General features: G+C 37.5%; 10 protein-coding genes across 22 annotated transcripts; 2 read left to right on the top strand and 8 right to left on the bottom strand.

The window, feature by feature from the left end:
- Nucleotides 1–531: 531 nt before the first annotated feature.
- adgra1a (adhesion G protein-coupled receptor A1a) lies at nt 532–14,231 on the bottom strand. 5 transcript variants are annotated; one of them, XM_047816920.1, is made up of 8 exons: nt 13,989–14,231; nt 13,764–13,899; nt 13,183–13,329; nt 6,816–6,943; nt 5,856–5,979; nt 4,151–4,302; nt 3,237–3,332; nt 532–2,882 (listed from the first exon to the last, which is right to left on the bottom strand). In XM_047816920.1, the coding sequence occupies exons 3-8, from the start codon at nt 13,183–13,185 to the stop codon at nt 1,472–1,474; spliced, it is 1,914 nt and encodes a 637-aa protein (XP_047672876.1). In that variant the 5' UTR covers nt 13,186–13,329; nt 13,764–13,899; nt 13,989–14,231; the 3' UTR covers nt 532–1,471. The 5 variants fall into 5 exon arrangements, with proteins under 5 accessions (XP_047672876.1, XP_047672877.1, XP_026996172.1 ...); XM_047816921.1 differs by having other exon boundaries at nt 6,520–6,943; nt 13,764–14,231; XM_027140371.2 differs by having other exon boundaries at nt 13,764–14,231.
- Nucleotides 14,232–30,672: 16,441 nt separating this feature from the next.
- Nucleotides 30,673–46,527, bottom strand: gabrz (gamma-aminobutyric acid type A receptor subunit zeta). Of its 4 annotated transcripts, none has more exons than XM_027140364.2 (11): nt 46,213–46,527; nt 45,566–45,676; nt 43,058–43,128; nt 37,265–37,365; nt 36,907–36,974; nt 35,916–36,133; nt 35,557–35,639; nt 33,845–33,982; nt 33,605–33,757; nt 33,197–33,390; nt 30,673–32,135 (listed from the first exon to the last, which is right to left on the bottom strand). In XM_027140364.2, the coding sequence occupies exons 3-11, from the start codon at nt 43,108–43,110 to the stop codon at nt 31,803–31,805; spliced, it is 1,341 nt and encodes a 446-aa protein (XP_026996165.1). In that variant the 5' UTR covers nt 43,111–43,128; nt 45,566–45,676; nt 46,213–46,527; the 3' UTR covers nt 30,673–31,802. The 4 variants fall into 4 exon arrangements, with proteins under 4 accessions (XP_026996165.1, XP_026996166.1, XP_026996167.1 ...); XM_027140365.2 differs by having other exon boundaries at nt 45,566–45,612; XM_027140366.2 differs by lacking the exon at nt 45,566–45,676 and having other exon boundaries at nt 30,674–32,135.
- Nucleotides 46,528–60,216: 13,689 nt separating this feature from the next.
- On the bottom strand, nt 60,217–65,582 carry valopb (vertebrate ancient long opsin b). Its single transcript, XM_047817639.1, has 6 exons — nt 65,462–65,582; nt 64,914–65,295; nt 64,003–64,213; nt 63,220–63,337; nt 62,875–63,114; nt 60,217–60,875 (listed from the first exon to the last, which is right to left on the bottom strand). Exons 2-6 carry the CDS (start codon nt 65,293–65,295, stop codon nt 60,612–60,614), a joined length of 1,215 nt encoding a protein of 404 aa, XP_047673595.1. The 5' UTR covers nt 65,462–65,582; the 3' UTR covers nt 60,217–60,611.
- Nucleotides 65,583–67,924: 2,342 nt separating this feature from the next.
- gall (galanin-like) lies at nt 67,925–72,344 on the bottom strand. Of its 4 annotated transcripts, none has more exons than XR_007143725.1 (7): nt 71,981–72,344; nt 71,416–71,499; nt 71,247–71,301; nt 71,042–71,167; nt 70,814–70,867; nt 69,670–70,705; nt 67,925–68,774 (listed from the first exon to the last, which is right to left on the bottom strand). XR_007143725.1 is itself a non-coding variant. In XM_027140661.2 (6 exons), exons 2-6 carry the CDS (start codon nt 71,497–71,499, stop codon nt 70,647–70,649), a joined length of 378 nt encoding a protein of 125 aa, XP_026996462.1. In that variant the 5' UTR covers nt 71,981–72,344; the 3' UTR covers nt 67,925–70,646. The 4 variants fall into 4 exon arrangements, 2 of the variants coding, with proteins under 2 accessions (XP_026996462.1, XP_026996463.1); XR_007143724.1 differs by having other exon boundaries at nt 67,925–69,708; nt 69,803–70,705; XM_027140661.2 differs by having other exon boundaries at nt 67,925–70,705.
- A 3,897-nt stretch (nt 72,345–76,241) lies between these two features.
- Nucleotides 76,242–80,415, top strand: cd37 (CD37 molecule). The gene is made up of 9 exons (XM_027140351.2): nt 76,242–76,392; nt 77,139–77,206; nt 77,481–77,544; nt 77,818–77,948; nt 78,102–78,176; nt 78,371–78,478; nt 78,624–78,776; nt 79,114–79,197; nt 79,907–80,415. Exons 2-9 carry the CDS (start codon nt 77,141–77,143, stop codon nt 79,958–79,960), a joined length of 735 nt encoding a protein of 244 aa, XP_026996152.2. The 5' UTR covers nt 76,242–76,392; nt 77,139–77,140; the 3' UTR covers nt 79,961–80,415.
- A 1,704-nt stretch (nt 80,416–82,119) lies between these two features.
- On the bottom strand, nt 82,120–83,422 carry LOC113638885 (gap junction beta-3 protein-like). 2 transcript variants are annotated; one of them, XM_027140349.2, is made up of 2 exons: nt 83,353–83,422; nt 82,120–83,094 (listed from the first exon to the last, which is right to left on the bottom strand). In XM_027140349.2, exon 2 carries the CDS (start codon nt 83,059–83,061, stop codon nt 82,309–82,311), a length of 753 nt encoding a protein of 250 aa, XP_026996150.1. In that variant the 5' UTR covers nt 83,062–83,094; nt 83,353–83,422; the 3' UTR covers nt 82,120–82,308. The 2 variants fall into 2 exon arrangements, with proteins under 2 accessions (XP_026996150.1, XP_026996151.1); XM_027140350.2 differs by having other exon boundaries at nt 82,120–83,081; nt 83,353–83,419.
- Nucleotides 83,423–88,072: 4,650 nt separating this feature from the next.
- On the bottom strand, nt 88,073–89,409 carry LOC113638977. Its single transcript, XM_027140584.2, has 2 exons — nt 89,232–89,409; nt 88,073–89,106 (listed from the first exon to the last, which is right to left on the bottom strand). The coding sequence occupies exon 2, from the start codon at nt 89,078–89,080 to the stop codon at nt 88,352–88,354; it is 729 nt and encodes a 242-aa protein (XP_026996385.1). The 5' UTR covers nt 89,081–89,106; nt 89,232–89,409; the 3' UTR covers nt 88,073–88,351.
- A 119-nt stretch (nt 89,410–89,528) lies between these two features.
- znf668 (zinc finger protein 668) lies at nt 89,529–92,477 on the bottom strand. The gene has a single exon (XM_027140583.2). It carries the CDS (start codon nt 92,475–92,477, stop codon nt 90,513–90,515), a length of 1,965 nt encoding a protein of 654 aa, XP_026996384.1. The 3' UTR covers nt 89,529–90,512.
- Nucleotides 92,478–92,978: 501 nt separating this feature from the next.
- On the top strand, nt 92,979–101,707 carry znf646 (zinc finger protein 646). 2 transcript variants are annotated; one of them, XM_027140579.2, is made up of 4 exons: nt 92,979–93,164; nt 94,590–97,501; nt 97,618–98,712; nt 99,132–101,707. In XM_027140579.2, exons 2-4 carry the CDS (start codon nt 94,830–94,832, stop codon nt 100,033–100,035), a joined length of 4,671 nt encoding a protein of 1,556 aa, XP_026996380.1. In that variant the 5' UTR covers nt 92,979–93,164; nt 94,590–94,829; the 3' UTR covers nt 100,036–101,707. The 2 variants fall into 2 exon arrangements, with proteins under 2 accessions (XP_026996380.1, XP_026996379.1); XM_027140578.2 differs by lacking the exon at nt 92,979–93,164 and adding an exon at nt 93,457–93,588.
- Nucleotides 101,708–101,831: 124 nt separating this feature from the next.
- On the bottom strand, nt 101,832–106,408 carry LOC125145350. Its single transcript, XM_047817560.1, has 5 exons — nt 106,108–106,408; nt 104,310–104,411; nt 103,803–103,940; nt 103,554–103,606; nt 101,832–103,385 (listed from the first exon to the last, which is right to left on the bottom strand). Exons 1-4 carry the CDS (start codon nt 106,187–106,189, stop codon nt 103,566–103,568), a joined length of 363 nt encoding a protein of 120 aa, XP_047673516.1. The 5' UTR covers nt 106,190–106,408; the 3' UTR covers nt 101,832–103,385; nt 103,554–103,565.
- Between the last annotated feature and the right edge of the window lie 1,116 nt (nt 106,409–107,524).

The following is a 107,524-nucleotide window of genomic DNA, read 5'->3' as shown; positions in this document are numbered from 1 at the left end:
TTTAAAAAAACAGCTGGACAACTTAAATTTCTTTCCTAGAACTCAAAGTAAAGTACAGTGGCATGTCAATTGAAACTGTAGACTTAAAGGCAAGTCTAAGACAGTGTTTTTTTCTTTTTGCTTTTCTTTCCGTTACCCGTTGTGTGGTAAATAAGGAGTAGGAGGTAACTGCATGCATTTACAGTGTATGTGGCTTAACTGGTGAAAAATTAGACATGATCCCTGAGCTCTCACAAAGAAACACAACATGACAAAAACAATAGATAGACTATTCCAAATAACCAACACTGATATTTGATTCCATTGTCATACATATTAGATAGCCAAAGACAGATATCTCACAGGACTAATGTGGTGATTTGTGTGTGAAAGATTTGAAATTCTACACTAGATATGAGCTCAGAAACATGAAGCTTCGTCCATATTCCCTATGACTCTGATATATATATATATATTTACTTATATATATATATATATATATATATATATATATATATATATATATATATATATATATATATATATATATATTTACTTATATATACTTTTTGGATTATTTTAATATTACTATTATTTTAGTTTAAATTTTTTCCCTCTTGACGACGTCTGTACCAATTTGATCTATTTACTGACAAAATCAGTTGGTCTAAGACTGATAAATAAGAAAGAAGAAACCATGGGGAATTAAATCTTTGGTAATATGTTGACTGAAAAACTCTAGAAGAAGAATATAAAAATTGCCGAGGTTCAACAACTTGGTTCGACAACAGATCAATGCAAAACTTACAGTCTAACAAATGATAAAGATTTTGGCTGATTTGCAGAAATAAAAGCCTAAATATGCAGTATATAAAAAAATCATGCCGGTTGGGTACATCTGATTTTTTATCTGTCACCATGGTAACAGACTGAAGACTATTCGTTTATTTGCTTTTTAGGGTTTTAAGGTTGTATTTTTGTTGCTACATTATCCGTTATAAGCAATAACTGTCAGATTAATGCCATCATCAAGAATGATCAGGATCTTACACCATAGGTTCGGAGTTTTTATTAACCACACGTGTGAGTTTGGCTGAAGTTTCTCATTGCAACACTTTTTTAACCGATATTCTGGCAATATATATACACACACAAAGATATTTATTCAAACACACAGTCACTCACATTAGTCATTTGGTAACCCCACTCTAGAACACTTTAATGTATATTTATGTATGTTGGGCATATTTTAGGTGGCACAAAAAGATAAACATGGTTCATGCAGGTGTATTGAAGGTGAAGAGTAAATTGTGTTTTCAATGCTACAAAGTCCTATTTAGTGTTAATAAGTGAAGGCTTGGTGGGTGCACAGGTGAACGTGGAAGGACTACACAGTAGTTTTATTCGGAGGTGCTTTGGATCACAGTCCTGGGACTACACAGTAGTTTAGTAGTAGTTTAGCTCAGGGAAGAAATAGGATATTTATGAAGTGCTACACAGTGGTTTCATTTTTCCATGGCCCTGTCCTAATGTTACCTGTGGAATCAGGGATAAACACATAGTCCTCATGCAGGCTGCTATTGTGGCTCAGTGTTCCTTTCCGGCTGAGAGTGCTCTTCCTGCTGAGTGTAGCCTGAGAGCTTGGCATAGTGGACCGTGGTGGAGGAATATCCAAGTGCAACATAATGTCCTCCTCTTGATTGGTCATTTTGGTGCTGCTGTGCATCATGCAAGCTGTGCTGGTAACTTTTCCTTGGGAAGCACCAGAAAAAGCGTCTGTTTTAGGACAGCAAATGCTGGATAATGGTTCTGCCTTAGCACAACACACGTGTGTATGGCAGGTATGTCCCTCATGACAAGGCAGCTGGTTGTCCAGATGTGTTCTGTGGCTTTCCATGTGAATGCTAGGGCTGGTGCAGTGCAGCTGGTTGTCCAAATGAGGGCTTTGACAGGAGAGTCGGCTCTCCAAGTGTGAGGTATGACAAGTGATGGGATTTTCTAAGTGCATGCTGTGAGGGCTATCCAGGTGGGAACTCTGCACACTTCCATCCAAGCTGCTCGAAGTCATGTGTAGTGTGAAGTCCCTGAGGCAGGGCCGTGGCCGACTGAATGAGCGAGACTTAGTCCTGTCCTTCAGGCAGCTCTGCAGGGGTAGGGAGGGGCGGGGTAACTCCTCAGGGAGAGACAGAGAATGAGCAGAGCCTTCTAGTACTAGAGAAGAGCTATACAATGTGGAGCAGCATGGGCTCATGGGAATCTGAGCTGTAGGCAGGGAGCTTGGATTACAGTGAGGTGATGATGTGAGAAGGTGAGGGGAGAGTAAAGGTTTACCTGCATATGGTCGCTTTCCTTCAAAGTGACTTTTACTTTCAGTGCTTCCTGCTGTCTCTCCATTCACGTCTAATTTTGGTTTAGAAGGACAGCAGGCCCACCAGCGGTGCCACACATCATCCCGTTTGGCACAGTGCTGAATAAGCAGAAAGAGTCCCAGTGTCACTGAAAATGCCCCATATAAACAGCTAAATATCATGGACAGATAATGGCCTTGTGACATTGCCAATGCCCCAAAGGCCCACGTGGCTAGGAAAAGGAAGACGGTGAAAGCAGTGGACCGCAGTTGAGCCTTGAAGGAGTGCTCATTGGCAAGCATGGAGGCAGTGATGGCCATGCAACCTGAATGCTCTCCCTGTTCTCCAGGTTCACCACTGGCAGCAGGGCAGTGGCCGATTTCTGCCGTGGCCAGACGTTGCTGCTCCTCTGTCATGGCCTTTAGCTCATACTTACGCTCTGGATGCCGCTTCAACTGCACAAATGTGCACAGGAAATACAAACACATGACCAGGAATAGAACTGAAGAGGGTCCATAGAAGCCTCCTAGACTGGGCTCCCATGCCATCCAACAACTTAACAAGGCAAAGAGAGACAGAGACAGACATTGAGAGAAAATATTAACAACCTAGTCAGTAAAGTTATTACTGCTTTCCTTAATTAAATCACAAATCACATGGTAACTTGTTTTAATTAATTAAGACATGTCTCTATAAATCAGTGTTGCTTGCATGAAGCCATTTCCTGCCTCACTGCAAATTCTCCTAATGCTAAACACAATGTAACAGGGCTGCTGAACTGAAGATGTGTGTTTTCTGCATGCATAATTGACCCACAACAATGATCTACACATGATTATTGTTTTGAACAAATTACTCGAAGCAGACAATCTGTGTGGAGACTAAGGGAAGCAGAAGGAGTGTACTCACTAAGGGGCATCATCTCTGCTGCCATAGTTATCCAGATTAACAGCAGCTGTGACCCCTACAATGACAATGGGGATTCCACTACTGAACAGATAAAATCTGAAAACAGAACCAAAACAACAGAATCAAAGATCACAGTGTAAAGAAAGAGATACACTTTACTACCAAAAGTTGTGGACACCTGACCCATGTGCTTTTGAACATACCATTTAAAAGGTGGTCCTTCTTTGCTGTAATAATAACCTCCACTATCCCGAGAAAGCTTTTCACTAGATTTTTGTATGTGTTTGTGTGGATTTGACCATTTAACCCACAACACTGTTAGTGAGGCAAGGTACTGATGTTGGGTGAGGAGGCCTGGGGAGCAGTCAGTGTTGCAATTCATCCCAAAGGTTTTCAGTGGTTTTGATGTCAGGGCTCTGGCAAGCTGCTTGATTCTTCCACACAATCTTTAACACAACATGTCTTCATGGACTCCAAGATGTGCACAGGGCATTGTCATGTCAGAACATGTTTGGGCTCCTAAAGTAACAGGAAATCTTAAAGCTACAGCTTATATAGACAGCCTAGATGATTTTGTGTTTTCTACTTTAAGGCACCAGTTTTGGGAACTACATATGAGTGATATGATCAGATGTCCATATACATTTGGCCATAAAGCTTGTTTTTTTTCCCTGTTGCTCTTACTTTAACTCTGAGATAAGTAATTTAAAGCCAACCTTCCTCCATTCTTTTAATCAACGAATGACTAAGTGATAAGAATATTCATTTTTAGTGCAGGTCACAGAAATGTCAAGTAAAGCCTCAATAGACTCACTTGATTAAGATATCACATTATTCCCTATCAAAACTATTTAGAGATCAGCAATCTGTAACTCATGAGTCCAATCTCATGAAGCACACTTTTGGCTGTTTACCTGAATATAGCAAATTTAGGGTGAGGCTGTGGGGGAAGATCTCTGTCCTGAGAAAATGGTAGAGCCTTGGAGACTTCATTACAGGTATTCCTGGCAGTTAGCACCAGCCAAAGCATGGTGGAGAGAGAGGAGTAGTGCAAAATGATTCCAACCTTGAAGCAGAACACACAAAGTCAGTAAACACAAACGGCAACCAGGGCACTAAGATGATTATATAATCACTGTGCAGCGCTGCTGAGAGCAGAACTGTGTTTGATAAAGGGAAAGCAAGCATGCAGGTGTGCTGAGTGGATTGCTTAATGTAATCCTTCTTAGCTGGCTGGGCCATACAGGTATCCTCCTCAACTCTGTGGAGACAGTGCTAAAGTCCATTGCTCTTGCTCTCTTTATTAGTGCAAAATACTTTGGTGACTGCCCTCAATACACAAACATGCACACAACATACAGCTAGAAAATATCATGCATTTCACTAGGACCACTGTGCACAATGCTAAACATAATACAACAGAATTCTAAAATGTTTCCCCAGTGAGTTTGTTGGAATGTAGCTGATCCTAGATGATTTAAAAGTCAAACCTAAAATATATACATCCATTTCCTTCATTGTTCCTTCTGAAGACAGGCCTCCGAAAGGATATCTAGGTTATAAGTGTTCGTGAAAGAGAGGGAGCTTTCTGAATTGACAAGCAGCATGACTGACAGGTCCATATAACTAACATTCAAGTTTTAGTTTCTGGGTGCCACACAGACCAGAGTTCCCTCCAGAATATAATAAATTCACTAAAACTACTAAAATGCCTCTGCTTTGTTTTAAGGTGTGTCAAGGGAACAGAGTTTTTACAAATATGAAAACATTTCACTAATTTATTTAATGATACTCATTCATTCTGTTTCAATACAATCATAGAAATAAAGATAAATGAAGGAATAAATACAAACCTTAACATTAATATTGTACTTAAAACAGGTAAATATTCAGTGGGATATTACTACAGAACATTTTATTTCATTATTTCACAACAGTGAGTGTATGAACTATACTCAGATTAGCACACACTTACAGGTGACGAGTAAAATGTTAGGCCTCTGCTGACTCTGGTAAACGCTAACACACATTATATTCAGACATGACCACAATATGGCTAGAAATTTTCATGTACCAATCTATGACTCATGCTGCTTGGTTTATATTATACAAATATTTTACAAAAATAACTTTATGTAGTTATATACATGTATGGTCAAAAGTTTGTGGAAACCTATACATAACACTCATAAATCTGCTTTTAGAACATCCCATTCCAGCCCCTTTTGTTGATATAATAATGTCCAATATTCTGAAAAGTCTTTCTATTAGATTTTAGTGTGGCTGTGTGGATTTGACTATTAACCCACAAAAGAACTGGTCATTTCAGGCACTGTTGTCAGAAAAGGAGGCCTGGGGAGCAGCTGGCATTCAAATTTATCCCAAGGTCGTACAGTGGTTTCCACTTCCGCTCCAACCGTGGCAAACTTCACCACAGGGGCATTCTCAAGTTGGAACAGCAGCAGTTTAAGCTTCATTTTGTCCAATCTATACAACTGTGTGCACCCAAATTTGGGGCATCAGTTTGGGGAGGGTCCATATTAGGGTATGATGTCCAGGAGACCATAAACCTTTGGCTATATGTGAGACCTGGAATGGATAGTTTGTAAGGAGACTCACCACTTGACAGACAATGGGGTACTTGATCTGATTGATTCCTCCGGCAAACACCCCAAACGTCATGGCAGTATGAAAAAGGACATTCAGTAGTATGTGCCATCCTTTCCTGCTGATTCGGATTACACTTCACCCAGACAGAGACCCAAATATGATTAAAAGAAAATAAATAAATAAATCAGAGTTTAGACAAATGCAATATCACAAGCACAAAGCCATAAGTAAAGATAGTTCATCAAACAGAGCAGTTGGGCTCCAACTATCCAGATTGGCACTGACCCCTTTAGAGCGGCAGTTAATCCCTGTATGAAGCAAATGTTACATTGGGCTCAGCTTTAACAGTCAGTTCCAAAATACCATGTTGAGACATACTCTCGGTTACCCACTACTACTACCACTGTAGCCAGGAATTAATTTCAGGGGAGACAAGTGAATATGCTAAATAAACTCTACAGGTAAGTTAATAAGTGCAATGTGTTCATGAATTTTGGATGGATTGCCAGCAGAAGCAATGTCAACCAGTCTTTCAAAAGAATTAAAGTTAGGATGCATATGAAATAAAATACCTTTTCCTGAAAATGTTATGAACATTATGAACGCCTTACCTTATGAATACAGATCTACTGAGAAAAATGTAATATTCCAATTGGTAAATACTGTTTCTCACCATAGCTACTACTGCAGCTGCAATCAGCTGTGGTTAAAGCATCTGTCTGCTGTTGACCTTTAATGAACATCATTACAGCATTAATATTGAGCAAAACAATGTAAACGTACACTTATATAATCAGCTGTTCTGTTCGTATAATATGTTAACCTCCCACAAATAAACGTTAGGAACACAATTATTTTAAGCAGACTGTTTACACTACAAATCCACCACAGCCACACATCTCATGAAGAAAAGCATTATTATTTACAAATGACAGGTTTTTATATAACTGGACAACATGCAACATTTACCTGTGGTGTATAATGTACGTCATTATCGATATCAGCAGGCAGAGCAACATAACTGCCGTGCATGCATAAACAACCGGATGCAGGTATTCTCCTGGATATGGAGGGAAGGACAGCACCCTCTTTAAATCCTGCAAAATACCAAGAGATTTGTGGACAATTTATAAAATGTCAATTTAAATAACATTAATAATTGTACATACATATTCTGCACTGTAATGTGTGTACTAGATATATATTATGGAAAGTATAAAATAAGAGGTACAAAGAACAAGCTACAGGCTAAGAGAAAATATGGAGCTTTGTCCCTGTTAGACAAGACAACGCCCCCATACATAATTCTTTTACAGTGTGTCTGTTTCATCACCAAGACTGAAGAGTGCCCTTCCTTATGTAGCTGGGATGTTCAATGCCCTTAGCAAATTTTTAGAGTATTCTATTCTTGAGGTACATCTCTAAACTTCTAGAAATGCTCTTCAGAAATGTCAGGGTAATGTATCTCCTGTTTACTAACCACACCTCTTGTGAATTTGTGAATTTTACATGTATTATGAGTCATGTAGTAAACAATGAAAGATAGAAAGCAACGCTATGTTGTGCAGGAGTCTCAAAATTATAATTGCACATTATTAGCATGTGGTTTATGAGGGAAAACAATAGTGGCTTTAATATGTTAGTACATATCAGAATGTAAAAAATAAAGCTGAGTGACGTAGTACATTGGGAGCCATGTACTTGTTAGGGGAAATTTGACAGGACATTCTGTTCACCTGAAATGTGCAACGTCAGCCATATATGCTTTTTCAAGGACTAAAATGAATTATGATTTTCTGGCCTGAAAAATATGAAGGACAAGATGACAGCATATATCAAGTTGACTTATAGAGATACCAGAGGCCGAAGCTGTGACCAGAAATAGTCACACAGTTTTGGAACGTATTCTGTGTGTATCTGCGATTTCAATTCTTGATTGAACAAATATCTATTAAACAATGATTAGATATTGCATATTAAATACTTTGATGGAATTACAAAGAAACATCTAAAATTTTATTATACAGTTGTACAGTGTTGTACAGTTTTCTAATGAATAACTGTAGCATCTTCATCTTTATCTACAGTAAAAGCTAGTGGTAATCTGTTCCTCAAAGCAGGGGATAGCCTATTCTCATTCCTTCTGCTGCAGTTGGTGTGTATTGTTCTTAGAACCCTACTGTATGTAGCTCTATAGTGTCCTTTCGTCTTAAGTCCATTTGCCATCATTAGACATAATGTTCTGAGTTTAGGTAGCCACTCAACATTCTCAAACAATACATTTGTTTATCTTTATGGTATATGCTTGTGCTGGTACTTTTATTCACCAGATGGCTAATGACATTAACTGTTTACATACTTGCTCCCACTTCCTCTGTATTTTCTCCTTTAAATATTGCCCATTTTTTACCAACTAGCCAGCTGGCATGCCAATAACTAGTGCATTACTGGTGTTGCTGAATGTGTTGTTGTTTTTTTTTGTTTTTTTTTGCTGAATCTGCTCATTTCCTTTGTAGTCTCTATTCCCTCCACACTACATATACTTTTTACTCTATACTTGTTACCCACACAATTTACATGATACTGAGTGAGTAGCTACAAATAACCATGCTTTGGGATTGGCATTCAAGCAGCCAGTCTCGGAATGTGCTCATTGCCTTGGAATTGTCTAGGCCAAGGATGTTGACTCAGATGTCTTCTGTGCCGAAGTCAACACAGTGAGCTCAGCTGGCAGAACTGACCTGGCTCAGGCTCATTCTGGCCCAAGCACTAAACAGCTTGCTAGTTGTGAATGCCCAGGTCCAGCTATGACTGATAAGCATAAGAAGAAACAACAGATACTGTATGGCTCACCTGAAATCAATGATAAGTGAGCTAAGACAGAGTGCTCCCATAACTGGGAGGTCCTTTCACAATATTAACTTCCTATTAAACAGTCATATTTAGCACTGGTCTTGGCATCATTGGGAAAGTGTCTTGGACAAGCTTCTGTCAGATCACCCGTGACAGCCTCTACACTAGCTGCAGCCTAAGCAGTGTAAACCGGTATTTTGCAACCACAACATTAAAGGTAATCTTCCATGCTGTGTTTGTTATAACAGAGTGTGCCATGAAAAAATGTGAGGACATAACGACATCTTCCAGTGGGAATTAGCCCCAGCCTACCCATTCCTATTTTCTGGCTAATATGATCAGAGTTTGCCATATGCATGCTGTAGATGCTTCTGTTGCTGGTAGTTTCCACCCAGATGTTCACTGCTTAAATGATAAATGCAGATCCAATGACTGCCTGGTGAAGACTTACAATATTGTATCTATCACATGTAGTATGTACTGCCAATACTTTAGCTACTTAGGTGCTAGCATTGCAGCAGTCCCAATATAAATGAGCTGACTGCCTGACACCTCTTTCCTGGGCTAGGATACTGCTTCAATCTCCACTGAATTGATATACACATATCGCTAGGGTTGTATGGATGAATTATATTTAGCTAGGTAACTAAACATATTGAAGTGGATCTTAACACATTATTGTAAATCTATTTCAAAAGTATTTTTTTCAAAGACTCAGTTAAGACAAACTAAATAAGCCAATTTAATAAGTTTTTAGATAGTATTGACTTAAAATGTTGAAAATAAACATACAAAAATTACATTCTTAACAAAACTGAAACAGACTTGCGTCATTCAGTGTGGTGCTTATAGCGTAACAATTAAAAAGAAAATCAGAGAAATATTCTGTCCAACATGGAGGCCTGTGCTCTAGTTAACAAAACAGAACAAAATAAGTGCACATTAAAATAAATCTGCTGAAAAATATTTCCTCTTTTGACACTGTTCATCCAACTGCTGAAGCCATAGTCTGTAAAGAGCTTAGAAACACGTACTGCATGTGATCTTTTTAAAGGTATCAATCTGGTGAAGGGTACAAAATAATTTCTAGTACACTATATGTACCATGGAACATAACACCATGATGACCATCATCAACACATGGAGAAAACGAGAATCCACAGTGACTTTATCAAGAACAGGAGGTCCCTCCAAAACTGCCTAAAGGACAAGGTGAAAACTTATCAGGGAGGCTGCTAAATGACTTACAGCATTAAAGGAGCTCTAGGAATATCAAGAACTGCTCCCAACCTGCAAAAATCGCTCATATTCCTTACATGTTCTGAATATGGGTGAGTTAGCAGATAGTCCTTTCTCATGAAGAAGGAAAAAATATCCAAGCCCACTAGAATTTGTCAAATATACAGTATGTGGCAAAATGTGTTATGTTCTAATGAACAACTTTTTGGGCATAATTTTAAAATACAATTGGGGTTCTAGTCAAAATAAAGGGAATCACCAATAGTTCCAAATTCCATCTGTTTTCCAAATAACCTGCAGGTCTCTGTTAGACATGCGAGATAAAGAATAATTTTATCTTCCACAAAGTTAATGAATCAAAACAGAAATTCACAAAGAAATACCTTCAAAAGACAATCCAAAATATGTTTTGGAATTGGTCAAGGTGAATCTGGAGTCTGTCCATGGAATACGGAATGTGAGCCATTACTACACCCAAGATGGGATTCCATCACAGGCTTCCATACGCACTCCATAATTAAACGAGATGCTTAAAATATTTGACAAAGAGCAATGTTACGTTTGTATATCATCATCACCAACAAGTATCATTAATATTAACTGATCATGTGGTGTTAAGCTCTCACACATCTTGTTGAAAGATAATATTCCTGTCCACAGTGTGGCTCAAAGAGCTGAGATGAATCTTGGTCAATCAGCATGCTCCAGTGACCAAGCCCTCTCTTTGACATAACAGGACTGCCTGCATTTGTTTCAGGCAACACACAAGCACACTAGCACTCACATACTCACACACATTCCCTCTCCATCTTCCTCTCTATTTGTTCTCAGAATTGAACATATAACTTTTAAATTCTTGTGGGATTCGATACAGCCTAATACCAGCTTCTAATTTTAAAACTGCTATTCTTCCATCTTGCACCATAAAATGATAAGAAATTGCTTAATACAGACCATATGGCCCACAGTTGTTATTAGATTATGCTTTTGTTCAATTCCGTGCACTTAACTGTGATAACCTTAATCATTTGTTTTATATATATATTCATATCCTTTCAGGATTGAATAATGCTGAACATGACTTCCTTTATGATCTGAAACTGCAATAATTATTCCTGGCTCTACCCTGGTCATTCACAAGCACACAACATTACGTTACAGTATGTGATTAAAATGCATGTCTTCTTTTTATTCACAGAGATTGTTAAATAAGGGAATTGTGAAAAAAAATTTAAATTACATACAAATTATTTATAAATAAATGCATTGGTGTTTGATATGTACATGTTATGGAGGTACATCTTTGACGCATCAACTGCTATTGATGTAGTTTCTTTTTCATGGGCACTTTAACCAATTTACCTTCATATTGCCACAACTAACAGGTAATTCTACTATTACTTAAAATCATACATAACATAACATAAATTACGTTTCAGAATTAACCATGCCCACCGAGATACACTGTAAGAAATGGCAATAATGGTCTTTTGTGTGGAATGTATGAGTTTACACACAGACCACACTCATAGCATTGCCTTTGAAAATCATGAAAGATTTTAACTAAGCAGTTACAAAATAATATGCCACAAGGTGATATGATTTATGATATTCTTAGACATAAAGAGTTTAATGCACCAGAATAATAAATCTTCAGGAAGTATTCCTTTTTTTTTCAATCACATGCTGAATTTAAGGCACTCTCAGATTTGAAATTTTCATTTTATGTTTTTCACTGAAAAACTATGAATGATTAAAATTGTTGTGAAGAAAATTGTAATATTAAGCAACAATTTCAAATTATACATAGTTTCTGGAATGCCAATACCAAGTTTCCCAGTTACGGAACACATCGCTCAAGCAGGCACTTTGTTAGCTTTTCATCTCTGTCCTTGGTGCCAATAAGTGGACATTTTTCTCACGGACTTCTCCATGGTGCTGACAGGGCTCTGTGCCAAAGCTCTAGTTTGTCTTTTGTAAATTGATTAAGTCTAAATTAGAGGCCACAATATTAAACACGGCAGCTGCTATGTACATAAGAACCATTTAGTAACTTTGACTTTACTAGAATCATTACGCCAACTGATTTAAATTGATCCTTGTTCTTTAAGCCCTCAAACTCAACACCAGTTCCAACTGGAGGTCATTCCACAATACGGCTAAGAAGGAATGAGTGTATTAGCAAAGGCCAAATCAAACAACGAGTAGACATAAACTTGCAATAAATCCCCCAGCCTGGAGCATTTCACAGAAACAGTCTAATTCTTAAAATCTCATTATTCTCATGTGTTTTAAAATATCAAAACCAGCTCTTAGAATGGCCCATCCACGTTTGTTGACTAAAAGGCCACAGAGTGCCGGTGCGTTACAGTTTTATTTTAATAACCACCATTTGTTAACCACCACAGACACCAAGCTGAGAGGACGTGACCATTGCAGATGGCTTGCTTTGACTATCTAGGGGGCTACAAAATCCAGTCATGCTATTGGCTACACTTGAAAAGGGGATGTTCCTGGGATAAATGTGAAATGAAGAAAAAAGAGAAAAGAGAAAAAGAAGGGGGGTTACTACTGTGTGTGTGTGTGTGTGTGTGTGTGTGTGTGTGTGTGTGTGTGTGTGTGTGTGTGTGTGTGTGTGTGTGTGTGTGTGTGTGTGTGTGTGTGTTGGCGTGGATTACTACGGCAGTATGCAATCTCGTAGGCCTGAGTAAAGACAATGATATACCCAGACTCCGTAGTGCACTTACACATGGAGCCGTTTGGGGTTCAGCCAAACACTGTTGCAATTGAAATTCAGTTCACGCCTTTTCTTGCTTCCAGAGTCACCGGCGCGCTTGTCCTCCAAATAAAATGCTTATCTGGCATGTTTGCACTTAATCAGGAGTCCACGAGGTGAAAAAAAAGGACTCGTTTTCCGTGGATAGGTTTTATGTAAGTAAAATAATGATAGACTGGATACTGAGCAGCGCTTATGCGTGAACCCCACGCTGAGACAGCTCGGGTTTCAGTTTATCAGCTGCATAAATATGGTAAAGACCATGTTGGTCAATAATCAATTGATTAATGCAGCCGGCACATTGAAAGGTGTGAGTACTAAATTCTGCAGCTTGTTAGACGGTCGTGTCCCTGTAGAATGGCAACAGTAGGTGAGTTCCCTTTCGCTATTCAGACTACATAGTAATCAGTAACCTATGTCAAGAATAAAGTTAGTCCCAGGAATAATAATACTCGACAATTTACTCACCATCAGGTCTTTAAAGTTGAGTTGCAGACTGAGTACAGGGATGTGTCGCAGTCATTCATGAGTTGTGCCGTACACACGTGGAGAAGCAGCATGAAGCGTATAGAAGGAAGATCCATTCATTACATCTGGGCTCACCGTCCTGACCATCTGTGTGAGCATATAATAATTAGACTATATATAATTATATAATTATTACATAATATATATATATATATGCTATACTCCATGGCCATGACGTGATCTGACATGTAGTAGCTACCATTTAAAGCACGAGTTGTGCCAACGCAAGCTACGTCATGAGGACGCCAAAAGGGAACCAAAAAAAAGAAAAAGAAAAAAAAGAAAAAAGATTCGATAAAAATGACGAAGACAAGTAGACAGGTCAGGCATTTGATCAGTTTGATTCTCTTGTGCCTGATCAACGTCGTAGGGCTTTGCAACACAGGCTACATAATAATTACATGCACCAATAATAACTAATCCAAAGTGTTTTTAAATGAATCAAACGCAGCTTCCGCTCCTAAGGAATAGCAGCACAGATAGCAGCAGCTTTAAAGCGCATTTCTTCCGAATAACCTTACCTAATTTGATGAAAGCAACTGGTGCGGAAAGCATCCTGTGCGTCTCTGTGAGCTGTGCTGAGAAGGAACAGAAATGGAAGCGCACAAAGCGTGTGGAAGACAACTGATGAGATTCATGATGAGCAGTCAAGGTCTTCTGGTAGACAAGAAAGAAAAGTATTTGTTGTAAATAAATGAATAATCAGAGGCTAAACTAAGGGGAAGATTTCGCAGTCCATCCCTCACATTGAGCGCGTGAGTGAGTGACAGTTTTCGGCGAGGTCTCAGTTAAAGGCGCCTACTGCGGAGGGCGGAAATGGTTTGTTCCCTTGTGCGCCCTAGGGCATGTCCCCAATGCAGCTCTGATTTGAAGAGACAACACAAGCCAGGTTCTTTCTTTCACATACCGCACAACAGGGAAAATCTCGTCACGCCAGCGAGGCTTTCTAGCTTCTACACACACTACCCGCTGTTTCCTATAGCTTATATTAAAATGGTGATTTAAAGCTGACTGAGATTTACGCGAGTTCTTTTGTATGATGCGATCTGATGTCATTTCAAATCTATCGACTCCACTTTTTTCCCACACATATTTATCACCATGCAATAAACAATGTATAGTATACTAAATAATTATTCAACACGATCCGTTTTTCAAGGTGCATATCAGATATTTTCATAAAAAACCATTAAGCTAGTACACATTCTCACCAAGACATTGTGCTCTCCATTGGGATTAAGTGAAAACCTTAGAAGTATATAGTTAATAGCTTTGCTTATGGTTCCTAAAATGTGATCTGAATGTAACATTTTTATTGTAGAGTCCTATTCTGTGAACTGTGACTAGGTCTTTAGACCTTATATAGCCTATATATAGCCTATATACAGTATGATGGCTGTTTAGGTTATAACACATACTTTCTCACACACATTCTGTAATAATCTTACACTGATAGAAATATACTGTCCCACATACACTTCTATACTATACTATGTTTCATATATTATAGGATTCATATAAATACACCTGTTTTAATGCATTATCATATCCGACAGCCTATTCATGATGAATAATGATGTGAGGGTATGACTGTTTGTAGCTCCTGTAGCATAAGTGATAACAGGAAGTAGCTTGTTTAGGAGACATTGCGTAACAGTGTTAGTGTTAGCAGTGATTATCATCTAACATTAGTAAAAAATGATTTCTGAGAGGTTTTGTAAGGCTAACCAGATAACATTTGTGAGAGCATTTTTTCAATTATATTCATAAATATTCATAATCCCTATCATGATTTTATTTTATTATTATGTTTTAAAATCCTCTCAGGTTAGCTCTTAGTTATATTAATACATTATAAAGCCACTTTATAATTCCATCTTTTTTAGTATTGCCATAAATACATTTCTGAACTTCTGAACCATTTTTGTGACGCTACTGAGAATCGTAAAAAGTGCTTTAGGAAACTTCTTTAGGGAACTAAAGATGGTTTGTCTATGGCATAATGCAAAAGATCCTTTTCTGGATCCTTTTTCCTGTTAAGTGCATAAGTCACATTTCCAGAGAGTGTTGTAACTGAGTTGTATAAAATTGCTGTGCTGAATTGTATAAAACATCAGACCCTGAGTCATTTTTTATTGGTTCATTTACTTGACTATTTAGTATTGACTGTTTCCTTAGTAAAGAAATTGTAACATAAAGTGTTCATTTCATGTATTAAGTTTCACTCAATTAGGTTTCTGAAACCTCATGACCATCCATTTGCATATGTCTTCATTAAAGCAAGCTTGCCGATTAGAAAGATTTCGCTGTAGTTTATACTGCATGATTAAAGCCCAGTCACTGACCCACCTGCCTTATCAGCTGTAGAACAGCTGTGGATTTAATTCAACACATTTAACTCTTTTATAGGCACTTCTATTGTTTTTCTTTTTTTTAAAAATCATTATATTTAGTTACAGTACAATGCTGTTCAATATGGTTGTATTTGCATGCTAATTGAAATTTTAAAAAGTGATTACCCTGGAGGATGCTGAAATGTCCTTGATCCTGTTGCTGTTGCATTAAAAGCAAGACTAGTCGAGCGTAATTAAATCCTGCCAGTCTTTAAATGACAAGATTCTTGTCAGGAAAGTTAATCGAAAGCAGATATGATTGAATTAATTAAATAAAGATGAAATAATCTGACCCCTTTCGGTCTAGGGACACCCAAAATGCTTAATCTTGGCATGAGGGTTTTTCTTTTTTGTTAGTGTGCCAATGTAACAGTGTAATGTTTGACAGTAGTCAGTAGCTACTACTGTGTGCATCCAGACAATTGCTATAAAAGGAATCGACTGATTAAACCCACTCACAAACTCTTCCACCAAACTTTCACAAATGTGCGTATCAAAACAGAAGTGCTCAAAGGCTGAATACACTTTTGTTTTCCTCTGGACCTCAGAATTCATCTGGCAAGCCTGTTATTTTTTACACCCCTCCATTCAACACCTCTTCTTGGCCTGAATACATGACAGTATTGTTGTGGGCAGGAAGTGCCTATCAGCTGTCATACAAGATTTTACAGGCTGGATAAATATTTGTCAGCACCCTATCAAAAAGAGGATGTGTGAACAATTTACTGTTGAAAAGCAGCATGCTGTGTGCCAGAGTAATACAATGAGAGAAGAGTGGTTTAAAAAGCACTACCTGACTCAGTTCTTGTACAATACAGAGGAAAATCACATGCACAATTTACAAAGCCTCCTTTTTCTTATTTCTTATCTAAACTATTAGATTTATTATTATAATAGAGGCAAAGTGACCCCTTATGTGTTAACTAGGTCAGACATTCAGAGCTAAAAAAGCAAATTTCTTTCAACCCAATATAAATATGTTTTTAGCTGTGATAATACCACTTATATTTGTTGAAATAATTGTTTACTATTTAGTATATAGACTGTTCTATATGGAGTACTATATAGGGCAAGACTAGAGGAAGACCCTGGGGGACATTCAGACACTTTTAGAGACTGATAAGGAAACACATACTCATCTCTGCCATTACATAAACAATCTGGAGGTCACAAATTTTGTATTTGTATTGAATTTTGTATTCTATTCATCTTTATATTATTATATGCTTTGAGACAATGTCGATTGTAAAAAAGCGCTATACAAATAAACTTGAATTGAATTGAATTGAACAAATTCCCTCAAACTGAAATCACAAATTACAAACCTATACTGTAAAGAATGACTGTTACTTTACAGTAAAATTCTGTTTAAACCAGCATGATGAATTAAATAAATGTATTTAATTTTCCACATGATTTTATGAGAAAAATATTGTATTGTTCAGTGTTAGATGAATAAACCGTGTCTAACGAACTTACTGTGTAGCTATCACTGTATCTATGGCTGTACCCTTAATTTACAGTGGACTGTATGTAATCATATCAAGGGAATATTATTTGTCTGCTACAAAATAAAATTAACTGTGAATGAGAAAATAAATGGTAATATGATATCAATAACATATACAATATTACAACATACATATGACAATAGCAAAAATACAAATTCAAATGCAAATACATATATCTAGAATAATAATTCATGAATATTCCTGCATCACTTCAGAGGGTTAACCACAAAATAAAATAAAAAAAATGTACTTAACCAGAACTAGCTCATCTATACAAAACAGTAAACAGTGCTGAGTCATGTATGACTCAGTGAAAGTAGCTCATTTATCTTCATTGACATAGCTGTCAAGAGCAGAAAAGAAATGACATAAAATGTCAAACCTCTGTGCCCTGCTGTAGCACCAAGCATTGAATATATAAACATATCAATTTAGTTGAATTACAAAACCTATTGAGCGTGTGTCTGATTTTTAGGGCATCTTGATCATATTGTGGGGGTCCTAGGTGTCAAGTACGAAGGTACACACGCAGGGTGGAAAAAAAAGTCAAGAAACTAGAAATAAGCTCATAAACTAAAGGCTGCATATGAAAGGTACTTATAGTACCTGTAAAGTTATTTGTGACCAGGTAAGTGCAATCAGAAATTTGGTAAATATAAATGTGATAGTGTCTTTAATAGCTATGAATTGTGATCATTGAAAGCCATGTTTGTAGGTCAAGTTGTATTCTGGGAGTTGTAGCTTAGCACCAATAATTGCATTGGCATGTCACTAGGCAGCAGCCTAGGCTTGGACCCAAGTGTGAATGGTTCATAAACATGATAAATAATACAGTGGTAAAGTATTGTGCTAATGGACTATGAATTGATCAACTGCTAAGTTGTATCCTGTCTCAGAGAATGTAAGTTGCTTTGAATAAACACGTCAGTTTCTTTAAATTGTATGTTTCATATTTTTGCCCTCTTCCAGCCAGCAGAGGGAACCCTTACCCGAATATTGAGTCACTTTTGAGTTGTTAGGACATTTATGCAATGTGCATGATGCACTATTTGCGAAGTATTGTTTCCTTGGGTTACATACAGTACCAAGCTGTTTGATTTTACAATCCTATTCTGTGTATGACCTTGATTGTGTTTATTCCGACTGTGATACTGTCTTTGTGCGGATTTTTGGATTTGTTTGCCTGTTTTATCTGACATTACGGTTTTGAACATTTTGCCTATTTTTGAGTCTGCTTTTTAGATTACAGTTTTGGATTCGTAACTGTTTTTCCAGTTGCCAACCCTCTGCCAACTACTTACATAACACACCACCGGCAAAGGACCCAACGGATGTTTCACAGCTACAAGCTCTTCTGGCCCAAAAAGGGGAAATGCTGATAGCTTATCAGGAGCAAACTGTCGCATTACAAAATGCTAAAATGCGACTTCAACAAAGCAAAGCACCCACTCCTCATCCCCCACCACCCCGTAGGGAACCCATCTGGATGGCATTTCTGGAGAAATTTGATGATTTGATGATTTCAACACCATCATCCCATCACTCCTTCAGCCCAAATTAACCCAGCTCTCCGTGCCTTCCTCTGTCTGTCAGTGGATCACTAGCTTTCTCACAGACAGGCAGCAGCTAGTGCGACTGGGAAAACTCAAATCTAGCACCCACACCATCAGCACTGGTGCCCCCCAAGGCTGTGTTCTCTCCCTACTGCTCTTCTCCCTGTACACGAATGACTGCACCTCTAATGACCCCTCTGTCAAGCTCCTGAAGTTTGCAGACGACACCACACTGATCGGCCTCATCTAGGACGGTGACAAGTCTGCCAACAGACTGGAGGTTGAACGGATAGCTGTCTGGTGCAGCCTTAACAACCTGGAGCTGAACACAGCTCAAGACAGTGGAGATATTAGTGGACTTCAGGAGAAACCCTGCTGCTCTTCCCCCACTTACCATCAGGGACAGCATTGTCACAGCAGTGAAGTCATTCAGATTCCTGTGAACCACAATCTCCCAGGACCTGAAGTGGGACATTCACATTGACTCCATTGTGAAAAAGGCTCAGGAGAGGTTGTACTTCCTTTGTCAGCTGAGAAAGTTCAACCTGTCACAGGATCTACTGAAACAGTTCTATGCTGCAATCATCGAATCCATCCGTCGCACCTCAGTGACTGGTTTAGCTCAGCTACCCAATCCGACCTCAGGAGACTACAGAGGGTAGTCCGGACTACTGAGCGAATCATTGGCACCACTCTCCCCACTCTTCAAGACCTGTACTCCTCCAGAGTGAGTGAAATTAAAAGGGCAACGTCAATCACTCTGGACCCCTCACATCCAGCACACTCCCTCTTTGAACTGTTGCCATCTTGCCGACGCTACAGAGCCCCGAGCACCAGAACGACCAGACATAGGAACAGTTTCTTCCCTCAAGCAATCCACCTGATGAACAATTAACACCACGGAACACACAACACCTAATTGCACGTTCCACACTTGCACATTTGTATTATGTATATCTCAATTTGCACATTTCATAATTGCACACCTGTACATACATAGATATTGTCTTTACAGTTTACTGTTTGCTTCAGTTGCACACTTCAAAATTGCACATGTGTACATACAAATTGTATATATTGTATACTGATTTAATGGTCTGCGATCCTGAGAACCAAATGCCTCCTCCAAAATGCTTTCTGGTGTTTTTTTCTGTCCCAGGATGTGGAAGACTATGTGAAGGCCTGCCAAACATGTGCTATATCCAAATCCAGTCATCAGATCCCTGAAGGACTTCTCCACCCACTCCCAATACGTCAACGTCCCTGGTCACACCTCTCGGTTGATTTTATAACTGATCTGCCCAATAACAATTGATTCACCACCATATTAGTAGCCATAGGCCGGTTCTCGAAAGCTTGCTGCATCATTTATTTGAAGGGTTTACCCACCACCATGGAAACTTCCAAGGAACTATTTAATCAGGTTTTCATCATGTCAAATACAATTCACCTCTGAGGGCTGGAGAGCCTTCTGTCATCAACTGGATATTAAGCTAAGCCTCATCTTGAGTTATCACCCCCAATCTAATGGGCAAACGCAATGCTTGAACCAGGAAATCAGCCAATACCTCTGGATATGTTGCAGTCACAATCAGCAGTGATGGAGCGAGTTCCTTCCCTGGGCTGAATATGCCCAGAACTACAGGTTTAACCCCATATCAATGTGTGATGGGTTACCATCCCCTATTTTTCCCCTGAGGACACCAACCGATGTCCCGGCAATGTATGACTGGATCCACCTGAGCCAGGCTGTCTAGGAAAGTTCCCATGGTCATCTCCCATGGTCAAGGATTGTTACCTAGTGGTTAGGATTGTTATCTAATGCATATAACGTATTATAAAATTATATGTAACCACATGCCTACCTATACCAAGCTTCCCCAAGAGCTGGGCATGGGATCTTCCACTTATAATGATGCCCCTAACCACACCTTATTCATCAAACCTTCAGCAAACAAAATCCTGGGCAAAGACACACACTCACCAAGAATGCCCTGAAGCCCCAAGCTTTACTTTAAGTTAGACCTTTTCTACAGACCTACAAAAGAATCAATTGTCACATCCTTGATTTCTATCTGGTATATCTCTGACTCAAAACACAAAAATCTGCCCACCCCCTCACTCATCCAGGAGAGATCTAGAAGAGAGTGGCTGACTCCGCACATCCCAGCCACCATCTCTTTCAGTGTTTGCTCTCATAATGGAAACACTGAGTTAGAGCCATGAAATCATATACCAGCTGATACCTGCACAGTTTCTTCCTAAACCAAGACATTCCCACATTCTCCACTCTAACATGTAGCACAAGTCACTTTATTACTTCTCTACCATTCAACTGGAATTGCATTAATGTCTATGCTAATTGCACAGTGACTATCAATTACAGTCATAAACATGTAATAATTATGTTACACACCTACTGCAGTATCTCCTATTGAATTTATGTTTTTATATTTTGTATTGTATTGAATTGTACATATTGGTTAATGCGGTATTCTGAATTAAGTGTGACACTAATGAAATAATGAGATAATCCTTATTATGTCCCAAGCTGAAAGAAGCACGTCTAAACTTTTTTGCTAGACCCATTAGTAGTGATTACTTCAGCCAAAAGAGTGACATTGACATTATTTGCATGTATTGCCTTCCAGATGACTCTGTGTTGGCATTGTGGTTAAACCGTTAGTGAGGGCTTGTTTTCAACCAGATAAAGCTGATTCATCATTTGCATTTAAATCATCACTCAACTTGATGTTGTTCGACAGTTTCTTGAATCTAACCAGATTTGTTTTTATGTCATTACAGGCACTTAAATGCAAAATTGAAACTGTCTCTTTCAGTAAATTAGAAGAGGAGTCCCATACAAACATGTGCATGCCTCAGTGATTCATTCATTCATTCATTTTCTACCGCTTATCTGAACTTCTTGGGTCACGGGGAGCCTGTGCCTATCTCAGGCATCATTGAGCATCAAGGCAGGATACACCCTGGAAGGAGTGCCAACCCATCACAGGGCACACACACACACACACACACACACACACTCTCATTCACTCACACACTACGGACAATTTTCCAGAGATGCCAATCAACCTACCATGCATGTCTTTGGACCGGGGGAGGAAACCAGAGTACCCGGAGGAAACCCCTGAGGCACGGGAAGAACATGCAAACTCCACACACACAAGGCGGAGGCGGGAATCGAACCCCCGAACTTGGAGGTATGAGGCGAACGTGCTAACCACTACGCCACAGTGCCCCCCTGCCTTAGTGATTATAAAAAATACATTATTATGGCCTGCATTTTAGGTCAACACATGTACTGTGTTGTATTAGTTTTATAGAGACATGCAGTTGTATGCAGTAACATGTATACAATTGTATTCAGCTTAAATCAAGTAGTCAAATATATGTGATCATTTTGGACGAGATTTCATCTTTCATCATTTCCGAAACTTATGCCTTAATGATGTGTATGCAATAGGTTTATTGTATAAAATTGAAATACAATTGCGGTTTATTTAATAATTATACAGCAGTAGATAGCTTATGTGCTCTATTTTACCAGTGGTAAGGCTGAAAGTACTTCTTTTCCCTTTGCTGAGTGAAAATAAGCAAAGCATGAGACATACATCCCTAAATGACACCTGGTGTTGAACTGGCAGCTAATTGCACTAAAGTAAAATGCATGGCTTAAATGCCTAGCTTGAATGCATTTAATTGTTTGAAGAGAATGATGGTGAGGGAGGAGAAAATGCACATGGAGGTACAAAAGTAGCAAGGGCTAATAAAATGAACACAAATGATGAGCAATGCAGAAATGCATGCAGATAACTGTTTTACTCACTCACTCACTCATTTTCTACCGCTTTATCCGAACTACTCGGGTCACGGGGAGCCTGTGCCTATCCCAGGCGTCATCGGGCATCAAGGCAGGATACACCCTGGACGGAGTGCCAACCCATCGCAGGGCAGATAACTGTTTTAACACTGCCATTATGAACTTAAACTGGATATTAACGTTCATCCTTTTATTTGAGTATGTTCCTCATAAAAACATCAGCCAAAATCAGATTCAAATGCATGAGCAGTTGACTTCAATTAATTTGTGTCAACTAATGAAAATATAAATGATTCAAATAATTCATGGATGTCACCATGGCTGAGTGATACTATAAAGACCTGGGTAATGAGAATGAAATTAATGCAAAGACTAGGGTGAGGTGGGAAAATCTGTGCTGAAGACAAAGCGCATCAGAGGTGAACATTACATGGCTCATTAGTATCTTTTAAAACACTCTCAATGTTTTAACACCCAGCAGCAGCATCCGATTCAATCTACTGATTTGCACTGAGGTTAACTGTGGAAACTAAATTACTGTAAGGATTTGCTGCTCCAAAAGTGTTTCTCCTCTCTACATTCTGAAATACTGTACCACTGAAGGCAAAAATTTGCGTACTACAAGCATGTACATAATTATGTGTCAATACTGTGTGTGGGTGTGTGGTATGAGAAATGAGTTTATAAATGCATGTGAGGAAGAGCTTGACAGATAGTCATCTTAATTGTTATAAACCTGTAAGATATCCTATGTGTACGAATTTATATTTGGGCTATTTGTTGTATCTATTAAAAGATGTCAAAGATAGGTGGAGTAATTAAGGAGCAGCATCTGTTGTTGCAGCACACTTCAGGGTATTGAGGTATTCAGTACTGGAGAGGGGTATGTATACTTAGATCTTTACCCTGATACTTAAAAACTGTATATGTAAATTTAGTAAGCATTGTAACCATACATTTGTCTTCACAGATCCTCCTATCTCTAATCCTGAATTGATCAGTAGATACTGTATTAACGTCTGCTGCAGTTGTGTACACTTGCCTAAGAATGAGGTGTGCAATAAACTATTCCGTTTTAGGTTAGCAGGATTGGTAATAAGGTGCAAACACCACAGGCATAAGCCACACACACACACACACACACACACACACACACACACACACACAAACACACACACACATGCACAGAGGCCCAATAGATTTTCTGTCTGTTTTTTGAAAGGAGTATTTGTCAGTCATTACAGCCCAAGCGTGAGCGTCTGCAGTTCAGAAGCTGTGCTGAGAACCTGCAGTGCTGTTGTTAATTAAATTAGCCTCAACCTCTATGCATGCAGAGAGACAAAGAGAGAACATTAGTTATCATATCTTGATGCTTCTTTACACTTCATTTAATTGGAAAGGGAGGGAATGTGTAATGGGGCTGTTATGATTTGTAAATAGGCTCTTTGGCTAACAGTAAGAGAGACATGGCTCTACCATGAAGGGCATGAATGGTGCTGAATACCATCCTGAAAACTAGGCTTACATAGACATACTGAAAACAGAAGAATTCAAAAACAAATATGCATTACTTATTTGAATAGGGCCTGAACATCACTTACCTATGGTGATTAGACACAGTCTAATCTGGCTTCTATCTGCCAAACTGGCTTTTTAGGAAGATCATTTAAATGTTCTTTTGTAAGAATGCATTACATTTACATTTATGCCATTTGGCAGATGTCCTTATCCAGAGCGGCAAAGAAAAAAGGCATAGATAAACACATCGGAAGATTCTTTTGGCCTTGTATTTTATCTTAACCCATTTAAACAGTACACATAAATTCCATTCCCCTAGCAAAATGGAAATTGACTCATTGGACATTTTCAGTCAGCACAAACAAATGAATCATTTTATTACTGCAAGTGTGATATAGAATTAATCAGGACACTGTTGGCTTTCAGTCTGAGATGAATTTACCTCTGAAAAAACAATGAACGAATTTATATATGAATATTTTGCCCCTAGTATGCTAGACAGAAAACAGAAATACTTATGAAGCCCTGAGTGTCTACTTTCATATGAGCCATAAACCACCGTGGAGTGTGACATAACAAAAAATTCAATGTGGAATATGGACATCTTATAACAGGCACAAATCAGCATAAGCAATCAATCACAAAAATGCAAAGGATTTAAACTTTCTGTTTGAATGTAATAGTGTAGTGTTTCTGAATTTGTTTATTTATTTAGTTTTTGTATTGTCGTTTTGTGATGTTGGCGTTGGCTCTTGTGTCTTTGGTTTGCTAATGTGTTTTACACTTACAGGCCACAATAGTAACCACATGCCATCCCCACAAAATGCATGGCTCATAGAGCTGGAAGTACAGCATTAGATACACAGTTGAAAGGATCTGATAAATATGCACACTGAATCAATGACATGACATGTAGCCAAACACGCTGTGACTATTCAGATGGGTTTATCGTAGATGTCAGAGCACACAATAAGCAAATAAGTGACTGTATTCAAGTGCAAGCAACCAGCTGAGGACAAGATCCACTTTATTCTCTGCAGGCAATATTTCTCAGTGTGTTACCTCTGCAAGACCAGCCAACACTACATAATATTATGAAGGGTATCATCGGATTCATTGTATTATGCGTGACGATATATTACTTTCACACACATTAGCGAGTTTGTGAGAGATACACCTTAAGCCAGAAAGCTCTCATTAGTATACCAGAAATAGAGTAACAGCACAATGGCCAGCCTTGTCATCCATTAAGAGCATCAATTTTAGCAGCAAATAATAGAACAAAAACTGTGAATTTAAATGTAGCTAAAGTAAACATGACTAATTAAGCAATAGCTCCCTGGCCATGATCTTAATGGGTTGGATATAAAGGGGGTGTGTATGAAGCACAAATTATTATTATTATTATTATTATTATTATTATTATTATTATTATTATTATTATTATTATTATTATTATTATTATTATTATTATTAAAATTGCATGTAGGGGGGCACGGTGGCTTAGTGGTTAGCACGTTCGCCTCACACCTCCAGGGTCGGGGTTCAGTTCCTGCCTCCGCCTTGTGTGTGCCGGTGTTTGCATGTTCTCCCCATGCCTCAGGGGTTTTCTCCCCCGGTCCAAAGACATGCATGGTAGGTTGATTGGCATCTCTGGAAAATTGTCCATAGTGTGTGATTGCGTGAGTGAATAAGTGTGTGTGCCCTGCGATGGGTTGGCACCCCGTCCAGGGTGTATCCTGCCTTGATACCCGATGACACCTGAGATAAGCACAGGCTCCCTGTTACCGGAGAAGTTTGGATAAGCGGTAGAAAATGAATGAAATTGCATGTAATAAAAAGCCAAGTGCAAGGGTACATTTTGTTGAATTCTGAAAAGGAGTTGAAGACATCCATTGGTGGGCAAAAGCTGAAAGCTAACATAAGCTATATTTAGTTAACTAGATTCAATAGTCAGATTTAATATCTATCTTTTTTGCTTTATATTTTCATAATTTCAGAGGTAAAATAATCTGAACTCTTTTTCAGTAACTACTTTAGTTGTCGATGTATCTTCATGTCTGCTTTTCTGTTACCCAATGCACCATCCTAATAAATAAACCACAACATCAGGCAGTGACCAGCACTGCCTAAATTTGCTCTGAAACTGTGTTTTCAAGCATTACTCCCAGGGGCAGCAGGGCTGTTAGGAAAAGTGTGCCCTTTGCCAACGTTTAGCCTATGGCAGCAGGGTTGTTATAAAAAGTATGATTATTGCTAAAGTTGGTCCAACATTGGCAAAAGGCACACTTTCCATAACAGCACTTTTCAAAACAGCACTAATGATGTTGACCCTAAGCTGTACACCTTGTAAAAGAAGCTATTAGGTAGTCTGACTTCATATCTAGGCTCATCTGAAGTGCTTCAGTGCCGCTGATCATCTGAGGACTGGCTTAACTCATGAGATATTAATGTTCACAACACTGCATGAAATGACTTGAACTGAGTAGAATGCCTCTTTGAAGACAGGACATTTTGTATTCAGGACTCTCACCTACACACATCTTGCCTTGGTTGTCTTTGTGTCTTTGTGTGTGTGTGTGTGTGTGTGTGTGTGTGTGTGTGTGTGTGTGTGTGTGTGTGTGTGTGTGTGTGTGTGTGTGTGTGTGTGTGTGTGTGTGTGTGTGTGCATGAGCAAAACCATGACACACTATGTGTTCATCACACACACATTATTTCCTCTCTGTTTTTTATATATCAACAATAACATTTAAAATACTGACAACTGCAGTGCACTTAACATTTTTTAGCTAGTGTACCAGTGCCTGCTATCTCTGTGGAGCAGAGCAACAGCAGTACAAGTATAAATCTGTGGGTTCACGTACGCCCCTTCAGTGAGGCAGAGGTACTGGCTGCCTCACCTTGTGCTTTTTTTGTGCAGTTTTAAGTCAGACGAGCAAGACTTAATATATTATACACATACGTGAAATACATTATCCAGACAATGGAGACCGAGGGCATATACTGTAATAAAAGTGTCTACAAGCATAATATTGGTGACACACCAGGAGATAGCAACATGCACGGGTCAATTACACACACTCAATCCAGCTTATGAGGGATTGCGCAATCCGAGATGAGGCTAAACATGTCGAGGCTAAACACCTCTCTCCCCTGTATTTAAACAGGAAATATGCAAATTCAGCAAGATTGACCATAAAAATTATGTTACATGTTAATATTTATTTTATCATTATTTGCTTTGTTTTTTTTTTAATTCTCATGCTGGCATGAGCCTCACCTGCATCCTCTGACTGCACGCCCCTGATTTACACACTCTTAACTTTAAAATCGCCTCTAGTCGAGAAGCAGTCGCTGTTGCTGGATTAGGCTTCATATACACAATTTGTGTTCAAAATAAAATGGTGAGTGAGTGATTATATTTACATCATTTGGCAGATGCCCTCTTATCCAAAGCAACTTACATTATCTCATTTTTTTATACAATTGATGGTTAAGGGCCTTGGTCAGGGGCCCAACAGTGGCAGTTTGGTGGATGTGGGATTCGAACAACCTTCCAATTGGTAGCCCAACACCTTAAACCACTAGGCTACCACAGACCCTGTGTATAATAAAAAAATTATATGTGTAATAAAATAATTAAAATATGATCAGAATAAATTGTGAATAATCTGCAAAATTACAGTTACACACTAGTTCCATTGTTATGTTGCTATATCACTATACTCTCATATAGAAAGTGATTTACTATTATTTTGCTTAAAAATAGTCTCATGAAATGCAGAAAATGAATATTCATGGAGAACCCTTGGGGATGGATTGTTGCTTCACTGTGGGTGTGAAAACTAAAAATATAAAACAACAAAATTAAGCTCTGTGTGATACTCTGCATGCATCCAGCAAGCCAGTGAAGTGCCACAACACACTGACAAGGATTCACACCCTTGAAAACCCTTGACTGCACCTACATGTAAGCATTGGAAGGTTTCAAATAGGCAACACTCATATCATCATCTATTTAATCAAAATATAATAGTTCTGTTAAATTGCACTTTCTGTGATGAAATGTTTTCATCCTATGAAAGAATAAACATGTGAAAAATGTACACACTGTTCATTTTTCCAACCATCCGCTTAAAGTATAATCAATATCGGTAATAATTTAAATATATACTGCCACACACAGCGATATAGTGACATTATCAATTTCTGTGTAGTCCTAATGCCAGAAGATAGCACACACATGCGTGCATAATCCAATATCCCCAGAGCAAACATCCACATTCACTGGTACATAACTCTCTCATCCTAATGTTGGTCAGTGTGTTTAATGCATGCGGCTCTCTCAGTAATGAAAACAGAATAAGAAATGAGCTGGGCTTTAGAAGCATTGTGGGCTGAACATCTTCAGTGTGTATTAGGGACACAGCTTTAATAGGGATGGACAGATCAATACTGAACTATCAATACTTTCGATCCTGACATTTACTGGCTTTTTAATTCTTAATATTATTTTAAAAATGAAAACGTAAAGAGATCTTACTATGTGCTTAATTTTTAAAATAGAAAACGTCAAAAAATAAAATCAAACGTGCAGAACAGGAATCAGACCAGTCCACACACACACACACACACACACACACACACACACACACACACACACACACACACACACACACACACACACACACACACACACACACACACATGATGTCAGCTGCTGGGTTTAGGCTTGCTACTAGCTCTATCCTCAGGCATTTAGCAGTTGCTGCCTATCAAGCTATTGTATATAGGCTTTATTGAATGACTAATCCTAAATGTTGTATTTTTCAATATATAACATATTATTGCAACATTCATTTTTCCTACTTACATAAATTTGAAAAATCAACAGATCCATAGATTCAAAAGAAATCCATAGATACAGAGATATGACTTAATTCCATACATATGACTTTTATTACTGTATGACTTGGCCAAACGATTTGATTTGATATGTCTGCATGAAAGCAATATATTCAACAGACTGCATAATAAACTATTCATCATATTCATCCCTATTCATAACTATTCATGTTTATTCACATGTGATATAATGAGCATTAAAACCTAATCATTTCCACATGGTCTCCTCGGAACAAGCAGCTTTGTCTTTATCTCAAATCAGAATAGGCTGCTAAGGTGTAAAAAACAAACAAAAAAAAAAACATGTTGTTCATGATCCACTTGCATCACTCAGCACCAAGCAGGAACTGGAGAATTCTTCATAGGGTCTGGTGTATGCAAGTAATTATAAGGCTGGTGGTTAATAATTATACAAGCTTGTGTTGCTGAAACAGGTAGATGTCACTTTTGTCTGAGTATCTTACAAACACAGGCTTTTAAAACATTACATTGTATTATCCTGCATTTGAGTGCAACATGGTTTTGACAGGACCACAACTTATCAGCAGAATGTGAAAACAAAAATTATTAACATTTAATTTAAGGACTTTGGTTTCAGACACCTTCAGACCCCCTTTATATTCAACCCCTTAAAAACTTGGCCAGAGAGCTAATGATTAATTTACTTTACTTTACTTACATTTACTTGTCTGACTAATTATAATTATAAACACACTATTACAGAAATTACCAAAACATATAGTGCATTTATTCCAAAATATTAACCATGTTTAAAGAACACTCTCCATTAAGCTGATCAAACAGCTCCTCCATGTGGTTGAGTATCCAGTGAGCCGGTCATGACAGGTTCCGGAGGGAGGTTTGTATAATCAGATTACAAGTGGATGGTTTAAGAAGGAAATGGGAAGCTCAAGATAAAGAGAATGAAGGAGGACCAATTTTTCCAATCTAGTTTTAGTAAAGTAATCTTGTTTTTTCCAATCTTGTTTTAGTAATAATAATAATAATAATAATAATAATAATAATAATAATAATAATAATAATAATAATAATAATACAACTTGAATGTTCTAAAGAGTACAAAATACTTAAATGGTTATTTAAATGGCCAGATCAACAATTGAAGTACAAGATTATAGATTTTCTTATATTAGATTTTCTTGTATTTAATCTTGACAGTAATAGAGCACCTGCAATCTGTTTGTATTGATTAATGTGTTGTTTACAGTAAGATTAACTAATTTACATCGGTAGTTAATTCGGATTCTTATTGGCCAAAAAATCTCCATTTCTAATAGCACTTCCTTAAGAAAATGCTCACGATACAGCTCAGTGGTTTGGTGATTTGGTGCTGAAATGGAGGGATGTGGTAGCTCAGGGGTTAAGGTGTTCGACTACTGATCAGAAGGTCATTGGTTTGAATCCCATGTCCACCAAGTTGCCACTGCCCTGAGCAAGGCCCTTAACCCTCAATTGCTCATGTGTATAAACTGAAATAAAAAAAAACTGTAAGTCACTCTGGATAAGAGTGTCTGCTAAATGCTGTAAATAAAAGAAATGGCCTGCTTCAACTAACCATCATCCATTTTGTTCTGAGTAGCATGAAAACATTCTCAGATTTCTGAATAAACTGAGAATCACTTGAAAATGTTTGGCCAATGATTTATTATTGGTTTTTAAAATAACAACACTGAAACTGCAAATACAATTATGAACTAGTTTATTATTAAACTTCCCACAGCCACACCATGCACCCTTTCTCACAAGTGGCTGTGTGAATTGATGCATCATAATCTCCCATGCAAGAAAAAAAAAAACATACTGGAACCACATGGCTTATTTTCCACTACACAAGATTCATGCATGACTGGAAATATTAAACTTGCAAAACATCTGTAAAGACCTTTGTAGTAATACGAATCTGTTGCTAATAAATTATGCCTTTGTGGTTCAAAATTCAGTACAATAGGAAGACAATATATCTGTAAAACAATTGAATATTCTGTGCTGTTCATAAAAAAGTTTTCTATCCAAAAGTCAATGTAAAACTGTCTATAGAACATAAACCAAGTTGGAGGGATACTTTTCATTAGGTACACAGAATAAAACCCAGCATAATGCAGCTATTTCTGCTAATATGTATGTAATAATATTAATAATAACTGCTTCAAGTTTCATTTCACTTTTTAAATTTGCCTTATTATGTTGGTAGAATTGGGTGAACAAGACATTGTTAAATAGTCATGTCACTGACATAGAAAGACATTAATGTAGTAATGTTATAGATTCATTTTCATGCTTACTTAAGTAGTAAAGTTGAGGGGAAAATGCAGCTCCTTAAACTATTAATCATAAAATCCCCTGGTAATTTTTTTTTCTTGAAGGCAGCAATTCATAATCACAAAACTCAACAACATTGACTTTTCAAGTAACAATAACTGAAATCATCCATATAATGCTACCTGTGCAACATCTAATAACATGCACTGAAATATTTGAGTTCATGGATATTAAAAATACAGTAAATCTTTGGTCTTGCTATTAATTATTACATCATTAATACTGCTTTCAAATATTTCAAATTTATATAATTAGTCATGTTTATTTCACTCTTTCATTTTTTAGTTGCATTGTGTAGTCTCATAAAGTTCTACTGAAAACAAAAAGGACATATATTTCTGTAGGACAAAATGAGTAGTAAAAGTTACATACTGTACTACATGCATGAGTCACGTAGTATCTGCAGAAACATGCGAGGAGAAAAGTGCATTAAACTCCTTTTAAATGCTGTGACAATTTGCAGAGATATGAATTCCTCACACTCCTAAAAACACACACACTAAAAGTACAGGTAGTAGGTCCAGTAGAGCAGATTAATGAAGATGAAGGAAAGTGGGAAGGTCAGGCGCGAGTAGTTGTCAATGTAGTGTGGGTTTTCCACATGGCAACAGTTTAAAAAGCACACAATGCGGCGCAGCAGGGAGAGGGACTTGGTGCAGCAGCTCTGGGCCTGGGAGGAACGCTCCTCTTTAGTGTCACTGCGAGTGGGACTGCTAGTGCTGCCAGCACGGGAGAGGATCTCCTCCCTTTTGCGTACCCGTAGAGCCTGGCTGCCAATGGATGTGACAATCCCATTCATCTCATCCTCACGTTCCTGCATCTCCTGTCCATACTGACAACCAACAAAGAGACAAGAAAATCTAGATATAATGTAGAGTATGCTGGGAATTTTTTTAAACATAATGAAATGGCATTGATGATGATGATGATGATGATGATGATGATGATGATGATGATGATGATGATGATGATGAAAATAAAAATGTAAGTGAAATATTCATCATCATCATCATATTGTGATGATAGTGAAGATAGTGAGGTTGAAGAGAAAACGAAAATGAACAATGTGAAGTAAACAATTAACAATTTGCTTTTACATGCAGGCACAAGCTTATTTTGTTTTCTTTTTTATTGAGCTGCTAATTTTTTTGGTCCAAAATGAATCCCCCAGCATTGCTGTAGGTGGGTGGTTGCAACAGAGGATGTGCAATTCTAAATCTGCTGGCACAGTCATAGTTTCAATCCAACTTTAGTCTAAAATTGTGCCGCAATTCATGTTGAAAACACTAAACACTAAAGTTTTAATTTTCTGACTCTGAAACTTAACAATATTATTATTATAGTCCCATTACCTCTAAGACACTTTTGGTGATATACACAAATTGTCCCCTTACTTTAATATTAGGTGGCTGATATTTAATTGAATTCATTATTTTATGATAATAAATGTTAATCAGACAGTTGCTAAGTTTTATAAGGCTGCATGTAAGTTGGTGAAACATTTATGGTACCTCATATAATTAACCCCATCTTATAAAAAATACCGAGGATCCATTGGTGGGTTCATACTTCATTCTTTATGTACTTCCTTATAACTTTCACCAAATTTTGTTGTTAATATCAACTGAATAATAGGCCAGGATGCACATGGGAATTAAAGGGGTATTAAAGGGAAATGAGAAGAGTTGAATTTATTGGACATGACCTCACCACGCCTTTTTTTTGATATTATTTCTAACACCAGTCCATTCACACAACTCCCCCCCCCCCCCAGGTTACTGCCTGCACCAACGGTGACAACAACAAATAATACAACGACTTTCATTTTATAGTTATCCAATGAACACAAAAATAAACTCTAATATAAAAACACTAAAGATGGTAAAGTCTTACCCTATATGCATTAGCAGCATTTGGTTGGTGTAAAGTACAAAAATGGGCCACAGCGTACTCTATGAGGGCACCAAAGATGAAGCTGAAGCAGATGCCCAGGTACACATCAATGGCTTTAATGAAGCAGTTAGCATTGGGCAGAGATGTGCGTGCCCCCATCATCAGTGTGGTCATTGTCAGGACCGTGGTCACCCCTTTATTAGTAAATACATTGTCAGAAAATATATTTTTGATAATATATATTATATATTAAATTATATATATATTTTAATATATATTATATTTAATATATAGCATATTTATGCTATTCTAAAATGTAAGGAAATATATTAGTTCATATTTTTATTGTGCTAGTTAGGTGAATGCAATAAAATGCATATTTTTGGGTAAATTAAATAAATTGCATACCTATGCAAATTCGAGCAGGGACCGAGGCCTGACTGATCCAGAAGGAGACCCAGGACAAAACCACTAGGGCACTAGATGGCACATAAGTCTCCAGAATGAAGTAAAGGATGCTTCTCCTCAGCTGGAAGTGGAAGATCAGCTTTGGGTACCTGCCTAAAAGGAAGTGATGTAATCAATACAGTGTGTTTTGCAAATGTGTAAGCTGGTTTGTGTGCATTTGGTGGGATAAAAGATAAATACCTGTCTCATACACAGCTTCAGACTCTGAGGTATAGTAGTCCTCTAGTGTGTACTGAGCCAGCTGGAGAGTATCAAGTCCACTAACTGACTGGTTCCCACGTGTCCAATAAAACACCACATCCTTCACATTATAACCCCCTGTTGCAAGGACATATCAGTTAGAAAAAGAAAATCTCATCATAACCCTACTGCTGAAAGATAGCTATTTGCCATCAGTGTTTTATGTTATTGGCAATCTACCAGGATGAGAACACTTAATCAACTTTAATGAGAATTTTATAGTTTAGGGACATTTGTAAATCAATAATATTACATAAACTTTCATTTCACCCATAACAAGGATTCACAGCAAGTGTACTTATCAATCTGTATAACTGCTAGAACACCTAGCACTCAAATAAGATATCAGAGGTACAGATTAAATGTATGGCCTTTTTTTGCTCATAAATATTTTGCACTAAATTAAAAAGAAATTAGATAAATAAATAAAATTCATTCTCTGCAGCTAGCCTTAAAAACTCACCCAGAATCCCAAGACATAATTTATAAGCAAACATGCACACATAATTGGTCTGTGGAGAGTAACCATGCCAGCCTTTTCAGAACAGTTCTGCTTATTGATCATCTCTGCTGAGCTGGCTGCTTTCCAAAATGTTATCCTATGCAGAACATACACCAAACTACTAATATCTTCTTAGGCAGCTACAGGTCTACTTTGCCTAATGAGTAAAAGCCTACAGCAACAAAATGAATAGTAATTTCAGATGCATCACAGGGGCATTTTGAGGCTCCATGTTTTCTACCTTGCCTCCTGACATACAGTCTGCTCCGAAACAAGGCCAATTCATTAGTTTTTTTTTTTTCTATACATTGAAAATGTGGGTTTGAGATCAAAAGATGCATATGAGACAATAGATCATTTTTTCAGCTTTTGTTTTCTTATATTTACAACAGAGAGCGTAGAACCTTTTGTTTAAACCCATTCATTATTCAATAGATCAAAAGTATTGGAACATGTGACCAACAGACCGCAGGTGTGCCCTGTTAGATTGATTTTTGAAACAAAGATGAATGACTATGGTTTGACGGTCTTCATTTCCCCTGTTTTGTTAAGAAAGGATAAACCAACATGAACATGACATTTGAAGACTTTGAGAGCAGAAATATTAATGGCATACCACAAGATGCAAACAACTCAGTAAGCATCTGAAGGCCAGCATTACAAAAGTAGAATGTGATAGATTTGTGCTGTCAGTGGGTCAGCAGATTTATGCATTTACAGCAAGCAAAGGATAGATATAATTTGTCACATATACATTGGACAAGACATTGTACATTACACAAGACAAAAGTATACTAAAGTTTTCAAGCCACTAACCTTTAAAACTTGTGACTAAAAAGGTAATTAATTTACATATTTCATATTAATTCATATTTAACAATAAACAGTAACTCCTCTTATAGCACATAAAGCATCTGAATGTGAAACTAGAAGAACGCTAAGTATTTTCTCTAATTAAAAATGGTCATTTGGAAGTTTCTTGTTGGGCTTTTATTGAAGCTCAATGTAAGTAGTGATTCAAGAAGTCTCTCATGGTGAATTAACATGATGCATCATTTAAATTCATTAACAGTTTTACTTCCAAATATAATGACTTAAGACTTTCGATTCCAGTTGGAGTATTGTTGACTATTTAACATTTAAGACTTACAGCTTTCTAGCTGAAGTGTGCATGTTTGTTTGTCCATGGGATACTTTGTCAGGTCCATACTGCAGGCCACTGTGGTGGTGATTCTGCAGCCAAAAAGATATAAGACAAATAGAGGGAGAAAACTGCAGGTTATGAGCATCATAACACTTAATCCCCTAAAAAAAATTTTTTTTTGCATAATCCTGCATGCCAAATACTGTGGGTGCAAAGTGTAATGTTTCCACCTCAACTATCTCCCACCTTCTTCCTACTTCTAACCAGCCTTATTGCCCTACTAAATCTTCATGTTTAATACAGCATTAGGGTGGACAGCCTAATACCCCTCCCCACCTGAGACCCTAGAGGAGACAGATAACAACCTCAGGGCATAAAGCACAGTGCCATTGGGGAATATCCTGATCAGTCTGTTCTCCACAGTGATGTCATGCAGAAAAGATTTTTTGGAATCCACAATGAATGTGTCAGGAACCCAAAGAAGCTCCACCAGCCTGCCATCCAAACTCAGGCTCTTATTGCCATCAAAGCGCAGACGCTCATCTGTCCAGCGCTGTCGCAAGAAGATAGTCGCTGTGTAGTCCTATACAGGACAACAAACACACACACACACACACACACACACACACACACACACACACACACACACACACACACACACACACACACACACACACACAATCCTGTAATATAGACTTTATGAGGGTTTTGAAAACAATTATATATTTATATAGCTTCTTAATGGTTTAGAGAGAAACATGCATTGTATGGATCATATGCATCAAAATCACACATGCATAAACATACTTTAAGACATACACTATATGGCCCAAAGTTTGTGAACACCATCATACCCATATGTACTGTAGTGATACTGATAGTCCATCTTTGCTAGCATAATAATTTCCACTCATCTGGGAAGGCAACTAGATATTCACTGTGGGGATTTGCCAATTCAGCCACAAGGCATCATTGAGATTGAGTACTGATGTCAGGTGAGGAGGCTTTGTGGTGCAGCTGGTGTTTCAATTCACACTAAAGGTATTCAGTGGGTTTTAATTCAGGTCTCGGTGCATATTCTTGCTTTGTCATGCTGGATCAGATTTAAATCAGATTTGCCCCATTTTTTCCAGAGAGCAGAAATCTTAATGCTACTGCATACAAAGACATGGTAGACAATTGTATGCTTCCAACTTTGTGGCAACCGACTGTGTAAGATATGGGTGTGATGGTCAGGCTTCCATAAAACTTTGGCAATATGGTTTATACAGTATACATTAACCAAACTGAGCCATCCACTAATATACATTCAGTTGCACAGAGAAGCTGCAACAATTCAAACTGTTAGCATCTTACCATGTTGATCTCTGATATAGTATCTATGCTGGCAATATCCAAACTCATGCCAACAGTAACAGGACTACCTGCAGCAGACACCCACAATGCAGCATAAAACACAGTAGCAGAATCAGTAGCATTAAAAGCAGGCTGAACCAAACATCTGATATACAGTAGAGCTCCAAAATACATATTTTTGTACTGGAATATCTTACTTGGTACGTGCAGCCCTACCATACCACTGTCTATATTTTCACTTAATTCAAACTGTAGCATTTAGAGAAGATTAAACATTATTTATTATTTATCATAACAATTTATATCTGTTGTTGTTGACTTATTGTATGGGTATAAAATAAGTTGCTGGCTCTCCTACTTCCGAAGAAAGGCCTCAGGTACTTGTTGTAGCCCTTCATCAGATTCTGAATGGTGGGAGGTAGGACCTCTTCAGCACTGGAGTGTGAAATCTGTATGAAACTACAAACAGAACATGAGAAATCTCATTAATGCACATTTTCACCATACTGTGTTAGACACACGATACAGTACATACCCTGTTCATTTAAATGTGTCTATAACTAATGAGGATAATATATGAGATATGAGATAATAATATATGAGGTTCTCATATATTTCCTCTACCAAATGAAGTCAGATATTCTGTGTCAGGGTGCAGATGTTGTCTATCAGCATCTTTTGCTGTGTATCATTATCTGATTTATAAACTAATACAGAGACACTGTTATTGTGCAATATAGGGAAATTACAGCATAATACACTTGATAACATTCACTGACAGCCTGAATTCTTTAGATTATTAGTGAGTGAATACACTGCAATTCTGAGGATGAGTACATACTGGTTATATACACAAGAACATGCACCGTAAAATTATATAATGGCAATAGCCTTGATTTTCACCGCTCATTTAGGTTACCTGCTTGTAAATATTTGTATATGTTCACATCACTCACATCTTTAGTTTTTCCAGTTTCAGATGAAGTCCAATACTAAACCTTACAGTACTTTTTGCTAGCTACAAAATATAGGAACTTGGTTGTCATTTGGCAAACTACAGCATTACATATTTGAAATGCAGCATAAAGAGATGCTGAGGAGGAAAATATGGGAATTTTGTGGCTGTATGTACATAAATCTGTTTTCTTCTGTTGTGTACATAAATCTGTTGTTCAACACCTAAGTATAAAATGGGGACATGAACATTTTAAATGGTTTATCTTGTGTATTTTTTGCCATCATTAACATAGGGAATATGCTCCATTTAACAATCTGGTCACGTGATACTAAAGGAACTCTTAAAGAAGTTTGTGTTATAGCTTTACCTCTCGGAGCATCGTGCCGCATATTAAAAATTCAGAGATTAGCTGAAAAATGGTCAGCGCTCATAAATATTCTAAAATGAAAAGTTTTGCCTCTCCAGGAAGAGTGAGAGAGTGTGCTTCTTACTCCATCTCAGGAGCATGAAGGCACATGTGGAAAACATCACAGAAGCTTACTGACTGCAGTACTTTCTAAGCAGCTCTCTCCCTCCCTTTCTGCTCAGCTATGTGCATGTCAGATATAGATGTCTACCTACCTCAGAGCAAATCTTCCTTCCCCGCTTCCTTGCTCATCCTCCTTCTTATGCATCTCTGCTCATTAACAGAAACAATCTGTCTTCCATATAATGCTCTACAGCTACGAAGTTATGGCAAGTATGTAGTAATTGGTTAGACATACAGTCAAATCTGATTACACAGCCATTATATGTGAATCTCAATCAGTTTACTAGTTCATCATTTTTTCCTTTGATGTATCAGAAGGATGACAAATTCTATTTATATTGCATTTCCAACAATCTCAGAAATAAAGGTGAAAAACCTAGGCTTATTTTTTCTTCTGGCTAGTATGGTTCCATAACTGTCACATGTTCGTACCTTTAGCATGTGTATTTTAACCATCAAATAAGCATATGGCTATAGAGCATACACTTTCCTGGTACCACCCTAACAACATGGCTAACAAGGCAGTAAATATCACCTGTATAAATGTAGGTAAACCTGTCATTTCGGTGAGTCTTGTCTGATTCTTTTCTGATTTGGTTTAGAATTTGGTCTTCTGCTGTTGCAGCATATCCACATCAAGGTTTTAAAACAAGCTTATTTAAGTTCTTACTCTCTACTTATTAGTCATTTTCCACTGATCAGCAGTTTCTGGAATGCTCAAACCAGCACATGTTGCACCAACAAATAATGCTACAGTTAAATTCACAGAGATCAAACTTTTCCCCATATGGTGTTTGATGACTAGCAGATTGGATTACTCCCTGAATGAGCAGGTGTACAGGGGTTCTTAATGAAGTGATAGTGAGTGTATTTTTGAAGAAATGTGTGCATCCCTTCAGTTCTAGATACATATCCATGCAATGCCTAGATAATTCTGTCCTCTGTTCTCTCTTCATTTTTTCTCATTTCCTGGCATTGGACATTCTACCCCATGAGTCATTCATAACTGTACTGGGTTCTCACTCATGCCCATTATTTTGCTTATTACACTGCTGTTAAAACAAGGCTGTGAAAACTGCTGTTAATGTAAGTGATCAATACGAGCCTCTGACTCTAGAAATTTTTTTCTTTAAAGTTAAACATTCAAAAAAGAGAGAGAGAGAGAGAGAGAGAAAAGGCTGAAATTTTTCATTTGTGTTTAATCCCTTAAAATAAATTTGTACAACACTGTACAAATAATTTAACAATTTACAATTATAATTCCATAGGGATCTAAAACATTGTTTGTTTTGCTGTTCCTGAGAAAGTCAGTAAACATTTATGGTTTCACAAAGGATATCGGTATCACTTCTCTCGTTTCTTTCAAAAATTCTTGAACGCATTGTCTATAATCAACTGTCTGTCACAGAACAACCTCCAAGATCCCAACCAGTCTGGCTTTAAAGCAGCTCATTCCAAAGAGACAGCCCTTTTGGATGTCTCTGAGGAACAACATGCTGCTAGATCAGCCAAGCTGTCATCCGTCCTCATCCTCCTCGACCTTTCAGCAACGTTTTATACGGTCAACCACAAGACTCTCTTGTCCACCCTCGGGAGTCTTGGGATTTGCGGATCAACGTGGGAATGGTTTGCTTCCTACCTGGAAGGTTCCTCATATTACTGTAGGTAACATGGAGGGGAGTGATATCTGCTCCACACAGTCTCTCCACTGGTGTCCCACAGGGCTCAGTATTTGGTCCTCTTCTTTTCTCCATGTATAATCACTCTCTTGGTGAAGTTGTGATGCAAGCTGTGGCTGATCTCCCCTTCAGCCACAGCTTGCATCCTTGGGGTAACCATGGACAATCAACTGTCCTTTTCCTCTCATGTTGCTAATGTGACTCGCTCATGTCGGTTCCTTCTATACAACATTAGAAGGATTCGGCCATTTTTGTCCACACAGGCTGCTACTTGTTCAATCTCTTGTCATTTCAAGACTGGACTACTGCAATTCACTGCTGGCAGGTCTACCTATGAGCGCAATTCGTCCTCTGTAAATGATCCAAAATGCAGCTGCAAGGCTTGTTTTCACAGTTCTCGCAAACCACAATGATAGAGACTTAAGCAATTCTGTACGTTGATCTGGATAAGGGTGTCTGCCAAATGCTGTAAATGTAATGATATTAAGAGCAGTTATTGTTTAAAAAAATGTTTATGACAATGTATTTTTGTGTCTCTTTCCAGTTTACTGTGTTTACCAATCCCATCTGCATTATTATCAGGCTAATATGGTTAGGTTTTATTTTATTTTTCAGTTCATAAGACAATAAATCAACCGAATTTTTTCATGTACACATAACACCTACATCTAAATAGGGACAGACACAAGAAAAACAAACACTACAGTATATAAGGTTGATGTCATTTGGACTTCAAATTTTCGCATATTATGTAACTTAAATTCACACCCACAGTTAATGTCAATGTGGGGTTGTAAAGCATGTGTGTGTGTGTGTGTGTGTGTGTGTGTGTGTGTGTGTGTGTGTGTGTGTGTGTGTGTGTGTGTGTGTGTGTGTGTGTGTTTGTGTGTCTATGTGTGTGTGTTCAACATGTACACCAAACCTCAAGGGCACAGCCTCATTTCAGCAAAAACCCCTGCTGAGACAAAAGACTCAAAATGGCAGTCAACTATTCCAGCACAGTAGGAGAATAAAACAGTCGTGCTATTTGTACTGTATCTTCATCTATATAGTGATCCAAATGTCTTTATCTATATTTATATCTGTATTCATATACTAAATTTAATTAATAATAATGAATGAATATAGAACAAATTAAATATGTTTTTTGACCCTCGTGTAGATAAGCCACCCTGCCCAGAGTGTGTGGTCTGTGTGAGTAATACAGTGCAACAGTATTTTCTCTCTTTTTTTTTTTAGTTGTTTAGGAACATTTTATAAATATGTTTTTATTTTGGAGCTCAGTAAGGAAGAGTTTAGGTCAGGCTACAGGAGCAAATCTGTAGAGAATAGTGCCAATAGTGCATTTGGCTATATTCCGACTGCAGAGATACTATAAAAAGGAAATTATCAATATAAAGTAATAGTAATCTGAAACTAGCTACAATGTTAACCCTTGTTGTATTTTTGCCATGGTTAGTAATAAAAAAATATTTTTTAAAGCAATGATTTAAGCATGTCTACTCAAGTGTAAAATAAGTACATTTGTATGAAAATATTAAAATGGTTTGCTTCTAAATTCTAAAAATAGTCTTTAAAAGAAATGTTTTTCTCTGCTCTTGTTGATATTTGACAGCATCTTTCTCTGTCGCTCAGTGACTTCTGAAAAACTGTCAGGTAAACTGTGCTGGCATACTTTGAATAAACATTTAAAGCCTCGATATCCAAGAAATCAAAGACATTTGCCATCTTTCTGTTCTGCTATTCAAAGATTATTTTTTCAATAAAGTACTACATATTATTTCATGTATTATATAATCTACTGAGATTTGAAAAGAAAATCACAGAAACATTTCTTTGGCTTTCACATCATATAAGCTAGTTTTAGACTTCTTAAATAAATACACTGAAATAGAATGATTCCAATATGCTCACGGTCATAGGGCTTGAATGAAAAGACCAGTCTTTGAACGATGATATGCTCAATAATATTTCTTTATTTCAGTTACTCAGCTTTACCCATGGAACTAAATTAGTTTTCTTGTTGTGTCCAAACTGGCAACTATAGCACCTCGATGAAAATTAAAATACCTGAATATAAGTGTGACGATTAAAGATTTTCTAATCAGCAATGCGAACAAAACTATTCCCACTATTAAGAATTGCAACATATTTCACATGAGATCATGGGAGCAGAGGGAGTGAGCAGGAGAGACAGGAGTGAACAGGAACATAAGGTGAAGCACTGACACTTCTGTCTCGCTCTACATCCCCTTTGATCTCAAGAAAAAAGGAGGACATTCACAGAATGCAAACACTCCAGCGCTTCCTTAGCCACCATAGCAGGGCCAGGTACACTTTTGATCAGACAAGTACCCCGTTGTCAATTATACTCCAAGTGTATCTGACCAGTAAGTAATAAGTCATATCGTATTAACTAGCTAAACTATATAAATGCATCCCAGCTACTGTATATTGGGCTATAAACTTATAAACATGTTAGTGCTCTAGTTACTGGGAGGAATACACTGAACAGGCAGAGAGGAAATGAGGTACTACATGAAGGCTGTTATTTTCATCTGCACCCACACACAATCACACTGCAGCACAAAAATTCTAGCTCACCCAAAAAGTCCTCAGAGATTAGCTGTAATTCCATCCTACTGCTGCGACACCTTTTGTCAAATCCATATAATCCTGCATGTATACGTATTTATGGTAGCCAGTCTTTTCATTTACTGCCAATTAAGAAACTGTATTCTGCTTGTCTACTTAGAGGGTACATCACCATGTAAGCTTGTACCAGAAGTTGCTTATAAAAATGGGTATCTGCCTCCAGTTTCCTGCCAGCACAGTAATGCATAGTGTTTAATTCTGCAGCCCAAACACCAAATCAGGTAAACAAATGCTAAAAAAAAAGGCTGTTTTTAGAGTGGTCATATACAATTACGAGTTCGAAGCAATATATTCTAATGAAACAAAGACAATGAGAGTATAATGTCTTACCTGCTAATGATAAGAAAGAAGATTACAGAGCCCAGAGGGCTGCATGAACACATGGCTGCTGACGTGTAGATCTGAAAGAACGAGTAAAATAATTGATTTTGTGTAATGGTAAGACACTGTACACATTTAGTTAATGGCATTGAGTATAATAGGCCAGTTTTTCATCAATGCTACTTAAGGCTATATTATACTGTAGATGTTGTTACAGTGCCCATCAATGCCCTTACTGTGAATACATCCTATGGAATTAGATAATATATTACCATAGATAGATATTTATTACCATAATAACAGATGATTATTTGATTAAATGGCTCAACACTTTAAATGGATCCTTACTCGAGTTGCCTTACTGCCAAAACATTTTTTTTTACTCTCATATAAAAATGTATGATTGTTCATTGTTGAAATCTGTATTTACACAAGTCATGCGCAACTGTATTATTTTAATCTTAAGGCAAGTGTGGGTGCTCAATTTAATTTTGTGTAGATTATCCATCAGGTCTTTTACACTGTAACTATAAACCAAACACAAACACACACACACACACACACACACACACACACACACACACACACACACACACACACACACACACACACACACACATATACACACAGGCAAACTACACCCTAAATATATTCTTTGCCCTCAAAACGTTTAAATACGAACACACACATACACACAACCAAAACTATACAAATGTACACACAAAGACACAGATTGTTAAACAAATAAAATTCAATACCAGAAAGGACTTATTCTATTCTCAATAAAGTGTACACTTTTCAGTAGTCAAGTATTGTGTGTTGTTACTAAAACTATGTCATAAATGATACTAGAGTCACAATCATTATACACACTGTTACAACATCATCTACTACAGCTAATACTTCGTGTTAACATAAACCATTTTTACTCCTATTGTTCTATTATTCCAGTCCTCCCATTTGTGCAAACACACACTGGCACGTTCCATGTAGCTGCACTGCTGTTGGTAGATACCTCCAAGCAATGTTAAACCTTTCTTCTTGCCAAGCCATCCCACACACACCTCATAGCTAACTTCAGAGCTTTTCATTTGTTTTGGTTTTTTTAAATATTATTTTTAGACTGTGAGTTCTTACTGCCTGCCAGCTTTCTTTCATGGAGTGCGCAGAGACAGCAGGGACTTGATCAAAAAAAAGCTAAGACATTAAATGGTAATGTAAAATGTCCTACCAAGGCACATCCGATTTATACAAATGAGCCTAGGTAAGCAGATTTGTTTGACTTCAGGTAAGCAGTGCATGTTTGACTTCAGAGTGACAGTCGTTGGATCAGTAAAGACAATAGTTCAGCTTGATTCTCAAGAAAGACTACCAGTCCTTCATGTCCTTGTATGTAGTACCACAGTGCTACAGATGTACTGTACTACACTATTACTGTCAATGACCAAAACTAGACAACTGCCAATATCAATATATATCAAATAATGATGCTCTTGTGCTATGCATGCTATGTTGCTTTGTTTAATTCATGAGCATGATAATAAAGATGTGAAAGACAGAGGCTGAGAATCTAGGTCAGCATGAATGCCTAAAATATAAAAACATCTACCTACCTCTGCAGTTACTCACTGCCTATGATATGCCTCATAATATACTCACTTATGCCCCCAAGAACTTATTAAATTATTACTGCTACTGAAACCACATCTGAGAGTTTTTATCTATTAAAAAACAAAAAACAAAACAAAACACCAGCCCAACTAGTTGTCAAGAAGACAAGATTTTTTATCTTTAAAAAGAAAAAGATTTTTGAGCCAATTATGTTTCTTTGGTGTAACTTTGCAAAATAAAAATCATACAAATTAAACTCAGATTAAACCCAAAAGAAGCTACACTCCATTCATAGAAATGAACTGGATTAAGCCGTGTTAGTCGTGGGTTGTGTTAAATATGTTCAAATGGGTCTAAAACATAAAACTATATATAAAATATATATAAAGCATAAAAATATAGGGTTAAGATACAGGGCTGTATCTGCTCATGTAACCCTGAAGCAAGGAAGCCAAAAACCAAGGTCTGACTCATACCACATGACACTGGTATTATTTCAGGAGCATTTGCAGTTTTTCTACCAATACCAGAATAGTGTGTATAATGTGAAGCTTGTGTGTTTTCATACTTCTGTCTTCCAACCTTCCAATGTCATGAAATTACATTAAAGTATGTTTCAAATGGCACTCACAGTGATTCACAGAATTATTTACACATTTTTGACCACATAATTGACCCCATAACTGGTAGCTGCTCAGACTAAGCAGCTACCAGTGACCACAGCGCAAGCCGAGCTAATCAAACTGGCTTTGTCACCTGGTAAGCACAGGTATTTTTTGATTTACTACTACTGTTGCTATATTGTAGTTTATAGCAAACAAACAAACAAACAAACAAACAAACAAATAAATAAATAAATAGTATGTGTACTTAATTAATAAATCTGGAAGCTGGAAAATAACTTACCAGTTGGCAAGGATACTCTAGCTTGATCCTGGCCTGTATTTTAGGAGCTGGGTTTGCAATGTAAAAACTTACATTTAAAATTCTAAATCCAACTATTTCATTCAGCTGTAACTGTGGGAAAATATGTGTTACATGAAAGCAGTTTGCCATTAAAAACATTTCCATCGAAATCAACGTCACAGCTGCAAGCAGTAAAGTGAAAATACATTCGGTATGATACAGATCATCCTTTCTCATTCTGAATGCTGAGTCTCAAGCTTAGGCTTTCTTCGCTACACCTGTTGTGTCCTGCATGTCCTCACCTGTTAAACACTCCCAGAAGTCACCGGAGGACAAGAAAACATTTAACATCCAGTGCAACGTTTGCGTAAAACGCGCGCAATCACACGTGAGGGTTTGCATCGTTACATAAAATGTTATATAAGATCCGAGCACTAAAGCAGATCACAATACTAGTACAAATGCATGCAATCTTTACTGCGTTTGAGATTACTGGCAACCGGTTTACTGGCAGAGGATTTCATGAGTAAGACTCATTTTTAAAAAAAGACTTTGAACAGGATTTAAAGGGTTATAGACCAATCTGCTACCTGTAATAAGAAAAAAAAAACACACTGTTAAATGCAATGCATAAGCGTCCTACTTACGTTTAAAGTCGTTCACGCGTGTGCATGTCCAAACTGAACAAGAGCCGCTGCGAATAACAGAGCGCTTCTCTGTACAGGCTCAGTGCGTCACTTGCTGCTGTCATCTAAATATATACGAGTTGTTCTCTTTAACGCAACATTCCACTTGTTTTTTCTTTCAAAACACATTAAACGACTTCAAGTACGTATAGTATAAGAGATGAAGCTTGCAGACGCGTGTGTTTCAACGTTTATGGTGAAATCCGCGTCAGCTGTTTGCGCGCTCAGACACCCGACCGCACACTAACCTACCGAAGAGTGTGTGTGTGTGTAAATTGTATTACAAGTGGAACACGACTGGATGCTCCAGTAGTGTGAGAATAGACCGAATAATCTGCGTACAGTAACACGTTTATACTACCATACTGAAAAGTATGTTAAGGTAGAACAGAATCAAGTGGCGCTCTAATGCGTAATCATGTGCTAAATTACTGCGTACATTTGCAATGTAAATGGGCCAGGACTTCATCCAAAACTATTGCACAGAAAAACATATCAAGTCTTTTTTTTTTTTTAGTGAATCTTCATCTTAACATTGAAGATTTTTAGAGACATTCTTCATGTCATAAAACATTTCTACGTTTGATTATCAAATTCTATATATAGGCGGATTGTTTTGGTCAAAATGACAATGATTTAATGATGATGATTTCATCCAACGTTCTGTTAGAGACTGTCTGCTAGTTCACACACACACACACACACACACACACACACACACACACACACACACACACACACACACACACACACACACACACACGTCCATGCCTATGGGCAATTCAGCATTTCGGGAAGTAGGATGAAATCAGTGAATCTAAAGGAACCTGAAGGAAACCCATATAGACATAAATAAAACATGCTGTTAGATTGAAGCTCTGGGTCGGAACAGGGCCCTGGACCTGTAAGATGCCAGAGATACCTGCTACACAATTCTGCAAAACATAGATAAAGCCTATGATTTATTAGTCTGCATGAGAGGTTATATCTAGACCAATACCACCTGTGTGCCCATGCTTCTGACTGCAGGAACATGGCTGCATGACTAACTGACCACTGAACAGGTGGTATGAAGATTTCAACATGACAGTTCTTTCAGCTGGCTGATATCAGCATCAAATAGCTTTATATCAACCCTTACTCATACCAAGAGCATTTTATTCATTTGCCATTTGAAGACACTTTTACGGTGGCCGGGAGTGCAAAACAGAATAACAAATCCAAAAACACAATGACAATTCAGAGAAAACGGAAAAGTAACTATAGTTTGCAAATGGAAGTCTTACTGCTTATTGGACGATACAGTGGTGTAAAAAAGTGTTTGCCCCTTCCTGATTTTTTTTATTTTTTTGCAAGTTTGTCACACTTTAATGTTTCAGATATTAAAGATAACACAAGTAAACACAAAATGCAGTTTTTAAATGAAGGTTTTTATTATTTAAGGGAAAACAAAATCCAAACCCACCTAGCCCTGTGTGAAAAAGTGTTTGCCCCCCTGTTAAAGCATAACTTAACTGTGGTTTATTACACCTGAGTTCAATTTCTCTAGCCACACCCAGGCTTGATGACTGCCACACCTGTTCACAATCAAGAAATCATTTAAATAAGACCTGACTGACAAAGTGAAGTAGACCAAAAGATCATCTAAAGCTACACATCATGGTGAGATCCAACTAAATTCAGGAACAAATGAGAAAGAAAGTAATTGAGATCTATCACTCTGGTAAAGGTTATAAAGCCATTTCTAAAGCTTTGGGACTTCAGCAAACCAGAGTGAGAACCATTATCCACAATTCATGGAACAGTGGTAAACCTTCCCAGGAGTGGCTGGCCGACCAAAATTCCCCCAAGAGCGCAGCAACGACTCAACCAAGATGTCACAAAAGACCCCACAGCAACATCCAAAGAACTGCAGGCCTCACTTGCTTCAGTCAAGTTCAGTGTTCATGACTCCACCATAAGAAAGAGACTGGGCAAAATGACCTGCGTGGCCGAGTTCCAAGATGAAAACCACTGCTGAGCAATACAAACATAAAGGCTCGTCTCAAATTTTCCGGAAAACATGTTGATGATCCCAAAGAGTAACACTGCATTTCAGAAAAAAGAACATCATACCAACAATAAAATATGGTGGTTGTAGTGTGATGGTCTGTGGCTGTTTTGCTGCTTCATGTCCTGGAAGATTACACAGTGTCATGTGTGATAAACTAACCATGAATTCTGCTGTCTACCAAAAATCCTGAAAGACAATGTGTGGCCATCTGTTTGTGACCTCAAGCTGAAGAGAACTTGGGTTCTGCAGCAGGACAACGATCCAAAACACACCAGTAATTCCATAACTGAATGGCTGAAGAAAAACAAAATGAAGACTTTGGAGTGGCCTAGTCAAAGTCCAGACCTGAATCCTATTGAGATGCATGACCTCAAAAAACTACACTAGAATGTGGCTGAATTACAACAATTCTGCAAAGATGAATGGACAAAAAGTCCTCCACAGCACTGTAACAGACTCATTGCTAGTTATGGCAAATTCTTGATTGCATTTCTTGCTGTTAAGGGTGGCCCAAGCAGTTATTAGGTTTAGGGGGTTCCCTTAATAATAATAAAAAAAAAAGCCGTGGAGTTCTGTCTTCACTTCAAGCAAATAAGTCATGTAAGAAAAGGAAGAACATTCATATGCCATGATTTTGAATATGTTGATAGCATATCGTGGCATATAGATTAGACACCTGGGGAATAAGGGTAGGTTTCAAAAACAAAACTATCCCAGATTAAACCATGTAATGAATGCTATAATAACAGAGCTGCCTGGACCAGGAGAATTGTTCGGTTACCGGACAACATGTTTAACAATTCAGCAGAAACACAAGTTGTGTGTTAAATGTGATGATATTACGAGGACAAATCGTAGATTTGTTCGACATTATAACTCCATGGAACCAAATTATCTGTGGTTTTGCTATATCTGGATACATTGACAGTTTTTCAAGACGCGTCCTTTGACTTGTTTGTAGACCAACTAACAATAATTCTGAAGTTTAAGTTATTGCAGACCTACAAAAAGAAAACAAAAAAGGTTCAAATGATGCAATGCATTTAACACTGGAACTGTCAGGCAGAACAAAGCATGCGGAATTAGTATATTCTGAGTTGGTGCCAAGTGAGACAGCTCTACTAAGAGTGATTTTACTGGAGTAAAATTAATCAGTTTTTAATAGGAGCAGATTTAACAACCGATTAAAATGCTTTGATTACATTGTCTGATCTTACGAATTTAATAAACAATTACTTCCCCAGTAAAATTGGATGATCTTTATTGTGAGCATTGAGTAGGCAACTATGACATAATCTGAGATGGTGTGATTAACTAACATTTTGAAATATCAAATTTATAATGGATAAAAAGTGCCTCCTAACACAATTATATTGCCAGATACGGTGACTTTGAAGAGGAATTATTTTAAAAAATTCGAGTAAAAAACTGCTGGATAAATTCTGGATAAATCATATTGTGACTTTAAAAAGGAATATCTTCATAATTCTAACAATTTTTTTTTTCAGGCTTTATACAATTTTGTGTCTTAAATCTTATTTTCCCCCATTCTGAAAATGAGAAGGGTTATAATAAAAGTTTAGCGTTTATACTGTGTGATTCGTTTTGTTAGGTATTCATTTAATATGATCTTTTCATAGTACGTAAACAATAGTAAACTATATGTTGTTGTGTTTCCTGAATTGTTATTTTGTTTTCGAATTTGTTATTTTGTTTTGCACTTTTTGCCACCGTACATTTTAGTATATACTCATGTTGCAGTAAACATAATATACCTATTCAAAATCAAGAAACCACAGAAATGATGGGAGATAGGGAATTTTGTGTGTGTGTTTTTTTGCTTAAAAAATGAAGACACTTTTCTTTTGCTTTCTATTCTTCTCACCCTCTTAGTGAATATGAAAGTATATATTAGATTGATTATTTCATGAAGCATTTAAGTGTTCAGTTCAGTTTTTCTTTTTAATTGTTACAAGAATAGCAAATAACCAGAAAATAAAGTTGGCATCTTCAGTGAACTTTGCTCAAAAATTTGCACCAGTAATATGTGCTGATCACAACCAGACTTCTGCACAGCCGCAGTGCCATCTAGAGATAGGTAGCATTTTCCCAAGAGGTTTTGTGAATATGTTCTTATATACAAAATAAAACACTATGCATCAAAAAAGTTTTATTTCACAGATCCCTCTGCTAATTGTGGTGTAAACTGTAGTTGCAATGAAAACATCCGAGAAGTCTTTTGTTCCCCTTTGTAATAAAATTAACTAGACACCATAAGTATATTCAAGTCTAAGGACAAATGCTAATAGTATTAGTGAATGAACAGGGGTGAGGCATAGCAAGAAACATGGAACATGGCTAGAGTTCATGGAATTTTTTATGGCACGAGTGTGAAATGATTGTTTAACAAACTATCTAGTTGTATGAGCAATTTATGAGTACAGTAATACAGCATAATTACAGTATAGCTAATTTATTTCTGTATTGTAAAATGTATGATAAAACTGCAAATTTAGAGCGTTTCCTTTGGAATGAAACAAGATACAGAATTTGTAGTATTTATAATAGATGGGTTAAATCTTTCACTCAGAAGCTTTTATGTACTTTGTCATACAATAAGGCATCAAATCGGTACATTGTTCAAAGAATCAAGTTGAGGCATGTGAATAAGTATGAGAGAGTAAAGAAGAAAGAAAGAAAGAAAGAAAGAAAGAAAGAAAGAAAGAAAGAAAGAAAGAAAGAAAGAAAGAAAGAAAGAAAGAATCCAGGTAGGTCAGCATCAATCAACTCCCACAGCACTCTCCCACATAGCAATCGTCTCAGCCAGGCAAGGCCAATCTCTCATAGTGTAGGCACACACAATGCTTTTAAAGCAGTCTGTCATAAGCTCTGCACTCAAATAACACCCACTCACAGTATCCACTACTGGGAGAAGGTAGAATTTGTGCTGCAGGCTGTGTAAAGTGGCCTGCGGTGAAAAAAGCATCAGCCGTGCCCCTGCTGCTCCTTGATGCTCTTTTTAGAGAGGAGAGCAGCAGAGCAAAAGCTGGCATTCTGAAACTGAAGGCCATTGCTGTGTGGTGAGAAAGAGAGGGGACACCATATGGTACTGCTTACAGGCACATGGACATTTTCAGAGATGAACAGCTTAGGACTTATATAAGGAAGTAACATAGTAGAAGCCTCAAGGTGTATTGTGTATGATTTAGACAGGCTTGGATAGAAATCTGATACTAACATGGCAAAATGTTGTCAAAATGGTCCCAGTTCAGCATTAGCCAGCCACTGATACAACATATAATGTATGTACATGTATAAAAGAGGCAGCCTGGCATAGTGAGTCATATACAGTAGATCTGTAGGGTTTATACTGGTTTGACAAAGACAGGTATCTTGTGCCTTGTTTATGTACTCCCTGCTTTTTAAAACGCATATCACTGACACATATTTATATTCCGATTTTTCCTTTCTTACTAGTACCTATACACTTCATGGGCATCACAGTGGTATAGCATGTAGTGTCCCACCTCACGGCTCCGCAATAATATTTTTTATATTGATAAAAAGCTTTGGCAGGACATTTCTTCCTCTGTTCCTGTGTGTTCCTCTGTTTTCAGTAGACTACACATTTTCAACTCTCTGTCAACAGTTAGAATTGTTATAGAGGATTTTGCTCTGAGTTTGAATTACTGTCTGTGTGGAGCCTCTTGGTATGCTGGTTATGCTAAATTCCCCTATGTATGGGGTGTGTGTGTGTGTGTGTGTGTGTGTGTGTGTGTGTGTGTGTGTGTGTGTGTGTGTGTGTGTGTGTGTGTGTGTGTGTGTGTGTGTGTGTGTGTGTGTGTGTGTGTGTGAGTGTGTGTGTGAGTGTGTGTGAGTGTGTGTGAGTGTGTGAGTGTGTGTGTGTGTGTGTGTGTGGTGTTAGTGTGTGTGTAGTGTGTGTGAGTGTGTGTGTGTGTGTGTGTGTTTGTGTGTGTGTGTGTGTGTGTTGTGTGGTGTGGGTGTGTGTGTGTTAGTGTTGTGTGTGTGTGTGTGTGTGTGTGTGCATGTGTGTTTTAGTGAGTGTGTGGTCTGTGTGCGAGTGTGTGTGGTGTGTGTGTGTGTGTGTGAGTGAGTGTATGTGTGTTTGAGTGTATGTGAGTGTGTATTTGCGTGCGTGTGTGCGTGTGTTTGTATGTGTGAGTGTGTGTGTGGTGTGTGAGTGTGTGTGTGTGTGTGTGTGTGTGTGTGTGTGTGTGTGTGTGTGTGTGTGTGTGTGTGTGTGTGTGTGTGTGTGTGTGTGTGTGTGTGTGTGTGTGTGTGTGTGTGTGTGTGTGTGTGTGTGTGTGTAAAGTAATGCACACTGGGGTGTTGCAGTTTGCATTGGTGAATGTGTGCTAGACAAAAGGGTCAGCAACTTATTTGCTAATTGCAACTAATTTGGAACTAATTAACTTTAACACACCTGTAAAAACCCATAATCCAAATTTAAGAGTATCATTACAACAGCATGCATGTAGGGAAGTAAATGTGTCTAATTACAACAATTAACTATTGGATTTGACTTTGTTGCTTTGCAAGTTCTCTATTTCCATTTTCTCTGAACAATAACATGGCCAATGTGAAACATAAGGTGTCTGTCACATTCTAGGGAAACGTTAGACAGCTAAAGTTGGTCATACTGTAATTTTCAGCCAATGGCAGCTGATTTAAACCATTGCAGAAGTGTACATGAGCTTGGACAAACAAAAGTGGATCCGGAAGACTGTAATTTTGCAAGCTTAGGTGGACATGTAGTGGGGTTAGTGTAAGCTTATTAAATATAACAAGGCTTGTAAGGAATATCCGGTGCCTTATAATTCATTCATTGCTTTTTATTACATTTCTTATTACATCCCTTGATTTATAAACCAATCAATATAAAATCTATAAATGCACTGCTATCTGTTTAAAGAATAGCAATTCAGTACTAAACAATTAACAGTTATTTCTGACCCTCTGACATGTTTTAATATATTTGATATGTGTATCAATGTACTCAATACATTTTACCATCTTACTTTCAAAAACTCAGAATTCAGAATTCAGTAATATATGAATACATCAAATATATATTCAGTGAGGTTTTTTATTTGTCTTTTGATTTTTTTGCATCACATGGGGAGTAAAAAAGTATTTTATTTTTACTATTTGTAATAAGCATGTTGACAATGAAAACTAAGTTTTAATCAGTCACAGAGACAACTGCACACTTCTGCATTATTTACATTGCTTTTTTGCTGATACTGCTGAAAGTGAATGCTTTTTAAGAGAATTATTCTCCCCTGCAAATATATAGAATGTCTGGACAGGAAAATATTTCATGGTACATATCTGATCTCTCTTCCCAACCCCCCTCCCCCGTGTTAAGCATTCAAATTAATAAAGTTATTAATAATAAAAATTAGATTTCATATACTGGCATGGGACACAGTGGGTGAAAATCCCAAGAGATCAGGAACTTAACCTAAAGCCAATCTATCTGGCACCAACCAATAAGCCACAGTTAAAGCTGCAGAGATAATTTTCCCCATACTGATATTTTGGTGTGAACATTAACTGCAGCTCTTTCCTGTACAGTATGTGCATCATTGTATGCATAGTGCTACCAAGATTGTAATGCGAGATTGGCTGATTGGCAATTTGCCTAGGAGCAGACACGGGAAAAATATTGTCAAAGACTCCGCACAGCATACAACTGTGAAACAGTGTAAATCCATACAGCGTATTTCACCTAATCTGGTTATCAAAGATGTGAAGGACAATGTCCTGTTGAAGAAGTGTGCGTTATTTGCATTTGCATACTATTTATTTAAAAGATGGTGAAATTCAAAACCTACTAAGTAAGGGTACAAGCATGTATCAGTAAGGTAGTATATAATTTAAGTATCAAGCTGTTTAGCAGAGACCTTAGTAATTAAAAACCACCAATTATATCACATATCCACAAATAGCTTTCTTAAAGAACAGAAATGAACAGAAATCAAAGAAAATACGAATAAAGGTGCCCAATATGGGACCACTTTTCCACAAAGCAGTCAGTTGAACAACTGCTAAAATAAAGTATTAATTTATCCAGTAGTAAAATAAGTAAATGATTTTCTGCCTCTATGTTCTAATCAACATATTTACCACTATCTCACCCATGCTCTTTTCCTCCTTTCAGACACCATTTCCCCTGAATATGTCATTATTAACTGCAGAACCATCAAATCGGGAAATGTTTCCTAGCTGGATAATTGACATTTTAATTGACAAAAATAACTGAGACGTGTTCTCTTTATCTGCACTGTATTTTCAGCAGAAAAGCCAAAGGATCTTAACTTCTGCTGACTCAAATGCCAAGGTATTCTGCAGAAGGGCAATAAGCAGCAGAGTGCAGATAAAGAATTCAAAATGATCTGTCATACATTATGGATGAACATAAGAAGCACTATGTTTAGTCTTATATTTTCACAATTCCTCAGAACAGAGTTGAGAAATATTGCATAATGTTGAAATAGTGCAAAATGCTGAGATCAAGGATGGGATTTATTACGTTTAGTGCTTTGAGGATTGGACGACCATGCTCTCTTCAGTGATGCAACATATGGTAACTGTCTTTTTTTTTAAAACAAAATGCCCACCCCTCAAGATTTACTCAAGAGAAAACATTAAACCTAACGCATGTATGAATAACAAGAAACATGTATCATTTCCTATAGAAGCATTTGTAGATTATGCATCTGGTTGCTCCAGAGCTTCATATTCATACACGGCCAAGCTTAGATGATATCTGAAGGCATGAATAAGGAAAATTAAGTGATGTCTGTTTGTATGTTTGACTTGTAAATGTTATAAACTCAGAGCAGATTCACACAAACATAGCCCAATGCTACAGTTGATCAAGTGTACAGCAGAGGGCAGTACAGGAACAGTGCAGAATGAGAGAGCATCCAAAAAGTTTTAGAGATGTCAATTCTATTGTACTGAGAGCATCTTTAATCAAAGAGCTGTAGCATATATGTACTTATACTGTACCTCCTGCAGAATCAGAAAGAAATATGATAAATAATTGCTGTGTTAATATATTATACTGTGTTATTATATTATGCTCGGTTGAACTCTAGACTGTAACATGAACATTTTATAGCATCATGTAAATGTTATTTTTTAACAGTTTCAACCACATTGTAAGGAGATTCTCTTCCACTGCTATATACTATATATTAGAGTATTTATTCTCTATTCATACTTGACAGCTAGGTTGCTGTGTCTGTGTGCAAGCAGGTTTTAGCTCTGCGAGCTATGCGAACAGCCCTTGTGTGTGTTCTGTCTTTGGCCTTTGACATCCAGTGACTGAGATTACAGGAAGAAGGTTAGGGCTTATTATATGTAAAGCAGTCAGACAGGTATGTTAGCCTAAACAAGTACGAGTGTGATCTATTAAACATCATAAAACGTTTATGTTTTGCATGTTTTGATCCAGCTTGATGTCACATCTTAAATTAGAGAAGGAGCTTAAAACTATCAGCAATTGCTTCTCAGGAAAGAATCGAATTCATTTAAATTCATTTAATTCTTGGTTTGTTTTTACTTCTTGCTTTTTTGTTTGTTTTGTTTTTATCTTATTTTATTTGTTGTTGTTTGTTTGTTTTGTATTACAGTGTAGTAAATTGTCCTTCACTTATTTATCCCGTTATTCATAGAGAATTATTCTACATCTTTAAACTTCTACCTACATGTGAAATATTATTGGTGAAGTACAGTATAATGACATAAACATTCCAATGAAATGCATGTAAGCTTTCTAATTTAGTTTCAGATACATGAATATTAAAAAAGTGGTCCTAAGATGAACATCTAAAAGGCAGGTTAATATTTCAGCAAATTCCTAGAAGTGCTTCTGCATCTGCAATTTGGTGATGTGTTTGTGGTATTTGAAAGTCAGTACAAACAGCAGACCAAAGGGATAAAAGGCAACAAACAGCAGAAGGATCAAAGCTTAGACCTCAAAGTGGTCTTGGCCACTAAATTAGTCTGGGGAAAGAAGATAGCTCAGTAATAGCATGGTTCATTACTTTCAGCATGCTCAATCATTCATAGTAACTTCCAATAATACCTTTGGATATTTGATTTGCATGCCACTTCTTGTGATCTGAAAATATTTTTTTTAAGTATTCAAATTATCACGTACATACATAAGTTCTCAATTTAAATTGTTTTATAATGTGTTTTTAAGTGGATACCGAAGGTGAAATTTAGCCCTAAATTTTTTCACAGATCTCTATTGCTATTTCTGGGTGATTGATGGTTAATATAGAATCTGCATTCTTGAAGAAATTTACAACTTTACAACAATAGCTTTTTTATATTATATTAGGAATGTGTCAATCATGGACCAAAAATGCCTCAGATATGATGTGTTTATCATTATTAAGGCTCAGGCAACCAGGAGACAGTTATATAACATTGTTATTGAAATGTAGAAAAACAATATTGCCAAAAGGGAAGTTTAATGATTTGGTATACAGCATACTGTAATTCACTGACTGTTGGACTGTCAGCTAAGTATTTCTTTTTAGGTAAATGTGAGAGAAAAGTCATTTTAAGATTGTTCATTACATGATCAGCAGCAGTCAAATACTTGATTAAAGATATTTAACCCACACACAAAACCACACAAGTTTCGAACCAAATTTTCACAATGTTTTCGACCACTTAGAAAAAGGAATGGATGCTGCAGAAACACTGCTAACCCTCAAGCAAGGTAAATTATCTGCTGCTGACTTTTCATTAACAATTTTGCCCCTGGCTGCAGGGAGTAGATGAAACAAATCTTGTTAAAAATCATGTTTCGGCAAGGCCTCAATGATGTGCTCCAAGCCAAGAAGGCCTGCAAAGACAATACTCTGACAATTAACCAGTTCAGCCAGCTTGCTAATCATACAGCCTACCTGATTGGTGCCTGTAAGCCACAACACTCTGAACAATCTTCTACAGTCATTCTTATCTGGGAATGAAATTGAGCCAATGAAATTGGCTCATACAATTCTCTTCTTAGGAGAAAGTAAATGCTGTAAGCACTTAAGCCTGTGTTTACACTGTGGGAGTAAGATACATCTTTGTGTCTCCTGCTCTCTAGAACCAGAGAATAAGCATTATAACCTGATATAACCACAATTTTAGCTGCCGGTAGAGTTATCTGTGTGCTATGAGTCTCGTGTCTTTGTTGATTCAGTTGCAGCTGTGTACTTTTCCCCCTTGGAGTCTCAGAAAACTTTAGAGAGACTTAAGGACCGGTTTCTGTGTACAGGGATGAACTCTGGGATTTAGCAATCCTGCAGTCTGTGCCCCCAGTGCCAGCAGACAGTGCCTCAGAAACCTGCACCCACACTCCAATCCCACTGCCAATGATTGACGTCTCATCTTGTGTGTAGGCATGGACCTCATTGGGCCTGGGGACACAAATACATCCTGGTGATCATGAACTACTCTGTCAGGTACCCACAAGGCAGTCCCACTTCAAAAGGCCAACTCCTGCAACATCACGAGGTAACTGATGCTGCTGTTCAGCCATGTGGGGATACCAAAGGACATCCTCACAGATCAATGTATGCTTTTACATCTCAGCTAATGGTGGACCTGTGTCATATTTTGCAGTTTAAACACCTGAGGATGTCTGTCTACCACCCGCAGTTTTTTTTTTCCCTTCACTGTTTCATCACTTTGTAAATAAAAACTTGCACGTTTTTTACCCATCCTGTGTTATCCTGCGTGTTTGCGCTCGCCTTGCAGCCGCAACATGCCACTTCATTTATCACAGACTTACCATCGATTATCATCAGCCAGTCCCAGTAGAATAGCTATATGGTTTTCTTGCTGGCAGAGGCATATACCACGCAAATGCTAATTTAAAGGTTGAGCTAAAATTGTTATTTTAAAAGAAATCAGAGAAAAAGCGAACTGAGCCCTATTATGTAGTGATGGGTGTGAATGCCACTTCTGAACTTTTAAAAAAGATCTGCATTAAAAAATGTCTCATAGGAAACACTGCTGTTTTCAACTTTGAGAACCAGTGTCAAGACTTGAATAAATGATACAGTGACTGAACATGTGTCCAATTTAGCGTTTACATACTTCTCTTTTTGTTTGTGTTGGTGTTGGCAGGCTGGTCCATTCTATTGGCAGGCAAAGCTGTTACACTCTTTTTTTGCCAATTACAAATGAGTTTGCTTATTACAAATTGGGGAACACAATAGGCTGTGGATCTGAATGAATGTTGTTAGTCAGAGGTACATTTTGACCTGTAATATTACTGAACCTGAACTTGTGATTTTGAAGATTGATTTTGAAATACAGAAATAGGCATCTCCAATCTCTGGCAGAAGAACACAGCCAGTGTTGGTGAAAAACTTGGCTAAAATTGACAGGAACTGTCTCAAAACATTGCTGCAATATGCATTTGACAGGATTTCTGTCAGGATTTTATTAAGGAGAGTGGAAGCATAAACAAGTTGCACACAGAAATAAGACATGCAACTATTTTTGTCTGTGCAACTGATTTTGTCCAACTATATTCTTGTAAAAATATATGCTATATGGCCACAAGTATGTGGTCACCTGACCATGCGGGTATTCCTCAAGATATTGCCACAAAATCAAAACAAAAACGATTGTCTAGAATGTCTTTCTATGGTGTAGCATGAAGATATCATTTTATTGGAAGTAAGATACCTATTCAAAACCTGCTCTCTTTAGATATTGCAAATGTTCAGGAAGCATGGAAGTGGCCTACACAGAGCTCTGCCCTTAACCCCACTAAATATCTTTGAGATGAACTGAAACATAGACTGTACCCCATGTCATGCAACACATTTTGTAGCTTAATGGGCAAATCCCCACAGCCACACTCCATAATCTAGTGGAAAGCCCAAAGTAAGGGAGTAAATCCAGAATGGGGTGTTTTAAAAGCACAGATCCATTCATTTTGATGTTGACTTAATGCTATGAAAAGATTTCTATAAAAACAAACAAGTTAGACCATAGATAATTTTTTATATATCACCCTGAACCGTTGGCACTATAACTGGAGTGTTGTAGACTAAACACTTTTAGGCAAACATGAAACTTAAACTGGTTCATCCAACTCCTAATCATTAAGTTTCAAATATATACGTTTCCAAATTGTACCCATATTTATTCTCTATTTATTCTAAATCTAATGAATTGATTTAAACAGAAATAGTTTTCCATAGGATTATACTTATTTGTTTCAACATATGTGTTTCATTAAATACCTTTTGCTGCATTATAGAAATAAAGGACAAGAATCAAATAATCATGTTTTTTATCTTTCATACTGCATTTTAATGTGAGGAAGTGTAAGGACTATGGGCACAATTCACTGCCAGTCCACCAGAGGGGTGCCTGCAGGGGATTGGTAGTCCTTGTTTAATGTCATGTGATTGTGTTTACCTGTCTGTTTTTAATACCTGCCCTTTCGTGTCAGTCACTGTCGAGGCATTGTCTGCTGTTCGGTCTGCCAGGTTGTGTTGTGTTGTGTGTCCATGTCTCATTTCCATTGTTATGTTTCATGTATTGTTTTGTGCATGAATTTCTGTTATTAAACAAGGACCTGGTTTTAATCCTGTGTATGGGTCTGAGCTGCTGAAACTGCTGTATGTGACAGAAAAGCTTTATCATTTAGAATGTATTTCTTGAATGTAAATTTTTTTTAAAGCTGCTTTTTGACAATGTCCATTGTCAAAATCACCATAAAAATAAAGTATATTTTTATTTAAATTAATTAAATGAAGTATGTGGTACTCTTGTTATATTTATTATGATCTTACCAAGCATTAAAACAAATTTTGAAACATATCGTTTGTTAAAATTATATAACAATGACTAGATTATAGTTTTAAAGTACATGTGATCTTTGGAAGAAATGCTATGACTTACTAAATGTCACAATTAAGCAATAAGTGTTATCAGGAGCCATGAAAAAGTGATTACACTACTGGCAACACAAGTGACAAAACATACATTAAGTTCATTTACATTCAAGTTTCACAGGACAACAACACATCTGCAACAAATACAATGTGAGACTGGCAAGTGAGCACAAAGTCTTAGATATTCTTAAGAAGTACACATCACAAAAAGAGATGCAGCAGTAGATATTAACACAACATATAATGTAGACTCATCTTCATCCTCTACATGCATGGCTCAGCTGTGCTGTTTTCCCAGCTGCTTGAGCTGATAGGCAATAGGTTATAGGTCATTTTACTATGGCATAGCTGCTCTATAGAGGACACACTCGGCTTTCCGATAGAGGAAGTTTCATGGAGCCTCCATTTTCATTCTGGTTCTGCTCTTCTTCTTCATCATCCTCAACAGTCTTCTCCAGGTTGCACATGGTCATGGGCACATGGGCAGCAATGGAGGACATCTCTCCCAAGTGACTTTCTGTTCGTGTGACTGGCCCTTTTTCGGAGGTAGGGTTCATATGGGATGAATCGATGCTGGTGCCATTGCCTTTAAACATCTGAATCAGGCACTTTCTGAACTGAGAAATGAGAAAAGACACAAGGACTGAATTAGCAAAGAATCTTCACATCAAAGAGGCTTGTTTGCTAGGAAACAACTTAGAAATAGGTTGTATACAGTTTGTGCTTTATGAACTATTAGTTAGAGATCATTCTATCTACACTCCCCTTTGAAAGTATTCGAACAGCAAGGACAATTCTTCCATTTGAGATTAAAAGATGAATATAAGACCATAGATCAGAATTTTAGCTTTCATTTCCTAATATTTATATCATGATGTGTAAAACAACTTTGAAAGCAGAGAACCCACGTTTAGATGAGCCTGGAATATGTTTCTAAGAGATGGATTACAACCACAATAGAGGGTCTAGATCCCACTTTGTCCAGACCAAAGATCATTTAACCAAAATAATATTTATATTTAAAAAAAAAAAAAAAGATGAAAATTTCAAATGAGCTAAAGGTTATAGATTTTCTAATGACTTTATTCATTTGTACAATTTCAGTGCTTTCAGGTTAGAGCTTTTACAGTAGGTGCTGAACATGCCTAGAATAAATTTATATGAGAATCCATCACCACAGAGACTTCACTACCTTCATCTTACTAACAATGGGTCTGCATTTTAGAAAATGTTGAATTATTATCTTAACCTAGTAACTGGATTGAGCTACTGAAAATTCTCAGTTGACTGGTAATAGGTGAAACGGACAGCTAAAAAGAAATCAATAACAATCCTTTGGCCACAAGCCTGATTCCACAGGTATGAGTCAAACACTGTGATTAAACAGTAATAATTTTACCACCTCATCAGGGGTGAATGTCTTCATTATTAAATAACAAGTACTGTCACCAAGACTATTTCCTAGTTATTTTATAAGAAACATCAATACGTATATATTAAACAACATGCATTTATCTAATCAGCTAATCATGGCAACAGTACAATGTATAAAATTATGCAGATACAGTTTAGGAGCTTCAAATCATGTTCACATCAAACATCAGAATGAAGATAAAGTCTGATATCTGTGGCTTAGATCCTAGTTGCATGCTTAGTAAGACTAGTGTGGAGAAGTCTGTTGTGAGGATTTTCATTTACTGTATTCTAGGCCACTCTGTAATTATGAATGGAGTCATAAACTACAACCTTTACTGCCACTTGAAACCTTTCATATTAGTTCTGTGCATGGAAACACAGAAAGGGGAAGTTTCCAGATTAGTGTGAGTTGCCAAGAAGGATTCAGTAGCTCATACAATCACTGTGGTGGGCAGAAAGGTATCTCAGCATGGAAAAAACAAAGAACTTTGAGGTGGATGGGTTACAATAGCAAAAGACGACATCAGGTTCCACTCCTGTCAGCCAAGAACCTGACATCTCAGATACAGACTCAGTCAAACTAGATATTTACACTTTGGGAGGACAGATTAAGTCAGAGAGATCGCAATTTTCCCCATGTTAAAGTTTGAGGTGAGCATTTCCTGAAGCTTTTGACCTGCATCTACATGCTTTTATGCACGGTTCTGCTGCCACATGATTGATTGATTTATTTATTCATTGATTAATTGATTCATTGAATAATTGATTAATTGATTCATTGATTCATTGATTCATTGATTCAATGATTCGTTGATTAAATGAATATTCAATTAATCGATTAATTGGTAAATTGATTAATCAGATAACTTTGTGAATGTGCAGGTGTTCATGTGTTTCTTATAAAGTAGACAGTAAATGTATACTATATAGGTTCTTATAATAAAGACAGAATATCAATATAGTAAACCTATCTGCAATTAAATATTTTAGACTGGTCTATTTATTCGGATTATAAATAAATAAATAAATCTGTAATTCATTTAGGGTCCTGCTTCACATAATCACCCACATCTGCTTTATGCTTCCCATTTATTGATAAAACTTAAACATTAGACTTTTTACTCACACTCATTATGTGCACATAAGCATGAACTGTGAGTCAACAGAAGTACATGGCAATAGCCAACAGTGAAGGCATACCTTCTTGTTCATGAACACATAAATGACCGGATTGTACACAGCTGCAGTCTTTGCGAAGAAGGCTGGTGCTGCTGCAAGGCGAGGGTCAATACTAATGGTTGGATAGGCAGTGACAATGATAGAGAACGCTGCATAAGGTGTCCAGGCTACCATATAGGCAATTATCATTACGATGACCATCCGTGCCACAGCTTGATCTGGTTTCCGAGCGTTCCCTAGTTTTCCATGAGCGTTGGATACCTGGAAGAGCATATATATTATTATTTTTATGGGTGTACACTTGAAGTGGGGTATAAATAAATCTGTAAAAATGTATTAGTGTCCTAGAACAACCAAAACACCCACCTTTCTGAGTTTCTGCATGAGTTTGCCATAGGAGACAATGATTACTCCAAGTGGAAGGATAAAGCAGGTGACAAAGAAGGTGATTATGTAAGTATGGTCATTGAAGTCTCTTGAGTACCTTAATGATGAAAACATAAACTCAGAACTCAATTTCTCTTCTGATATAACATTTCACAATTAACTGTACACAGGTACCAGATACTGAGCCATGCCAGTATGGTTCAGTGGAAGTTATAGCTTACTTCCTTCCATTTCTGAGAATTATTTCTTCCGAGAAATAGTGTGACAAACAGCAACCTGAAACCTGACCTTCATCATTATAAATCAAAATAGTGTTAACAGCTTTCAAATATTTTAAATGATTTGAATTTATTGTTAGTTAAAGGCACTTAGAGTTATTTTCTTTAACTGATAAATAAAAAAACATTCAATGAAGCTTTGAGCTTTATGAAAAATAGGTTTGTTTTATGTGGCACGATTATAAAGAATTACAGAAACAACTTTGTTTTACTCAGATTAGACAATACTATTTTCATTTCTCAATTTTTCAGCCTGTAACATTTGTTAGTGTGAGAGTGTTAAAATCAGTTTGCAAATTTCATTCATGCTCCTAATAGAACGCATGACATTAATAGAAGGAATAAAATCAAATATGAATTTAATTTTAAACTTTGACATTTTTCATCTAGATTTTGAGATTTCTATAAAGCAGCTTTGAGACAGTGTCCATTGTTAAAAGTGAAATACAAATAAATTTAAATTGAATAGAAGGAGGAGAGTTACCAGTTTGGTTCACAAGTGGTGCCAATCTTGCTAACCGTGTAGCTGTTCCACCCAAACACTGGAGGAATAGTACAGATAAATGAGAACGTCCAGACGAACAGAAGACCCAATGCTGCATGTTTTACTCCCAAACGGACATTTTCCAAAGGGCGACAGATCACAAAGAAACGCTCAAATGCCAGGATTGCCAAAGACCAGAGAGCCACAATCCCTACAAGGCAAAAAGTTTGTTACATCTTTGCTAGTCATATATGCAAAAGAAGCCTTAAGACATTAATATAAACTACATAATTATGCAAAAAGTAAAGTTTATGGTAAGGTTTTGATTGAATGCCTTTTCTAATAGAATAAATAGAAAAATAAACTATATCATTCTTATTTGTTCTAAATGTTTTCATGAGACCAGGTTACAGTTATTATGGCGTGGGTTATTATTAAGACACATACAAGACCAAGAGAAGAATCTTTATAACTTCATGTTGACAACAGTCTTAATAGTCATTGTTCTTTGGATGGTCAAAGGTGATTTACATGGAACTTTTTAACTGGAAACCCTCTTTGGTAGAAATCTTAATCTTTTGTGTAAGGTGAAAATGTTGTACTTAAGGTCTAATTGCACTTTTAAGGTACAATAGATGAGAAGAAAGTGAAAAGAAAATGCCCAGTTTAGTAGCTACTTGAGTGTGTAAGTTGACTCCACTTTGCGTAAATTTACCTCATTGTTATAAACAATTTAAACTCATTAAAGGTTCGTTTATTAGACTCAATAGTGTTAGATCTTCGACTCAAGCCAACCTTTATTCAGTGTGCTGTACATCTTAAATATTTCCTCTAAGAAAGTTACTAAAAGTGCTTAAACTACTTCTACACGCTCTCTCGGCATCATAAACAGCGCTGGAATTCAGACTCACCGAAAAAAGTCACAGCGAATCCCTCCAGGACGCACGCCCACCTTCCCAGGAAGAAGTAACCTCGCGCGTTGGTCAGGAAACTGATTGTGCCTCCAACCAGCGACAAGCAGAAGTCAGCCACAGATAAGTTGACAATAATGTAATTCAGTGGCTGTCTCAGCTGTTTAAATTTATAGGTTACTAGCATAACTGTGGAGTTTTCTGCCAACGAGAGGGAAGTCACTGCAAACATCATGCACGAAATTAACGTGTAGTTCCAGGGCGCAACCGACTGGAGCGGACCGGAGAAGGGATCCCGAGGCGTCGCCACATCTGGAGCGTCGGTGTTTGACCCGCCGTTAACGGAAGGCACTGCGTCCATGATGGCGACAGGGGTAGACATCTGTGCAAAGAAGACAGAGAAATGTCAATATATTGTTCACAAATGACAGACAGGAACCTGAAAAACTCCATCTGAAGTCTACAGGTGTCTCACTTTTGCGCAGGACATTTGACTTTAGTTCACTTCATTTGTTAAAATAGAAACGTTTACAAGAAAAAGAGCCTACCAAAGTCTATAGACTACAAGGATCCGTAAGAAAGAGAAGTAAATGAAGGACAGAGCTCAGAGCATCATCTCCTCCTCACTGTTCGCCTGCTCTGTCTTTATATAGGGACTCTGAGCAGCCATTTCCACACCAGGCTGTGTGATAAAGGGTTTAGTTTTCCCCAAATCATCACCTTAAAAACCTATATGATATTTTTTACACCGAAAAAAATTAAAAGGAGGGAGAAACAGCCTGCTAAAGCTTATCTGTAATCATCAATAACCTGTGTTTTGATTTGAAATGAATGTAAAATCATTAAATGCAATTCATTCAAATGTATTTAGATTTTTCCTCACATTATTTAAAAGATCTTTAAATAGTTTCACTGTGTGAAGGCCAGCAGATGTCTGTGAAGATCTGGATTTTGTACTAATTGTAATTCATGCTTATTTTAGATTACTGTAATAATGTTGTACTGCTCAATCATTTTGTAGAAATTCTAGTTCTAAATAACAAATATATATTTCTGCAGTATAAACCTAAACCAGATCTTGCAGAAATATAACATTGTCTGCTACCCTTTATTCCACGGTCTGTAGATTCCCAATGGGACTTTGGATCTATTTTGCCTTTAATCAGGATCACAAGTTTAATTAATTTGAGTAGAGTCCAGACTGGAGTTCTTTCAGAGGATGAATTAAGTAGGTAAATACAAACAGATGATTCTATCTATCTATCTATCTATCTATCTATCTATATATCTATCTATCTATCTATCTATCTATCTATCTATCTATCTATCTATCTATCTATCTATCTATCTATCTATCTATCTATCTATCCATCTATCTATCTATCTATCTATCTATCTATCTATCTATCTATCTATCTATCTATCTATCTATCTGTCTGTCTGTCTGTCTGTCTGTCTGTCTGTCTGTCTGTCTGTCTGTCTGTCTGTCTGTCTACAGTTTCCTATGAAAGTACTTTAACAGCAAAGCCAGTTCTTTTGTTTTTTCTATCAAATGTATATGTTTAAGATCAAAACATGGAGACGATAGAATATAATTTCAGCCTTTATTATATACTCCTGATAATTGCAACTTGACATGACAAACCAATGACTTAAACCATTAGCAAAGCACCAAATTTGTTTTGAATAATATTCTCTTAAGAAACGAGTGTGTTTAAACGAAAGATGTCAAGTTTAAAGTTGTTTTACAAATCTACATGTAAAGATCAATCTATTGATCTGTCTGCGTGTGTATTTTGGGATAAGTTTTTCTGAATATGTCTTTATATCTGTGATCGTTTAAAAATTTCTCTCTGGTCTGTCTGCTAGTGGCTTTAGATGATGAGTCTCATTTTGCTTGTTTGCAGCTTTTTAATCAAATATCATGTTAAAAAGCCATCTGATGTTTAGCAGTCAACCAGGGCCCTCATTTATATAAATGTTTGCAGACTCTTTCAAATGCTTAGTAGCTGTGGCATTAAAAAGGGCTGTCTCCTGCTGAGCAGTAATTCTCATTTACACCAGGACTTCTTATCAGAGTCCAGACCGTACCTAACAACCTTTGGGTCACAGGTTGCATATCATCTGACTGGCCCTCTCTAAGTCGCCGTATAAGCATAGGTTGGAAAGATCAGTTCCAACTAGACTAACAAATGACCAAATGCAAAATCAGAGAATAAAGCAGGATGGACAAGGTTTAAAAAATCCTAAAAATGGATAAACAGTCATTACACTGGAATCTGAAAGGCATAGTAAAGTACTAAAGAGTAAAGAGAATTAACTATGTAGATATGTTTTATGTATGGTGGTGCTGAGGAGAGTCTGAAATAAAATGCATGTCTGTTTCAGGACCAAATAATTCACTTTCTTAAATACTGTAGTTTTCATTGTGTCTTTTACGACATACAATATATGACATATTTTAAGTTATCTAGGATCTTTAGTCAAATAGGGAGGCTCAGTCTGTGTATATACAGTGATCATCTGGCAACCTTTTCCACCAAAGCATCTGATTGTACACAATCCTTAATGGCTTCAGCTTTGAAAATGCCTTCTACAAAGGTGAGAAATGTCATTCCTCCTAGCAAATAAACCAAAGATTAAAATTTCTTAGCATTTGAACTCCTTATGGCACAAAATGTGATGAGCTCAGCTGTTTTGCTGGAAGCTTCTTGATCATTTGATGGAGGCAGATCACACTAGGTATTGGGCAGCCATCCTCACAAGGTCAGCATCTGCCCCATTCCATCTGCCTACTTGTGCCTAAAGCCTTTATTTCTCATCGCAGTCTCACTCCTAAAGGCCACAGCAGTGTTTGCTCGTTCATGCTGAATAACCAATAGCCCATTGACAGTGGTGTGAGCTTCACCAGATGTCATGGATATGTCATAAATTATCTGGCAACCCTCTGCCAATCTGATTTAAAGACACACGGATAATAGCAGAAACCTTGAATCAATGGACAAAAAATATTGCAGAATAGATTATTTATTTGATTTCAAAGTGGTATAACTCATTTAAAACAGGGACATGAGATTAACAAATACATCAATGAACAATGAACACCTTCACTAGTATTATTGATAGAATGATGGCAGAAGAGAAGCCTAGCTTTAGAAGTAATTTTTTTTATCCTGGTTGGTTTGGAACATGGTGCAGATTCACGACAGTGTCTTTATTTATCTGTGTAGCAAGTAAAAATGTATTTAATTATCATTTACCATTAAATCTGTTGCTAATACAGTGAGGCAATGTCAGATAAAATAAGTTCCTTGTTTGGAAGAACAATATCTATTGAGTCATATCAATACAGACAATTAATGTATGTTTTAAGCTGTCCATGCGTTTTCTTGCTTCAATAAATATAAACAGGGTAAAAAATATATATTTTGTCAATAGTACAAAACATAATCCAAGAGCCCAGAACATACAGCAGGCTACAGATATTAACTAAACAGCATATTTTATTACATAAAATAAAATTTGAAAGATGAGCTACAAAAACATGCATTTAGAAATACAAACATAATGATCTATAGTTTAATTTCACACTCATTTACTACCACCGTGTTTGTCACTGAAAATTCAATGCAGAAAGTTACAAGTTACAAACCTGCGCACATGCATACTATGAATAAAAAGCTGGTATGCTGGCAAGTAAACTGATGTTTAGGCAGTTTTGCTTCTGTTTGACTGATACTATTTTTCTTCATCCAAGGCTGTATCTATAGTTGATATATGCAGATCTGTGCGAATGAACTCCATCCATCTTAGAGTGAACATCTGGCTACAGAGAACCTTGAATTCTTATAGATCTCCCTCCTGTATAAGTAGATGGCAGCAGAGAACATGTGGATTGTTTGTAAAACTTATCTTTAAGGTCTTCATTTCATATAAATGCTTTTATACAAAATAGTGTAGTGTGATTTTTCTTAACTGTTATTACAAGTGGTTTATGGAGGGACTTTTAAATGTAAGGAAATTTGCTGTGTTAAATCCCATAAATCTTTTCCAGACCCAAAACCTGTGCAGTCTATTTTACAAAGGAAATCAAACTCAATACATTTCATTTCACACAATGTCCATCATATCATATACACCAAAAATAACACATTTTATTGTTTTGGTTTTTTAGCCTGGTGAGACAATGGTGACATACTGCCACCAAGTGGCTTAATGTGTCTCTGCACCTCCACAGAGCTCAGAGTTCTCAAGTTTCAGTTCTGCTTGATCACAGCAGAGTTTAGTTTATTCTATTATCTAATGCCGATGTTTGTTGATTATATTTACTTAGTCATCCAGAGCCATAACAGCCTTTAAAACAAACAAACAAACAAACAAATAAATAAACTGTTATATGGAAATAATAACCTAAGGCCAGTGAGGACTGGTGACAGAAATAAGTGTAATAATTTTTATGAAGAAATGACAACAAATGTAGTCACTCTAATCCATTACACAATTATATACACTTGTAATAGTTAAAAGAACAGAGGATTAAATAATCCCAAACCTAAATAGGGAGAGCAAACATAATCAAGAGCCCAGTTATTTATATGCTAATGCACAAGCATTTTGTAAATATAAACCATAAATGTAAATTAAAAACATACAGATGTGTTCTTTGGTCAAATTCCCAAAAAGATTAACATGAGTATGCATTTTATAGTATAAAATTACAGGAAGAAGTAAAAATGTTATACATATGTACACTTACTGGACAGCTGACTCAAAGATTAAAAAGGAAGCATACAATCTAAAAGAACAATTAGATCAATTACAATTAGAATTAATCAAGTATGGAGACAAATGTGCAGATCAGGTTTACATGGTATTTACAGTTACATTACCATTTTATAATTAATTTTAACTAGAACACTGGTTCTCAAGTATTTAGTCTCGGTTGTGGCATGAAACTTAAAATGCATTTGCTAATTTGATCATTGCATTCAGCTCTAAACCATGATGTTATGCTTTGTTAGTCATGCACGCATACTCTGTTCCCCTTTAAAATAAAAACAGATTTTCAAGCAAATCGTAAGACATCTCATCATAATCCAAAGCGTGTATCACTCCAGATGAAATACTCAGAAGTGAAGATCATTTTATGGATTTAATACAGATTAATACGTTTAATCAAGACACATTTCTTGGTTTTGTAAGGAAGGACACATTCCTTCCAATTCTATTTATTTCAGACAGGTTTTATGTTATTCAAACAGGTTCCAATATTTCATGCTAATGTTTATATCATATATCATATCAATATGATGGTAGTTTTATATTTCATTGTTTGTTGATGTAGAACATAGCAGTCTTCTGTAGCTTTAAATCTGAGCAGACTAAGATCCTAAAGCTTGCTTATACAAAAAAAGATCTTTGCCTTGCCACTCGTCATTCAACGGTTGACATCTTCTATGCAGATAGACTGATCGCATTTAGTAAAAAAGTTGTTCTCATGGATATGGACATTTATATGGGAAAGTCAATAACTAACACATAACTGATACAACTACTACTGTTACTATGGTTATTGTTAGAGTAGCATCGATAAAGAAGGAGTAAGAGAGTTCAAGAGCTTTGTTTGCATTTAATGAGAGTTATACAAAAGACTATCGTTTAAATTGGGAATTCAAATGTATATAAGGAGCAAAATGTTGGCTCAGTGCAAAAGGTTAATGAAAGCCATTTCTTCTATCGTGTCATGTCATCAGTAAACGTAGAGCTGATCAAGTCTTCTGTGCTTTCATCGTCTGAAACGGAGAGGCAGGACGGTCAAGAAAAGATAAACAAAACACAGAGGAAGAAGTGAGATCGAAAGTGTATGCTTCAAGACAAAATGTTTAAGCAAGCAGGCCGACCTTTCATGCGCAGATACATAAAAAAATCCATGAGGGCTTGGAGATATGGCTCATCTGTAGCAGATTCAAAAGACAACGATGCAATTATTGGCAAATATAACACTTCAATGCTAAGGTTTTTTTTTTGTTTGTTTTTTTTTTACCTAAAAGATAAATGTTCATACTGCTCATAATATAATCTGTATTTGTGTGAGTTCAGATAAATGTACATTAAGGACAGGTTCTCACTATATGAAGGCTGATGTGTTGGCAGGATGAAGTTCTCTGTGCTGTCCCTCTTGCCAACACTGCCTCCATGTCGTACAGTAAGAGTTCTGTGTGCATCTGGATGTGGTGATTTAGGCGAATCAAGTGCTAATTAACAAAGTAATAACCAATGCATTCATGTAAATACAAAAAAATCCTTCTGCAGTACAGTGTGTACATCACTTACATGGTCCAAGTAGATATCCAGCACTATTCAGTGTCCATCCTCTTTTCTCTAAACCCTGAAAATGTGTAGATATATATATAGATGTATAATGATCTATAACTTTGTGTTTGAAGAAAAAGTAGTTTACACTAAAGGTTATTAATTAAAATAGTTGGAGTTATAAATGTACCCTAAGGGTCATCCCATGGGTCCGTGACAGTTGAGAGGACAGGATACACAAAGAGACACAAAGCAGAATATAGCTCATCTGCATCTGCAGAAAGAAATACAGCATTTTGTCACTGTGTTAGAAACTTATTTTCAAACTATTTTCTATTTTTTTTAAAAAACAGAAATATTGAAATATATAAATGCCATATATGTTTATATGTATCCCATGCTGAACAGGATGTCAGATAAATACATACACATCGGTAAATCATCAGTATAAAGTTTCTATACAAGATTCCATTAATGAAGATGTATTAAGATTTATTCTCAGTTTAGGATGTTTGTTAGAACAGAAAAGTGCCAAAAAATAACAGCACTAGAATTTACATCGTACAGTTTACAATGTAAACATAAGATTATTTTCATCTTTTGCTTAGTGTATATTAACTTAAACAGAATTATTAATAATCTTTAAGCAGCTAAATCAAAAGAAAAAGGTAAACCCCATATTGAATAAAATGTGACAATCATCAATAAAATCTATTATTTGTAATAATATATCATTAAAATAAAGTCATGCTTACCTTTTTAAAGTGATCTCTACTTCCAATCAAATAAAAATATCAGAGTTAAAATCCTTGTTGCAAGACAAGTGGGAGAGGATCTCACTTTTAGTTATGTGTGTAATTTATATCAGGACAGGTGGATCTTGGTAGTAAATGAGTAAATGTACTTGTGAAGTGATTGTCTGGGGTAGTGAACGTCTGCCTTTTATATACCCTGGGACATGTACCACATTACCATAATGAAAATCTATTAGTATGGATCTCGTTTAACGTAATTGGTGGTGTAATTACAGAGAACGGAACATGAGGGTGGAGGGGGAGTGATGTGACGAAATTAATTTCACACGCATGGAAAGGGAGAGTAAATAGTGGAACAGTGTGTGTGTGAGAGAGAGAGAGAGAGAGAGAGAGAGAGAGAGAGAGAGAGAGAGAGAGAGAGAGAGAGAGAGAGAGAGAGAGAGAGAGAGAGAGAGAGAGAGCATAATAACTCCATACAAATACACAAAGAATGAAATAGCTCACATTTATATTACTGTAAAGCTTAAAGGGCTTGAAAAAAACAACAATTGTAAATATTTTTGATGTTTATTGAAATTTGTTTATTGTATTTATTCTGATGCTTGGATAGATTGATGAACAGATAGTTTGATAAAAGTATTGATAAAATCCACACTACAGCACAGTGTGCAACTATGTACACAGTATCCACAGTAGAGCAACTAAATAAAGCAAGGTTTAATAATATTTTGTAAGCTTAAGAGTGTTCACTGTAACAGTTAGACACCACTGAGCATCCCATCACAACCTGATACACTAATGCTGTTCCCATACAGCACAACTAAAATCCATTTCATTCCATGATGCTGTCCTTCGGTGTAATGGCTGTACCTTGCCCCAGATATAATTGCCGCACCTACTGCCCCTACAATCCATTAGCAAAGGGGCCCTTGAACAATCTGTCTAATTACAGGCCACTAATTGTACCACACAATGCTTCAGTTGTACCGTAAAAGGGCCTTCAATACGGCCTTTTCCATCATCTCTCTCCTCATGGGAGCTTTGATTTTAACCTTTTGTGGGCTCACACGGCATCATTTTTACTTCCCTGCATATCTGTGATTCACATAGTACATTATTATCTCTGCACCTCCTTAATCATTATGTTCCAGGTACAAACTGAAATCAAGAGCAGTTAAATGAAAATAGATCACTCTATAAATGTCTAGTGTTTAGTGTTTCATTTACTATACATGACATTTACTATATCGTGACATGGGTGCTGTCGTGTTAGTGTTGTGCTCGTGTGTAAAAATGGTTGCATGAGTAAAGCTCTAAAACATCCAAATCGAAACAATCATTATAAATCATATGTGCATAGTGTAAAACAAGTGACGTTTTCCCACACAGTCAAAAGATGATGTTTGATCAAGTCTGATATTAATGTTTGATGACTGACTATAATTTTCCACATTATGTGCCTCTGATATTTGGTGACATCTGATGACGTTTTTTCAATACATACAATCTGTACTCAATTCTTGTGTTCAAATAATAATGATATTATGAAAGTAAATGATTAAGATTTTAAATAATATTATTAAGATATTAAAAATAAATATTTCATACATTTATGTATCTACATAGCAGTTAGGAACACTGAATTTAGGACTGATGTAAGAAAAAACAGTGTGTCTCCTACTAACTTTTACAAGTATGGAAAGGGGAGAGGAAGTATGGAAGTTTTATATATATTTATAGTTAATTTATTTTATTTTAACATATATATATAGTAGCGACTGAGGCGGGGCACAGAGACATGGCACGAAGTCAAGATATAGCAAAATCAAGTACTTTTATTTAATAAATGCATAGTGAAGGAAGTGCAGCTGGAACGTGGTGAATCTGATGAGTGCTGGTGCTGGAGCGGTGCGTCAACCCAGGAGCAGCGTTGCCTGGCATGCTGGAGAGGCATAGTGTGTTCAGTCCGGCTTATCTGGGGTAAACAGAGGGACAGAGTTTAAACACTATTACCTCCTCTAGCTTGCCTACACCCGGAGGGTGAAGAGTTAGAAGTCACTCCCAATTGGCTCCTCTGGTTTTGGCGCGCTTTTTGCAGCTCCGCCTCACAGCTACACGCAGCGGCACATCTTATGGTGCTGAAGTGCCGCTGTTTCTTTAGAACCATGGGAGTCGTTGTTAGGACCCGCCTCTGTGCTTGGACTGGAACAAGAAATCTTGGAGAGAATTGGAGTGGCACAAGGTAGTACTTTCGTTCCTCGATGGCCCACTTAATCACCAGCGCTTCTCATTCCAATGTGCTGTAGTTCTCGACGGGGGTCAGTTTCTGAGAGATCAACAGGACCGGGTCTCTCCCCTTAAACGATGAAGGGGAGGCTGAAATCCAGATTTCTCAGGACGAGGTGGCTGAAGTAACATCAGGCCACCGCACCTGGACCAGTTGGCCTTTACTAGTCAAGACTGAAAGAGAGGAGGCTATAGAGGGGAAGTTAGGAACAAAAAGGCGATAATATCCGGCCAAGCCCAGAAAAGCATGTACTATAGGGGTACTCCCTTACTGCCTAAATCTTCTTCTCCTGGAGCTTTTGGATACCCCAGGTGCTGTGCTTCTGAAAGCCGCCGGGTGGCATTTGCAAGGATTGGCCATCAGTTCGGCATTACAGAGTGCTCCCAAGACCTCCCTTAGGTGGAATAGGTGTTCAGACCACATAGATGAGTGGATGATCACTTGGTTGATAAAGGCGGTGGTGTACCAACTATGGGGCTGCAGGACAATGTCCAACAGATGTTGGAAGGCCAAAAGGGAGAACACAGTACTGCCAGTGTCCGCTGATACAGTCATGGCCAAAATTGTTGCCACCCCTAAAATCTTTCCAGAAAATGTATTACTATTGCAATTACACATTTTCTATTCACATGTTTATTTCCTTTGTGTGTATTGAAACAACACACACACAAAAAAAAAAGGAAAAAAAAGGAAAAAGCAAATTTGACATAATTTCACACAAAACTCCAAAAAATAGGCCGGACAAAATTATTGGCACTCTTTCCAAATTGTGGATAAATAAGTTTGTTTCAAGCATTTGATGCTCCTTTAAACTCACCTGGGGCAAGTAACAGGTGTGGGCAATATAAAAATCCCACCTGAAGTTGACTCAGTCTTTGCATTGTGTGTCTGTGTGTGCCACACTAAACATGGAGAACAGAAAGAGGAGAAGAGAACTGTCTGAGGACTTGAGAACCAAAATTGTGAAAAAATATCAAAAATCTCAAGGTTATAATCCATCTCCAGAGATCTAGATGTTACTTTGTCAGCAGTGCACAACATGATCAAGAAGTTTGCAACCCATGGTACTGTAGATAATCTCCCTAGACGTGGACAGAAGAGAAAACTTGATAAAAGGTTGCAACACAGGATAGTCCGGATGGTGCATGAGCAGCCCCAAACAAGTTCCAAAGAAATTCAAGCTGTCCTGCAGGCTCAGGGTGCATCAGTGTCAGTGCGAACTATCCGTCGACATTTGAATGAAATGAAATGCTATGGCAGGAGACCCAGGAGGACCCTACTGCTGACACAGAGACATAAAAAAGCAAGACTTCACTTTGCCAAAATTAAGTTAATTGACCAATTTGTGTGAAATTATTATGTTTTGTGTGTGTTTTGTTTCAATACACAAAAAGGAAATAAACATGTGTATAGCAAAACACCTGTACAGTATAAGTGAGTTAAACGTATGTCACTCTGGATAAGAGTGTCTGCCAAATGCTGTAAAAAAAAGCATTTGTTCCTCGAATTCTATGTGCAGTTATCCAGGCACCAGCACCCACACTTGCACGTCTTATTGGAATTTAACAGCTTAAATGCATTACAATACCTGCTATATCATCTCAATATTCACATCTAGAGGTTTACATTGAACCCAACACCCCTCCATATTGCACAGATAGACATTTTATACCACATAAACTATAGTGTATAGTGTACCACTATAATGTATGACAAAAAAAATTATTTGCTGAATACATATTCAGTGCCAATAGAATATAATGTCCTGATAGTTATTATAAAACACTGTAGTGTTTTATAATAACTATAAGCATACCTTGGGTAAAGGTAATAAACCTAGTTACCAAAAAGTACCACAGTGTATACATGGTACACATACGTAAACTCAACCTTCTAGCTTTCCATTCTCGGTTTGAAAATGCCAGAGGGTTATGTTTTATTTATGAAACTGAGTGTTCAGAAACCAGTCACAGCACAGATGCTTTGCATGCAGCCCAGGACACCAAAGTCTCTCTACAATGCAGCATCATATGCAAAGTATCTTCTACATGGTCTCATACAAGGTTGTCATATTTCACTCAGATACAGTGTTATCCTTTTGACTGGGAAAATATATATAGATGAGGTAAGCTGTAGTTATTTATTACCTAATTTAAGTGCTGTATCTAGTTATATCTTTCAATGTCCTAAAGCTGGATCAATGTATGAATATGATAACGTTAATAATCTGCCTATTTATCAGGCTGACTATCTGTTGATTTTGGTTGGCACTAAAAGAGAGAGAGAGAGAGAGAGAGAGAGAGAGAGAGAGAGAGAGAGAGAGAGAGAGAGAGAGAGAGAGAGAGAGAGAGAATTTAATCATTTGTAGTTTTCAAATTATCTATTTTTTGTATAAAAGTGTTTACAGTGTTTCTGTTTATCATGCCATATTCATGGTGCTTTTATTTACCCACTTTGTTCCCTCCGTATAAATAGTTTACTGGGAAAGATGATAGGCTCTGTTTTCTTCGCCTAGGCAGAGTAATGTGAGATTGTCAGGCACTGCATTTTACTTTACCTTTGTTCGTCCTTTTCAGGCCAAGCACGGGTGTGTGTTGTTTTACACTACTCTAGCATGAAACCAAATAACCATACACATTTTATGTAAATGAATGATGAGCATTTCAGAAAATCACCAGACCATATCAGCATAACTCTGAACCTGACATCTTGTTATTTCAAGTCATTCTGTACATACATTTTAAAACAAGCGGTTTCCTGAATCATGTTCAGAAAATAATAACTGATAACTGTTTCCAATTGGATTTGGGAAATAGCACGTCAATCCAAACTATTGTATTATTACTGACGCATGTTAACATTTCGTTGCAGATATGGCCTCTGAGCTCTGCCTCAGTCTCACCAAGTACTTCCTGTTTCTCTTCAATCTAATCTTTTTCGTAAGTCGTATATGAATAATTACTATTTAAAATATTGAAATAAATGTAGAGCTATAATAACTTATTGTAGAATAGCATACAACACAAAGTTTCCAGAAATATGGGTATTATATGAAAATGTCCTTCATCGGCTGTGTAAAATTGCCTTTGAAGCTGAATATTTGTTGACACTCTAAATAATAAATAGTTTCAACTGTAATTTCACACATAATTAGAAGATAACTGGCTGTAAGTGTGTCTCATTTCATGTATATCATTTTTACTTCCCTTATAGCTGTTGGGTTTGTCCCTCTTGGGATTGGGTCTCTGGATAAAATTTTCAGAGACAAGTTTTCTAAGTGAGTATTAAAATTCTAGGTTTCCAGATAACACTAATAATAAGTAATAAAGGGATCATTTGATAGTCACATTTCCCTCTTTTCCTTTTTTATTTCCTTTTCTTTCAAGCAAAAAAAACTACAAAAAATAATTATTTTAATCCTTAAATATGTTTTTGGAATTCTCTAAAACAATTAATAAACAGAACCTTGATTTTGTTATTGGACTGTAATGTTATAGTAAGATTAATCCTTAGCATTAATGTATCTTGGGTGTCATCTGCATTTTCACAGTTCCTGCTATCGGCTACCTACCTCTGTCTCTCTTCTCCTATCTGCTGTTCATTAGTGGCTCTGTCACCTTGTTACTGGGCTTCTTTGGGAGTCTCGGTGCTCTGAAGGAGGCCAAATGCATGCTGGCAACTGTGAGTTTATTAACACTGTTTCATCGTTTTAAAATGTTATACAAGGTACGCATACTAGCAGATTAATACTGATGCAAGTTTCAATGAAAATAATGAGCTAATCTGCTTTGTTTGAATCTGAAATTCAATACTAAACTGGCTTTTGTTCTGCAGTATTTTATCCTGCTCAACTTGCTTCTTGCAGCTCAGATAATTGGCACAGTTCTGCTCTTCACACAAAGAGGTGTGGTAAGTCAAGCATGAAGAGAGCGCACACCCTGTGACATCCTGTCACTTGTTTCTTTGACTGTTTAAGAGAACTGGGGTGAAGGGATGTCTACATAGCTGATGTATTTACTTCCTTTAATAAAGTAATACACATGCAAGGTATATGCTTTAAATAACCAAACGTTAATCCATTTTTTCTTCTTTTCTCACATTAGTTTGAGAGTACTCTGCAGCTTCATGTTGTTGACTTTATGCAGTCATTTAATAAGAATGATTCAAGTCGGCAGCCTTTCAAAGATTCTCTAGATTTCATTCAAAGGAAGGTAAGGCCTAAGTTGAAATGTCACCCACAACATAGCATCCAACAACCACTATTATAAATCTGTTCATGATTGTAAGTATCTCATGTCTCTTAAGTAGTTCAGTTGCATATATTCAAGACCCAAACTATTTGTCTTTTTTTCTAAGGCCCACTGCTGTGGCTGGACTGGTAAAGATGACTGGAATGTACTCCCCTGCACGTGTTACTATATAAATGCCACAGTTAATGTCACTTATGAAAACGTGAACAGCTGCCCCTGTGAACCATTCTCAAATTACACATGTCTGGTGTATGAACAGGTATGACATAGTGTTAAACAGTTAACCTGCTTTTCTGTGATTGTTAAAAAAATGCTAGGTAAGGTTTTAATCCAGAAATGTAAATCTTTTGAAATGAAAGAGTGATACTTAATGATAGCAAATACAATTGCTTAGTGGCTGTTTTAGTGATGTGCTTCAACTGAGAATGTTACTTTTAAAAGGTCAGCACTAAACTTTCTTTGTTGTGCTAGTCATGTTAGCATGTTAACTTATAAAAAGTAGTAGTACTATCAATTACTGTCTATATGTAAGTCTAAATAAGATGCTTTAGTAAGTTGCCCTTATGAATGTGATTTTTTTTTCCCAATCTCATTAGACCTGCAAACACATTTTTAAAGACTGGCTTGACACGCATATTATGATCATATTTGGAGTCGTACTTGCTCTAGCTGTTGTGGAGGTGAGTTAACTACCAAACGGGAAGTGACTTTATTTTTAAACTAGGCATTCTAACAAAGCCTTGCCTCTCTCCAGATGCTCAATATGTAGCAAGATACTGAAGTTACTATAGTTCCACCAAGCATACAGCACTTTTGCATGGATGGAATGCATGACTGAATGAATGCACAGGTTTTTTTTTGTTATTATTTACAGTATTTGCAATTTCACATGCACTTTGTGTTGTAGTGTCTCCAGTGGGTCTGTATAATCACATTCTGTTGTCTTACTCGCACCTATCGATGTTGCCGCCCCAGAAACTCATATGGCAGCAATGGTCAACTTTCCAGGTCTCAGAGTGAATGTAGTGTTGTTATGTGGTGCTGTGTTATTCAGACTAATGCAGTAATATCACAGTGGATGATATGTGTGTGTGTGTGTGTGTGTGTGTGTGTGTGTGTGTGTGTGTGTGTGTGTGTGTGTGTGTGTGTGTGTGTGTGAGGAGCTCAATTAAATAAATATATTTGTATGTTTTCATGTCTTCACTGATTAACATTACTGTATCTCCCAAATCCTAACAGCGATTTCAATGTGGAGTATTGGCAAGGTACTCTGCATGTTGGCTGTGTAGTGCATTGTGTAATATTCTGTGGAATTCTGTGTCTGTGGTTTTAATCAGGACCTATTGACAGTACTGGTCTAACATCATCTATTTACCTTTGTCTCAACAGATATGTGGTACCATCCTTTCGATGTATCTGTATAACTGGGCTTCCATGGATTAGTGGTACTCAGGAAGAACATCAGCTACCAGTTTTCTGTATTACGTATTCTTACATAAAGTTCTTCTTTTTTCCAGCAGTATTGTTTTCTGTAAATAGAAGCAGTGGTAGTTCATTTTATAACCCAAAATCATTACTTGTGTCTGTACATTATTTTCCTGTGATTCTTATATATGTAAATTTTCAAATTCAGTTTATTTGTATAACTATTTTAACAATTCCTATTGTCTCAAAGCAGCTTTACAGAAGTATAGAAACAGAAGAGAGAGAGGAAAAACAAATAAATATATGTATAAGAAGAAGAAAAATAAAAATAAATAGAATTGTGATGTTGATTAATAATAAATTCAAATCAAAGTGGCATGTTATTTATATTAATAAAACCTGCATCTTTTTCTAAGAACTTTACAGTATTTACAGAAAATTGAAGAAAATTAAAGAAAATTGTTTGAAATGTTCCTGTATTTGACCCAGCCCTTTTTTTATGCCTGAAGATTTTAAAGTATCTGTTGCATATAATCTTCCTGTCTTCCACTATGAAGGAAAAATAGAAGCACCTTTTTGTGTTTTAACAACATAATGAGCAACTATTGTCCCGACTACACAATGAATGACCTAAATCCTGTAAGATGGTGGAGAGTTCTATTCATTTTAATACTTATTCGTGATTATTTTGTTGACCATTTTTATTAAATAATACAAAATATTTAATACATTATGTATTTTAAAATGTTAGCATAGATTAACATTAGATATTTGAGTTATGCAGCTAACTGGAGAATCTTTTATTAAATATATGAACTTTGATAAGTTTGAACTTTGATTTAATTATAAATTAAAACATAATTTTTAAAATAGCTTATACAAAAAAAAACATTTTATTTCCTGATTCAGAAATTTCTGCTTGATTTCTAAAGTGCATTTTTAATCAGGAGTATTACCTGAAACTTGGGAAGGATACAGAGGATATGTGATACTTGTGGGTAGATCCATGTGGGAGATGTTCTTAGCTCATCAGTTATCAGATGTTGTATATATATACAGGTGCGGTAGAAAAAAAAAGTCTTTTTCCTGGACAAACTAGACCGAATACTGTTAGTTAGCGTAAGCTTTCTTCATTTTTCACATTCAGACAATATATTTAAATATTTCAAACATGCTTATATTTATACCTTTGAAATTTTGTTGATAAATTACTGAATAATTATAACGATTTATATCTTTGGTCAGCATTCACCAATTTACTCAGTCATTTTTACAACTGAATAATGGCACCTCAAGTTTCAGTCCTGATTGTTTTTGCTGCTGTTCTTTCTGGTGAGTCTATCGATTTTAATCATCTTTATGCCTAATTTTTTAGTTAATAACTAAAATATAAACCATGGATAAATAAAGTCTGTATTTATTTATAGATCACTTGAATTTGAAACAGTTTATTTAAAGGAAATATTCAACATTCTGATTATGTCAGTTGCTCAGGGCCTGATGTGTAACTCATGCCAGAGTATTGAGAAGAACCATCCTGTCTGTGACCAAATGGAGGAGACAGAGTGCAGCATGGGTCTCACACAGTGCATCAGGCTCATAATGCATGAACCAGCATGTAGGTTTAATACAATAAATGAAATATCTTAATATTTGAATTTTTTTCATACTTATACTATTAAGAAAGTCTAACTTACAGTCTTTGTCTTTTCATTTTTATTAATCAATGTTACTTAAGTCGCATTGTTTTAACTTGTTCTAGATGGTGAAGTACGTAGATGTGCCAGTACCCAGGAATGTGAGGAGACAGTGCCTTATATGGTGGAGAAAGAATGTTGCGATACAGACTTCTGCAACTGACTCGGTTTTGCCTCAGAATCAATATGCTCAATTATGATAAATTCAGTAAATCATTCCAGTAATTTTTTTATAGCAATATAATCCATGATATAAGTTAACGATGAAAGAAATTAGAATTTAGAATTTAGAGCATGGTAAATGACTGTAAATTACACACCTGGATCAAAACAAAATATAATAATGTGCATGTCTGCAAAAGAAGAATAATCGTTTGTCTCGTGTGTTTTCTTCTAACGCTGTAAACCAAATGTGAAAAAAAAAATCAAGGAAGCAAGAAAAGTGCTTGTGTCAGAAACATCATGGTCAACACAGCAAGAACTGATTACACTGTAACACCCTTTATTGCTACACATTTCACAAGTCAGTTAAAGACAGGAAGATAAAAAGCAACAATGCTATTCAAAAGATAAGATAAACACAACATTTAAGCTGAATTGAAAATGTTTAATAAAAACTAAAAGAAAAGACATGAATGACAGTCCAAACCTGTTCAGAGAATCTAAAACCTACTTTGAAAACCATGAATTTTCACAATGACCCCCTTTGGAACCACAGTTACACAAGTAATGGGCAATGAAGTAGACACAAAATACAAGGCTGCTGATGATGACCAGAAGAGAAATGGACACAAGAGCATAGATAGACATGCATTTATCTGCCATAGCCCTCACCAAACACTCTTGATCTGGACATCCTTGAACAATACTCTTACATATGAACACACCATTGGTTAGTTTAGGCAAATTCCAATACAGGAGAACGTACACAAACCAAAACTCTACAAAAATCCGCAGCATGACGCTGAACAGGTAGAAGAGCACCGCGTTTCTGCTTGTGTGCATGTCTAGGATCATCACCCCTGCTGTGCCAGGGTCACTTACACTTTTCAGCTCACCCAGAGATTCAAGTTCCACACCATTCTTCTCTCTAGAACACTTCTTCTGGTAAACCGAGTGTAAGTGGGCAGTGAAGAGCTCCATGAGCAGGACTGACAGGATGAGGAGGACAAAAATATAGTTCCATGCCATTACTACAGGCTTGTCAAAGTGCTGGTTGAAGCAGGATTTAGTGCACATGCTGTCCTTTGTGATATTGCAGCTGAAGTCTGAGTCCAGTTTGAACCAAGGCATTTCAGCCACAAAAAGCGTCACAAGGCGAATACAGAGAAAGCCGAACCACACGGTGCGCCCCTTGTAGGTAGTGGTGGCGTCTACTGCTGTGCGAAGAATGGGGATCAGACCAGTAACAATTGCTGCCATTTCCCTTCAGGTTCTTCTGGCTAATAGAGAGATCTAGTGAATCAACATTGAGGAATAACTTAAACAATAAGTTTGTTGCTAAATATATTAAATATGTTATATATGAAATATATAATAATTGATAATTATATAATTTGCATCAGTCTTTTGTTATAATTCTATATATTACAGCTATATTAGACGATAGATAATTAATTGTAACATACAAATTTCATAATTAGTTAAGTAATATTAATGTTTAATATTCATAACATTTTTAAAACATACATTTTTTTAAATCTATAAACTTACCAAGAGAAAATCACTCGGACCGTCTTTTGTTTCCACAGTGCTGACAATATTGTTGACTGCTGTTCTCAGATACCCAGTATATAGAGTGTTAAACTGTTAACGTCATCAAAATTTTTGTTACTGACACTGTTTAACCCTCAATTTAGGTCATACTGTCTATTGGATCCAACAAGAAACTGTAATGTATTTTTAAAACAAACACTAAGTATTAATTAAGTACAAGTAATCAAGCAATAACTTTGTTTAAAAAAAAACTTTATAAAGGGTATAATTATTCAGAATTTGTTTATAAGAAATGAAGGTTGAATATAAAATAGAAAGAGTATAATGAAAATTCAGAGTACACCAGAAAGTTAACTGGCATATACAGACAATACAGATAAGCTTCATGCATTTAGTATCAGTGCAAAATATTATATCACCTCAAGTGCAAAATAGTATATCACAAATCCATATAACCTTTGAGCTAGGACCAATGATCAATCACAGTTATATGTAATCATGTAATCAAATTAATGAATTTAAATCATTTCAAATGACTAATGCTAGTGCTAGTGCTGGTTCTTCGTCCAGTCATTTCCTTACTGATCCACTGTACTCTGTAAAAGTTAAATATACAACCATTAAAAGCTCTTTAATTTGATGAACATTTGTTTTGCACATAAAAGAAAAATTGTTCTGGCTACATTCAGCAGAATTCCAGTGGCTGTGTGTGTGTGTGTGTGTGTGTGTGTGTGTGTGTGTGTGTGTGTGTGTGTGTGTGTGTGTGTGTGTGTGTGTGTGTGTGTGTGTGTGTGTGTGTGTGTGTGTGTGTGTGTATTTGTGTGTGGGATATCTTATATCTGTCTGTGGCAGGGGTTATAAGGGCTGATTGTCACTGTCTTTGCAGAATAAACAACAAAGATTAAAGTCTTGCCATATATCTTAGATCCCTTGCCTCCATGTCCAACAATAACAACAAAAAATAATTATTTTTATTTTAATACTACTAATAATAATTCATATTTTAAATGTGCATAAAATTAAGATGTCTAAATTTAAATGAAAATGTTATACTTAAAATTAAATGAAACCCATGATGTCTATTTCTGTCTTTCTAATGTAGGATATTTTAAATAACAAACATTGATATAAACTAAAGAAGTAGAAAATCATTTAAAAAAAAAAAATAAAAAAAAAACCTATGAGCCTCTCGGACTCTCAGAAAGTACAGAGAAACCCCAGACAGGTTTGCAAAAAAGGGGAAGTTAGTCAGTGCATGGGCAGTTAAAATGCCAGAAAAACAGACATAAACTAACGGGGTCGTTTTTTGACCAAAGGGTACACATGAGACAAAGTATCAGAAATAAGAATAAACATTTATCATGTCAAGATTCATGTAAGAAACCATTACCTCCTCTACAAGTAAAGTCTCACAGTGCACTGTTGTAGAGTAGGATATAGTATGATAAGCACATGATATAGCGTAAAATCATGAACACCCTTATCACTGGAGAATATAAAAGAAGAGAACCAGAAAGTAGATTTTATACAAGAAACCTATAGCAGGATTACTCATAAAGCTTCATAAGCTTCAGAGTAAAATGAAGTAAAAGGGATGGACAAGCTATGGGCTTCGCAAACTGGAGAAACTATATGATCTAAAGCAAAAGCGAGGAGAGGAAACATGTCCCTTTTTGAAGATATACAGAACCTTGCAAAGGCAAGAATAGAAAACTTGCAACGTGCACGACATGTGCACAACAAGTGATACGTGCATGCGTTGAAATGTGATTTGGCAAAGTCTAGATGAGGGGACATGCTGAAGAAATTATGTGACAAAAGTTGAAAAGAGGAACATGCATGAATTGTATATAAGAATGCTGAAGTCCAGTAGGACTTGAGTGCAAGTTGGGTGATTACTTGTACCCCTGGTACCAGCTGGTTTGTTTGCTGTCTTGCTTGACCACCAATAAACAAATTCTCATCTGTATCCCATCTTCATTAGTTTGGCTGTTTATTCCTTTTAATTGAGAATTTATTTAGTCAGATTGTGTGAGCTAGCATGGGCCAACATAGGGTAAAGAAGAAAATGTCTGGCACTAATGGTGTCAAAATAAGTCTTGCTGAATGATTAGGGGTGCAAATAAGAATGAATATCTGGAATAACATATGAAAACATGGACATTGTTTCAGACATTCACTTTTTGCTGAACACCAGCACTTATATAATCACAGCTACTCCAGCAGTCTTTACTAAGGCTTTATTAGCCCTAATTTTTGGTTTTAAACAAAAAGACACCTATTTTCAGAGCTGGAGCCTAGGTCAAGTTATTTTATCTGCACTTTCACATAAGGTGAAGTCCTGTAAACTAGCACAAAGGGTAAATTGGTACAGCAGCATTTATTTTGTGGCCTGTTAAGTAAACACCTAAGTCAAATTGACGACTAACATTCTGTCATTCATTATGGAGACTTAAAGAATAAGTTGCTGTGATAAAAGAAAGTTTAAAAAGTGGTTCAAAAACATACGTGTGTGTTGTTGTTGTTTTTTTTAAACAATTAACATATATCTGGAATCTTATCTATTCATATTTCAACCCACACCAAAACCTGCCCAGGCATGAGGTTCACCTCAGAACAAAGAAATGAGAGAGAAAAGCAAGAGCCATGGTTTACTGACCAAGAGTGAAGAATGACATTGTTTAAATGGTCTCAAATTGTGAGCCTTGAAACATCAGTGCCAAATGAACCCATGATTATTGTTGTATGATTCTTCCAAATTACTCTGAGACTGTTTTCCACAGAATGTGCCACTGGTGTAATGAAACACTGTCCCTCAGACTGTGACAAACAATAACACATAGTCACCACTATGGAGAGCTGTTGGCTAGTTGAACAGGGAAGCAGACGTTAAGGGAACTCAGACAGAACGAAAAAATGGCTATTAAATGTAGTTTGAAGTATTTCAACATTATATGAATCAAGTTCTTCAGTCAGCTGCACGTTGAAGTGCAGAGGTGTTGAAATGGTTTTTTTTGTTAATAAAATCCTTGCATTTTATATTGTATAGAATACCCTCAGTGCCATGGGTTGCACATCAGTATATAGAGTCTCAAACAGCAAAAAAAACACCTGTTGATATGTAGGTTTTTGCACTGAAGCAAACCTGGTCAGTGATCCATAAGGATGGCTCGGCTGACAAAGTTCTGAAATCAGTTATTTCAGTTGGTCATGAATATAAGCGCATCTTAATATTTGGTCAGAATCATGGTCATGTGGCCATGTGAACTTCACACGCTAGTTAAAAAACCCATTCAAAAACAGTTGATATTAATATTGATTTGGTCCAGCTGCGAAGGCTTTCTGTTTCATTTTAAAGAATGGCTGTGGAGGATTTTCTCATTTAGCTACAAGAGTATTAGTGAGGTTGGGGAGTGACTTGTGGTGAGAAGGTCTGTTATGCAGTCGGCAATCCAAACCATCAAAATTGCTGGTTAAAGTCAGGGGTCCGGATTGGCCACTACAGTTTTTTCCAAACAAACTTGATTTGTGCATGAGGCAATGTCATGCTGAAACACTTTTGGTCTCTGAGAATTTCTACACAATTGTGTGCTTCCACCCTTTTGTCAACAGTTTGGGAAGACATATAGTCCTGTAGGAAATGGACGATGCTTTTCATGCCATTTCCTGCTTATGCTGTTTTAGCCCCTTGAATCCCCACAATAGTTATTAGCAGGTGTTTACTGATGGGGTTCATGTTAGAGACAGGACTTTTTTTAAGGTTTCAGACAGACCAGTTTCAGCAACTAGGCCAGAGTCTTGTTTTTGGCCATGTTTCCCATGCTGACTTTGCTGTTGGACAGTTACATGAAACTGAGAAAGAGCCAGTGTGGATATATGATACTTGTGGGCAGGCTACTAATGTACAAGATGTTCTGTAACTTATCAGTTTTCAGATGTTGTATATACACAGGTGTGGTCAAAATATTTTTTCTGCTTTCCTAGACAAAATTTTGAGTCTGAGAAATTTTGCTTCATTCAATATATACAAATGGTTTTAACTTTTTTAGACAATCTGTTTCGATTTCTCAAGCATTATTACATTCATTACAGCACCTTTAAAGTTTTTGTAATTTGAAGGATGGCAAGTTTAGTTTAATCTTGATTTGTTTCTGCATTTGTCTGTCAATTTAAATCACTGTTGCGTCTGATGCATGTTTGGGGGGATTGTTTTTGCAGGATGGAAACTACGTAACTACAAGTCTTGTCTAAATTGACATACACATGCTTATATATTATAGATTTTTATGAAAATAGAGTCATCTGAAATTTAAACAGTTAAAAGAAATATTCAGCAGAATAGCCATACTCTTAATGAGTTTCACACACTGCATTAGACTCAAATTCAAACAGTAATAAGTGGTATTATATAGTCAGAATCTGAAATAATAAATTAAAGAAGTTTAAAAGATGTTTACATTTTTATTCTTATTCTTTATTTCACATTCTTGTAAATTGTTTTTACATAGTGAAGTACATTTGGGCTGCAGTACAGACCGTTGCATTTCACTTTATTATGACCAACGAGAATCAATAAGCTCAATTAGCTAAATTAGTGAGATTATTATTTATAGTATCATTGCCTATGATCTTGATTACTGATGGGGAGAACATTTAGTGCATGCTAATTATAGTTAGATCTGAAACATAACATAATGTACATGTCTGCAATAGGAAAATAATCACACATTGTCTTGTGCAGTTAAATGATTTTTATTCATGACATTAGGTCAACACCACCAACCAACACAGTCAAAACTAATCAAATTATAGCTCCCTTTTTTGCCACACATTTTATAATTCAATAAACCACAGCAAACCAGTTAATGCAATGAAATTTAAACAATTTCATACAAAGTATCACCAGACTAAATAATGTTTAGTAGAAGAAAGAAAGACATGAAAGAAAGATCATATTTGTTCATAGAAACCAAATCATTTTTTGCAAACAGTAATGCTACACATTGTAGGAATCCACGGTATATGTGTTAAACAGGTAGTGGCCAATTAAGTGGACACAGAACACACCATGGCTGACGATGACCAGCACAGAAATGGACAAAAGAGCATAGATAGACATGGATTTCTCAGCAGACCCACTCACCAAACACTCCTGATCTGGGCATCCAGTAGTGTAACTCTTACATAGGAATACTCCTTGGTTTAGTTTAGACATGTTCCAATAAAGCAGAATATACACAAACCAAATCTCCACCAAAACCCGCATTACAATGCTAAACAGGTACAAGAACACAATGTTCTTGCTTTGGTGCATGTCAAGGTTCTTTATCCCAGCTGTGCTATTACCAGGGTCACTTACAATTTTCAGCTCACCCAGAGATTCTTTGCTTTCTCCAGAGCTTTTAGCTAAAACAGAGTATAAGTGAGCAGTGAAGAGCTCCATGACCAGGACCGTCAGGATGAAGAGGATGAAAATATAGTTCCATGCCATTATCACAGGCTTGTCAAAGTGCTGGTTGAAGCAGGCTCTAGTGCAAATGCTGTCCTTTGTGATGATGCAGCTGAAGTCTGAGTTTAGTTTAAACCATGGCATTTCAGCAATAAAAAGCGTCACAAGGCGAATACAGAGAAAGCCGAACCACACGGTGCGCCCTTTGTAGTCGGTGGTGGCGGCGTCGACTGCAGTGTGGAGAATGGGGATCAGACCTGTAACAATTGCTGCCATTTCCCTTCAGGTTTAAGTTCTTCTGGCTAATAAAGAATACAAAACCTGTATGTTAACAAGTTATTGACTTTTAGAAATATCAACTATATGGTCTCTATTATTGTTTCTTTTAAATTAGACAGTTTGTCATTAATATATAAAGTAAACTTACCTAGAGAAAATGCCGGGCAAGAACAAGGTGACAGTCTTTGGTATCAGCAATGCTGACAATGATGTTATATTCAGACACCCAGTGTATAGTGCTCTGAACTGCTAACATCATCAAAATTTCCTTTACTCACAGTGTTTATCCACACAGAATTTAGGTCACACTTTTTTTTATTAGGTGCTTTAAGAAATAATAACAGGAATGTGTTTTTAAAAACAACCACTATGATTTACAAGAAGAAAAAAAACAAAAAACTCAATTTTGTTATTAGAAATAAAAAAATAAAAAAAAAACAATCTGTTACAATTCTTTGAGATACTTTATTGAATACAGAATAGACAACTGACATTTGTCTGGGGATGGAAGGTGATTTGAAATGTACGGGTCTTTTCTATAATCTAATAAATTCATGCATTTGTGTAAAGTTGACTTTTATGTAAAATACTGACCCTTTCAGTACCCTATAAAACAAAATGAAACCTCAGGGAAAACACGTATATCAAAGATTGATATAAAATGTGATATAGCAGCAATGATCAAGCACACAAATACACAGTTATATGTAATAATAATAATAATAATAATAATAATAATAATAATAATAATAATAATAATAATAATAATAATAAAATAATCATGTTTAAACAGCATCTTTTTCTAGTCATCATACAAAACTTCTCGGTTTATACATTCAGTAAAAAAAATCACATACACAACCCTTAAAATGTTTTAAATAAACATGTGAAGTGTTCTATGTTGAACCTTACAACAGAGTTCTCATCTATCATATGAGCAGAACCTTTTTGAAATTAAGTCAAAAACCCTTAACAATCCAAGTAATCTTTGAGAAACCTGCTAGGAGTTGAAGGGTCAGCAGGAATTATTAAGAGACTTGTATGTATGTATCTGTGTTTGGTGAATACATGATGATTTTAAGCCACTGCTTTACCCTGATTGCAGCGGATCACGGTGCGTGTGAATATACCCTGTATAGGACACCAGTCCATTGCAAAGCACCATGCATATGCACATTCACACACACCCTGGGGCAATATATAATATCCAGTACATATTCTGGCAGAACTTTCACCAAACCTGGGACCCTGGAGACCTAGGCAGTAACACTACCTGCCCTTTCTTGTATGGCATGCCAGTCTGGGACTATTGCCCACACAGGTGATTTGTAAGTCCTGTCACATGCCTACCAGGTAGGAAACAATACTTTGTGCTACCTTAATCAAACACCCACCCAATATTGAAAATTGCTTTCAATACACTGTTATTTCAGTTGTTCTCATCTTTGTTTTTGTACACATGTCCTGACATCGTCTGAAATGCTGTTGCTGGTACGATGACAGGCATGGTTAGAGAAATCGTAGCAGGCTCCGATTTTATTAGGGAGGATGAGCTCGGTGGGGATGGCAGTGGCTGTGTGTGGGTAATGTCTGTCTGTGGCAGGGGCGATGATGTCTGATTTTCACGGTGTGTACGCAGATGTTTGCGGAGGTAAGCAGCAAAGAGGAAAGATTTACCGCAGACTGCACAGCAGTGTGGGCGGCTGTTCGAGTGGATGCGCTGATGCTTGCGTAATCCAGCTTTGTTCAGGAAACCTTTGCCGCAGCTTTCACATACATGTGGCCGTGGCTTGGGGTGTACCTTCTCATGTGCCTGGAGTTCAGATAACTGCGGGAACTCAGCCTGACATGTTTCACAAATAAAAGGGCCAATGCGTATATTTGTGGAATCTGATGGAGGAGAGATTGCATGGAGGCTGTTGTGGGCCTGCACCTCCTCCCATGTTCCAAAGGTAATCATGTCACAATGAACACAAGAGAATTGTGGTCTGCTGTTTTGGGGAACGACTTGCTCAGAATCAGGGGCCTGGTCAGAATCAGGGGCCTGTTCTTGTCGCACTGGTCTCTCGGGTATGTGAGTCCTCTCGTGTTTGCGCAGACTAGATGACATGACAAATGACTTGAAACACATCTGGCACTTGAATGGCCGCTCTCCAGAATGCACCCTCCTGTGCTTGTTAAGACTGGAGCGCTCTGCAAAGGACTTGCCACAATCAGTGCAGGAAAATGGTCGAAGGCCAGTGTGTACCAGCATGTGCCGACGCAGATCCCAGGAAGCAACAAAGGCCTTATCGCAATTTTGGCATTTGTATGGCCTTTGACCCGAATGCACACGTTGATGCACAGCCAGATCGGCTGGCTGTCGAAATCTCTTGGTACACTTGTCACAAGGGTAGGGCTTAAATCCCTGATGTGCCCTCTGGTGCCGGCGGAAGCTGGAAGGGTCTGAGAACATCTTTCCACATTGTGGACATAGGAAGGGCTTCTCACCTGAATGTGTGCGAAGGTGGGATTGGTAGGAAGAGAGCTGAGTGAAGCCTTTACCACATTGCTCACACTGGTATGGCTTGCTCTGGGAGTGAATACGCAGGTGGCAGGCCAAGGAGGAGGAGCGTGAAAAGGCCTTGCCACAGTCTGAGCAAAGGTATGGCTTTTCACCTGTATGAGAACGCTCATGGTTCTTGAGATCCTTGAGCTCTGTATATGTCTTGGAACACTGCTGGCAGGAATATGGCCGGTGGCCTTGGTGATTGCGCCGGTGCTTGCGGTACACAGAGGGGTCAGCAAAACTCTTGCCACATTCTGCACAGAAATAAGGCTTCTCTCCTGTGTGGGAGCGCTGGTGAACTTTCAGCTTGGACAGCGTAGGATAGCTCTTAGTGCAGTGGGGACAAGAATGAGGCCTGTCACCACTGTGTTGCGTCATGTGAATGCGCAGGCAGATGGCCTGCATAAATGCCTTGCCACATTCAGTACAAACAAAGGGTTTTTCTCCAGTGTGGGAGCGGCTGTGATTGCGCAACTCAGTGTGGGTCTTGTATGCTTTATGGCACTCAGGGCATTGGAATGGACGCTCAGCCGAATGTGAGCGCTGATGTTTAGAGAGTTGAGCTCGACTGGAGAAGGTCTTGCTGCATTGCCCACAGGTGTATGGTTGCTGCTTGTCTTGACCATGAGCTGAGAGTTTATGGCTCCGCAAGGCTGATGGGCTGGAAAATGCTTCGTGACATACTAAGCATTTAAATATGTTCTGGGATTTTGACGGTTTCCCTTTGTTTCTTCTTTTAGTTGGTTTCTCAGCTATGTTTTCACTCTCTTCACTGGGCTCAGTCTCAGGAGATGGTGTAATCTGCTCAACTGTAGGTGGGCTGCCTGGCTGAGGGGAGGCCATCATTCTGTAAGTTAATAATATTTTGTTATGAGGTCAATGCCAGAACGTGGATAATTCCAGTGTTTGCACGTCAGCTTAGTGGTTAGTACTAAAGTGAACAGATCATTTACAGAGTACAGCAGGCGACACAAAATGGCCGGCATTAGGACCTCAGGGACAATTAGTCAGTTATAGACAAAACACTCGCAGGGGGAAGTTGTCTAGCATCTACAGTCCAACACCTGACTATAATCTTCCGGGTGGCCAGATATATCGGTCATAATCATGCATGCGTTATTATTTAAGGACACACATTTTTATTTAAGCCCACACATAACAGCCAGTGTAACACAAAATGGCTGGCTTTAGGACCGCTGAACTATACGAGCTATAGGTACTTTAAAACATCCGTCGGTGTATGTATCATGATTACATTTCACAAAGTATGTGTGCAATATGATGAGTAATATCTTACCAGTAACTTCAGTATTAAGACGTAGGAGCTGTTTTCCGATCTGAATGGGAACTGAACTGAGTCACCGGTGCTTCAGTACCCGAGAGGCTTTAGGACCGTGAGTCCGAGTCGGTAAGAAGCTTCAGCGTTTCCGCAACTCCACGGGACTGTAACAAAAAAGAGTGATATTTCAGTCTATGAAGAAATAACACCATCTATTTGTTTGTCTGCAAACGCCTGCTAGACTTGGCGTCATGGTAAGAACATCACAGTCGGAGAAACTACTTTGCATTCGTACTAGAAAACGGGTATTGTGGTATTGTGGGAGGAGAAATAGAACAAGCTAACCGCTAAAATACGGCTACAGTTAACGTTTGACGAGAAACAAACATCGAAAATAAGGTGAACAAAGTGCCCGTTCGTTTGGGATACGGAAAGTATCGGGTTTATTGTATCATGTTTGGGATGTTAGTTATATGATATTTATGTAAATCGTGAAAATTTTGCCGTCGGACCTTGTTTCATTGTTGCACATTTCCTGTTTCTCAGCGGCAGCAGCCGGAAGTGGGAAAAGACAATTGGTGCGGACGGGGACGTGTACAGCCGCCCTGAGTCAAAAAGCAAATGGATTTAACACACCTGCGAATAACAAAACCTTCGAAAACATCTGCGACGTCTTGTGTATGTACTTTATACCATCATTCAGCAACGATAACTATTTGGTGTTAGTCAGAACTTATGCTAGGTGTTTTAGTAGGAAATGCTAACAGGCTAGCGAGCTATCTGGATACATTAAGCTAATGCGTGTCGATGCTTGTTCAGTTTATCATCTTGTTTTGATCAGATGGCCGATTAATTACAGATTGTTGCTTTAACGTCGGCAATTCACGTGTATTTCAGTTCTGGTGCGTTTAGAAATCAAGACGGTAGCCAGTTTAGTGACAAGGTTATGTTTGCCGTGCTAGCTACCATGCAAGGGAATTGTTTACTGTGTAAATAGAAGTCCATTGTGTTAGCCAGCTGCCTTAGTCTCTACAAGTTAAAACCTAAATCGTGTAAAAACTCTCTCACAAAATCGACTGGTACGTCTATAAATGTTACATCCGACGGAATAGAATCTAAAACTTTTGCTTTATGTTTGATTCATTTGTTCATTTATTTATTTATTTTACTTAAGAAGAAACTTTTTTTTTTCTCTCGCAACATGTAACTTATATGTGATCGCCTCCGTTCCTCTGCTGAATATGGGAATAGGGACATGTTTACTTTTTGGTACACGTGCAGTAAGCCATCTCCAGGCAAGTGGATTTGTGTATGATTTAATGTTCCCGATAAATCTGTTCATCTTTGCTCATTTTAGATATAACCTCTCAAGTCAATATGACCTTTCAACAGTGCATCCACAAATCAAGACAGATTTCTGTCTTGTTACATTACTCAGATTTAACTTTTAGCAGTTACATTTTTAACCAAAGTGCCTGATATAAAAAGATTAAATAAAGATCCCCAAAAGATGAATCTGATCCGCAAAGATCAGTCTTGCTAAGATTAGTAGACCATTTATAACATAAAAAATTGCCTAAAATGCTATTTGAAGAATCTTTAGTAGTGCTGTACAAACATTTTTTTAACCTCTCTCTCTCTCTCTCTCTCTCTCTCTCTCTCTCTCTCTCTCTCCCCAGTGTCCGTCTACTGTGTACATGGTTATGAGCCCAGTTATCAGATTTTCAATGGCATGGAAAAGAATGCATTCATTTCTCCTTTCCTAAACTTTACCCCTGCATATGGACTTTACATACACCATCACAAGGACCTCACCTTTTTAAAAAAAAAAAGAAAAGAAAAAAAAAGGTGCTTCCATTCCTCGTACTCAAACTGGCTCTTGTTAGTATTTTACATCACTCTTTTATACCATTGTGGCTATGCAACAGCCAGGTAAGACCAAAGGCTTTTTATGCAAGCACTGTGGTATAGCATGTTCCAACATGCCCAGTCTTTTGGAGCACACAGAATCATGTCATCAGTCCGAGGATGACAGGAAATTCAAATGCGACGAATGTGGACGGGGATACAGACACGCTGGGAGTTTGGCTAATCATAAGAAAACTCATGACATTGGCTCCTTCCAGTGTCACATATGTGCTCGGAAGCTGTCCAACGCATTGGCTCTCAAAAGTCATTTGCGTATTCACACTTCACGAAAGAAGTACACTTGCATGGACTGTGGAAAAGGCTTTCGCCTCGCAACCCAACTGGCAACTCACCAAAAGGTGCATCGCAATAGAGTGTTCCAGGAAAGAACAAAGAACAACGAGCTGAAAGATAGTCAGACTGAAGACATTTGTGATGACGAGCAATTACAGGAAGTAGCTCAGCAGGATTTTGATATTATCCCAGAACTGCCATCAGACTTAGAGTTGGATGTTGCCCCTGATAATGGCTTCAGCAATGGTTTGATGTCAGAGCTGATTCCAGGCTCTGCTGGCGAACATGACGCCACTGGCGATGACGAGGATCGACCGTTTAAATGCGATATGTGCGAGAAGACGTATAGGCATCATGGAAGCCTGATAAATCACAAAAAAACTCATCAGATGGGGATATTTGAGTGTTCAATCTGTTTCAAACAGTTCAACAACCTTGCTGCCCTTACCAGTCACCAACGTATCCACAGTAAAACTAGAAGTCATCCAAGCATGGCTAGCCCATTGTCCCCAGAGGCTTATACAGATGCTGAGTCAGAAGTGGTGTCAAAGGTGCTACAGAATGGGGGGGCAAATACACATTTTTGCCACCTTTGTCAATCAGCATTTCCTAACGATGATGAGTTTCAAAATCACATTATGTTGCATAACTCTTCTTCAGTGTCCTTTGAGCTCCCTGCTAACATACCAGAAGACCACCCTTTTTCATATAGTATTAATCAGTCACCCGAGTCTAATCCATATCCATCCTCCAGTGACACTCCGCCATTGCCTTCATTACTCGATAAAGCTGTTGATTATGACCAAACCCAGGGACCAATGGAAAATGGTCATATATATGTACCTCACCCCATTGGTGATGAACCACCACTTTTAGATACTCAGGGAGAGCATCTGGCCCTGTCTTCAGAAGACCTCAACCCTGAACTTTTGGAGCAAGCTACTGAGGATAAACACGATCAGTCTGGAAGTTCAGATCGTCGTTTTAAATGTAACGTTTGTGGCAAGAGCTACCGACATGCAGGTAGTCTCATTAACCACAAGCGCTCTCACCAGACAGGTATTTTCCAGTGCTCTATCTGCCGTAAGAACTACCCACATCTGGCTGCGTTGCGCAGCCACCTTCGCATCCATAAGGGGAGACCATCTATGGTGATTCCCACTGCTGAAGGGGACTGGCTTTCTTCAGAGCCCTTAACACATGAAAATCAGCATGGAGGCTTTACTCATGACGGCGATGTGAGCGGGCTTCTGGGCCTTAATCAGGATTTGGGAGACTCTGTACACATGGATTCTGATGATGAGAATGTCAGCGATCCCAATGACTCAGAAATCCATGAACAATTTGACGATTCGTTCTCTGAGGATAGACACCTGGACCTACCTCAGGATGAAGCCCTAATGGAGAGGCACATGTGTGCAGACTGTGGAAAGACATTTACTGATATTGCAGGGATCAAGTCGCACATGTGCCCTCTTTTGAATCAGCAATATCAGTCAAACAGTATCGGTCCTGATGGTGATATGGACTTTAAGACTGCAGACTTTAAACCTGCTGTGGGAGATTCAGAGGAGCACATGGCTTTTGAGAGACACAACAATAGTGACATTTCTTACTTTCATGACACTATGCATGATCAAATGATGAGTGACAATGAAAAACTCCACTGCAAAAACAGCGACGAAGAAGACGACGAGGACGAGGAGGATGACGGAGAGATGTATCAGTGTTCAGTGTGTGGGAACCATTACACCAGCATGCGAGCGCTCAGGAGCCACCTTCGTGGTCACACTCAAATCCACGGAACCCCGTCAACATCAGGCCCCTCCTCTATGTCCTCCCTAGAGGCTGAGAAAGATGAGGAACCAGGTCAGGTCCAGCAAGGTGACTGTAATTTGATTATCTGTAGCACTTGTGGAGAAAGTTTCACAAAAAAACAGGACCTGCTAGCCCATCAGCTTTTACATAGCAATACAGTGGATGGACAACCAGAACAATATGTAACACAGAACCAGAATGGGCACCAACCGAAAGAAGAAAACGAGAGTATTATCTGTGGGACGTGTGGTGTAGTCTGTACCAGCGTTGCTGAACTTGAGAGTCATAATTGCCCTGGACAGTGCGATGAGAGTCTGGAAGAGTATGACGACAAACGAGATATCATCAATGCTCTCGGCCACAAGCCTGACTATTTTAAGGAGAGTTCAGAGGGTGGAGGGAGACTGTACAAATGTGACCAGTGTGGACGTTCCTACAGACATGCAGGCTCCCTTCTAAATCACAAGAAGTCACACAAAACAGGAGTGTTCCGTTGCTTTGTCTGTCAGAAGCGCTTTTACAACTTGCTGGCCCTCAAGAACCACCAGAGAACTCATTTTGACGTTAAGAAGTAAGTAAAGATTAGTTCTAAATGTTTATTCTGCTTCCATGGCTTCTATAACTGCATGAATGTCACCATAAAGTTAAAGTCAATGCTCAATATTCTTTTTCCCTCCCCTCTACTAGGCATAGTTGCACCGAATGTGGGAAGGCTTTCAAAATCCACAAGCAACTTTTGAACCATCAGAGAGTTCATCGGGAAAACAAGGCCAAGATTGAGGAACTCAACAAACAGATTCAGGCTCTCATGGAGATGAGTGGGAGTGTGTCTGTGAGTGGGATGCAGGCGGTCAGTGCCGGCAGGAAAAGACGCGGCCGACGCCGCAAGCAAAAAGACATTCCTGTTAGCGAACAGTCCAGCCCAGAAAAAGACAGCCACTCAGGGGATCCTAATGACCCACGGCCTTTTGTCTGTGACCAGTGCGGGCGAAGTTATCGGCACGCTGGGAGTCTGGTCAACCACAAAAACTCACACAAGACGGGAGAATATTATTGTGCCGTTTGCAACAATACCTACAGCAACCAGTTAGCGATGAAGAACCATTTACGCATTCACTTCTCAATCAAAAAACACTGTTGCCAGGACTGTGGGAAGGCATTCCGGGGAAACAAACAATTACTGAACCATACTTGTAAACACAATTGCAAGAATGCAGCATCGAAAGGAAAGGGTAGAGGTCGGAGACGAGCAAAGGAATTGGCATGCAAGAATTGCAGGCTGGTATTTCCTAGTGCATTACTGCTTGCAGGCCACACCTGTAGCACAGAACCTGACCCTAAGTCTACCCCTGCAGTCTCTGACCATAACCACAACAGAGCCACATCTGTGGTAAAAGAGGAAAGGCCTTTCAAGTGCAACATTTGTGGTCGAAGCTACCGTCATGCAGGCAGTCTGCTGAACCATAAGAACACGCACAAAACCGGCCATTTCACCTGCTCCTTCTGTGCCAAGCCTTTTTCAAATCCCATGGCATTACGTAATCACACTCGCATCCACACGCAAAAGAAAAAATATGTCTGCACAACATGTGGCAAGGCTTTCCGTCTCTCTAGCATCCTCTACAACCACCAAAAGATCCATGCTAGAGGAGTTATTCATTATAGCTGCCATATATGTGGGAAGAGGTTTCAGGGAAAATCTGGACTTAAGAGACATCGCTGTTACAGAAATAGCTCATCAAGCTCTCCACTCAGTCAGGACGGAGGTGACAAGTGTTACACGTGAGTGAATTCATCTGTTGGGATTTGGTAATACAGAATTTCGAGGGTCCTTTGTTCATTCCTGAGGTTTTTGTTAATGATCCAAATAAACACCTTATTTTTGGTATTATTCATGCAGTTTTTAATCCTTTTATTCATTTAATTATGGATGGATAGAAATATGGAGGACAAAATTTTCATCAACGTAAGTAAGATTCCCCACAAGAGGGAGCTGTTAAAACCCAAGGAGGATTTGTGTCTGATTATTAGGAACAGATGCATGTTTGGAGTATACAACTATATGACAAATTCTTGGGAGGCTGATTAACTTCTGAATCATGTGTTCTGAATAAAACTGGATCAATGGCACTGTTTATGATTTGTAATTTTATTGTAAATTCTAACCATTATTTTACTATCGTTTTCCTTCTCTTTTGTAGTTGTGACCAGTGCGGACGCTCCTATAGACACGCTGGATCTCTTCTCAACCATAAAAAGACTCATTCTGCTGATCTGCTCCACTGTAATCTCTGCCTGAAAACCTTCACCGACCATCTGGAACTCCAGAGCCACTCTCAAATGGCTCGTCACTGCTGTCCTGATTGCGGAAAGACCTTCTGTGAGTTTGCTCACCTGCAGAGCCACATGGAGGTTCACAGCAAGGGACTCCCTTATTACTGCAGTGTTTGCCAGCAGAACTTCCCCAACATGGCCAGCTTCGAGCAGCACCAGGAGGTTCACCAAAGCATCCAAGATCAGTCTCGTCATCAGCAAGACCTTCAGTTGTCACAGAGTTTGGCCTGGGATTCTGGATTTAACCAACAACTAGGAATCCAAAATCTCTCCAAAATGGATCCAGAGTTTGGCCAAATGCATGAAGGCTTCTCTGACCAGGAAGATCAGCAAGAGAGTGGTGAGGCATTTGATAAAGAGGAGAAGAGCCATGTGTGTGAGCACTGTGGCCGTTCATATCGGCATGCCGGATCCCTGCTCAACCACAAGAACAGCCACAAAACGGGCTCCTTTTTCTGCTCAGTGTGCCAAAAGGAGTTCACCAACCTGATGGCACTGAAGAACCACCGGCGAATTCATACAGAGCCCAAGCGCTACCAGTGCCTGGAATGCGGCAAGGCCTTTCGTGTGTCTACCCAGCTTATCTGCCACCGACGCATTCACACGAAAGAGAAGCCTTTCTCCTGTGTTCTCTGTGATAAGCGCTTCTCCAGCAAGTCCAACCTGCGACATCACCAGAAGCTGCACCAGAATGCCCAGCAGACCTTTGAGTCCTCCTTCAACGTGGATCCAAATGCCTTCATGGGACTGGGTGTGGAGCCTTTCCTCTGAGGCAGAGTCTGCAGGACCAATACTCACTCACATCTCTGCGTTCCAAAGGAAGACGACAAAATAACATTTCTGTTATGGAACTCTTTCCCCACCCAAGGCCCAATGCCAATAAACGTAACACATCAGGTTTTTCTGCTGTATTTGTCAAGATGGTGTCCAAGCCAGATGCTGTTCTTGGCAGTAGTTGCCTCCTGTACTGTTGTATTTTCAAATACTTTTCTTTAAAGGACACTTAAGACTGGCATTGACGTGATACTACCTCTGGTAGGGACAGTGATACTGTAGAAACTTTAGAATAAGTGATGGTGCCTGTCAGAAACCATTTTAGATTTGAATGTTTTGATGTATTTTTTTTGTTTTGTTTTTGTTTTTTTTCTTTCCTCACAGAGTGCACACAAACTAAAGACATATATGGTACTATCATAGGTCTCAACATGAAGACTGGGGTAAAAGTATGATATATTTTCCTAGACTTTCCCCAGCACATAACCTAGGAGTAGAGTCCGACCGATTGTTTGGCTGCATTTTAATAGAGTCAAAGAAATAAATCGTTGACATAACTTGATATTTTAGTGAATAAGAAAGAAGTCCCATTATGCATGTTTTACCTATGTTTTCAGGTCACTGTATTCAGTCGTCTCATTATAGACATCTGTTCTATAAAACTGTCTTAATTAAGTACAAGCATCCTCAGTACTTTCATCACGGATGACACCGTTAATGCTGTTAAACAGCAGCCATAGATTTCGTAGCAGTTCCATTCGGCCTGCCAAATAGAAAATATCAATGATATTTATTTATTTATTTAAAAATCATATTTATACCCCCATGTTAAGATCTGAACAACTGTTATCACCATTTTAATGTGGTAATTTACATGCAGGGTTTTAGTTGTAACAATAACTTGCCTAGGTGTTTCCACTTCTGGTTAAAATGTTTTTACTCCAAAAGCATTTCAAAGTGAAGCGTTTCTAAACGTTGCCAAGTGGTAAGGTTGAGATGTATTTTCTCAATGTGTGAATTAATGTATTCTTTTGAATATCATTTTTATTTAACCTACAGTTCTTCCGATTGCTGAGCAAAAAAAAACCTGGTTAATCAGATAATAAGTAAACATAGAGATCATGATAAAAGGGACCCAGTAATCCATGATCGGTCGGGCTCTATGGTGGGCTGCACCTCCTAGATGGAGACACTTTTCAGTAGTTTTGAAATTACTCAGGTTTCACACCTTAATCACTAAAAAAAAATAATATAAATGATTAAAACCATATGTTTTCATCTGATGCACAAAGCATCATGGGGAAGGTATATTTTTGTTTGTCAAGGATATGATTCCTGTTTGTATTTCTATGTGCCATTTCATATCATTGCCCTACTTAGAATAAAACATATTAGTAGTTTCCACTTATGCCTATATTTCAGTACTTACTGATTATTTAAGAATAGGAGTTGTAGACCTTCGTGGTGGCATTGAATATGAAACTCCACTGACTTCGGAATCTTTGAGATTCACTGTAATCAGTTACATATATCTTAAATATAGAATATTTATTTTTGTTCTTACAATCAGTGTTTCTCTTTCTCAAGTAGAGGACTAAGCAGATACTGTTTATTTGTAGATGTTCTTGCCCTCACTTCCTGGAACTCAATAAACACAATGTAAATGTTGCTTTGGATTCACTTTTCTTTTTTAGAGCAAGGAGCGGTGTTTTTTTTTCTTTTCTTAATAATCCAGGAGATAGAGGATATTATAAAGGGTTTGTGTTGTATTTTTTTTTAAATTAGAACACTGATTTATTTGGAAATCCTTTATTTACAGTCCATATTCATTCAAAACATTTAGAAATATCATGCTTTTACATACACATTCAATGAATATGCAACAGTTGTCTCAGTTTATTGCCTATAAAAGCTTAGGCTGTTTTACAGTCTAACATCAGGTGAACCTTTTTAAAAAGGATCAAACGCTGGCCTTAATTTTGATCTAATCTAACAGCGACTAACAAAAAAAAAAAAAGATATAAAATGAAAGTAGTATAATTAATCTTAGCTTTACCGATATATTTTGTCTGAAACATGGTATGCCCATTGCTCATTCTGTTGTTGAGGGTTCTGGTTTGTTGGGTGATCATTGGTCAGATATGTAATCTGTTATAATACATCAAAATGGAATGGCAGCATATGTAAGAACAAATGAATGTATTTTAATATGTAGTTTACAATTATGTTTACTGGTTGTAGCCTATTCAGTCACATGCCATCGTCACATGCAGCTTTTCTGGATGAGATACAGGCAAATTCAAAGGAAAAACATACACTTATCTGGCTAAGGTAAAGCGACATCACATATCCTGGCACTTTGGCAATGCGTGTCAAGACCACAAAATATGTCTGTAACTTTCCTGGAGAATCAGGGCTGTTGTCTGTTTGAAGTCTCAAAGAATCAATGCAAGATTGGTATTTAATTAGTCTGAGTGTCAGCAAAAGCCATAGCATAACATTTTGATCATTTTCATACTTATCAAACTAATTCAATGAGTACTTATTCCCCCAACCCCCAGACTCTACCTCCCGACAGAGCTGTTTTTCCTTGAATTTCTCACCTGCCTGTATTCAGATTTGCATTTCCGCAACACCAAAGAAAGACTAAGTAACATTCTGAGCACTACAATGACCACATCCTAACAGTGCATAGGACACAAATATATACAAAATGTATCTACAAATCATTGATTACATATTACATTCAATAGGCCAGTATAAAACTAATGTGGAGGTAAACAGTTTCTGTATAAAAGGTATTTCTTTATATAAAACAGCCACTTCTACACTACAGTTCTGGAAGGATATGGCAGTTTTCACTGGATTAAAAAAAATGGACATTCATAGACATTGTAAGAACACAAGGGGCCATTAATGCTCAAAATGGGATATGGAAAAAAAGCAGAATCACTTATGTTCTAAGTAAAAAAAACACTAAAAAAAAAATAGAATGCCTTTAAAAAAAATAGAGGTTCACAAACCATTTCCTTCGTTTGTATTGGTTGTAAGGCATCGGTTGTAAGGCATCTGATTGTTGCTGATGTATAGGAGTCCACTCAAAAAGCACCTTAAGTAAGCTCACACAGTGATGGACAAAGTCTGAGGTTTTTGAGATCACAGTGACTCTATACCAACTGAATATTCTGGAGTGTTAATAGCCTATGTTGGATCTACCAAAAATAATAAATTAGAAAAGTCAAATGCTACTAATAGTACACTCTGTAGTCAATGTATTAGCAAACAGATCGCCGACTGTATCAACAGCTTCCTTGATACCTTGAATTCTTCTTTCCCTTTCACTGTTGCTGGAAAAAAGCAAAAGGCAAACAGTATTTTATAACGTACCCACTGCTTACACAGGTAACTGTTTGTACTGTTACTGTACTATTACATTCCAAATATTTTGTCAGCAATAGTAGGGTATGATGAAAGGTAAAATGTTATATCATTAAAACTTTAAAACAAGTACATACCTAATGATCTGCCTACACCGGATAAAGAGGACCTGTGGTTTCTTCGATGGGCTCTAAACGATAAGCATGAAGGATTTAATTAGTTATGAAAAGCCCTAAAAAAGGTATTCAGGTGTCAGGTATCAGGTTCAGGTATTCAACACAATCTCATTTACTTCACATATTGGTGCTTGTACAATGAATCTATTTAATTGTGCATAATACAAACAACAGAAAATCTCCTTTTGAGTCGATTTGTTTAATTCTTACCGCTTAAAGTCCTTTTGGACTTGCATTGATGTACTAGCACTCCAATGAGCAAGGCTCCGAAAACAACCACAGCTGCCAGCACTGAGAAACTGGTAATGGCTGCTACTCTCCAGGAATCAAGGTGCTCGACTGGTGGGCCTGTTAAACACAGGACAATATAGATTAGAGGAGTTTTATTTGCTTTTAGAAACTTCTATAAAGAGATAAAGCACTTCTTTATTTTAGCAGAATGCTTTTAATGCTTTCAACTACTACTGCTCAATCCACTCCTAATGCATTTATCTGACGTACAATAAAATGCTTTTGATAGGATTACTACGAACAGTTCTCTATTACTGTTCAATATCTTATTACTCCAGACTTTGCATGGTTAGATATTAAGGCAGAATTATTAAAAAAAAAAAAAAAAAAAAAAAAAGGACATGCTGAATTATGTTTAATCCAGGTTTTACCAATATATAAATGTATTTTATTTTATTTTTAACTATTTAACTATTATTAACTCACATGTGTTACATGATGGGGTTTTGGGGAACTGTATGCATGTAGAACAAGGCACACAATCACCCAGATCGCTGTTAAAGAACTCTGACTGTGCACATGAGTAACCTGTATGAAGAAAAATGTACAATAATAAGAACAGGTTTATACATATTTTATTGCAATAATTAACTGTGAATAAATTGAATATCACAAGTATCAGACTACAATGAAAGAACTTCAGCGTCCTGTGTTTCAGTTCTAATTCATATGAAATGAGCTGGGAAATTCCGCTCTAGTGATGTGGTGGAGCACTTGAGGTGAAATGCTATTACTCAGCCTTCAAGAGTGTAAGCAGAGATTTGTCTGTATGAATGTTTGACAAGACTGTGATGCAGCTCCTGACAGCTTACACAGGAACATTGCAAGCACGGAGTTAAGTGACTTCATAGGAATCTGAAACCCAGCTCTACCACAGATGATTTTCACCTTGTACAGAAGCTTCTGACGTAAATTTTCAACTAAACTGAAAATCTTGTGGTTAGACATCTGCCACAGAGTTCACCATAATCTCTCTGTCACAGAGAGACAATACTGCAAAATAATATTCTACTATACAGGTTAAGATTGCTGTGATATAATTTAACAAAAAATACTTTATATACACAGTATGTAGGTATGAATAAAGCAAAGTCGGTACTGCACGGACAATCCTAAAAATAATATTTCTGATCATATTAAAATAAAATTTACAAAAGCAGCTGGGTAAAGGATGAGTTAAAATGAGACTTCCTGTGAACTTTGAAGTCAGCAATTCAACTACCTGTGAAGTCAGCAATTAATTAAGTATGAAACAGGTAATTACAACTGAAACAGGAAACGCCAACTAACTACCTATACTGAAAAAACCCACCTTTACTACGCTTATGTTGCCTTTCTCACCTGCACAAATCTATTGATGTAATTATGGGTGATTTATATACATTTTCAATGGTTCATTTTTGATCAGCATTAATTGTAATGACCTGTACAGCATTTGGTGCAGCTATATTATAAATGTGTATGTGTGTGTGTGTGTGTGTGTGTGTGTGTGTGTGTACATAGGATTATCATAGTGTCTATGACATGAAGTATTAGTGTTATATGTAGTAAAACGTGTAAACATGCTCTAAGTGATCATAAGGTGTTCCATTACGTTGCCTCATGAATAAACAGGAGACAGCTAATGAAGTGCAGCCTAAACCACACAAAGTGTATTTGGAGAATAAACATCTTCCCAGGCTGTGTATTGTCTAAAGATTTTCTCATTACATTTGCTGCTCTGCTCCACCCTAGAATCTGTTCCAGATCTCCACAAACTTCACACAGAGCCAATCTAATGGCCAAGGAGCTGAGGCTGTATCCCAAACCGCTCCACATTCCCTACACTATGTGCACTACGTCCAATAAGTAAAAGCTCCCAATCCCTGAGTAGTGCACTACATGTGGGATATGGAGGCGTTTGGGGATGTGGCCTGAGCGCACAGGAACATCAGCTCATGCTGCGTGACGGAATGAAACAAGGCCATCGGAATGCGGAACCGGTGGGAACTCCAGCTGCTAAAGGAAACGACTCCATACGACGAGGAACTTTACGAGCCGAGCCATGTTCATCTAATGTGACCGTAAACCGGGACGTTGTTTCTTAATCACTCACTATTTTGTACCTGCTATTGAAACTATCACATGCTCTCAAATGGACCAAACACACACTTTGGTGAACGTACACAATGTTAAATAATCCAAATATATGGAATATATGAATTAAGCCAAAGGATATTCTTACTTTTTTCCGCGTTTGTTCCACTTAAATGGGTTCCAGCCACGAGAACCAAGCAGAGGGTACGGAAAAGAGTGCCGATATCCATTGAGCTTCGTATAGTCAAATTTCAGAGTGTGTGAAATGTGAAGTGTGTGTATGAAGTGTGAAAGCGGCGGCTGATGTGGAGCGTTAGAGCGCAGAACAGCGCAGCGTAGCGCAGAGCGCATGTGAGTCAGTCATGGCGAGAGTGGGCCTTGTTTTAACAAAGCCCACACCCACGCTCTGGCTACAGCTCCTATGACTCATTTCCTCTTCTCTTCACTGCACTGAGATTGGCTTTGTATACAGCGAACAGCTTTTCTGGAGAACAGTTTTCACTGACACTGTAGGACATCCCGTTACGGTGTTTGGCGCCATTGAAGTGCTAGACTGAATTACCATAAGTTTACATGAAACTTACCAGTTATGGAAATAACACAGTTGCGTGGGTTAAACTATGGGTTATTCTTTTTTTTTACTTTTGTACCATGTTTTGCGCACGTATTTTTTTGGTTTTTATATTAAACAGACACTGAACTTAATTGAAAACCATTGTAAGAGGCTCGAAGAAGTTTGAGAAGGACAGAAGGAACAGACCCCAGACTTTCATAATACCATGTGAGGCCCGATGGGCTCGTTAAAGTCACCACACCCAGTGACGCCACGCGCTGAAGCTGCGCCAAAGCGCACAGTCTGACAAACAGCCCTGTCTCACAGCCCTGGGGTGGGATTATTACCATCACTAGGAAAACACACACACGTTTCTTAGCAACACAGACGTAACAAAATGAAGAAAGAAGAGAAAAGTTTTTCCACTGAACATAAATGGGCAACACTGGACTGCAGATGAAGAGCATTTATGTACTTTCACTATATTCTATGCAATAGTTGAATAAATAATGCTCCTGATTTTCAGGTCGACATTTGTCCTTCTTATTAATAAGGCCCATAGCTTTACATGTAAGGTATAAAGTTTTTTTGTTTAAGACTGTAAAGCCTGATGACATCCGCATTTTAACATTTAAATGAACTCCATTTTAAGACTGAATGTCATTTGCATTTACACCATGTAAATGCCATCATGCATAGAGCTCATCTGAATCAAAGCCAAATAAAAAAAACAACAACATGCTGCTCAAACAAAAAAACCGACAAATCAGGCTGTATAACATTAGTGCTAAATTATTTGGTTTAAATATATATCTTTTAGCCATTTTTTTTATAAATAGCACGATCATAAACAATGATGAATACTGTACATTGTGCCTTGAGCTTGCTTTGTGGCCCAAAATGTAATCCTACATTACAGTTAATGGGCTAGATCCTCTCCCAGTCTTATGGATTTAGTATTTAGTACAAGCCAAACAGCATAATCAGTAATAACTCAGTGTGGACGTCCATA

This window comes from Tachysurus fulvidraco, chromosome 8 (assembly GCF_022655615.1).
Source record: "Tachysurus fulvidraco isolate hzauxx_2018 chromosome 8, HZAU_PFXX_2.0, whole genome shotgun sequence".
NCBI lineage: Eukaryota > Metazoa > Chordata > Actinopteri > Siluriformes > Bagridae > Tachysurus > Tachysurus fulvidraco.
This window is presented reverse-complemented; position numbering and strand designations above follow the sequence as displayed.

Excerpts from the sequence above, each read along its gene's own strand:
- adgra1a (XM_027140371.2), bottom strand. Across the intron at positions 5,980-6,815 it reads ACGTACATTATACACCACAG|TGTAATCCGAATCAGCAGGA; the intron begins GTAAATGTTGCA and ends GTCTGGGTGAAG. Across the intron at positions 4,303-5,855 it reads ACCCCATTGTCTGTCAAGTG|GTTGGAATCATTTTGCACTA; the intron begins GTGAGTCTCCTT and ends TTCTGCTTCAAG.
- gabrz (XM_027140364.2), bottom strand. The coding sequence starts at position 43,110 with ATGTGTTCATGCAGCCCTCTGGGCTCTGTAATCTTCTTTCTTATCATT. Across the intron at positions 36,975-37,264 it reads CCTGAGGCCTTTCTTCGGAA|GTAGTCCTGTTACTGTTGGC; the intron begins GTAGGAGAGCCA and ends TGTCTGCTGCAG. Across the intron at positions 32,136-33,196 it reads ATGCTGCTAATGCATATAGG|TATGGACAGGAGATGCAGGA; the intron begins GTAAGACTTTAC and ends GTTGGTTGTCAG.
- valopb (XM_047817639.1), bottom strand. The coding sequence starts at position 65,295 with ATGTCTACCCCTGTCGCCATCATGGACGCAGTGCCTTCCGTTAACGGC. Across the intron at positions 64,214-64,913 it reads ATTCGCTGTGACTTTTTTCG|GGATTGTGGCTCTCTGGTCT; the intron begins GTGAGTCTGAAT and ends TTTGCCTTGTAG. Across the intron at positions 63,115-63,219 it reads TCATGCAGAAACTCAGAAAG|GTATCCAACGCTCATGGAAA; the intron begins GTGGGTGTTTTG and ends ATGCTCTTCCAG.
- gall (XM_027140661.2), bottom strand. The coding sequence starts at position 71,499 with ATGCAGATGAGCTATATTCTGCTTTGTGTCTCTTTGTGTATCCTGTCC. Across the intron at positions 71,168-71,246 it reads TGGATATCTACTTGGACCAT|CACTTGATTCGCCTAAATCA; the intron begins GTAAGTGATGTA and ends TTTGTTAATTAG. Across the intron at positions 70,706-70,813 it reads TATGTATCTGCGCATGAAAG|ACGATGAAAGCACAGAAGAC; the intron begins GTCGGCCTGCTT and ends TCTCCGTTTCAG.
- cd37 (XM_027140351.2), top strand. The coding sequence starts at position 77,141 with ATGGCCTCTGAGCTCTGCCTCAGTCTCACCAAGTACTTCCTGTTTCTC. Across the intron at positions 77,207-77,480 it reads TCTTCAATCTAATCTTTTTC|CTGTTGGGTTTGTCCCTCTT; the intron begins GTAAGTCGTATA and ends CTTCCCTTATAG. Across the intron at positions 78,777-79,113 it reads CATGTCTGGTGTATGAACAG|ACCTGCAAACACATTTTTAA; the intron begins GTATGACATAGT and ends CAATCTCATTAG.
- LOC113638885 (XM_027140349.2), bottom strand. The coding sequence starts at position 83,061 with ATGGCAGCAATTGTTACTGGTCTGATCCCCATTCTTCGCACAGCAGTA.
- LOC113638977 (XM_027140584.2), bottom strand. The coding sequence starts at position 89,080 with ATGGCAGCAATTGTTACAGGTCTGATCCCCATTCTCCACACTGCAGTC.
- znf668 (XM_027140583.2), bottom strand. The coding sequence starts at position 92,477 with ATGATGGCCTCCCCTCAGCCAGGCAGCCCACCTACAGTTGAGCAGATT.
- znf646 (XM_027140579.2), top strand. The coding sequence starts at position 94,830 with ATGCAACAGCCAGGTAAGACCAAAGGCTTTTTATGCAAGCACTGTGGT. Across the intron at positions 97,502-97,617 it reads ACTCATTTTGACGTTAAGAA|GCATAGTTGCACCGAATGTG; the intron begins GTAAGTAAAGAT and ends CCCCTCTACTAG. Across the intron at positions 98,713-99,131 it reads GGAGGTGACAAGTGTTACAC|TTGTGACCAGTGCGGACGCT; the intron begins GTGAGTGAATTC and ends TCTCTTTTGTAG.
- LOC125145350 (XM_047817560.1), bottom strand. The coding sequence starts at position 106,189 with ATGGATATCGGCACTCTTTTCCGTACCCTCTGCTTGGTTCTCGTGGCT. Across the intron at positions 104,412-106,107 it reads TGGAACAAACGCGGAAAAAA|GTTACTCATGTGCACAGTCA; the intron begins GTAAGAATATCC and ends TTCTTCATACAG. Across the intron at positions 103,941-104,309 it reads AACCCCATCATGTAACACAT|GCCCACCAGTCGAGCACCTT; the intron begins GTGAGTTAATAA and ends TGTGTTTAACAG.